This window comes from Salmo salar, chromosome ssa04 (assembly GCF_905237065.1).
Source record: "Salmo salar chromosome ssa04, Ssal_v3.1, whole genome shotgun sequence".
Lineage (NCBI taxonomy): Eukaryota > Metazoa > Chordata > Actinopteri > Salmoniformes > Salmonidae > Salmo > Salmo salar.
Genome location: NC_059445.1, coordinates 20,788,045 through 20,923,044, shown reverse-complemented (window position 1 = coordinate 20,923,044; position 135,000 = coordinate 20,788,045). Strand labels below are relative to the sequence as shown.

The window sequence follows — 135,000 nt, the reverse complement described above, 5'->3', positions numbered from 1 at the left end:
GAGAGAGAGAGAGAGTCAGGAAACATATAAATATATAAAACAGTCTGGCCACGAGCATAAAAAAAAGAAAAGTTGAAAGAGATTTATTTACTTTAAGAGACTGACTGTGTAGAGGAGAGTGGTTTAAACCCCTGATGCACCGCATTTAGAATTAAGCCTCAAAATTATTCAACTATTAAACATGAGCGGCTTAATGCAAGCAGATACATAGACCATCTGATGCTGAACAGAGTTGAAATCACTCCGAGATGAGAAGAGAGAGAGCGAGGGATGGACGGAGAGATAAAGACTGGGGGAAGGGGAGTGCTTAGCTAAAACTTTAAGGTGAATCAATCTTGCAGAGAAAGAGGGGAGAGGAAGAAAGAGGGGAAGGGAGGGGGAAGGATGCGGCAGAGGGAGAGAGGGATTATTCACCATTTCAAATGAGTAAATCCGTATTGTGTGAATCTGGCACACACAGAGAGAGAGGGAGCGAGGGTGGAAAAGAGAGAGCATCACCTCGACAAGACCTGAAGATCAAAGAGATCCTCAACAAAAATAGAGGGAAAGAAGAAAAGGGGAAGAACAATAACTGAATACAAAAGTGTTTTCATGATCTAGAATCTCTCTGCGTTGGACTTGGAATAAGCTTCTCTGCAGTTACAACCACCAGATACCAACCAACTAAAGAAGGCTTCACTTTAAAATAAACTTTGGAACAGCGACAGGAGCTGAAGCCCTGAACATGCGATAACAGAACATGAAAGAGAAGCGAACGAACGTGGCATTGGAATAAAGAGAAACTCAGCCTGGACACAGGTGTAGAAGAGAAGAGAGAGAGAGAATCGAGTGAAGAGATAAAAAGAGAAGAGAAGGAAAGCATCAGAGGGTATATTATTTCTGGGTCATCACCCCCGATGAGAGGACAACACCTGCCAGGTGACTTCTGTTGTTAAGCACAGCCAGGTGGGGACAGTGTCGCAAATAACTATATAACAGAATTATGTAAAATATCATATGTCACGTTTCAGTTTTGATAGTTGTAATTATATGAGGCGCTGTCAGTGCATACGTGGTTGATGTAGTAGTAGGACACTGTTTTGTCAACCACTAGAGCCTACCGTTTCATGAAGATATTGATGATGTAGGACCTGCTGGTTTATGAACGACAGTTTTTGGTGCATGCTCAATGTAAGCCTCCTCCAGGATGCATTTTTTTGCATGCGTGTGAACCTGAAACATCACGACACCTTCTCAACGCCTCAGAGCTCTAAGGGTGCTATGACACTTTTGGGGTTGTGTGGTTTTTTGGGATCCTTCAGGGGTGCAGTGATGGGTGAGCACAGCTGCCCCAGTGCATTGTGGGGGAGAGAGGGTGTGAAGGTACTCGCGCTCTATTCGCTCCTAGCAGTCGGTGAGTGAGGTTATTTTTCTTCCAAAAATATATTGCATTGATATACGTTTTCTGTGAGTGTATACGTACCAAAAATGTAGTTGCTACCTTTTTCATGTGTTTAAAATAGCTGATATGTGTGATTTACATTAGGTGTAGGCCTAACAATTGATGTGAAATTGATGTGAAATATACCAAAGAGAAGAGATACACAAACATATCAATACTTCACTCCTCTCCTTTTCTGTCGATCTCTTTCTCTCATCCACCAGTACACACATCCCATGCCCAGCCTCCCCTCCCTCTCTCCCTCCCGGCCAAAATCGTTGTCCCCCCTCCCTGGCACGCTCTGCCCCTGTTGCAGGCTGATCTGGGCTCACTGTTCTCCAACTCCAGCCCCTTCGCCTTCTCTCAGTCCCTGCTCATGGTGCCTCCGGCTGGGGAAGCCTCCAAAGCAGGGGTCCGGGCTTCCTTCGGGCCTTACTCTGTCAGCCAGGTAAATCAGTTGGGATTGTCCTCATTGACAATCAGCAGAATGCTGCAGATCTCTGCTTATACATTTTGAGAATTAGTTCCATAGATTTGATATTATTCCTTTGTCCTGAGAAGCTGCAAGGTAATATGTAACGCAGAGATCTTCCTCTAACCCTCTCTCGCTCTCCTTCTCTCACTCCTCAGCTGGTCTCCGGGCCCATCCTCCCCCTCTCCCCTCCTCTGTCTGCGTCTCTCCTCTCTAAACACGTGGAGCGAGAGAGGGATGAAGGAGGAAAGGAGAGGTACCGGGTGCGGGTGTTGTTCCATGTGCGAGGGGACGCCAGCAGAGGGAGCTGTATCACCCTCCACGCCTTCAAAGAGACCGAGGAGCAGAAGGCTTCCTGTATCACACAGGTGTGTGCGTGCGTCCGGGGCACACACTATATTTCGCCACCATCACCTGTGACCATTCAAAAGACTCAAACCGGACTAAACGTTTTCTTTGGGACTCCAGCGGGACTCTGAAGGATGGATATGTTGTATTGTGTGTTTGTTACACTGGCCAACACACTGACATGTTCTGTTCTATATAAAGTATGACCCCAAACGCTCACCGATACCTCTCTTCATCCATTTCTTCTCTCTCCTTCCCAGCCTCCATTGGGTCTGTGTGTGGTGACCCTGGCCCTACCTAAGGACTGGTTTGAGGTGGACCAGACCAGCCAGCCCTACCTTGGCCCCAGCCAGCATGCCAGGCACACACACCGACACCGCACCCGTAATCGGGGACGACGGCACGAGGGTGTTGTCGTCGGTGGAGCCGATGGCATCCCCTTCCCAGGCGCCCTCAGATACAGCCCCGCCCACACCGGAGACCGCATCCAGTTGTACTACTCATTGTTTGGCATAGCGTCCAACATCAAACTAGCACCCCCTAGGTGTGTGGAAGACAAATTACCACAGTCTCAGAGACAGTTGATTTATATAGGAGCTGTGACTCTGAGGAAGTACAATAAGGGGAGAGAGGCCAACAGGACCAAAGAGGAAATAGACTGTTGCAATGGACAGGAAGAGGAAGAGCTACGGTTGGATTCCAACGTGCTGATTCGCTATCGCAGGGGACCGGTCCGCACGGGACAGCCAATAGGGATTTCTGTGAACCTGAAGGCCAATTTCAATGCAGAGTTTGTTGTTATCCGGTAAGTCTTTGTTACGTGATGCTCTGTGATGTAAGTGATAATCCAGCAAATTGAAAAGGGAGACCTGATGACGACCTAAACACATATAGGAACACAGCAGTGTGCAGGTTCTTCTCTTTCACTGATAAATACTGTATTCGTAGTATGAATAGTATGAATACAGTATGTAGTTCATGTACATTGGGGCCGGCAGATCGCCTAGCGGTTAGAGAGGAGAGCCAGCAACCGGAGGGTTGCCAGTTCGAATCCTGGGTCCGATGGGAAAAATCTGTCAGGAAGTGAGCTGGCAACCGGAGGGTCGCTGGTATCAAATCCTAGATGCCATTGTCTGCCGTTGTGCCCACGTAACACCCCACAACAACAGCTCCCCGGGCACCTAGTGTGACAGCCCCCCGCTCCTCTCCAGAACCTGCATATGTGTGTGTGTGTCTTTCAGAGGGGTTGGGTTAAAAGCGGAAGTCAAATTTTGGATGAACATTAAAGTGACCTTAATTTCCATTTTAGTCATTTCCCAGACGCTCTGATTCAGAGCAACAAGCAGTAAGTCACGCTACATCTGTATGTATCTATTCCAGACTGAAGGTGAAGAAAGGCCTTTTGTCTCTGGTTGCCCAGCGCTCTCTGAACTCTGACCTCTGGGTTGTGAACCTGGAGAAAACCCAGGGCTCCAAACATGACGTCATCTCCATCATCTGCCATAAACTGGCGGGACACATGGACAGCGACAGGTATTACGTCATCATATATATTACTGTACAATATTACTCAGGTACAATGTTACCTCAGTGAAGGAACGTATTCAATTTAACCGGTTTGTGACGATACATTATTAAAATTGCATGCAAGTGATACCACATATGTGAGAGAATATTACTCTATTGAATATTATTTCCATCAAATCGCTTTTTTCTTATCCTCCCCACTCTTCTCCCTACTCTCTCTCTCTCTCTCTTCCCCACTCCTCACCCCTTTCCCTCCACTTTCTCCTGTCGCCGTCCTCCCGCCTCCTCTCCCTCAGTCCCGCTGCTCTGCAGCAGGTTGCCTGTCTGTCAGTGGACGGCTTGCGAAGGAGTTTCGGGGTTGCCATGACTGTATCGGCCAGCTGGTGGGTGGAGTACTCAGGCCGTAATAACCCTCCGCCACCACACGGCGGAGTAGTGAGTAGCTTCTCCTTCACTGACAGAGAGATAGTGGGCATCTCTCCCATAACTGAGGTAGGTAGAACTTTATTAAATCAGGGCCAGTTTCCCGGGACACAGAATCTCCATTGAACATGCCTCTTATTCCAAAAACTCTTAGTCAGGAAAAATAAACATGCATCTTAGTCCAGAACTCTTAGTAAGGGAAATTGGCCCACGGTGTATTTGCTTCTTCTTGTTACATAATCTGTATGTACTATGCAGTAGAATAATGGATAATGCGATAGCTACAATACATCTCCATACATCTACGGTCCCTTAGTGTTTCGGTGGACTGTTTCTGCCTTAAAAAGCTCAATATGTTTATTCCTAAATAAGGCCAATAAACTGAACTTGTTGTCATCAATACACAGAGTGGCATGATCATCAACACGGCCATCTTGACCAGCGAGCCAGTGTCACTTCCTGTCATTGTGCTGGCAGTGGGGCATGATGGGAAGGTGTCTGATATCACCGCGGCGGTGAAGTGTCAGTCGTCCAACGATGATATCATCAAGGTAACCAGACAGGACTGTACATACTGTATACGCACACACACACACTCACACACAAAAGATGGCACAGCAGTGGAAAGCAGCCATTTTACGAGTTCCTGACCAATTCTGCTATTTTGTGGGGTTTTTTATGCTGATATTAACCGCCATTATTTCCTATGACGAAAACAGCTTCTGGACAACAGAACAGCAATCACTAACCTCGATTTGAATGACAATTTGTACTTCAGCCAGTTGGCACCTCTGGACGTCGGTACCTCTGGACCAAGCCATAATCCCTGGGACTCAAAAGAGGAAGAGAGAGGCAAACGAGCCGGCATCCTGATGAGACTACGTTGGCGAGCAGATAAACCACCTCTACCCTCTGTTCTATTGGCGAATGTAAAATCACTGGAGAACGAACTGGATGAGCTCCGTTTGAGAATATCCTATCAACAGGACCTGAACGACTGTAATAAGATGGGTGTGTTTTCTTGTTAACAACAGCTAGTGCGCGATCAGGAGAACATCCCTGGTCATCCCTACTGCCTCTGATCTGGCGGACTCACTAAACACATGCTTCGTTTGTAAAGGATGTCTGAGTGTTGGAGCGTCCCCCTGGCTACCATTAATGTAAAAAATATATGCTTTTACTTTTGATACCTGAGTAAAAGTCTAAAAGTATTTGGTTTTAAATATACTTAAGTATCAGAAGTAAATGTAATTGCTCAAATATACATAAGTAGGATTTTACTGGGTGACTTTCTTTTTTCATTTTCTATTAAGGTATCTTGACTTTTACTCAAGTATGACAATTAGGTACTTTTTCCACCACTGCTATTTACCAAGAGAGTTTACATCTATATTTTTTCCTAGCTGTTTATTTACCACCACAAACCGATGCTGGCACTAAGATCGCACTCAACGAGCTGTATATGGCCATAAGCAAACAAGAAAATGCACATCCAGAGGCGGCGCATCTCGTTGCTGGTGATTTTAATACACGGAAACTAAAATCAGTTTTACCTCATTTTTACTAGCATGTCAATGTGCAACTAGAGGCGACAAAACTCTTGTTCACCTTTACTCCTTACGCAGAAACGCATACAAGGCTCTCCCTCGCCCTTCCTTTGGAAAATCTGACCATAACGCTATGCTCCTAATTCCTGTTTACGAGCAAAAACTCAAACAGGAAGTACCAGTGACGCGCTCATTACGGAAGTGGGACATTGAAGCGGATGCTAAGCTACAGGACTGTTTTGCTAGCAGAGACTGGAATATGTTTCGGGATTCCTTTGATAACATTGAGGAGTTTACCACATCAGTCACTGGCTTCATTAACAAGTGCATCGACAAGTCGACGACATCATCCCCACAGTAACCGTACGTACATATCCCAACCAGAAGCCATAAATTACAGGCAATATCTGCTCTGAGCTAAAGACTAGAGCTACCGCTTTCAAGGAGCGGGACATTAATCCGGATGTTTATAAAAAAATCCTGCTATGATCTCCAACGAGCCATCAAACAGGCAAAGCATCAATACAGGACTAAGATCGAATCCTACTACGCCGGCTCTGATGGTTGTTGGATGTGGCGGGCTTGCAAACTATCACAGATTACAAAGGGAAACCCCGCCGCGAGCTGCCCAGTGACGCAAGCCTACCAGACAAGCTAAATGCCTTCTATGCCCGCTTCGAGACAAGCAACACTGAATAATTGCATTATGAGGCCTAAAGTACGGAAATAGTATCCTCTGCGTGCATACTTCATATTTTGGCGAATTTAGTACAACATCCGGGAACTTTTTGGCATAATAACTATATCCAGACTATGACCAGTAAGCATACTATATACTCAATACACGTCACAAATAGTAGGGTTAGTATGATTATTTCAAACAGTTATTGTGTATTTATTCCTCTTGTTATTATTTTTATATTTTTCTCTCTGCATTGTTGGGAAGGGCCCGTATGTAAGCGTTTCACTGTTACTGTACACCTGTTGTTTTACTAAGCATGTGACAAATAAAATGGGATTTGTTTGGATTGATTTGACACACAGGCACACACAATCCTCCACTCCCTTTATCACAATCTGACTTTATTCAACAGGTGTCAAGTGATTGCTCAACCCTCTTCGTCGACGGAAGTGAATCAGGGGTGGGCAGCACCTGCGTAGGGGTGGAGTTTCTCCTGGGCACGCTCAGTGGTTCCCTATGTCTGTCCGTGTGGGCTCCTGTCGTCCCACTGCGCGTCTCACTGTCCGACAACGAGCTGAGCGCCATCGATGGCTGGAACCACTACACGGAGAACGGGTGAGTCCCTGTGCGTGCGTGTGTCTAGAGAAAGATGAAGACACACTGAGCAGGAATTACATAAAGCAGGATTTAACAATGTCATGCCATGCCATTAACATCAAGATTCCTAAAGCAGTTGATAGAATGATGGGGATTGGAACAGTTGGAACTCCCATTTTTATGTATTTTTATTTAACCTTTATTTATCTAGGCAAGTCAATTAAGAAATAAGAATTTTTTACAATGATGGCCTGGCAATCTGTTCCCAGTTCACCTCCTGGTCTCCTTTTAGCATAATATCCTTTCCTAATCCGTCTTTATCTATCTCAAGACAGATCAGGAGGTTGAAACACCAAACCAGGAATGTCCAGTGGTGGAAAAAGTACTCCCTTTTCATACTTGAGTAAAAGTAGAGATACCTTAATAGAATATGACAAGTGTAAAAGTGTAAAAGTATTTGCTTTTAAATATACTTAAGTATCAAAGTAAATGTAATTGCTAAAATATACTGAAGAATCAAAAGTAAAAGTACGAATAATAAAGAATTCCTTATATTAAGTAAACCAGACAGCACCATTTACATTTTTTTATTTATTTACGCATAGCCAGGGTCACACCAACACTCAGACATCGTTTAAAAACAACGCATTTGTGTTTAGTGAGTCCGCCAGATAAGAGGCAGTAGGGATGACCAGGGATGTTCTCTTGATAAGTGTGCGTATTGGACCATTTTCTGTCCTGCTAAGCATTCAAAATGTTACGAGTACTTTTGCGTGTCAGGGAAAATGTATGGAGCAAAAAGTACATAATGTTCTTTAGGTATGTAGTGAAATAAAAGTAGTCAAAAATATAAATTTTAAAGAATAGTACAGATACCCCAAAAAACAACATAAGTAGTGCTTTAAAGTATTTTTACTTAAGTACTTTACACCACTGGGAATGTCTGGTAGAACAGTGAAGGGTTGTGTCCCACTTGGCACGCTATTCCCTATATAGTGCACTACTTTTGACCAGAGCCATATGGACCCTTGTCAAAAGTAGTGCACTATATAGGGAATAAGGTGCGATTTGACATAAACCCAAGGTCTACTGCCAAAAAGCGTCATTCACCATACAAACACTACAGGCAAACAGCTGGTAGAAGAGTCTACTAATTCCCTAACCCAGAGCCTTTAAATAGGCTCTCTGCATTATCCACCTTTTATTCCTAGATGGCACATGCTCAAAAATTCAAACACAAACATTATGACTTGCTGTCACATCTCAACCAGGTTTGGGGTCAGTTCCATTTCAACTCCAGTCAATTCAGAAAGTACACCAAAATTCCAATTCCAATTATCTTCAATGATTTTCATGAGGAAAAATGGGAATTTGAATTGGAGTTTGGTTTACTTTTTGATTTGACTGGAATTTACCCCAACCCTCAACATATTTAAGCTTATGATGTCTCCATTTCTGGTTTTGCCCAGCTTCTATACCACATTCAGATGTGTATAATATCTCTCTCTCCTCATCCATCCATCCTTCTCTCTACCCCCCACCCCCTCTCTCATACCCCCCTCTCTCATACCTCTTTCTTCCTCCCTCCCTCCCTTTCTTTCCCTGCTCCCCAGCTGTTCTCCAGTGTATCAGAGGTCCACGGTTCAGGTTCTGACCCAGTTCAGTGCTCAGGGTGGCCAGGGTCAGCTGAACTACCTGCTGGGCTCCTCTGATTGGTTTGTGGATGCCACAGAGTTGGTCCGTAATTGGCTGAGGGTAGAGAATCCTCGCGTGGCGGTCCTCGACAAGCAGAGCAATCTGATTGGTCTACACCCGGGGAAAACTTCAGTTCATGTGAGTACCATAAACTCAGCAAAAAAAGAAACGTCCTCTCACTGTCAACTGTGTTAATTTTCAGCAAACTTAACAGGTGTAAATATTTGTATGAACATAACAAGATTCAACAACTGAGACATAAACTGAACAAGTTCCACAGATATTTGACTAACAGAAATTGAATAACGTGTCCCTGAACAAAGGGGGGGGGGGTTAAAATCAAAAGTAACAGTCAGTATCTGATGTGGCCACCAGCTGCATTAAGTACTGCAGTGCATCTCCTCATGGACTGCACCAGATTTGCCAGTTCTTGCATTGAGATGTTACCCCACTCTTCCACCAAGGCACCTGCAAGTTCCCTGACATTTCTGGGAGGAATGGCCCCAGCCCTCACCCTCCGATCCAACAGGTCCCAGACGTGATCAATGGGATTGAGATCTGGGCTCTTCGCTGATCATGGCAGAACACTGACATACCTGTCTTGCAGGAAAGCACTCACAGAACAAGCAGTATGGCTGGTGGCATTGTCATGCTGGAGGGTCATGTCAGGATGAGCCTGCAGGAAGGGTACCACATGAGGGAGGAGGATGTCTTCCCTGTAACGCACAGCATTGAGATTGCCTGCGATGACAACAAGCTCAGTCCGATGATGCTGTGACACATCGCCCCAGACCATGACGGACCCTCCACCTCCAAATTGATCCCGCTCCAGAGTACAGGCCTCGGTGTAACGCTCATTTTTTCGACGATAAACGAAAATCCGACCATCACCCCTGGTGAGACAAAACCGCGACTCGTCAGTGAAGAGGACTTTTTGCCAGTCCTGTCTGGTCCAGTGACGGTGGGTTTGTGCCCATAGGCAACATTGTTGCCGGTGATGTCTGGTGAGGACCTGCCTTACAACAGGCCTACAAGCCCTCAGTCCAGCCTCTCTCAGCCTATTGCGGACAGTCTGACCACTGATGGAGGGATTGTGCGTTCCTGGTGTAACTCGGGCAGTTGTTGTTGCCATCCTGTACCTGTTGCCATCCTGCAGGTGTGATGTTCGGATGTACCGATCTGTGCAGGTGTTGTTACACGTGATCTGCACTGTAGCGCTGTCTTAGGCGTCTCACAGTATGGACATTGCAATTTATATCCCTGGCCACATCTGCAGTCCTCATGCCTCCTTGCAGCATGCCTAAGGCACGTTCACGCAGTTGAGCAGGGACCCTGGGCATCTTTCTTTTGGTGTTTTTCAGAGTCAGTAGAAAGGCCTCTTTAGTGTCCTAAGTTTTCATAACTATGACCTTAATTTCTCTACCGTCTGTAAGCTGTTAGTGTCTTAACGAACGTTCCACAGGTGCATGTTCATTAATTGTTTATGGTTCATTGAACAAGCATGGGAAACAGTGTTTAAACCCTTTACAATGAAGATCTATGAAGTTATTTGGATTTTAACGAATTATCTTTGAAAGACAGGGTCCTGAAAAAGGGACGTTTCTTTTTTTGCCGAGTTTATAACACGAACAACTAATATGATGTTGTATTTTGAATAGCATGGTGAATTTTAGTTGAGGGATGGTCATTACCAAAGATGAGATCTGACCAAATGGGAGTAGGTCACATGAGACTAGGAGTAAGTAAACTTGAACAAGATACAAACAGCAAGTACCTTTATTGACACCCCTCTCTTGTCTCTCAGGTCATATCAAGCCAATGGGACGGTGTGCTGGGTAGCTGTGATGTCATTGTGACCTCTGAACCCGTGACCCCTGGTGACCTCTCAGTGCAGGTTGTGGGAGGACTCGGTATGTCAATCAATGCAAGCCCTGCCCACCCTGCTGTTGTCACAGCAACAGTGACCGCATACAACATTCTCTACAACCATGAGCAGGTGAGTTCTGTGTTTTTCTTTAACTTCACTAAAACGTTTTAGTTTTACATAACAGTAACTTCAGTGGGACGTTTTTTTCTTCAAAGGTAGGACATTTGTGCTTCAGTATAGCATGATACTGAACATTTCTCTTTCTCTCTCTCACCCTCTCTCTCTGCTTCTCTCTCCCTCCCCCATCCTTCTCTCTCCCTTGCCCTTCTCTCCCCCCTCTTGCTGCTTCTCTCTCGCTCTCTCTTTCCCTCCCCCCTTCTCTCTCTCCCCTGTCCTTCTATCTCCCCCCTCTCTCTCTCCACCAGGAAGCGTCCATCAGTGTCTGGCTCCAGTTCAGTGATGATAGCGCCACGTTGCTCTCCGCCTTCAGCCGTGGTACCTTCGCCCTGCGCCTCTCCTCATTGGCAGAGACCGTGGTCGCCGTGACGCCCGGCCCATCGCTGCGCATCGTCGCCCAGGGCGAAGGGGGCGGGCCTTTACTGAAAGCAGAACTCCTGGTCCCCACCTGCAAGCCAATGGCGAACTCCGTCGACGGGGACCTGGCCAATCCGAAGGAAGGAAGCGGGACCAGGAGGCTGGCTAAAGGATCTGGTTGGATCAGGGTGAACCTGGACTCTGACCTTCGTCCAATGGGGAGCGAGGAGGCGAACTTGGAGCTGCTCAACATTTCGGACATGTTGATGGAGTCATCTGACAGGGATGTTCAGTACAGAAACTTCCCGGACAATGACATCATCATAGGGAACGTCACTGCCGTCAGCGGTGACGACTACTATGACAAGGCCGGCGATGGGATGATCGCCAGGAACGACCTGGAGAGAGCGGTGTTGACCCCGAATCACGAAGAGAGCGCGGTGTACTTCTCTCCCGGGGTGGAGCGAGAGAGGGAGGAGAAACTGGAGGATAAAGAGCTGGAGGTGGGTGTCGGGGCAGTTCTCTCCCTCCTTTGCCTCTCCGCACTCCTCTTCCTGGTGAATTGTCTGCCCTGTGCTTTGAGGGAGAGGAGGAAGAGGAAGGACATGAACGTGGAGGGGGTGGAGGGAGTGGTGGAGGAAGAGTGGGAGGAAGGAGAAGAGGAGGTGAAGGAGGAGGCGGAGGCAAAGGAGGTTGCAGAAAAGAACGAGAAAATAACATCATACCCCAGGGTAATATCACTTCACGAGACTACTACAGAAGAGAACGAGGGACAGTCAGATCAAAGCATGGACCATTAAGGCTGCATCCGAATAGACACCCCAATCCCTTTAAGAGCCCTGGTCAAAAGTAGTGTACTATGTAGGGAATACGGTGCCATTTTATTCAGGAGAGAAAGGTAATTGATAAAATCAACATTCTTAGGAAAATTGACTATATATTCCTGTCACTGTCTCACCAACAATGTATCTTAATGTCTTATGTCATCTTCGTATAGGCTAGTCTTTTTCTCAGTTATTTCTTTCTGAATGTTTGTCTATCACACATATACACTAACTATCCAACAAATATGTGTGCAGAAACAATGCACGTACATGACTACATATCTGCCATATTTATTTTATTGGTATTATTTCACATTCATCCATGTACAATTTGTCGTCATATCTTTTCGATTTAGGGCTCAATGCAATCCGTATCGCTGAAGTTCACCGCTATATTACAATTGAATTTTAAAGGAAATGTTCCCACGTTTGCGGAGACTGAATATGTCAGTTCAATTGGAAACGACCTTTACATTTCAAGCACGCTGTAGCGCTGAACTTCGGTGATATGGATTGAATCAAGGCCTTAGGTCTATTGATGGAATAGTATAGGGGTTGAAAAATCCTGGTAATTTTCCCAAAATTCCCCCCCGGGATGACTCCCACATGCTTATTCCATTTTACATTTTAGTCATATGCTCTTATCCAGAGCAACTTACAGTAGTGAATGCATACATTTCATGCATTTTTTGTTTTTGTACTGGCCCCCCGTGGGAATCGAACCCACAACCCTGGCGTTGCACACACCATGCTGGCGTTGCAAACACCATGCGCTACCAACTGCGCCACAGGGATTCTGATTCCAGAGATTCTCCAACTGGGATTTTTGTAAGAACCGGGAATTTAGGGCAAGTTACCAGAATTTGCAACCCTAGTCCTGCACATTCTAGTTTTCTGGTTGATCTCCTAATCAACCAAACGGAAAACCCCACTTGTAAATAGACATTATAGAATAACTCATGTGAAACATGTTATTCTCCTGCTTGGCAAAGGTTGTCAATTAACTTAAAATGATTTCCTAACAATAAAATATTTCTTTTTGTATTTGATTTAGTGATAATTAGGAAAAAGTTTGATTACTTGATCAACCTTTTTTTTTTGGTCTAATTTATCAGTCAATCTGTTCAGAGTTTGTGTTTGTATACTGATGTGATTGTGCCTAGAGGTATTTGTCTGATCTGACCAGACCTCCAGCCAAGTGACTGGAGGAGAGCGGTCTGGCCCACATGGCTGGCTTAGAGCTGTCATGTATCCAGCTACCTCCAATTGATGCTGGATGACACAGAGCACTCGGTTCCTGGCAGTCTTCTCCAGCTAGTTCGACCCCATGCCGGTTGTCTGCCTCAAGCTTCAGTCTCCAGGTGTTTCTTGGACTATGGACCTGACCAGTAGAGGTCACAAACAGTGCTATTTCCCACTCCCATGTTGCCGCCTAGTGTGAATAAGGAGTGGCTCAAATGTAAGGCTTTCATCTCATATGCGTGGAGTTGTAGGTTTGATCCCAGGTAGAGCCTGTGGTTGTGTTGACACTGATGGTTGATGGACTGTGACAACTAATGAGGGTTTTGTATTTGAGGTTCCCCTTCCTGTGAACACCAGTGGTGATTGGGGGGGGAGAAACTTCTCGAAAGAGTAGACACTTTTTTAAAATACTGCTTTTTCCTTGGGTTTCCCTTCATAACCGCTGCTGGGGACTGTTCTGGAACCACAGGGGGAATCCCAGGATTTAACCGCCCCCGCTTATTGCCTGCTTTCGGCCGACACACCAATCCCCAATCTCTTTTTTGGTTTAACACCCCCCTCCCCACTTTTCTCAGGCGGCCAGCACCCCCACTCTGAACCCACTCCATGCCGGCATACTATCAGTGTTGGAAACAGTACTAAATTGTCATACTTGAGTAAAAGTAAAGATACCTTAATAGAAAATGACTCAAGTAAAAGTCACCCAGTAAATTACTACTTGAGTAAAAGTCTAAAAGTATTTGGTTTTAAATATACTTAAGTATCAAAAGTAAATGTAATTGCTCAAATATTCTTAAATAGCAAGACTATCAATCAGTTCAAATTCCTTATATTAAATGTCGTGGAAATTCAACACAGGGACACTCGAAGTCAATATTAAATAAATCACTCTTTAATTGTCAGCAAGCTGGAGGTCACAGTCAAACTTGGATGCACTTTCAAACCCTTCATTCTGGGTTACCCAATCTAATTAGTAACTGATCCAAGCACAGGCAGGGACCAAGGATTATTTATGACAAAAATATAAACATTTTCAAGGCTGTCCCTCCAGTCCATACATTTCCTTCACATAAGCAAACCAGGTGGCATACATTTTTATTTATGGCTAGCCAGGGGCACACTCCAACACTCATACGCCATTGACAAATAAAGCATTTGTGTTTAGTGAGTCCGCCAGATCAGAGGCAGTAGGGATGACCAGGGATGTTCTCTTGATAAGTGTGTGAATTTGACCATTTTCCCGTCAAAATGTAACGAGTACTTTTGGTTGTCAGGGAAAATGTATAGAGTAAAAAGTACATCATTTTCTTTAGGAATGTAAATAGTAAAGTACAGATACTCAAAAAAAAAAAAAAAACACTAAAGTATTTTTACATAAGTACTTTACACCACTGCATACTACCTCATTAGTTGCTTGGTGGGAGGCACCAGCATGACCCTTTAAGCCACTCCAGAGCTCTAATATCAAGTGTTTGACCATCATCAGACTTGCCAGTCTTAACTTTGCATGAGTGAGGCTTTGAACCCCCATTGTCAGTTTGGAACATGTATTATATTTCTGTTCGGTGTATTCATTTGTCTCGGTGTATTGCACTCGCGTTTAAGATGGGAATGCAGTAGTTTAAACCTCACATTCCTGTAGCCACTAAAGAAATATGATGGTCAATTTGCCATGGGCTTGATGTGACTGACTGCTCTGGGATTTAGTTAGAATTCTCTTTTCACCACAGCAGTCTAGCAAAAGCTCATGTCATAACAGTACATTATCATAGATCAGAGTTATATTTTTCTTACAAAACTCACAGGAAATGTTGGGAGCTTGCAGATTGTGATTCTGGACAGGACATCTCTTTGAAACAATTCAGTACAAGCTTGTACCCACATTTTAGGTATGCCGCATGCCTACAGTAGCCTTTAGGCCAGGATCCCCCAACTGGCGCCCTAAACTATTGCCCGTGCATGGTTTTATTCGGCTCCCCAAGTTTTCTGTGCAAAAAGTGATTTTCATTTTGGAAATCTGTTCCCAAGTATTCCCACCCATAATAGAGATGTGATCGTATACAAAATGTAAGCAATGTTGGAAATGATTATGTTTTAGTCAAATATATCTGTTTGGGCTTCTTGTGGTCAATTTGCAGTCTAGAAATTGTATGAAAAGTAATTGGCTGAATGTAGTTGATGATCCTGCTTTAGACCGGTCCCCCCCCCACCCCCCTTAATAAAAAGTAAACCATGAAGCACTGCATTTATTGATTTAGTGCGACATGCTGAGTCACATCCAATAACTACTGTGAAGCAGCTTTCATTTGCAAAGACAGACAGACGATACATGTCACATTAACTAGATTGTTGGACAAAATAATACAATTCAAATTAAAAATGGTGGAGTCATTTTGTACCTTGTCAGTCACTCCCTTTAGATTAGTGATGTCTGGACTACGGAGTCCTTCACTCATTAGATGAACTACGTGCAGGTGGTTGTGACCGGAGGTTGCTTCAGAAATAAATTGCCCACAAAATATTCAAAGTATGAGCACGGATTGGAGCAGGCGACCAAAATCTAACAACGCAGATCATAAAACGACCCCAACACTTACAGCGTGATTCTGCAACAGAAAGCAAAGACAGTCGACTACCATTTTCAATGAATTTTATGCAAACGAAATCAATTTCTTGATTCTGGATTAATACAATAATTCTCCATCTTCACCAAGGGCACAAAACAGCACATTTGTTTTACAGATTGTTTACAGATCTAAAACAAGTCAAGTACAGATGCAAAAGTGATCACATTATGGAAAAAAATATATTTATTGTGCACATGCAGATCCTTCTACACATTACATGATCTTAGAAATGGTCAATACAAAATGGAAGTTAACATGCTAGACAGTTGATAATATAACATAACAGCTACGACCAGCTTCTGAGCACTGCAACGTTTCTCTGTACAAATGTGTTGATGTATTTATGCCCTCTTGTGGATTCTTTGTGTATGGCAGGTGCTGAGATGATTTCAGGTCAGCCTCCTTGCTTCAGCTTCAAGACATGTGTCTTGAGGTATCAGTCATTTGAATCTCAGTTTACATGTCAGGTGTATCATCAGTGGTCCAGAAAAAAAAAAAGAACTCACCCTGTGAGCCTCCGGGATACGGTTTAAAGGACACTAGGCTACATCTTCTCATAGGTCAGTTCATGTCCACAGGTGTTACAGACCTTCCTGTAGAGATCCTCCTCTTCATCCACTAGCTCCTCGGGGCCGTACTCGTGCTGGTGAGCACTGGTGTCCTTTGTCCACACGCTGCTCCTCACTGCCCGGCGGAGCTCTGGTCACAACAGAGAAAAAGAACAATCCAATTAATGATCAGTAACAGGTGTGTAGGAATTATTCAATAAAGACAAAAGAAAAACCTGCACACCTGTTTGCCAGTAGCACTTGTGTTTTTGTGTTTACAGCCTTCTGATACATAAGCGCAATAAAGCCCCCCAAAAAAATGGCAAGCACAGTAGCTTTTTCGTTTTAAGTCAATAATGAAGAAATAAAACCTGCTTTCTATAATCCACTGGATGTGCTAGTGTTTTCTCTATGTTACTGTATCTCTCAGAGTTTTGTAACGAGAAAAGGTGACTAATGGGGAAATTTAAGATCACTAAAGTTCATATTCAGTTTAGAGTGATTAATACAGCGTTTAGCATGTAAATATATTTTCCCTTTAAGACACATTATTTCCATTGTTCTATTTGTGACCCTCAAGGTGCAGGTTGATGGTCACTAGACTTGATAGTGAATGTTATGGATTATTGTCATATCTGTTGATGGTGGTTGACGCCAGACTGGATGTATAAGGACACTGATTATTCACTGTTGTATTGTATTGATGATGTTCTGTGACTACAAGACTCTCAGGCTGGTGTTTCCAGAACATTTGGTGCTGTCTGATTAGGATATAAAGGACCTGTCTCCAAGAGGCCAGTTAGACATTTTCTCCGCTTCTGTGCTGGATGATGTCTCCATGTTGCAACTAGATTTTTAAACATTAACTTTACCAACAATTGCTAATCTGAGAATTCCTATTACAGTGACTTATTTATTGAGATGGCATTGTGTCTGAGTGAGGATCAGAAAACAGTGTTACTGACCTTTAACCTTTTTGTTGAAGCGCTTCTGCTTCTGCACCTCCCTGTTCTCCTCTCTGGCCTCCTTGGCCTCCTCCAGGGCCTCCTCGGAGTCCCACACCTCTAAGGAGCGCTTCTCCACCTGGAAACACAGCACAACATCATGTTTACTGATCTAACCTAAATACAGCTGGGTCACGCATCATAAAAAAAGTTTAGAAAAGTTTGAGAAGCAGACGCCTCACAAGTCCTCAACTGGCAGCTTCATTAAATAGTAAATAGTTGAGACACCGGTCTCAACGTCAACAGTGAAGAGGCGACTCCGGGACGCTGGCCTTCTAGGCAGTTTCTCAAACTAGACACTAATGTACTTGTCCTCTTGCCCAGTTGTGCACCAGGGCCTCCCACTCCTCTTTCTATTCTGGTTAGAGCCAGTTTGTGCTGTTCTGTGAAGGGAGTAGTACACAGCGTTGTACGAGATCTTCAGTTTCTTGGCAATTTCTTGCATGTAATAGCTTTCATTTCTCAGAACAAGAATAAACTGATGAGTTTCAGAAGAAAGTTATTTGTTTCTGGCCATTTTGAGCCTGTAATCGAACCCACAAATGCTGATGCTCCAGATACTCAACTAGTCTAAAGAAGGCCAGTTTTATTGCTTCTTTAATCAGAACAGCAGTTTGCAGCTGTGCTAACATAGTTGCAAAAGGGTTTTCTAATGATCAATTAGCCTTTTAAAATGATACACTTGGATTAACTAACACAACATGCCATTGGAACACAGGAGTGATTGTTGCTGATAATGGGCCTCTGTAGATATTCCATTTAAAACAAAATCAGCTGTTTCCAGATACAATAGTCATTTACAACATTAACAATGTCTACACTGTATTTCTGATCAATTTGGTGCTATTTTAATGGACAAAAGAAATAAAAAAGCTTTTCTTTCAAAAACAAAGACATTTCTAAGTGACCCCAAACTTTTGAACGATAGTGTATTTACCATTAAATAGGCATTCATCATTAAGAAATGCATGCATCATTTTGAAACTGAACACAGTTCTTATAGACAAGTCCAGGTAGAGGTAAACAAACAATAGTAGGGGAAAACTGGTACAGTGGCAGTCAGTTGAGGACAAGGTGAGGGAAAGCTAGCCTGGCATTCAAACTGATTGAAACAATATTGGTGAGAGCAGCGTGTTCAATCTGGTTTTACCAGGCTAAGGGAGAGCAGCCGGTTAGAACCAGCGATGGTTGGTATCGGTTAGCTCGTCCTACCTGCAGCTTGAGGTAGAGTTTCATGTCTCCCCAGTGAGGGTTGTGTGGGTTCTTCCTCAGGACAAACCTCAGCACTGGTTCCCTCTTGTCCAGGTCACAGTCCTTCAGTAGGTAGAGCTGCTTAGCCTCCGTACGGGATATCAGCTTGTGTTTCACCTCGTTGTCTCTGATTGGGGGGGGACATTAACAGAGGGAAGACAAGATAGAATACCTCTTCTGCATTTTGGCATCCTCTTACCATTGAAGCACAATGCAATACAACGGAAGTTAAAGCACTGTATATAATACTGCAGTGCAGGTAGTCTAGTGGTGAGAGCGTTGGGCCAGTAACCGAAAGGTTGCTTGATCGAATCCCTGAGCTGACAAGGTAAAAATCTGTTGTTCTGCCCCTGAACAAGGCAGTTAACCCACTGTTCCCCGGTAGGCCGTCATCATAAATAAGAATTTGTTCTTAACTGACTTGCCTAGTTAAATAAAAAATGTTTTTATAGTGAATGTGTTTATAGTAAACCTGTTATAGTGATCAACTTGTCCTGCACATAGAGTACCAAAAGTTTAGACACACCTACTCATTCAAGGGTTTCTTTATTTTTACTATTTTCTACATTGTACAATAATAGCGAAGACATCAAAACTATGAAATAACACATATGGAATTATGTAGTAACCAAAAAAAAGTGTTAAACAAATCTAAATATATTTATATTTGAGATTCTTCAAAGTAGCCACCCTTTGCCTTGATGACAGCTTTGCACACTCTTGGCATTCGCTCAACCAGCTTCATGAGGTAGTCACCTGGAATGCGTTACAATTAACAGGTGTGCTTTGTTAAAAGTACATTTGTGGAATTTCTTTCCTTCTTAATGCGTTTGAGCCAACCAGTTGTGTTGTGACAAGGTAGGGGTGGTATACAAAAGATAACTATATTTTGTAAAAGACCAAGTCCATATTATGGCAAGAACAGCTCAAATAAGCAAAGAGAAATGACAGTCCATCATTACTTTAAGACATAAAAGTCAGTCAGTCCGGAACATTTCAAGAATTTTGAAAGTTTCTTCAAGCACTATGATGAAACTGGCTCTCATGAGGACCACCACAGGAAAGGAAGACCCAGAGTTACCTCTGCTGCAGAGGATAAGTTCATTAGAGTTTGCTTCACAAAGTTCAAGTAACAGACACATCTCAACGTTAACTGTTCAGAGGAGACGGCGTGAGTCAGGCCTTCATGGTCGAATTGATGCAAAGAAACCACTAATAAAGGACACCAATAAGATAAGAAGAAGAGACTTGCTTGGACCAAGAAACACGAGTAATGGACATTAGACGGGTGGCAATCTGTCCTTTGGTATGATGAGTCCAAATTTGAGATTTTTGGTTCCAAACGCTGTGTCTTTGTGAGACGCAGAGTAGGTGAACGGATGATCTCCGCATGTGTGGTTCCCACCGTGAAGCATGGAGGTGGTGTGATGGTGCTTTGCTGGTGACACTGTCAATGATGTATTTAGAATTCAAGGCACACTTAACCAGCATGGCTACCACACCATTCTGCAGTGATACGCCATCCCATCTGGTTTGCGCTTAGTGGAACTATCATTTGGTTTTCAACAGGACAATGACCCAACACACCTCTAGGCTAAGGGCTATTTGACCAAGAAGGAGAGTGATGTGGTGCTGCATCAGATGATCTGGCCTCCACAATCACCTGACCTCAACCCAATTGAGATGGCTTGGGATGAGTTGGACTGCAGAGTGAAGGAAAAGCAGCCAACAAGTGCTCAGCATATGTGGGAACTTCTTCAAGACTGTTGGAAAAGCATTCCTGATGAAGCTGGTTGAGAGAATGCTAAGTGTGCAAAGCTGTCATCAAGGCAAAGGGTGGCTACTTTGAAGAATCTCAAATATATTTTGATTTGTTTAACTTTTTTGGTTACTTACTACATGATTCCATGTGTTATTGCATAGTTTATGTCTTCACGATTATTGTACAATGTAGAAAATAGTACAAATAAAGAAAAACCCTTGAATGAGTAGGTGTGTCCAAACTTTTGACTGGTACTGTATGTGAACACTATTATGAGAAGCACACTGTACAATAATATATATATATATGTATCAATATCGTTATTTGTGTTGGTTGTCATTGACACAAGAAGACTTTTACCTGCAGTTGTCACAGACTGCCAGATCGAAGCCGCTGCTGAGGTAGGAATCCATAAACGGCTTGTCACAGTCATCACACAGCAGATAGTCTGTCTCTATCACCGGGGCTAGGAAGACAGTCAGAGAGAGCAGTAGAACTCAACACTAGCCAGAATGCCAGTTAGTTTTCAAGAGCGCAGAGACTACTTATGGAATTGATGCCAAGCATGCCAAGCAGACTGGCACCCAGGCTCAACAATACAATACTACTACTACACTTAAATTATTACATTTGAGTCATTTCAGCGCACACACACGTATCCAGAATCATAATCAATGCAGAGAGAGAGTGCTAGGAAGAGAGGTCAGCCAAGGTGTCTTGTCAGTAAAACAAGTATCTACTAGTCATTCAGATAGTGGTTTGTTGGTTGTCACTGTGCCATAAATAATGTATTATGGACATCATTTATAATCTGTAATACCTGATTGAAAGAAAGTGACTCCACTCAGCAACTGGCATGTGGTATTACATGAATCCACAAGAGGGCGCACATGAACAAACAATGCATCTTCCTTTGTTACACCAGACATACAGAGGAGATAAGATTACGTCTGAAGTTTACGTCATGCAACAAATATGAATACTTCCCCCTGACATTTTTGATTGAGTATAAATGCACATACCTGGTTGAAGCACCACTTCCTTTGTCCTTTGCTCCTCCTGTCCCTCCTCTTCTTCATCAATGAAGAACCCACCTCCAGAGTCGACTATCTTAGCGACTTTAGCCGAGGTTCCACCCCCTTCTCCTGCCGATGGTCTGCTGGCAAGTCGGGCTTGCCTCAGCATTAGAGCCCGCTGTCTGTTTCGTTCGATCTTGGCTCTCATCGCGGGGGACAGATCGCAGTTCTTGGCTTTGGACTCCGAATGAGAAGAAGCATTATCCTTCACCGGTGTGGGAGGCTCCAACAGATCCATCGCAAAAAAACATGCACTAACTAACTTAGCTGTAGGCTAAACTCTCCAGCGTCTTGGAAATTACAATTAAGTAAAGTTGTTTACCAGCAAGACAGCTGGCAGAGCTCTAAGAGGGGTACAATTGTTTGTGTTTCTAGTTTTAACCCGTGGACACCGCGGTGTGTTCGAGTTACCGGCGGCTGCCATTTGTCGGTCGCACAACCAACTTCCGGGTTGTTATAATGTCAAAATAAAAGTGCTGTTATGAAACTGATGCAGCTTCTCTATGTGAACGCAAGGTGTCGCCGGAGAGCGGACATATACCATCCCCACCCAGCACTAATAGGTATTCACAGCTTTATCCTGTTCCTTCCTGTCCATGTCCTTCATTGCTGGTCCATATCCTGAAAGACCCAGTGGCAATGTGCCATATCTGATGTAATTGGCTTGCTGTAGCAATATCTCTGCTTGGTAAAGAGCTAAACATATGGCTCTGACTCTACCTGCAGTGGCTGTTGTCTTGTTCATTATAAATGTTCATTCTCTGTTGTTAATTAACTTGTATTATGACCCACCCTGTTCTCTTTCCTTCCAAAGAATCAGGTAGTCCACACATTCTTTTTATTTTACTTGGCAAGTCAGTTAAGAACAAATCCTTATTTTCAATGATTGCCTAGGAACAGTGGGTTAACTGCCTTGTTCAGGGGCAGATTAACAGATTTGTACCTTGTCAGCTCGGGGATTTGATCTTGCATCCTTTGGGTAACTAGTCCAATGCTCTAACCACTTGGCTACCTGCCGCCCCATAGATAGGCTAATCTGGTAATGGTTCCCACCTAGCAACATAGGGTCATTCTCACAGTAACCAAAGTAGGGGTCACGACCCCACTGGGGGAACTGCAGTGGAGAGGCCCAAAAAACAATACATATATTGATTTTTTTAAAGGAACAAAACATTAAGAGTACAGATTATTGGATGAGACAATATACAAACGTTTCTGAGAAATATAATTTTAAAAATGACATTTTATTGAGTAAATGTATTTCATTTTGATAAGAGATGAAAATGTAATGAATTGAAGGTTATTTGTTGATGTAAAAATCTAAATTGACTGATTTTAGGTTGTGTCATGTGATTTGGGGTGGAATGGGGTCCCCAAAAATTTGGGCGGAAAAAATAGGGTCCCCGTTAAAAAAGTTTGAATAACCACTGCAGCAACCCATTAAGGGTGTCCATACACAATGCTTAGCATCTATTTAAAGCAGTGCAGCACATGAGCTTTAGTCATTACCGATCTTAATCTCATTTTCACAGAGTTGCATTAATCTATTGCTCTTTTCAGGGTATCACGGCGAGCGCTGCCAATATACTAGAATATAGACTATATTCCCCCGTATATTAGAAGTATAACACAGTCTTTTATGGGATCACGAATAGAAGACAGTTCAATTCAGTGTTAAATGGAGACTTACTGTGGGTTATATCGGTATTCCATGTGCTTGTGGTCCCAATGTCAATAATATCATTGCTTCATGCAGTAACATTGAACCCTTGGGATTGACAAATTGGCATTGACCTTATATGCCTCTAAAAAATTATAAATATATAAATATAATTTCACATTTAAAGGAAAATAAGAATCCTGTTTTTTATTACACCTCAGTTTGAGCATTATAAGAGTTCTACCTTAAATGACATTAAATGACAATTTAGCCCGTTATGTAATATATTTAGCCTGCCTTGGTTCGTCTTAATATAGCCGTGATGGCCGGTTTCATAGGCCTAACCAAGGTCAGCTTCAAAGTTATGAACAAAGTAACCTAACCTGTAAAGCAGTTTAGCTGTATACTAGTACCACAGGTGGCTGGTGGCACATTAATTGGGGAGGACGGGCTCATAATACTGTCTGGAATGGAATGAATGGTATCAAGCACATAGTTTCCATGTGTTTCATACCATTCCATTCACTCCATTCAAGACTGTATTATGAGCCGTCCTCCCCTCACCAGCCTCCTGTAACTAGTGCCCTTCTCTACTACACTTCTATCCTATACTTCTACTATACAGTACCTTCTTACACTTATAAAAGTCATGAGCATATTATTTTATCTCGGCATGGTAATAGACAAGAGCAAGAGCAACATTAGATATGGTAAGATAATACAAAGAAAAAAACAACTGTTTAAAAACACAAAATTGTACCATCATCTTTGAAATGCATGAGAAAGGCCCTAATGTATTATTCCAGCCCAGGTGCAATTTAGATGTTGGCCACTAGATGGCAGCAGTGTATGTGCAAAGTTTTAGACTGATCCAATGAACCGTTGCATTTCTGGTCAAAATGTTGTATCAAGACTGCCCAAATGTGCCTCATTTGTTTATTAATAACTTTTCAAGTTCAAAACTGTGCACTCTCCTCAAACAATAGCATGGTATTCTTTCACTGTAATAGCTACTGTAAATTGGACAGTGCAGTTAGATTATAACAAGAATTTAAGCTTTCTGCCAATGTCAGATATGTCTATGTCCTGGGAAATGTTCTTGTTACTTACAACCTCATGCTAATCGCATTAGCCTACGTTAGCTCAACCGTCCCGTGGGGGACCCACCGATCCTTTGGAGCAGGTTTGAAAACCATGTAATGTATTAATTCTGTAAAGATTTCTGTGTCAAAAGGCTCACGCTTCCTGTACTGAAATCCATATGCAGGCAATTGTACCGCCAACAGGTTCACAGCCAAAGAACAGGCACACAGCAGAACAAACATGTATGTCCCGTCTTCTTTACCTCATTCTACCTTTCTAACAGGTGATGGCTAACTGCTGCCTCACGGCCTGCCTATGTAAGGGGCCATGGGGGGAGGGGGGACAAGAGAGAGACCTGAAGAGAGCCAGTACAGGTCAGATAAGTTGAGCTCACCTTCAGCAGAGAGGCAGCAGAGCATTACAGCACTAATGGCTCACGTGTTTAGCCTGACCTCACCACCACCAGCTTTAGTCTCCAGAAGAAGAAGAAGAAGAAGAAGCTGTTGGAAGGATTCTAATACTACCCCCCCCCCTCCTGCCCTCTGTCCATCCCTGAGTCTGCTTACCTACAGCACCATATGACACTGAGCCTCCGAAAGGACAGGTCTTTGACAGACGCCCAATTCTACACATGGACTGGTACTGTAGGTCTATGGCGAACACAGTGTGGCTTTTAAGTCTTGGTGACATTGTATTTTAAACCAGATATTATTTTATTTTCCTTTATAAAAATAAAAAAGCATCTCAATGAGTCTAAAGTCCACTGACGTTACCACAGAAAACATAATAAACATTTCCTTTACCGAAAGCTATGTCTTTGAAAATGTGCAACAATTGTAGTACATTTACATTTTGGTCGTTTAGCAGACGCTCTATCCAAAGCGACTTACAGTCAGTGCTTTCAATTAAAGGTAGATAAAGCAATCAGGAGATAGGCTCCTGCTCTTTGGGCCGTTCTGGCTCAGACAAGGCTTACTTACTTAAAGGGATACTTCGGGATTTTGGCAATGAGGCCCTTTATCTACTTCCCCAGTCAGATGAACTCGTGGATATCATTTTTATGTATCTGCGTGCAGTTTGAAGGAAGTTACTAACTAGCGTTAGTGCAATGACTGGAAGATTACACTTCCAGTCATTGCGCTATAATTTTCCAGTCATTGCGCTAATGCTAGTAAGCATTGGCTCATGAAACTACCTCTAACATCAGTCATACTGGACACAAAGACATACAAATGGTATCCACGAGTTCATCTGACTCTGGGTATTCAGACCCTTTACTCAGTACTTTGTTGAAGCACCTTTGGCAGTGATTACAGCCTCAAGTCTTCTTGGGTATGATGCTAGAAGCTTGGCACACCTTTATTTGGGGATTTTATCCCATTTTTCTCTGCAGATCCTCTCAAGCTCTGTCAGGTTGGATGGGGAGCATCACTGCAAAGCTATTTTCTGGTCTCTCTAGAGATGTTCGATCAGGTTCAAGTCCAGGCACTGGCTGGGCCACTCAAGGACATTCAGAGACTTGTCTCGAAGCCACTCCTGCGTTGTCTTGGCTGTGTGCTTTATGGTCGTTGTCCTATTGGAAGGTTGGCCCTGTGCTGGCCAACTGTGCTGGCCAACTGTAAATGTTGTTATTGTGAAGTGGAAACGTCTAGGAGCAACAATGGCTCAGCTGCGAAGTGGTAGGCCACAAAAGCTTACAGAACGGGACCGCCGAGTGCTGAAGCGCACGCTCACTACCGAGTTCCAAAATGCTTCATGAAATGGTTTTCCATGGCCGAGCATCCGCACACAAGCCTAAGATCACCATGCGCAATGCCAAGCCTCGGCTGGAGTAGTATAAAACTCGCTGCCATTGGACTCTGGAGCAGTGGAAACGCATTCTCTGGAGTGATGAATCAAGCTTCACCAATCTGAGTTTGGTGGATGCCAGGAGAACGCTACCTGCCCCAATGCATAGTGCTAACTGTAAAGTTTGGTGGAGGAGGAATAACAGTCTGGGGCTGTTTTTCATGGTTCGGGCTAGGCCCCTTAGTTAAGGGAAATCTTAACTCTACAGCATACAATGACATTCTGGACAGTTCTGTGCTTCCAACTTTGTGGCAACAATTTGGGGAAGGCTCCTTCCTGTTTCAGCATGACCACGCCCCTGTGCACAAAGTGAGGTCCATACAGAAATGGTTTGTCGAGATCGGTGTGGAAGAACTTGACTGGCCTAAACAGAGCCCTGACCTCAACCCCATTGAACACCTTTGGGAGGAACTGTAACGCAGATTTGTGAGCCAGGCCTAATCGCCCAACATCAGTGCTCACTAATGCTCTTGTGGCTGAATGGAAGCAAGTCCCCGTCGCAATGTTCCAACATCTAGTGGAAAGCCTTCCCAGAAGAGTGGAGGCGGTTATAGTAGCAAAAGGGGGACCAACTCCATATTAATGACCATGATTTTGGAATGAGATGTTTCGACGAGCAGGTGTCCACATACTGGTCATTTCGTGTATGTGTATCAACCTGCTGGTAGAGCTCTTTTGGTTATTACACTATACAAACTGTCTTATGTAACCATACCAAACATAACATATGATACTAATTTGAGAGCCATAGATTTACAATGACTATGTTACATCTAGTCTTTGAGGCCAGGCTACAATACGATGGCCTGGTAGGATAAGGCCTATCAATAGGGTTGGGTTCTGGTCTTTCTAGCAACATGATCTCACGTTTTCACCTCAAGTCAAATAAAGACAGAAGAGGTTGATTCCTGTCACGTGGCCGGGTAGGCAGGTACACAAGGCAGAGGGGGAGGAGTCACCTCACCACAGGCTTGACTGTTAGTGTCTGTAAGCTCCACCCCTTCGGTGCTAAGGAAATCTTAGAGCAGATTTACATTAGCTATTCACAGTCTACAGTTGGAGCCTATAGGAACTTGCCACTCAGGATTTGCTTTACTGGCATATTCCTCACCACCTACCTTTTTTTCTTCTGTACAGCATCCAACAGGAGACTGCAAGTGTGGTAAATTATTACTTTTATTTCAGTTGTTATGCATTGTTTTGTGAGGATTTATTTTGGTTCTGCAGATATTGTTCCGTTTGATATTGCATTGGTTTGGATGGTGGTTTGCGAGATGAACTAGGTGGTTAGTTGATTGGCTTTGGTCTGTGTCATGCAATTATGCAACAGAATAGGGCTCATTGTTGATCTATGGATATATTTGCTGTTTACATTGTTTTACATTCGTTTTGAGTCTTGTCGTTGGGGGAAATTGCCAGTAAAAAAAAAAGTGAACTGTAAGCTTGGAGGTTTTAAATTAGCCTAATTGGTTTAACAATTCTAAGCAGCTATCACCTATCACCTCACCTAACACACGACTTCTGCTTTTAGATATCTGCTCTGTCACAACCACACTAATAGATGCATGTTTTAAAAGATATCGGAAAGATTTTCAAGATACTTTCCCCAGGTTTTGATAATCATAATAGCCTAGGCTAAGCTTGGTTAAGCAAAGCTTGTTGGGTACTGACACAGGTACATGGAGAAATCAAACTGTAATCAAGTCAACCGAATGTATTTGAGATAGTTTGCTTCATGCAAAGTATTCATATTTCAAAATCAATATCTATTATGTTGCATTAAGCAATGATTTTGATTTATGTGAGAATGCCATTCAGCTGAGATTTGATTTTCAGCAGCACAGGCTTTTTAAAATCAGCGTGTTTACATATATTAGAGATAGCTGGGTAGGATTCATCTGTAAGGTAACGCAGCTGTATTTCATTTATGGTTACATACAAACACACCAACTAGAGTATATACATTAGATTGGACAGAAAATAGTGATCTAACTCAGTGTTTCTCAAGTCCTGGTCCGTGAGCGGCACCGGTCCCTGGGATAGTGCTGAATAATCCCTGAAACCAATTTAGCCCGTGGTAACTTGCCAATTTTGATTAAAGCGGAATTCAAAGAAAGAAGGACTAGGCCTATAGCTTACTGGTCCTTGGTAGGCGTACAGTAAATGTTGAGACACAGGGCTTGTACACTGAGTGTACAAAACATTAAGAACACCTTCCTAATATTGCATTTTATCCCCACTCCACTTTGGCCCTCAGAACAGACTAAATCCGTCGGGCATGGACTCTACAAGGTGTCGAAAGCGTTCCACAGGGATGCTGGCCCATGTTGACTCCAATTCTTCCCACAGTTGTGTCAAGTTGGCTGGATGTCCTTTGGGCGGTGGACCATTCTTGATACACACAGAAAACTGTTGAGCGTTTTAGTTACACCTACTACCATAATACCTCTCAATACCTCTCAATTGTCTCAACGCTTTAAAATCCTTCTTTAACCTGTCTCCAACTCTTCATCTACACTGATTGAAGTGGATTTAACAAGTGACATCAATAAGGGATCATAGATTTCACCTGGTCAGTCTGTGTCATGGAAAGAGCAGGTGTTCGTAATGTTTTGTACACTCAGTGTATATAAATCTAGACCTAGGCCTATAACTTAGTCTAAACTAAGGTTCACATTGCGCCGGTTGATATCTCTACAGATGTGAGTGATGATTTACCTTGTAATAATCCTCTCTCTTCCCCGTTTGTGTTTTCCAGACACTAATATGAGGAAACCATTATATGCCCCAGACCCTGGAGAACATCAGGGGCCCGTCGGTTGTTGTGTTTAGAGGACTATGCTCTCCTCGACACTGTAAGGCAAGCGCTCGTGCTAAAACCAGCCAGAGCCAGAGCAGCCTCACAGCCAGCCTGAGCCTCAGCCTCCACCTATGCAACAGCGATGGAACTGATGCTTCCAGGTGCTGACATGGGGCCCCAGAAGGACTCCTTCCCCCTGAGCAGAAGGCATCACTACCTCCACGTCCGGAGAAAACTGAGGCCCGTAAGGATTCTAGCTTTCGTCCTCAGCATCGTGACCCTCAGCACAGTCTTCTCATTGGGTGCCTTCCAGTGGACTACTTCTTCTACTGGGCTTGATGGAAACGGAGGTGATCTACTTTCCTCCTCCCCCGCGGCTATGTCCGGGGGAGACCTACTGCAGTCGGCCCCCCGCAGAACTCTGCTCACCACCAAGCACCAGGGAGGCCACAACGTCTCTATGATGGAGGACATGCCCGTGGCCATGAAGTCTTCCGTGGATGAGATGAGCCCGGGGGACTACCCCACGGATCTCTTCAACCTGGAGGAGAGAAGGCAGGGGGCCGTCTGTCTGCACATGTTTGGGATGTTGTACATGTTCATCGCCTTAGCCATTGTGTGCGACGAGTTCTTTGTCCCGGCCCTGACTGTGATCACGGAGAAGCTACAGATCTCGGACGACGTTGCTGGGGCAACCTTCATGGCGGCCGGGGGTTCTGCCCCGGAACTCTTCACCTCCGTCATCGGGGTGTTCATCTCCCACAGCAACGTGGGCATAGGAACCATTGTGGGTTCGGCCGTGTTCAACATCCTGTTTGTCATCGGGATGTGCGCGTTGTTCTCCAAGGAGATTCTCCAGTTGACCTGGTGGCCCCTCTTTAGAGACGTCTCCTTCTACATCATTGGTCTGTTGATGCTCATCCTGTTCTTTTTGGATAACCAGATCTTTCTGTGGGAAAGTATCGCCTTGCTGATGTGCTACTTGAGTTATGTGACATTTATGAAGTTCAATGCAGATGTAGAGACCTTCATAAAGAGTAAATTGGGCCAGAATCAAGTGGATGAGGTGGAGGCCGCTCCTAAGGTGAGTTTTGCCGCCACCTTTTCCTCCCCAGATGTATTCTTGACTCACGTTCCTTTTGCTTTTGGCAGGAGGCTGCTCGCGTGCAGCGTAAGGGAAGGGTATTTAGAAGTCGTCCTGCGGGCCAGGTAGACGGACAGACAGACGCCAAAAACCTCTGCCTTCCCAGGGATTAACACTGGGTTTAGCTCCATGTCACCTGTGCATGGCCACACAGAGATGACCCTCCCTATTCGTGCTGACTAAGTCAAACCACCAAGCAGGTCGCTCCATGGAGTCTTCCATCCACTCCCATGTTAAATTCCAGGCCTCCGAGCCCTTTGCAAAGCTGGCTCACCATACATACAGCCCTCGTAGTAGTCAGTCAACTAACGTTACGCAATCTAGATTTCCCCTAAAAGTTTTAAACATATTACTGTACACCATACACTTTTACACAACCAATGTTTAGGAAATATTTATATGCCATTTAAGAAATAAATATGTAGACTTTTTATCTTCTTGATGATGGATACTGTAATTACACACCATTTATTAACTTTGTCATGAACTTCGGCGTTCATCGACCAATAGGAAATCAGTTACACGTTAACTGGTTTACTGAATCCAGTGGTCTGTGGTTATCTGAGGGAGTTTTAAACATTGGAACCAACCAACTGTCAATATCTGGAATGGGCTGCAAATGGGGGAGGGTGGTTACTCTGACAAGGTCTCAATGTTTGGCGATTCCAATTTTTATTATCAACATGGCTCCAGAGGGTAGTTTGGTGTGGCCACATTCCTTCAAAGGATAGACACGTTTGAGTGGATAGGCCCAACAATGTGCACTGCACAGTGTGTCCCCTTGAACCAACTTCTCAACAGCTGTATTCATTCAACATCTCTTCATGGCCAGAGTTGAGATAAAGACAGTAGGCTAAAGTACGGCATTCGCCGTTTTCATAAAACTCCCACATGTACTAAACGTCATGACTTTATTATCAAGATCAGCTAGCTAGTAATTCTCCAGCAATGCTGGCCCTAATGTCAAAAAACAACACCAGCCCAACTTCAGATTTCAAGGAGGTTATACATACATGTCCATGGGATAAAACATTTAGGGCCAACCCCAAAAGACACAGCAAATAAATTGACGTGTACAGATATAGATAGAACAAATACAAAAAAAACGGCATCATTATCATTCAAAACTCTACTGTTGTGACATATCTCCTACACGTGTCCAGCCTGCCGTGTTCTTGTCTTTGTCTTCAGTTGGAGTCTGACTCATTGCTCTCAGATGTTATATACTCAGAGTCACACTCTTACGGAGCCCAGGTGAACCCTAGCTGGGTGTTGGCTGTGATTGTTAGGGCTTACCTGTAGCTTTTGACTTGTATTGCATCCCAATTCCAGATCTTCATGGGTTTATACTTTAATACTACTGTGCAATTTGGACTCGATTATAGGCCTGTATTTGGCATTGAGAAGAAAATCATATCCACACGTACTAATTATTATCATCGTCTCACCACATTGAGACACTAGATATTGTAAAGAAATATCTAGCAATGAGGTTTGATATATGATTCCAGCAAGCAGTACTTTGAAAATTCTTATTTCAATGAATTAATGATAACTAAATTACGAGCCGCATTTTTTTCTTTATATGAGAACCAATGTTGTAGTGACAGCAACAATTAGTGGGTAGCGGCAAACTTGTCTGTAACATCTTTACATGACATACAGTATTTCATCAGTAGTTATTTGATGTGTGGTTCGTTCAGTTTACACCTCGGATCTTAACGTTGAGATGCGAGTGCCATTATTAAACCCGACTTGAAGAGGTGGTTACTATTTCTATCATCAGATTACATCAGTCATCAGTTTACACCTCAGATCTTAACGTTGAGATGCGAGTGCCATTATTAAACCCGACTTGAAGAGGTGGTTACTATTTCTATCATCAGATTACATCAGTCATCAGTTTACACCTCAGATCTTAACGTTGGGATGCGAAGTGCCATTATTAAACCCGACTTGAAGAGGTGGTTACTATTTCTATCATCAGATTACATCAGTCATCAGTTTACACCTCAGATCTTAACGTTGGGATGCGAGTGCCATTATTAAACCCGACTTGAAGAGCTGGTTACTATTTCTATCATCAGATTACATCAGTCATCAGTTTACACCTCAGATCTTAACGTTGAGATGCGAGTGCCATTATTAAACCCGACTTGAAGAGGTGGTTACTATTTCTATCATCAGATTACATCAGTCATCAGTTTACACCTCGGATCTTAACGTTGAGATGCGAGTGCCATTATTAAACCCGACTTGAAGAGGTGGTTACTATTTCTATCATCAGATTACATCAGTCATCAGTTTACACCTCAGATCTTAACGTTGAGATGCGAGTGCCATTATTAAACCCGACTTGAAGAGGTGGTTACTATTTCTATCATCAGATTACATCAGTCATCAGTTTACACCTCAGATCTTAACGTTGAGATGCGAGTGCCATTATTAAACCCGACTTGAAGAGGTGGTTACTATTTCTATCATCAAGGGGATAGAAAAACTCTGTATTCCATCCTTCTGAGAAAACTGCCCTGTTCACAGGGAGTCTCTCATCCTTGTACTGGTCTGACTCCTTGGGGCTTTTTTTTAACCAGCCAGCACATGATGTACGACTTGCTTGCCCTCATATGTCTGTAGTTCTTAAGTAATCCCTCTGTAAATCCTCCAATCCATTTACCACAGGTAATTTTAGCCAGGTGCTTCTGCTGGTGTGGAGAGCAAAACTCACCCAACACTTAGAGCAAAACTCACCCAACACTTGGAAAAGTTCAAAACATTTGTTTTTTTTTACCAATTGTGTTTATTGTTTTGTCATTCAGAGTAGTCTGTGCTCTTAACCCAATATATATAGCTCGCCGAAACAATAAACACAATTGTTTAAAAAAAAGTATATGTATGTATGTATGTATGTATGTATGTATGTATATATATGCAGAGAGAGAGAGAGAGGTGTATATATATGTAAGATGGTGGAAGTCAGGAAGAACTCACCATACTTAATTATTCTAAGACTCCAATCCTTCTTAAACCCTTATCTGATTACCATTTGTGACGTCAGCAAATATAATGCGACTGACTCCTGGGCTGGGCCCAGTTTCCCAAAAGCATCTCAAGGCTAAGTTCATTGTTAGAACCCTCGTAGGAGCATCGTTAACTTTCCGAGCTGTTTCCCAAAACCATCGTTAGTAAAGTTGCACTTGAAAACGCTCATTGTTTACCAACTGCCTCCAGACCACTCGTACAACAGCTAAGTGTGTCGTTAAACGCTTATTTGCCCTTCTGCGTTACTTTATACACAGAAGATCTACACGAAACATAGCATCAAGATGTTTAGGCCTATCTGTATCTTCTGTGACCAGCCGCGGATAACGTCAGTTACAAATTTGCCAATGTTTTTGAAATTGTTACAAACAAGCAAGGGATATAAATATTCTTAAATGAAAAACAAGATGCCTGAATTAAAATATAAGTACAGTAAAGACCTATATATTTAAACCATATTGAAATCAATTTAATGTTCAATCAACTGATTTTTTTGTTGTTGCTAATTCTAGGCTACTGTATGTAATTGCCTCAATATATTTAATGTTGTGTAACAACATGTGCGCAATACCTAATTTGTGATCTAGTGCATTGGTATAGGGTTAGCATTAGAATAATCTGCCTCATTATTTGCAGCCTTAAGTGATAATATCTATATAGGAGCTGAACCGTCGTCAGTATTGTGGAATAATTATACTGTTAAAGTAAGACTTGAAAGGCGAAAGCTTATCCGACAGCAGTGCTGCCTTTCTTTCGATCCTCAGTATCGACATATGATCCAACAACACTGAATGTTTTGTGGTGTTTTGGGAAACGCATAATATCTTCAGCTGTTATAGGAACGATGCATCGTTAAAACACTCCTAAACTTAATGCTGCATTTTAACCGATTGGGAAAGTGGTATTTACCACATGACTAGAACATTTCAATTAAATTCCCCTCCAACTCCTAATTAGTTGTGGGAAACTTGTCTATCATCCCTGAGCTCCAATTTATCCCACATGCTGTCCTCTGACGTCACCTACTAAGGAAATTACCTCAATAACTGCATTTTCGGCAGTTAAATGTAACAACTAACATTATTTATTTAAAGCAATGTTTTATCAAGTGTTTGGAACATGATCATTTGTTTACAAGAATGATAGCTGTACTTATAGTTTATGGTTGACGCAGCTTGTTGGCCGTCAGCCAATCAGCCTTTCTTGACAAAGTTCAAAGCACGTGAATGCATGATGCATCAAACTGTATTCATGACTTCACAACTGGTAATTCCCACTTGGTTTGGAACGCAGCATTAGTTCCATCGCTATCGGTAATCGAGCCCTGGGCATGATGTAACTAACCTGCTTGAGCTGACTGACTAAAGCTGACTGACTAAAGACACAGAAGCCAACAGTGACTCAAAGAACTAGCAATGAACAGAAGAGGATCTTTTTCACATTATGTTTCTCTATATCCACTATATATACACACTGAACAAAAATGTAAAAGCAACATGTAAAGTGTTGTTCTCATGTTTCATGAGCTGAAATAAAAGATCCCCAAAATGTTCCATATGCACAAAAAGCTTATTTCTCAAAGATGTGCACACATTTGTTTACATCCCTGTTTGTGAGCATTTCTCAATTTGCCAAGATAACCCATTCACCTGACAGGTGGGGCATATCAAGAAGCGGATTAAATAGCATGATCATTACACAGGTGCACCTTGTGCTTGGGACAATAAAAGGCCACTGTAAAATGTGTAGCTTTTTCACACAGCACAATGCCACAGATGTCTCAAGTTTTGAGGGAGCGTGTAATTGGCATGCTGACTGCAGGAATGTCCAACAGAGCTGTTGCTGGAAAATGTAATGCTCATTTCTCTACCAAAAGCTGCATCCAATGTTGTTTTAGGGAATTTGGCAGTACGTCCAACTGGCCTCCACAACCGCAGACCACGTATGGCGCTGTGTGGCGAGCGGTTTGCTGATGTCAATGTTGTGAACAGAGTGGGGTTATGGTATGGGCAGGCATAAGCTACGGACAATGAACACAATTGCATTTTATTGACGGAGATACCGTGACGAGACCCCGAGGCCCATTGTCGTGCCATTCGTCCGCTGCCATCACCTCATGTTTGAGCATGATAATGCGCAGCCCCATGTCACAAGGATCTGTAAGCAGACATGTCACCCATCGAGCATGTTTGGGATGCTCTGGATCGATGTGTATGACAGCGTGTTTCAAAGTTCACGCCAATATCCAGAAACTTCGCACAGCCATTGAAGAGAAGTGGGACAGCATTCTACAGGTCACAATCAACAGCCTGATCAATCCCATGTGAAGGAGATTTGTCACGCTGCATGAGGTAAATGGTAGTCTGGTTTTCTGATCCACACCCCTACTTTTTTTTAAAGGTATCTGTGACCAACAGATGGATATCTGTATCCCCAATCATGTGAAATCCATAGATTAGGGCCTAATTTATTTCTTTCAATTGACTGATTTCCTTATATGAACTGTAACTCAGTAAAATAGTTGAAATTGTTGCATGTTCCATTTATATTTTTGTTCAGTATAATACACTAGCATACAGTACTTAGAATGAAGCAATGAATTGGGAATGCATTCTAAATAGTATGCTAGTATGGACATTGGAACTCACATGTAAGTGCTTTTGACCAGCATGATCTGACTGCACTAGGAAGTGTTTGCCGGAGATTTTTTGCAAGCGACAAGACTGCATGCTTATTTTGCAGGGCAAAATCCTCACTGATGATTTAGATAGAAAGCAACTACCAGTGTTCATGTATTTCCATCAACATTTTCCTTTCAATCATGCCTCTCAATGACATGTAAATGATTGTGGACCATGTTGTGGACCATGGTTCCGTAATCTTTAGTACAGGGCTCTCCGACCCTGTTCCTGGAGAGCTACCGTCCTGTAGGTTTTCACTTTAACCCTAATCAAGCGCACCTGATTCTAATAATTATCTGGTTGATGAGAAGAATCAGGTTAGTTACAACTGGGGTTGGGGTGAAAACCTACAGGAGGGTAGCTCTCCAGGAACAGGTTGGAGAGCCCAGCTTTAGTATAATGTTTACCTTTATTGTGAGGGTTCACTTCGCTAAACCCCAGGGCCACAACTGACCAATCAGCTACAGTGTGTTTCATTGGCTCAGAAATAGGGAAGACAATAAAAACAGCTGATGTCTGTATTGTCTATATTGCTTATGCTCCAGTCTTTGTTATTAATTGTACTTGTATTGTGATTGGGTTAACTTCTTTCCCATGAAGAAAGGGTACCGATAACACACTTAACATGTTATTCTATATCCAAGATCTTCTATATCCAATGGACACTGGGGCCCTTAAGGGTTGTAACCCCACCCAAGTAACAACCAATATTCAACCAAATACAAAATAAGTGTAATAAAAGTGTGAGGGTCGAATCAAACGTCACGTTGTGACATGTGAAGGTTGTTATGAGAGTTCACATGAAGGGTTTGAAATTACTGTTCTAAATACGGTTATCTCTGTGGATTAATCCTCTCTAAGTCTGGGAGCTTGGCGTGTCAGGTGGACACAATTGACTTCTGCCTCGCAAGGATACTTGCAGAAACTCCCGGCTTTGCAGAAAGCCCTGGCTGGCTGGCTGGCTGGCTGCAGGCTGGCTGCAGGCTGGCTGCAGGCTGGCTGCAGGCTGGCTGCAGGCTGGCTGCAGGCTGGCTGCAGGCTGGCTGCAGGCTGGCTGCAGGCTGGCTGCCTTATGGAACTTACGGCTACAGTATACTGTGAATAATAGTTATTTTCGAAAGCTTCACGTGTTCCTTATGAAGATCTTAAAGATAATTTTGATTGGCAGTTTGAATTAATGACACTTTAATTAATCGCATTAGATAACAAGGCAGTTAACCCACTGTTCCCCCGGGCACCGAAGACGTGGATGTTGATTAAGGTAGCCCCCCGGACCTCTCTGATTCAGAGGGGTTGGGTTAAATGCGGAAGACACATTTCAGTTGAATGCATTCAGTTATACAACTGACTAGGTATCCCCCTTTCCAATTCCTTCCCTAACATGCACTTTCCAATGGTGCAGTTACCCTCTGCAGTGCAAGTTTGATTGAATTCCAGACTTAGCTATTTCCTGTTATTGAGGCACTGAAATAAGTAAAAAATATGCATTTGATATATATATATATATATATATATATATATATATGTTGATTTTCTCTTCCAGATATTTGTTATAGTACAGCGTGTGTATATATATGTGTGTATGTCCAGTTTGTGTGTTTGCATGTATGTTCATGTATGGAGAGTATGAAAACCCTGCAAATTCCCTCTCCAAGCCATTCCCCAGCATTTTGGTAAATATTGTTTAAGCTATGAGGACATGTCTAGTGTTTGAATACGCTTTTACAGCCAAAACACTTTGTGCAAAATAGTACTTAAAGTAAAAAATATATAAGTATGTTTCCATTGTTATTGCAGAGGTATAAAGAGAGTTAGGGAGCCCAAGCTACGTGATATAAAAACAATGGCAGTGAATGTAAAGATCCCTATTAACCAGTGAACTTAAATTAACTTCAGTTACCCTGTTTGTGGAGCAAATGGATCACCCATTAGTGCATTGTTTACTCCATCCCAGATTCTGTACCTAGAGACATCTATGCCTCTGTTATAATTTTGGCAAGAGTTAATAACTATGAACTTGATGAGGCTCTATTATAATCATATGAATCACAGTTCATCCTGTGCTCCTTTCTTTTTGGTATTTGTTTTTATATGTCGACTCATACAGTGAGGGAAAAAAGTATTTGATCCCCTGCTGATTTTGTACGTTTGCCCACTGACAAAGACATGATCAGTCTATAATTTTAATGGTAGGTTTATTTGAACAGTGAGAGACAGAATAACAACAAAAAAATCCAGGAAAATTCATGTCAAAAATGTTATAAATTGATTTGCATTTCAATGAGGGAAGTAAGTATTTGACCCCCTCTCAATCAGAAAGATTTCTGGCTCCCAGGTGTCTTTTATGCAGGTAACGAGCTGAGATTAGGAGCACACTCTTAAAGGGAGTGCTCCTAATCTCAGCTTGTTACCTGTATAAAAGACACCTGTCCACAGAAGCAATCAATCAATCAGATTCCAAACTCTCCACCATGGCCAACACCAAAGAGCTCTCCAAGGATGTCAGGGACAAGATTGTAGACCTACACAAGGCTGGAAGGGGCTACAAGACCATCGCCAAGCAGCTTGTTGAGAAGGTGACAACAGTTGGTGCGATTATTCGCAAATGGAAGAAACGCAAAAGAACTGTCAATCTCCCTCGGCCTGGGGCTCCACGCAAGATCTCACCTCGTGGAGTTGCAATGATCATGAGAACGGATGAGGAATCTGCCCAGAACTACACGGGAGGATCTTCTCAATGATCTCAAGGCAGCTGGGACCATAGTCACCAAGAAAACAATTGGTAACACACTACGCCGTGAAGGACTGAAATCCTTTAGCGCCCGCAAAGTCCCCCTGCTCAAGAAAGCACATATACATGCCTGTCTGAAGTTTGCCAATGAACATCTGAATGACTCAGAGGACAACTGGTGAAAGTGTTGTGGTCAGATGAGACCAAAATGGAGCTCTTTGGCATCAACTCAACTCGCCGTGTTTGGATGAGGAGGAATGCTGCCTATGACCCCAAGAACACCATCCCCACCGTCAAACATGGAGGCGGAAACATTATGCTTTGGGGGTGTTTTTCTGCTAAGGGGACAGGACGACTTCACCGTAACAAAGGGACGATTGACGGGGCCATGTACTGTCAAATCTTGGGTGAGAACCTCCTTCCCTCAGCCAGGGCATTGAAAATGGGTCGTGGATGGGTATTCCAGCATGACAATGACCCAAAACACACGGCCAAGGCAACAAAGGAGTGGCTCAAGAAGAAGCACATTAAGGTCCTGGAGTGGCCTAGCCAGTCTCCAGACCTTAATCCCATAGAAAATCTGTGGAGGGAGCTGAAGGTTTGAGTTGCCAAACGTCAGCCTCGAAACCTTAATGACTTGGAGAAGATCTGCAAAGAGGAGTGGGACAAAATCCCTCCTGAGATGTGTGCAAACCTGGTGGCCAACTACAAGAAACGTCTGACCTCTGTGATTGCCAACAAGGGTTTTGCCACCAAGTACTAAGTCATGTTTTGCAGAGGGGTCAAATACTTATTTCCCTCATCAAAATGCAAATCATTTTATAACATTTTTGACATGCGTTTTTCTGGATTTTTTTGTTGTTATTCTGTCTCTCACTGTTCAAATAAACCTACCATTAAAATTATAGACTGATAATTTCTTTGTCAGTGGGCAAACGTACAAAATCAGCAGGGGATCAAATACTTTTTTCCCTCACTGTACATAATTCACCACAAAATGTTTGTCTAGATAGGCCTACAGAATTTGTCAAATCATTATTTGTTCTTTAATAAATCCCTTTCCTGCAGTCAAATGACCAAATTGCCCTCTAGTGGCCTCATGGGTGGACTATTAACATTTTTCATAATTTCATAATTAATCAACCTTATAAAACATTTAAACAAACTCTATGTCAAATGGTTTTGTTATATTTAAGTCTTCTGTGATGTATATAAAGTGTAATATTGGGACGCAAACTCAAAATGTATTACATTTAATCCCTATATGTGACAGGTACAGGTGTCTTTTTAAAGCCCATAACCATGTGTGTGAGGTTTATACTTTTGTTTCAAAGTAGATTTGTTTAAGACTACCAAGAAACACTCTGTGTGAACCTGATTTAGCCTACTGCAATACAGGGTTAATGCTATAAGCTGTAGCCTAGTATAAGGCCAATTACTTTTCAGTTGAACAAAGATGAATTTGCTAAATATTATTGCTATATTTGTATTGTGTCTACCCAATGTTTTGCTACCCTATTTGTGGCTACACCGAAAACCTTGAGTTTCTCCAAACACACTCCCCTCCTGACCTAGGTGGGAGTTCTGTTAAGAATCCATTTTTACAGTGTCAGTGTTTATGTCCTGTCGCCGTCAAATCAAAAATAAAAGGCATTCATCACATACACAGTTTATAAAAGGTATAAAAGGTGCAGTGAAGTGTTTGTGTGCTAGTTATGATAATGGCGCCCATTTCAGATCACATTACACGCAGCAGACCAACTGTTAAGCAAACTGGGCAGTGTGGTGAGAACGGGACAGGTTGGAAATGTGACTATGTGGCGGTGTTTTGGCGGTGGTTTCAGACGGGATAAAAGGCACCACGTCTGTACATTTGGCATTTTAGTCATTTAGCAGGCGCTCTTATCCGGAGCAACTTACAGGAGAAATTAGTTAATTGCCTTGCTCAAGGGCACGTCGGCAGATTTTTCACCTAGTCGGCTTGGTGATACGGACCAGCGACCTTTCGGTTACTGGTCCAAAGTTCTGCTAGACTACCTGCCTCCCACAGTAAGCCAGGCCACAATGCAAACCTTCAACAGCTCTCCTTCTTGCCAATCCATCCATTCCTAACCCTAAGCTCCGGCAGCAGATGCTCTGCAGGTTATTAGGCTCAATGCCCAATAACCCGTAGGGCCATGTGAGCATCAGGCAACAGCCAACCGCCAAGAATCAAAAAGAGCACAAGGCCTTAGCCTGCCTTACTGGAAAGGCCTTAGTTTGGGCACTCACATGGCTAACACTCATCCGCTAACACTTTGAGAGACGGCTATTAGTGCCTATGGATGGATCCTCCTAAACCCAATGGAAGCACTTAACAAGACTACATGACTCGGTCTACATTGATCCAAAATGGTTGTGTAATTGTTGTCCCATTTTCTGGTAGACAAATAACAGGGCTGTTCAGGGTTTTCAACAATGCTAATTGAAGAAAATAATTGAAATTCAGTTTAAAAAAATGTGGGTAATCATAATCTGTTTTAGAATTCAAACATACATTAGGCTAACACTACAGTATGGCTAACACTACAGTATGGCTAACACTACAATATGGCTAACACTACAATATGGCTAACACTACAGTATGGCTAACACTTGGCCGACGTCTGCGTAGTCAAATTGCTCCTGTAACTCAAGACTTTTTTGCTCCTATAATTCAAGCTGTTTCTTCTTCCGTTTTAAAAGGTAATAATTATTAGTATTGTCATGCTTGCCTGTTCTCTTGTTTTGTGGTGTGAAGATACACAGTTACGGGTAGTATAACAACGTGTCTGACCATAGCAAGCTGCTAAGGTGTTGCACAGTTCTGTTGTCTTTGCACAGGGTTGTATTGAAGTTATTCATTCATTTCAAATCATTGATTTTACAGTGCCTTCAGAGAGTATTCAAACCCCTTGACTTTTTCCACATTTTGTTATGTCACAGCCTGAATTTAAAATTGATTAAATGTAGATGTTTTTGTCACTGGCCTACATGCTACACCATATTGTCAATGTTTTTCAATTTTTCTATCAATTAAAAAGCAAAAGTACTCAACCCCTTTGTTATGGCAAGTCTAAATAAGTTCAGGAGCAAAAATGTGCAAAATAAGAGGCATGGACTCAATAATAGTGTTTAACATGCTTTATGAATGTCTACATCTTTGTACCCCACACATACAATTATCTGTAAGGTCCTTCAGTCGAGCAGTGAATTTCAAACACAGATTCAACCATGGTCCTTGTGATATAGAATATATACAATTAGAAAAAAACCCAAAGCAATCCTCTATAGAGGTTAATTAAAACCTGTTATGGCTAGGGGGCAGTATTTTCACGGCTGGATAAAAAACGTGCCCGATTTAATCTGGTTACCACTCCTACCCAGTAACTAGAATATGCATATACTTATTACATATGGATAGAAAACACCCTAAAGTTTCTAAAACTGTTTGAATGGTGTCTGTGAGTATAACAGAACTCATTTGGCAGGCAAAAACCTGACAAGGTTTCAGGCAGGAAGTGGCCTGTCTGACAAGGTGTCGTTCTTCTTGTCTCTGTTTATTGAAGAGTGAGGATCTTAGCTGTCCCGTGACACTTCCTACGGCTGCCATAGGGTCTCAGAAGGCGGTAAAAAGCTGAATCGTGGCTTTGCAGGCTCTGGCTGAAACAAAGTAGCGTGTTTGGGTAGTGGCTGGTTACAGTACTGTGAGACTCAGGCGCGTGCCCGCGTCGACCGAATGCTTTGTTTTCTTTCCTCTGTTTAGCTAAAAGGAGATTCCCGGTCGGAATATTATCGCTTTTTACGAGAAAAATGGCATAAAAATGGATTTTAAACAGCGGTTGACATGCTTCGAAGTACGGTAATGGAATATTTCGATTTTTTTTGTCACGAATTGCGCCACGCGCGCGACCCTGATTTACCATTTCAGATAGTGTCTGGGACGCATTGAACAAAACGCCGCTATTCGGATATAACGATGGATTATTTTGGACCAAACCAACATTTGTTATTGAAGTAGCAGTCCTGGGAGTGCATTCTGACGAAGACAACAAAAGGTAATGAAACTTTTATAATAGTAAAGCTGATATTGGTGAGTGCTAAACTTGCCGGGTGTCTAAATAGCTAGCCCGTGATGCCTGGGCTATGTACTTAGAATATTGCAAAATGTGCTTTCACCAAAAAGCTATTTTAAAATCGGACATATCGAGTGCATAGAGGAGGTCTGTATCTATAATTCTTAAAATAATTGTTATGCTTTTTGTGAACGTTTATCGTGAGTAATTTAGTAAAATGTTAGCGAATTCCCCGGAAGTTTGCGGGGGTATGCTAGTTCTGAACGTCACATGCTAATGTAAAAAGCTGGTTTTTGATATAAATATGACTTGATTGAACAAAACATGCATGTATTGTATAACATAATGTCCTAGGGTTGTCATCTGATGAAGATCATCAAAGGTTAGTGTTGCATTTAGCTGTCTTCTAGGTTTTTGTGACATTATATGCTAGCTTGAAAAATGGGTGTCTGATTATTTCTGGCTTGGTACTCTGCTGACATAATCTAATGTTTTGCTTTCGTTGTAAAGCCTTTTTGAAATCGGACGGTGTGGTTAGATAAAGGAGAGTCTTATCTTTAAAATGCTGTGAAATAGTCATATGTTTGAAAAATTGAAGTTTTTGTATTTTAGAGGAGTTTGTATTTCGCGCCACGCCCATCATTGGATAATGGAGCAGGTGTTCCGCTAGCGGAACGTCTAGATGTAAGAGGTTTTAACAGAACGGGCATGTTACGTTGTGCAACAGTGGTGTGCATGTATGTACGCCACAAACCAAATGTTCCAATGTTCTGCTTTTTGCTTTGTGCATTCCCAACATGCCATGTCATCTTAGCCTGTTTTACTATACATGTCCCATAGTATTCATCAATGTATCCTATTCAAATAAGTCTTCACAAATGTCTTTCCTATTTTAGACAGGGACACCTACTGCTTGCTATGGTATCATACTGTACCTTACATTCCAAACAGAAAATCAGTATGCTTTCTCAATTGAATTTCTCTCTCAAACAGTTGTGTAGATGGGATTTTGTCTCCACAACTGTCCTGTATTTGTCCTCTGAAGAACTGTTGGCTTTAGATTAGAGGAGCTGCATCTGTAGGTTTTAAAGGCTTTGTCTGCCAAGCCGCCATGTCTTCCCAACTGCATTACAACCTGTACATTCTCAAAGGATCATTTTGAAACTGGCTGGCCTACGGAGAGTTTCATATCCTGACAATTTATCATGATGTCTGCTTTCATTTAATTCATTAGGCTACACCGTCTTGACAATAACTTGCATTTCTTGGCAGATTACATTTTCTGTTTAAGTGCGATTTTGTGTGACTTCATACATGCATTTCTTTCTCTTTACTTCTTTCCTTTGAAGGCAAGCACGGGTGATGAGGAAAACAAGTTGACGGTATGTTTATGTTCTGTTGTGGCATCTTAATATGTATTTGTACGTGTACTGTCATATTGACAGTACTGAATATCCAGTGCCCTTAAGCAAGCACACAAAGCATGTTGCCATAGAACGCAGTGCTGCATTAATACAATTAAATATAAAGGGCTACAAATGTGTCAGTTAGTTTGCACCAGAGCCATGTGTTTAGAGTGTTGGGCCAATGGCGTTTCTGCATTAAGACACATTTACATGACACTTCAACATTCAACATGGTAGCCATGTTAGCTCCCCGCTAACATTACTTGAGGAATATTAAACGAATATTATGAAACTGAATGTCTAGAAGGAGCATTATGATGCATTTACATGACACTTCAACATTCTATGGCAGCCATGTTGGCTCCCCATTAACATTGGCAATATTTAAACAGTGCTATGTAACTGAATGTCTAGAATTAGATCAAAAGTTGACCTAACTCTCTAAATATATCAACTCTCTAAATATACGCCGCTGGTTTGCACTACAAGACCCTCATTATTGACACTCATGCACTTGACACGTCACACTGTGCATTCACTGTGCATACCGCTGTGTTCAACTGCCTCATTGTCACGCCACTGTGTACCAAAGACGCAGATGCATTGTGAGTTCAGGGTTGGGGTCAAACCAGTAAAGTAAAATTGAAACTCAATTCATACACTGAATCTCAGTTCACTTGACTGAATTGACAGCCAAATTGACTCCACACCTGCAGCTATAGATTAGAGTTATGTATTGAAGCTATAGATGATCTAGTATTGAAGCTATAGATGATCTAGTATTGAAGCTATAGATGATCATGTATTGAAGCTATAGATGATCTAGTATTGAAGCTATAGATGATCATGTATTGAAGCTATAGATGATCTAGTATTGAAGCTATAGGTGATCTAGTATTGAAGCTATAGGTGATCTAGTATTGAAGCTATAGGTGATCTAGTATTGAAGCTATAGATGATCTAGTATTGAAGCTATAGATGATCTAGTATTGAAGCTATAGATGATCATCTGGTATAGAGACGTTAAAGCAGCCTATGCCCTTGGTCTCTACTGCAGGCCAAGCCCCGTCTCCAGAGAGGAGGCTCATCGGCCTCCCTCCACAACACCCTGATGAGGAATAGCATCTTCCAGCTCATGATCCACACATTGGACCCCCTCAGTGAGGGTGAGGGACTGGGGGGTAAAACAACGGGTTTTTTGACACACCTTCAATATAGACACACTTTCAATATCTATATTTGATGTATTTGTTTCAATATGTTTCTGTATTAGGCATGTTTTCATAATTTCTCATTAATGGAAACAAAATAAAATATGTGTTATGTTTTATGTTTCCATTAGCGGGGAATCTGTAGCTAGGTTCATATCGTTGGGGTTCATCACTGACTCTCTGTAGCAATGATTGTGTTTCAGGGCGATTCAAAGAGAAGGCCTCCATTCTTCACAAGATGGCCAAACAGAAATGTCAAGATGGTGGGGACGGGGAAAAACCCAACGGTGTCGCAGGTGAGCTTTACATTTTAAATGTACATAAATGTTAAATATGTTAAAATACTTTATACGTGTTATATACTTTATTATAAACTGGGTGGTTCCAGCCCTGAATGCTGATTGGCTGAAAGCCGTGGTATATGAGACCGTATACCACGGGTATGACAAAACATCTATTTTTACTGTTCTAACTACATTCGTAACCAGTTTATAATATCAGTAAGGCACCTCTGGTGTTTGTGGTATATTTGCTTAAGAACAGCCCTTAGCCGTGGTATATTGGCCATATACCACACCGCCTCAGGCCTTATTGCTTAAATATACTGTATATACATAATATATATTGCATTACATCCTCCAGTGCCTCTCACTGTCTCTCCTTCAAGACTAACTCCTGGCCTTTCTCTATATTTCTGTCTCTCTACGCAGACAAAAGCATCCCCAACAGTTCCAACGTGACAGTGGAAGTCACTTCGCCTGCGAACGGCGACATAGGACCGGTAGGCTTTGTCTACTAAATACCTCCAAAATCAGTGATGATGTTTAAGAGATTAACTGACACCCACTGGATAAATGAGTTCTGTTTAAATCAAATATGTTTTATAGCCTTGGTATTCCTGTCACTGTTTCTCTCTAACCCCCCCACCACTCTCTGTTTGGTAGGCTGAGGAGGAGGAGGAAGATGAGGACACTCCTCTGAGTTTGGAGTGGCCGGAGACGAACCGCAAACGAATAACGTATCTCCTTATCCTCCCCATCGTCTTCCCTCTGTGGCTCTCTCTGCCGGATGTCAGGAGAGAGGTAAGTGGAGCTGCTATACTCCTCAGACTACATTAACATTTGCGGTGTAGCTAGGATTGATTGATTGATTGGTAGGTAGGTTGTTTGGTTGATTGATTTGTGAAAATCTATGACGCTGACGCTTCGAAAGGACATTGAAAGTTTTCATGAAACCTTTTTTTTTTTTTTCAGACTTCCACGAAGTTCTTCCCCATAACCTTCCTTGGTTCAATCTGTTGGATTGCTGCCTTCTCCTACCTCATGGTGTGGTGGGCTCATCAGGTAAGCCCCTCCCTGACACCTGTCACTCTCATTCTGAGCCAATCAAAACATAGGGTTTGTTTTTATCGTTTCGACTCCTGATACAGGACAGGGTTGCGTTCAGGAGGGCCCAAAGTAAAATGTTGTGGAACGTTGCAGGTAGAAATGCCATGAATAGAGCCGACATGATTCTTTACTCTAGAATTGAGATGACTGTTATAAGGCCAAAAAATGTCCTAATAGCTAAGAAAATACTTCCAGTAGTACTTACTAGCTCCCCCGTCAGATCAACGTTAACCTCGACTATAGAACAAGAGCCAACCAATCCAAACAAGATCCAGTCATTTGATTGAGTTTCAGCTGCGTCTATTGCCAGACGTCATAACGCCGAATCGGATTCTTCGTCTTTGTTTGAACAATGTAGTTAACCCATTTTCACTCTCAGGTTGGAGAGACCTTCTGGATTACAGAGGAGATCATGGGATTGACCATATTAGCAGCTGGTACCTCAATCCCTGATCTAATCACCAGTGTCATCGTAGCACGGAAAGGCCTTGGTGACATGGCTGTGTCCAGCTCTGTGGGCTCCAACATATTTGACATCACTGTGGGGTAAGTCGGTCCAAAAGCACATTTATAACGCTCCAACTCCTGTTTGCATGAATGAGTCATTTTTGGATGTTTTCTCGGACAAGCTCTATCGCTGCACATTTGCAACGTTACAGTAGTTATGCACAGATCTATGCTCTTTTGAATGACGAAAATGTAAACCTAGAAAGTCAAAGGATCAACTGTAACTATGTTTTCACTTTACCACCGTATAGTCTACTCGAGATGGTAACGGTACATGTGATTTCCATGTTTCTCCGTCTACCCTTCCAGCCTGCCGTTCCCTTGGCTCATCTACGGCCTAATCAATGACTTCAAGGCGGTGCAGGTGAGCAGCAACGGCCTGTTCTGCGCCATCGTGCTCCTCTTCCTCATGTTGCTCTTCGTCATCATCTCCATCGCCTCCTGCAAGTGGAGGATGAGCAAGTTGCTGGGAGGCCTCATGTTCTTACTGTACATCTTCTTCCTGGTAACCAGCGTCATGCTGGAAGACAAGATCATCGTGTGTCCCATCTCCATCTGAAGGACCCTATTCAACCCCAAACCCCCTGGAAACACAAACACACACATACAGCACACACAATCATATAATCCTCCGGTTGTCAATGGGGGGCTTCTGTTGGGAGGAGCTGTAGAAAACGAGCCTGGCGTGACTGCTTGATTTCAAATGTCCGAGCAGAACCTGCAGATTATCATTTGCGAACTTTGAGCAGGGCAGACGGACCTGTCGATGAGCGATTGATTCACGATGCTACTGCCCAACGGGGTGGGTTTCTCTCCTCGTCACATGACCACATCCGAGAGCTCCCGTTGGTTTAAATCCGTCGTTGGCTGACAAACAGACGAATGTAATCACACCCATGATGGAGAGTAGGGGACCACGTCTGGTTACTCCAATCCAGAGGACTATGTGATAAGATTAGAGAATATATTTGAATTAGTCAGGTATCAACTGTCTAACTGTCAATCGGGCTCAAAAACTTTGATGGCTGTATGAAGTGGAGCTCTGGAAAAGGTCCAGCATTGTCCTAACCAGAAAGTGGAACCTGGCAGAGAAGTGTCTGAAGATTGCACGGATCAAGTGGAAGTGTTTTTCTTGATTTTTGTAAATTAGTTTTCAGATGTATTTATATTACAAATGCTTAATTGCAAAACCCAAAAGGTTTTTGTTCTCAAATCAAAATCTAAAATTTGTACAGTTCTGATTCGGTTTATAACTGGTACATGGTTGTATGAACTTGCAAAGTTTGGAAAGGTAAACGTGTATATGAAGAGAAAATGATAGTAATATGAAGAGGGTTGTTTCGTTTGGGACAATTTTGTTAAGTAAATATAATATAGTATTTCTAATGTTAATTTATCTTCTGTTTCTTAACCCCAACCCATATTTTCCAACTTGTTTGACCCTTAATTAATATTAAGGTGAATCCAGTTGAGCAAATCTACTGTACCTAATGCTACAACATTTTTATGGTTGAAAACGTAACAATACAATTTTTTTCGGTAAAAGATATATATATATATACACAGTACTCCACTTATTCTATATGCAAATCAGTTGTGGAACATGACAAATGTAAATAGCTAAAATGGTCGACAGGTGTGAAATTCAGCACACCGTATGATGTAGGGACACACTATATTAAATCACTTTCGGTGTACAACAACCCCTTTCAATCAAATGTATTTATAAAGCCCATCAGCAGATGTCACAAAGTGCTATAGAGAAACCCAGACTAAAACCCCAAACAGTGCAGATGTAGAAGCAGATGTGAAGTGTAAAAACATCTAAAGGGGGGTTGTGAACTCTGTACAAATGATCATTTTTCCATGTTTGATACAGTTTGTATGCTTCAGAGTCATATAGGCAACATCTAAACATGTATTTTTATATATGTTATTTGTTTGCTTGTTTTCTCTGTATAATACAGCAAACAGTAACATGTATATCTGAATAACATCCTGTTTTTTTTCACTTGTGATCAACTGAACAGAATAAGGGGTTTAAGATTTTATATTGACCAAAGTAAAATAGCATGTGAATGATATTATCCGAATAATCAATGGTTCTACTCTGTAAAAAAATCTATATGTTTCTTCTCCACTATGAGATCGAGCTTTAAAAATGTCAAACTGTTTAGTTGCTGCAGAATTGTTACCTTACCATTGCTGTACGGTGCTTACACTTTGACTGGCAATGGCAAAACATATCACTGGGATATACTTTATGTGATTTTTTTTAACAATAATAATTGAACCATCCAAAACTGAATAGGCAAAATGAATGAGCTACTATATTCACAACTAAAATAATGGATTATCTTTGTTAAAAGATTTTCCATTTATTACTGTATCCCCCTTCACTTTGTTAATTTCTCTAAGCCAATTTCCTCATTTTCAATTTGTTTTCTCTCGCGTATGCAATTTGTATGCATACAGTTTGTAAACTGTAATGTAAACTCAGAATATGATCATTCCATCTTATATTCAGACCAATATTGCTTCCACTACTTTAGGGTTTAATGTTGATATCTACAGAACACTGTTAGATGACAGATAACATCTTAACTTTAGACAGCCACATTAAAGTAAAGCAGTTTCATATCTAGAGTGTGCAATTTGTTGATATTTTTTTCAATGGATCTTATGCGTGCGTAACATTTAATGTATGGATGAGCAGGATGGAAAAACTGTCAATATGCAGAACTATATGGATGGCGTGGAAGTCTATCATAATACAGAACAAACAATGAATGGCAATGCTTTTATATTTCTGTTACAAACCATATATTTAAGTATGAATCATGTATATGAATCATAATCATGTATACTTGAATCATGCATGTATAATATTGTAAAAATCATATCAGTCATTCTGTATAAAATGTCATATGATAATAAATGAAACTTTGTTTGAAATGTAGGTGTCAATTGCTTTTTTTCAGAATCAAATCACCCAAAACTAACCAATCAAAACTATCCAATAAATGCTGTCCTCTATAATATACAAAGATTCATTATAGGGCGCAATGGTGTGTACATTATGGATTTGGTTACAAACACCTGTTCTTTCTATTACAAACTGACCAGGTGAAAGCTATGATCTCTTATTAATGTCACTTGTTAAATCCACTTCAATCAGTGTAGATGAAGGGGAGGAGACATGTTAAAGGATTATTAAGCCTTGAGACAATTGAGACATGGATTGTGTATGTGTGCCATTCAGAGGGTGAATGGACAAGACAAAATATTTAAGTGTCTTTGAATGGGGTACGGTAGTCGGTACCAGGCACACCAGTTTGAGTGTGTCAAGAACTGTAACGCTGCTGGGTTTCACACAAACAGTTTCCCCATGTGTATCAAGAATGGTCCACCACCTAAAGGGAATCCAGCCAACTTGACACAAGTGTAGGAAGCATTGGAGTCAACATGGGCCAGCATCCTGGTGGAACGCTTTTGACACCTTGCAGAGTCCATGCCCAGAGGAACTCAGGCGGTTCTGAGGACAAAAGGGGAGGGGGAGGGGGGGGGCAACTCAAGATTAGGAAGGTGTTCCTAATGTTTAATCCACTCAGTGTATACAATAACATAATCTAATAGCTCTTCCTAGTGGTTGAAAAGAACCACAGCAACCCGGGACAAATTCAGTTGGCAAACGTAGTCGAACGTTGCAGGTAGAAATGTCATGAATAGAATAGGACACCTTATTACACACTGAACAAAAATATAAATGCAACATGGAACAATTTTAAAAAATGTACTGAGTTGGAGTTCATAGAAGGAAACTAGTCAAACGAAAGAAATCAATTCCTTAAAAAAAATAAAAGTAGGGGAGTGGATCAGAAAACCAGTCACTATCTGAAGTAAACACCATTTGCCTCATGCAGCACGACACATCTCCTTCCCATAGAGTTGATCAGGCTGTTCATTGCGGTGTGTGGAATGTAGTCCCACTCCTCTTCAATGGCTGTGCGAAGTTGCTGGATATTGGTGGGAACTGGAACACGCTGTCATACACGTCAATCCAGAGCATCCCAAACATGCTCAATGGGTGACATGTCTGGTCAGTATGCAGGCCATGGAAGAACTGGGACATTTTCAGCTTCCAGGAATTGTGTTCAGATCCTTGCGACATGGGTCTGTGCATTATCATGCTGAAATAGGAGGTGATGGCTGCGGATGAATGGCATGACAATGGGCCTCAGGATCTCATCAAGGTATCTCTGTGTATTCAAATTCCCATTAATAAAATGTAATTGTGTTCGTTGTGCGTAGCTTATGCCTGCCCATACCATAATGCCACTGCCACCACGGGGCACTCTGTTCACAACGTTGACATCAGCAAACCGCTCACCCACACAACTGCCCAGTACAGTCGAAACCGGGATTCATCCATGAAGAACACTTCTCCAGCATGCCAGTGGCCATCAAAGGTGAGCATTTGCCCAGTGTAGAACTGCAGTCAGGTCAACACCCTGATGAAGACGATGAGCATGCAGAGGGGCTTTATTTATATTGAATATTTTACAACATTGTGCCCTGCTGAACGCACCTGTTTCTTTCTTTTTTTATACAGTACCAGTCAAAAGTTTGGACACACCGCCTCATTCAATGGTTTTTCTTTATTTTTACTTTTTTCTACATTGTGGAACAGTGAAGACATCAAAACTATGAAGTAACACAGAATCATGTAGTAACCAAAAAAAGTGTTAAACAAATCAAAATATATTTTATATTTGAGATTCTTCAAAGTAGCCACCCTTCGCCTTGATGACAGCTTTGCACACTCTTGGCACACTCAACCAGCTTCATGAGGAATGCTTTTCCAATAGTCTTTAAGAAGTTCCGACATACAGTGGCTTGCGAAAGTATTCACCCCCTTGGCATTTTTCCTATTATGTTGCCTTACAACCTGGAATTAAAATAGATTTTTGGGGGGTTTGTATCATTTGATTTACACAACATGCCTACCACTTTGAAGATGCAAAATAGTTTTTATTGTGAAACAAACAAGAAATAAGACAAAAAAACAGAAAATTGAGCCTGCATAACTATTCACCCCCCCCCCAAAGTCAATACTTTGTAGAGCCACCTTTTGCAGCAATTACAGCTGCAAGTCTCTTGGGGTATGTCTCTATAAGCTTGGCACATCTAGCCACTGGGATTTATGCCCAATTTTCAACAAAAAACTGCTCCAGCTCCTTCAAGTTGGATAGGTTCACTGGTGTACAGCAATCTTTAAGTCATACCACAGATTCTCAATTGGATTGAGGTCTGGGCTTTGACTAGGCCATTCCAAGACATTTAAATGTTTCCCCTTAAACCACTCGAGTGTTGATTTAGCAGTATGCTTAGGGTCAATGTCCTGCTGGAAGATGAACCTCCGGTCCCAGTCTCAAATCTCTGGAAGACCGAAACAGGTTTCCCTCAAGAATCTTCCTGTAGTTAGCGCCATCCATCATTCCTTCAATTCTGACCAGTTTCCCAGTCCCTGCTGATGAAAAACATCCCCACAGCATGATGCTGCCACCACCATGCTTCACTGTTGGGATGGTGTTCTCGGGGTGATGAGAGGTGTTGGGTTTGCACCTGCGCCAGACATAGCATTTTCCTTGATGGCCAAAAAGCTCAATTTTAGTCTAATCTGACCAGAGTACATTCTTCCATATGTTTGGGGAGTCTCCCACATGCCTGTTGGCGAACACCAAATGTGTTTGCTTATTTTTTCTTTAAGCAATGGCTTTTTTCTGGCTACTCTTCCATAAAGCCCAGCTCTGTGGAGTGTATGGCTTAAAGTGGTCCTATGGACAGATACTCCAATCTCCGCTGTGGAGCTTTGCAGCTCCTTCAGGGTTATTTGGTCTCTTTGTTGCCTCTCTGATTAATGCCCTCCTTGCCTGGTCCATGAGTTTTGGTGGGCGTCCCTCTCTTGGCAGGTTTGTTGCTGTACCATATTTAAACAATTTTAACAATGGATTTAATGGTGCTCCGTGGAATGTTCAAAGTTTCAGAGATTTTTTAATAACCCAACCCTGATCTGGACTCTCACAACTTTGTCCCTGACCTGTTTGAAGAGCTCCTTGGTTTTCATTGTGCCGCTTGCTTGGTGGTGTTGCAGAGTCCGGGGCCTTTCCGAACTGGTGTATATATACTGAGCTCATGTGACGCATTGCACACAGGTGGAATTTATTTAACTAATTATGTGACTTCTGAAGGTAATTGGTTGCACCAGATCTTATTTAGGGGCTTCATAACAAAGGGGGTGAATACATATGCGCGCACCACTTTTCCATTGAAATTTTACATTTCTTGAAACCAGTAATTTTTTTCATTTCACTTCACCAATTTGGACTATTTTGTATATGTCCATTACATGAAATCCAAATGAAAATCCATTTAAGTTACAGGTTGTAACGCAACAAAATAGGGGGTGAATACTTTTGCAAGGTACTGTATGCTGAGCACTTGTTGGCTGCTTTCCTTCACCCTGCGGTCCAACTCAATTGGGTTGAGGTCGGGTGATTGTGGAGGCCAGGTCATCTGATGCAGCACTCCATCACTCTCCTTGGTCAAATAGCCCTTACAGTCTGGAGGTGTGGTGGGTCATTGTCCTGTTGAAAAACAAATAGTCCCACTAAGCGCAAACCAGATGGGAAGCCGTATCGCTGCAGAATGCTGTGGTAACTATGCTGGTTAGTGTACCTTGAATTCTAAATAAATCACTGAGTGTCACCAGCAAAGCACCCCCACACTTCCTACTCCATGCTTCACTGTGGGAACCACACATGTAGAGATCATCCGTTCACCTACTCACAGGTCTTCCTTTCCTGTGGCAGTCCTCATGAGAGCCAGTTTCATCATAGCATTTGATGGTTTTTGCGACTGTACTTGAACTTGTCTTAAAGTAATGGACTGTCATTTCTCTTTGCTTATTTGAGCTGTTCTTACCATAATATGGACTTGGTCTTTTACCAAATAGGGCCATCTTCTGTATACCACCCCTACCTTGTCACAACACAACTGATTGGCTCAAACGCATTAAGGAAAGAAATTCCACAAATTAACAAGGCACACCTGTTAATTTCATTTCATTCCATTTGTCTTACCTCATGAAGCTGGTTGAGAGAATGCCAAGAGTGTGCAGAGCTGTCATCAAGGCAAAGGGAGGCTACTTTGAAGAATCTCAAATATATTTAAGACTTTTTTGGTTCCTACATGATTCCATATGTGTTATTTCATAGTTGATGTCTTCACTATTATTCTACAATGTAGAAAACAGTAAAAATATAGAAAAACCCTGGAATGAGTAGATGTATCCAAACTTGTGACTGGTACTGTATGTTCTCACTTTTGACACTCATTTGTACCACAATTGTATCACAAAATAATATAATTTCAATCAAGGAGTGTGATTTCGTATGAAAAAGATAAAACAAATCATTGTTTGGCATTTTGTATTTGACATTTTTGTAGTGCAACATAACTGGCCATTTCATTTATACATGAACAGTTAAACATTCAATTAGAATGCAAACATTTCAGTCACTACTGAACCTACAGTTTGTATTTTTTCTTCTTAACTAGTAGTCAAGTCTGATTCATTGAATGTTTGTTTCCATCTAGTAAAAAAAACATGAAACCAGAAATATAAAACATGTCCCGTTAACTGAAACTTCTGGGCCTCTAAATAATATCTGGATTATCGATGTTCCCACAAGCATCTTTTCACTTTTCTCAGCCAGTAAAAGTGCATTGTGTTGTTTGGCATTGTGGTTACGGTATTACCATGGTTACAGTAGGCTATTACAAGGGTGATTACTTCACTCGGCACTTGATCTTTTTGCCGTAGCTGTCGACCACATCCGGGGTGATGCTCTCGTCCTCCTCCACGTCCTCTGTGACGGACTTGCCCACCAGCTGGAAGATGTCCTCGGGGGGAACGCCCTTCGGCTCGCCCACCTTCACCCCCAGCATGTCCATACCAAGCACCGTGCCTTTGGGGATCGCCACCTTGGCCACCACTGATTTCCCCAGCTGGAAGAGAACACAATCAATGTATTAAAAGAAGTCCTGACATCTTTTCCTGTTTGAAGCAACGAACCAAAGATCATATAGCCTATAGGGTACAGAGTTTTTCCAGGTCAGATGACAAGGTTAGGAAAACAAACTCCTGGCCCTAACACACACCCACCCCTGAATTGGAATAAACGCTTAAATAATGTTTGTAAAAAAAAAATGGCCCCATTGTCTTACATCAGATAGCCTGACTGCCATTAACCATTGCAGATGGCCATGTGGTAGCGTAAGAATAACGCCATCTGTTGGAATACAATGAAAAGTGCCAATCCAGGAACGTACCTTGTCGTGGCATGGCTTCTCACAGGGCAGCATCTGCTTAATGCCCGTCCCCAGAGACCTCTCCACCAATCGAATGGCATTCACCAGCTCTGTCAGCTCAGAGGGCTCCAGAGAAGCTTCGTGGTCACTTCCCTTCCAGCTTTTGTCCAGGGTCACATGACGCTCAATGACCTTTGCCCCCAGTGCCACTGCTGCCACGGAGATGTGGACCCCAGACTCATGGCCGGAATATCCAATGGGAATATCAGGGAATTCCTTCTGGTATTCCTATGAACGAGATCATGGGTCATTTTCCTGCCTCGAAACATGTATTCTCTCTGGATTTAGCCTTAATCACAGACTAGCAATGTGACTGTTGCACTAGTGGTCCATTGGGGCGGCAGGTAGCCTAGTGGTTAGAGCGATGGGCAGGAACCGAAAGGTTGCTAGATCGAATCCCCGAGCTGACAAGGTAAAAATCTGTCATTCTGCCCCTGAACAAGGCAGTTAACCCACTGTTCCTAAGCAGTCATTGTAAATACGAATTTGTTCTTAACTGACTTGCCTAGTTAAATAAAGGTTAAATAAAATAAAAATTTAATAACAGAAATAAGATGCACCATGTGTTTAGGGGTGATCTTGCCTGAAACAATTCCTTCATTCAAACCAATGAAAAACTCTTACAGCGATGACACGCAGGTTGACATCTTCAGCCTCCAATGGGTAGGCACTGGTGCACTGCAGGATGCAGAAGTTCTGATTGTGTTTCTTGACCGTCTGGTAGACCCGTCTCATTGTCTCCATTGACTGCATGCCACTGGATACCACCATGGGGCGACCTAGCATTAAACCAAAGAAATGTGAGATTTCACAACAAAAAACCTACGCTTCGCTTTATTCTTGATATTGCACATTTTTTACTACACTTTCACGAGTTTAAAGTAGACCAAATAATCAAATTACTTCAGAAGCTAAAATGTTCATTTTTACATTTAGCAGCCCAAGACACCCAATATCTATCATACTGTAAACTTTAATCACTGACCTTTTTTTGCAGTCGTTTCCAGATAGGGAAAGTTATTGGTGTCCCCTGAACCGACTTTGAAGAAGGGCACATCAAGCTCATGTAGGAACTCCACAGCCATCTAACAAGAGATATACAACAAATAATTAATAGATTTTATATGCATTATACAGGCCTATTCAATATAGTACCACAGTAGGAGTCATAATACCCCCCAAAAACTAACAGTCAAACAGGGAAATAGTTCCAATTGTTTCCCCCACATTTATTTTTCCCCATAGGGGATTTTAGAAACTCTTAAAATAAAGGCTGTGTTTCATGTAGGATCACCCTGGCGTGACATTTTGATAATTGTGTAAATCGCTCTAGGACAAGGTGACTTATCAATTTATTTGCCTGTATTTACCACACAAAAAAATAAAATGCTACTTAGCTGCTAATGTGGCTGTCATAAAGAACTACAAATGCCATGACACTGCTGAATCGAGGTGAAGAATCTCTGGATTAACTATATACAAATCGTCACCCTGTCCAAGAGATTTAGATGGTTATGAAAACATCACGCCAGGGTAAGGATTCCATAAACACAGCCCTTATTTTAGGTATTTCTAAAATTCCCTATAGGAAAAATGAATTGTGAAACAATTCGAACCATTTCTTTATTTGACCGCTAGGTTATGGGTATTATGACACCTCCACTGTGGGGCTCTATGGGCATATTCCACATCACCATCATTCTTACCTCGTCCATTCCTGAAGCAGTAAAGAAAATTCCAACCTCCTTTGCATATTTCTGAAGCTCTCTATATTGTTCATGACTGAACTCAAGATGGCGCTTGTGCTCTCCGTATGTCTTTCCCCAGGATTGCTTGGAGGTGTACGGACGCTCCAGGGCACGCTTGTTGAACTTGTACTCAAGCTCACTCTTCTGAAACTTGGCGCAGTCTGCCCCGCAGTCCTGTGAATTGATTGTCAATATGAGTAGGGTCACATAGTTGTAAAATGTGTTGCCAAGGAGGATGAGGAGGAAACCTTGTTTCAAATCGTCTATAATTTATTGCGACAGGTGGGTCCACACCCCAACGTGCCACACGTCATGATGACACTCACCTGTCTCGAACAATGAGAGAAGATTTGAAATAGACAAGGTGGTGACAGACATTGTCGGATTACCTCAGAGCGAAACATGAATACATTCAAATGCGTCACCTGCAACTGGACAATGACATTTTAGAAGATAAAGGTTTGGCCAAATCAAAAACAAAGATAGTATCGCCAAGTTAAGGCTGGTCAAAATGTCACTGTACTACACCAAACAGTACCTAACCTAACTCAGAGTAAGGCCAGAATGGCATTTCACTGTACTTGTGCACGTGACATTAAAAAAAAACTTGAATGGATACCAAAAATCTTTGGTTAAATCACATTATCATGTGCAACAATCTATGGCTAACACACCCACTGCCTTTCATAAAACACAGTCAAGTGGTGTGATCATTTTGTATATGGGGGTGGGTATCTGTTGTGCCATATCTCTGGCAGGAATTCTATTTCCACCAATATCAGTCCTTAATAAATTGACCAATAGATGCCCATGGTCTCAATGGCACAAGTTCACAATTTGAAATACAACCCCAGCAAGCAACAGAGCAGGCTATTGTCATTTTACAGTCATATGGGCACTGGAATCGATCATTTCCTCATAGGCGCAGGGCAGCAGTCAGACAAGAAGCAGTGTCATGCAAGAGACTGGACTGTCAGTTTTAAAACTGCCAAAAATAGTCAAATGCATTTATACTAAAGAAGCCGCTAGTTAACTAGCAAGTAAGTCAGTACCATGGTCCCCAATACAGCAGCTGAACTAAGTTAACTGATTCACTTTGCTACTAACATTACCTTGGCCATCTTGATCATTTTCTTGGCGATTTCAATATCTCCCTGGTGGTTCTGTCCAATTTCTGCAATAATAAAGCAGGGGTTAGAACCCCCAATCATCCTGCCAGGACAAAGCTCGAATTTCAGAGGCATTTTAGAAACGTGATCAATGCGGTTTCCTAAAATGTTTGTAGCGATAAGATGGCCAGGTTCGCTTGCTCTTAACCAGTACAGAGACAGTCAAGTGTGGGTTCTCGCGGAAGAAGTCGAGCTAATTTCCACGTTGCACATCCGGAATCCACGTGGTTTCCTCTCCACTCATGTTTCAAAATAAAAGTTCTCCCTTCACTCACAGGTCATTTCAGGATTCTCAAGAGTCAAAATGTGAGACATTGTAATTAATACTTTAAATATATATATATATATTATTATTACAGAAGAAGTATAAACGTCAATAATTATTTGTATACAGTGTATTTGACTTTTTTTTAACACATAATTCTATTTCACATCCTCTGATATAGAAAAGTAAACATCCACCACATGTATATAAATAAATGTACCTTATATAGACAGTCAAGTCTACTATATTGTAATCTAATCTGTTTGTTTCTACCTATAAAAAAATGTATAAATAAAAAACTGGCTTCTGACTATACATCACCCAGTGCCATGTTCAGTATTCAAACGTTGCAGATAGAAATTCAATGAATAGAGCCGACGTGATTCCTAACATGCAAACCTCACCAATCACCAAGGTTATTATAGTTTTGTAATTTAATATAAAACACATATTTTTATTCGATTTTAGATTTTTATTTGAAATTAAGTATAGTTTTAGTTCGTTTTCAAACTTGATGTACTAGTTTTTATTCGGTTTCGTTTTTTGTATTATTTCGTTTCAGTTTTAGTTTTCCGGGACAGAAAGTAGCCTATGGGTGGAATTCTAGGAGCCATTTATGTTTACTTGGCCTATAGTTTGTGTTTTTTGGGGATGTCACTTCGTTCCACTGGGGGCAGTAATACTAACGTGATGGGCCAGGTCATATGTTTGGCTTGCTCAATCTTGACGTGACTTGGATTTAAAAGAATAATAGCCTAGACTGGTACAAGAATAATGTTGGAAGGAAACTCTCTTGCCCATGTTTACACCAATCCAAAGCTTTTTTCACTTTAGTAGTACATGTAAAAAGAATCAAGTAGCCTACCTTTACCTTTATCTGAGTGAAAGACAGAGGAAAAAAACAACAAATGAAGTCAAGGCACATTTGTTATGTTTATGTGATATTGTAGAATTTTGAAACTGAAAAACACATTTTTGGATGACAGCCAGGTGTATTTTGTTACACCAAAATGAACATCTGTTTTAGAGGAATGAGGACCAACAGTCTACCACACAAACATTTTTAAATTGTCCACAATGAACGCTTGTGATGCAGTGTAAATATTATGTAACTAATAACATTTTCTGCTAGAGTTATTAAGGTTAAACATACCATTCACTAACACCTTCAAATAGGGTTAATAAAAAAACAGCTGCAACAACAGCTGCAAAAACAGCAAAAAAATCCACATTTAACATGTTATGTTTATGTAATATTAGAGAATTTTGTATCTGAAAAATATATTATTGGGTGACAGCCAGCAGTATATTGATTGTTACACAGAAATGACTATCGGTTTTTTGGGGGGGAATGATGCAACTAATGTAGACATTAACAAATGCATTTCTATCACTTCCAAAATAAAAAAATTTAATTGAGGAGGATTACCAAGATGGCTGCACAGTGGCTTCAATACAGCACCACCTGTTAGTCATTCAGGTTTTATGCACATTATTGTTCGAAAACCCCGTTAGTAAAAAAGGGCTTAAATTATAGTTTCAGTATAGCTTTAGTTTTTCAAATGTTTATTTATTATTTTATTTCAGTTTACTAAATAGTTTTTCATTTTTATTTTAGTTTAAGTTTTTGTTTACCATATTTAACCTTTGCCGACCACATTGCGTGTGCGAGCGTTGCAAAATTACTGTACACTTATATGTTATTCAATCATTTCCCCCACATCTCTCACATGCTTAAACGTGCCTCTGTGTAGCCAAGAGCTAAAATAGAACTTGGTTCTATTTGAGATGCACATGTGTTGACTGTCGCCTCCTTATTGGATATAAGGAAAAAGATACAAACCCACGTGGATGCTTGACAGACACGAGGAGAGAATAATTAAAGATAATTAACTAGGTTTCCCTTTTCATCTGTGGTTTTGTCGCTGGAGTAGAGACACACACGATTTTGTATGACTCCGGGTCAAAATTCTACAAAGAACCAGCTAAAAACAGGACAATATGCAGGTAAAATAACAACCCAATGTTCATCTCCCAGGACAAGCTAACTAGCAACAGCTAGCTACCTAAATGTCCATGATTGTTTCATGTGTTTCGACCTGCCCGCAAATTAATATAGTTTGTTCACAGTTGGCTTTGATGTTTTAACCTGAGTGTCATGATCGCATCTGATGTGGATGAACAAAATAAGCATGCAGATGCAGGCGTGTGGCTGGTAGAATTAGCATGTTACAACTTCCCCAAACCAGCCCCTCAAGTGCATACACATGTTGATTTTGACTGTCCCCATCAGACTTTAGTTCATGACACGCAGATTAAATTAGCAAAACAACTAAAGTATATTAATTTGGGGACAGGTCAAAACACACAACACATTCATGGATATTTAGCTAGCTAACTATTGCTAGTTAATTTGTCCTGGGACATAAACGTTGGGTTGTTCGTTTAGTTTAAATGTAGGGTCCCTTTTTTTGCTGGATCTTTGCCGAATTTTTCATTATACAAAATCATGTTCTCTACTCTGACAATTAATCCACAGATTAAAGGGGAAACCTAGTTAGTTTTTAGATAGGGTTCTTTGATTAATCTCTTCTCGTTCAACTGTCAATCACCCACGTGGGTTAGTATGCTCGCGAAAACCAATGAGTAAAATGGAGAGGGGGGACTTGCAGGCGTTAAGGTTCTGAAATCGAACCAAGTTCTATTTTAGCGCCTGGCTATGCAGACGCGCATGAGCAGTTAAATAATTGAATAATGGGTACATTTATTTTGCAACGATCCCGCACGAAACGTGCTACTGATAGTAGTTGCGATTGATGGTCTGTTTACATAGCAGGTTATGATAATTAACGTGGCAGGTTAGGTCAATTAACGTGGCAGGTTAGGGGAACCAACACAGTAGGTTAGGTGAAATAACAGGTCAGGAGACTGAGGTTAAAGTGAGGAAAAGGATTAGGGTTAGGTGTTGCTACAACACTAAAGTTGTCAACAACTGTTGTCTCTGACCCGACCACTAAATGAAGATGTAGGTCTACTCCATCTAGCCACAATGGTAGAAATGTAAACAGACGATCAGTCCTGACATACCATCAATATCATAACACCGGTCTAGTCAGCATATTAACATGTTTGTTTTACATAGCATCTTTCTATCTGAACGTTCCACAACGTTGTGTCCTGCTGAATGAACGCACACCTGGTTGACTCAGCCCTTGTTGTTGTAGCCGTCCACCATACTTGGCGTGACGCTCCCATCCTCCTCCACGTCCTCCGTGACGGCCTTGCCCAGCAGCTGTCCCATGTCTTCAGGAGAGATGCCCTTCGGCTCGCCCACCTTCACCCCCAGCATATCCATACTCAGCACCGTGCCTTTGGGTATCACCACCTTAGCCACCACTGACTTCCCGAGCTGGAAGAGAACATAATATGGAGATTTCCTCCTACAGTATGTGCTGTTGTAGGCTATACAGTACAAAGATAATACTTGATGTAAGGTAGGTTTATGACAAACATAATGGGCCTACCTTATAAAATAATTAATATAACATTATAATTTTGAGAAAGTTATTATTCCAAATGTCAATGGGAAAAATATTTATTTAGTATATTATTGATATATGTTGTATATTTTGTACATACAGTGCCTTCGGAAAGTATTCAGACACCTTCACTTTTTCCACATTTTGTTACTTAATTCTAAAATGGATGAAATAAAAAATGCTCCTCTTCAATCTACACACAATACCCCATAATGACAAAGCAAAAACTGGTTTTTAGAAATGTTTGCAAAACAGAAATACCTTATTTACATTAGTATTCCGGTGCCCCTGCACATTGACTCTGTACCAGCACCCCCCTGTATATATATATTTTTTTACTGCTTCTCTTTACTTACTTGATCATCCTTGAGATGATTCTACAACTTGATTGGAGTCCACCTGTGGTCAACTAAATTGATTCAACATGATTTGGAAAGGCACACACCTGTCTATATAAGCTCCCACAGTTGACAGTGCATGTCAGAGCAAAAACCAAGCCATGAGGTCAAAGGAACTGTCCGTAGCTCCAAGACAGGATTATGTCGAGGCACAGATCTGGGGAAGGGTACCAAAACATTTCTGCAGCATTGAAGGTCACAAAGAATACAGTGGCCTCCATCATTCTTAAATGGAAGAAGTTTGGAACCTCCAATAATTTTCCTAGAGCTAGCCAAACTGAGCAATCGGGGGAGAAGGGCCTTGGTCAGGGATGTGACCAAAAACCCGATGGTCACTCTGTCAGACCTCCAGAGTTCCTCTGTGGAGATGGGAGGACCATCTCTGCAGCACTCCACCAATTCGGCCTTTATGGTAGAGTGCACAGACGGAAGCCACTCCTCAGTAAAAGGCACATGACAGCCCGCTTGGAGTTTGCCAAAAGGCACCTAAAGGACTCTCAGACCATGAGAAACATGATTCTCTGGTCTGATGAAACCAAGATTGAACTCTTTGGCTTGAATCCCAAGCGTCATGTCTGGAGGAAATCAAGCACTGCTCATCACCTGGCCAATACCATACCTACTGTGAAGCATGGTGGTGGCAGCATCATGCTGTGGGGATGTTTTTCAGTGGCAGGGACTGAGAGACTAGTTGAGGGAAAGATGAACAGAGCAAAGTACAGAGAGATCCTTGATGAAAACCTTCTCCAGAGTGCTCAGGACCTCCGACGGGTGAAGTTCACCTTCCCACAGGACAACGACCCTAAGCACACAGCCAAGACAATGCAGGAGTGGCTTCGAGCAAATCTCTGAATGTCCTTGTGTGGCCCAGCCAGAGCCCGGACTTGAACCTGATCGTCTGGACTTGAACCTTGAAGGCGTTCCCACATATGATGAGCGCTTGCTGGCTGCTTTTCCTTCACTCCGCAGTCCAACTCATCCCAAACCATCTCAATTAGGTTGAGGTCGGGTGATTGTGGAGGCCAGGTCATCTGATGCAGCACTCATCACTCTCCCTCTTGGTCAAATAGCCTTCACACAGCCTGAAGTTGTGTTGGGTCATTGTCCTGTTGAAAAACAAATGATAGTCCCACTAAGCGCAAACCAGATGGGATGCCGTATTGCTGCAGAATGCTGTGGTAGCCATGCTGGTTAAGTGTGCATTGAATTCTAAATAAATCAGATGGTGTCACCAGCAAAGCACCATCACACCTCCTCCTCCATGCTTCACGGTGGGAACCACACATGCGGAGATCATCTGTTGACTAAATTTGGACTCATCGGACCAAAGGACAGATTTCCACCGGTCTAATGTCCAATGCTCGTGTTTCTTGGCCCAAGCAAGTCTCTTCTTATTGGTGTCCTTTAGTAGTGGTTTCTTTGCAGCAATCGACCATAAAGGCCTGATTCAGTCTCCTCTGAACAGTTGATGTTGAGATGTGTCTGTTACTTGAACTTTGTGGAGCATTTATTTGGGCTGCACAAACTCTAATGAACTTATCCTCTGCATCAGAGGTAACTCTGGGTCTTCCTTTCCTGTGGCAGTCCTCATGAGAGCCAGTTTCAGCATAGCGCTTGATGGTTTTTGCGAATGCACTTGAATAAACTTTTTTTCCAGATAGACTGACCTTCAGGTCTTAAAGTAATGATGGACTGTCGTTTTCTTAGCTTATTTGAGCTGTTCTTGCCATAATATGAACTTGGTCTTTTACCAAATAGGGCTGTCTTCTGTATACCACCCCTACCTTGTCACAACACAGCTGATTGGCTCAAAATCATTAAGGCACACCTGTTAATTGAAATGCATTCCAGGTGACTACCTCATGAAGCTGGTTGAGAGTATGCCAAGAGTGTGAAGAGCTGTCATCAAGGCAAAGGGTGGCTACTTTGAAGAATCACAAATATACAGTTGAAGTCGGAAGTTTACGTGCACCTTAGCCAAATACTTTCAAACTCAGTTTCACAATTCCTGACATTTAATCCTAGTAAAAATTCCCTGTCTTAGGTCAGTTAGTATCACTACTTTATTTTAAGTATGTGAAATGTCAGAATAACAGTAGAGAAAATGATTATTTTCAGCTTTTATTTCTTTCATCACATTCTCAGTGGATCAGAAGTTTACATACTCAATTAGTATTTGGTAGCATTGCCTTTAAATTGTTTACCTTGGGTCAAACATTTCGGGTAGCCTTCCACAAGCTTCCCACAATAAGTTGGGTGAATTTTGGCCCATTCCTCCTGACAGAGCTGGTGTAACTGAGTCAGGTTTGTTGGCCTCCTTGCTCGCAGACCCTTTTTCAGTTCTGCCCACAAATTTTCTATGGGATTGAGGTCAGGGCTTTGTGATGGCCACTCCAATACCTTGACTTTGTTGTCCTTAAGCCATTTTGCCACAACTTTGGAAGTCATTGTCCATTTGGAAGACCCATTTGCGACCAAGCTTTAATTTCCTGACTGATGTCTTGAGATGTTGCTTCAATATATCCACATAATTGTCCTTCCTTATGACGCCATCTATTTTGTGAAGTGCACCAGTCCCTCCTGCAACAAAGCACCCCCACAACATGATGCTGCCACCCCCGTACTTCACGGTTGGGATGGTGTTCTTCGGCTTGCAAGCCTCCCCCTTTTTCCTCCAAACATAACGATGGTCATTATGGCCAAATAGTTATATTTTTGTTTCATCAGACCAGAGGACACTTCTCCAAAAAGTACGATCTTTGTCCCCATGTGCAGTTGCAAACTGTAGTCTGGCTTTTTTATGGCGGTTTTGGAGCAGTGGATTCTTCCTTGCTGAGCGGCCTTTCAGGTTATGTCGATATAGGACTTGTTTAACTGTGGATATAGATACTTTTGTAACTGTTTACTCCAGCAACTTCACAAGGTGCTTTGCTGTTGTTCTGGGATTGATTTGCACTTTTCACACCAAAGTACGTTCATCTCTAGGAGACAGAATGCGTCTCCTTCCTGAGCGGTATGACGGCTGCGTGGTCCCATGGTATATATACGTGCGTACTATTGTTTGTACAGATGAACGTGGTACCTTCAGGCGTTTGGAAATTGCTCCCAAGGATGAACCAGACTTGTGGAGAACTACAATTATTTTTCTGAGGTCTTGGCTGATTTTGTTTTATATATTTCCCATGATATCAAGCAAAGAGGCACTGAGTTTGAAGGTAGGCCTTGAAATACATCCAAAGGTACTCCTCCAATTGACTCAAATGATGTCAATTAGCCTATCAGAAGCTTCTAAAGCCATGACATAACTTTCTGGAATTTTCCAAGCTGTTTAAAGGCACAGTCAACTTAGTGTATGTAAACTTCTGACCCACTGGAATTGTGATACAGTGAAATACTCTGTCTGTAAACAATTGTTGGAAAAATTACTTGTGTCATGCACAAAGTAGATGTCCTAACCGACTTACCAAAACTATAGTTTGATAACAAGAAATTTGTGGAGTGGTTGAAAAACGAGTTTTAATGACTCCAACCTAAGTGTATGTAAACTTCTGACTTCAACTGTAAATATATTTAGATTTGTTTAACAATTTTTTGGTTACTACATGATTCCACATGTGTTATTTCATAGTTTTGATGTCTTCACTATTATTCTACAATGTAGAAAATAGTACAAATAAAGTAAAAACCGTTGAATGAGTAGGTGTGTCCAAACTTTTGACTGGTACTGTATGTAAATGTGATATTCCGGTTTTAAATGTTTTATAAATTAGCAAAAATTTCTAAAAACCTTTTTTTGTCTTAAGTCATTATGGGGTATTGTGTGTAGATTGATGAGAGGGGGAAAAAAAACAATTTAATACTTTTTAGAATAAGGCTGTAACGTAACAAAATGTGGAACAAGGGACGGGGTCTGAAAGATATACTATATAAATATTTTCCCTTTCCCATTCATAATATTAACAGTCTCCAAAAAGTATGTGATATTTATTTTCAATTAAACCTCCCGAGGCCAACTCACCTTGTCATGGCAGGTTTCTCACAGGGTAGCATCTGTTTGATGCCCGTGTCTCTGGCCCGCTCCACCAGGCGGATGGCTCTGACCAGCTCTGTCAGCTCAGAAGGCTCCAGCGACGCTTCGTGGTCGTTGCCCTTCCAGCTCTTGTCCAGGGTCACGTGACGCTCCACCACTTTTGCCCCCATTGCCACTGCTGCCATGGTGATGCTGATACCCCTCTCATGGCCGGAATATCTGATGGGAATATCAGAGAATTCCTTCTGGTATTCCTACAGTATGTCAGGAAAATGGAGAGTGAAATACCATTACCATGGCCATCTTGATCATTTTCTTGGCGATTTCAATATCTCCCTGGTGGTTCTGTCCAATTTCTGCAATAATAAGACAGGGGTTAGAACCCCCAATCATCCTGCCAGGACCAAGTTCGAATTTCAGAGGCATTTTCAAAATAAAAGTGATAAATTAAGTTGGTAAATGATTAAGAGCCTATGGCAAGTTAATCACGCTCTTTTTAAGGATGAGATTTTCAGAGGCAGTCTTGCACAGTGGATCGAGGAAGAAATTGCTTATCATCTGCCCTTTTATACACGTCCCTAAAGTCAGCCTATCCAATGATAAGCCAGTGTCCTCACCAGTCATGCAAAAAAGTGACTGCTAGGGCCTGTTTTTTGTAGTCTGTGTGCTAGTCTATTTCTGTTCACCTTATGGAATCTTCCTTAGTCAATCTAATTTGGCAAGAGCACAAACAAATCTGTGACAGGCACCTTTTTTGTGGGCGACCCAAATATTAGCAAATATATTCAGTAAGGACATTGTACAGTGAGACCAAGTTCTCTCTCATGTACTGTTTAGACATGTACAATTAGTGAGAGAGATGGTCTTATAAGTAAGATGTTGTTTTTTAACTGGGAAAAAATACCCACATTGAACGCAGTTTATTAAAAATATGATTGATTTTGAGAAAATGTAAAATAATGTTTTATATTACTGTTTTATATCTTTACCTTTTTATAGCATTATATCATCTTAGTATGACTAGGTTGTTTTTTATATATCTTTAGGGATTGAAAGTAGTGTTAGGTTCAAGCTCTTTGTGTATGAGAAGTGTCATTATTTAGTGGACTGCAGTGGACTGTAGGAACGCGTACTCCCAATAACTCAAGGCCTCTCCTGACTGATAAGAAATCCTGTGATACGCACAAAGAAATCCTGGGTGATGGAAAAGTACTGAAGTACATCTTTGTGGAAGGGAGAGGGTGAGAGCTGTGGGTGTAAGTGGACAAGGCACTGTATTGAATGTTTGTGTTCAGCTGGACATCTTTGTTGAGTACACATGTGAAACGTCACTTTGAGTTTGGCCTCTTTTGTATGATAAATATGTCTATGGTATATTGAGATATTGGTCTTCTTAACAATTGGTGTTGTCGGTAGGATATCACACTTAAGGAACAGAGAGTTTTCCGTAGAGAGTGAAGTTTCAAAAGTTTAAACAAATCTTAGATATGGCCATTTAGGGAACATCCTGTGTGTGTGTGTGTGTGTGTGTGTGTGCGTGTGACAGTTGGATACATCCTGTCAGTAACTGGTTGTTAGAGCAACCGTTACTAAATCTGAGGGGATAGAGATAGTATTTAGGACTTAACAGCGTACGGTTCTGGGGTTGGAATTGTATCTAACACAGATTCCCACCGGAGGAGAATATATTGTGCATATACAAAATATTCCTAAATAAATGAATGAATCAAGAAATTCAGACTAGAAAATGAACACAATTAGTGAGTGATGATTGGTGCTGAAAGGATACATTATAAAAGCGTCACAATATAACCCACAACTTGGGATGAAAGTCGTTTTAGAAGAAGGAGTCACTGCTTACTGGGAATAAACTTGGGTTCCAATTCAGGAATATGATGGGAATGAGAGACATCATGAGAGTTCATTGAACCTATACAGTCAGCCTTCGAAAAGTCGTTTTTGTAACAAAAAATAAAGGGAGGCAAGGACTGAGAGCTTTCCGGTGATGGGGCTCATCCTGCTTCCCAATCCACCGACTGGTGGGCACAAACAGTGAAGCAAGCAGAAGAGAAGTTTAAAAGTGGGTATAGAGGTAGTCACAGTACGTTTCCAGAGACAGGAAAGGACGTCTCAGAGGATGTGTTGAAAGAAGTGAACACGGTATGTTATCACCGAGTAAGAACTACAGACAGCCTCCAAGATGGCTGAACACCGATTTGCGGGGGCTGATATCTTGCTAGTTCCGGTTTCAGGAGCTCATTAGTACTTGCCCACTAGCACTGGAACCCAGCCAAGACGTGCATTCCAGGAAAAAGCCAGAGCAGGCCGTAGATATTGATTAGTGGTGGAGGGGAAATCTGCAGGCATGAAGAACCACCACACAACCACTGAAAACATTAAGAAAATGTGTACGTAAGTAAGTTATTCAGTACTAAGAGGAAAGTGCTCTAGCTTGCTCTATATGTTTTTGATTCTTTGTTTTTTAACCTTTATTTAACTAGGCAAGTCAGTTAAGAACAAATTCTTATTTACAACGACGACCTACCCCCGCCAAACCCGGACGATGCTGGGCCAATTGTGCGCCACCCTATTAGTGATGGGCATTCCGGCTCTTTTCAGTGAGCCGGCTCGTTCGGCTCAGCTCACCAAAAAGAGCCGAGTCTTTTGGCTCCCAAACGGCTCTTTAAAAAAAATATGTTTTGTATTTTTTCAAGTCAAACAGTTTGCGATAGTTTGACTATGATTGGTGTTAAAATAATTATGATTAAATGAAATCATACTCTACCATAACCACAATGTATTTAAAAATGCAATGGTTTGTTATGAAAAAGAATGCTATTAAACATTTGCATTTTAATGTATATAAACAAAGTGCATATAAATCTAACCATTCAAAACGAATACAATCTGAACAGCATAATATAAAATTGCACCATATCATAGAAAAATAAATAGCAATGTGCAGAACTGCAGCATCCCACTTAAAACATTAAACTGGTCCCTCTTTTCAGTCACAACTCTGTCACATGTCCTGTGGTTACATTTGCTTCTCTCTGGCTGCTGGCTGTGATTCGCAAAGCGTTGGCCTCTATCTACTTGCCTATCGAATCCCGGAGCTGACAAGGTAAAAACCTGGCCCTGAGCAAGGCAGTTAACAGTTCCCCGGGCGCCGAAGACGTGGATGTCAATTAAGGCAGTCCCACTTCTCGGTAGCTGCACCTGAGCCTGGTCCCAGATCTGCCAACTCTATTCCTGTCTTTGTCAAGCCAAAAATCGTTGGCATGATAATGAGTGACAGAGTTGGCATAATAGCACAAACATACTGTCAATAGTATATGATACCTGATGGTGTGGACCACTGGATCTAATTAAGAAATGCATTTGCAATGTAATACAGTATAGGCCGACAGTAGCCCATCACTGCCATAATAGACACCAATTATCAAATATACCACTTGGGTGAAATTAGAAGCCTATCAAATTGCGTATAGATATCAGAGACATCCCATATCCCATTGACTCTATATCTTCGATTAACCCCAGGAGAGTTGAACATTATGATCATAGACTAGCCAGTATTGTTGACAGTATAATTCACGTGTCTTTGCACTTAAACTTTTTTTCTTTGAACCAATCGTTACTTTACACATTTCTATAGTGCAGAAAATATGATGCACACTTGCTGTACCCTGCATATAGATGGCTATAAATTAAATTCCTAATATTCTAATTCCTAATTCTATAGTACCCTTGAGATTCAAGATTGGCAAACCCCTAGGCACGCTGTAGATCATGGGACCCTTACGTATCAGGTGCAATCGTATTCCTTTTGTGGTTGGTGCACAGCACAGTCAATAACAATTCCTAGTTTCTGACTGGCCCTGCTAGCGTTTCCGCTTTTCATTCTCTCCTCCCTTAACTGTCGAGTTCATCCACTGATCTACTCCCGGTTAGATACTGTAACGTTATCGATAGGTAACCACCATCGTCAAATAGCTAGATATGGACGATTTTGACATGCTCAGCGCACCACAGGCTGCGGCCGGCAATGGGACGGACGAAGACCCCGCTGCCGCATTCTTGGCCCAGCAAGAAAGCGAGATCGCGGGGATTGAGAACGACGAAGGATTCAGCATCCTGGACAGCGGAGAGGTTCCAACGTCGCTAGACAACAATCTGACAGGCGACGCAAACGGTAACAATGTTCCCTGAACTCTTAACGTGTCAAGTTACATTAGCTAGCTCGTTCGTATTATTTTGTGGAGTCAAAGCCTAGCAAATTAGCTATAACTACCTAGCAATGTGCTAGCCAGTTACACAGTTAGCTAGCTGAAGCTAGCCATCTTACTTAGGAAACTAGCCAGCCAACGAGCTCCCTTACCTAGTTAGCTAACTTACATCGACTGTCTGCAGGGGACTTGAATGAAAGAGATCGTGAGAAAAACAAATTACGTCAATTTAGCTGGCTGGATCCAATATTTCAGGCCATCTATTTTAAAATGTTAGGGAAACTAGCTCGTTATGCGCAAGGTAACGCTAGTTACCCCATTTTGTAAACTCACTAACGGCGCTAGTTAGCAACTACATTACGTGTATATGATAGCTAATTTAGCTACACGCAACTTGACTTATTGACATCTTGATGTTTTGTGAGTGTCGTGAATCAACTAACAGAAAATATCGTGTCTTTGAATTACAGTTTAGCTAGTTATGTCTATTTCCTGGCTAGCTTGCTAACGTAAGCCTGTCATTGATTGATCCCACTGCACCAACATACTGGCCACTTCATTACTGCAATTTTATATATGGCTCAATGACCATTGGACTTTCATACAAAACTGTCGCCTTCAGGAAGTGAGATTATTGACCGATTAGTTAGCTGCATTGGCCCGAAACATTTTCACGTTATTCAACTCTTTAATGAAGGGATGTGGGCATTTAGCTAGATGGTTACAATGAATGAATCGCTCATCGTAAAGATATTGCCTAACCAAGCGTTTATGCACCAATGCACTAGACTACAACAAACCTACGTGTAACGTTTAGTATCTTTCAAATTTACAATGACAAAATCCATAATTAATCTGAATTTGATTATTGTGAAAGCTTGCTGATTTGTGACGGGTCGTGGCGGTTTTGAAAGCAAATGCAACCATCCTATCCGTCTTGTTCCATAATGTAAGACGCATAGAAAAGTCTGATGCACAGCCGCTCTGTAATGTTAACTGATGATGTAGGCCATTTCCTTGTCTTTGCTGTGGCTTCGTTCATGATAAATGCTTAATTTATTTTGCAGATGCAGTGGATGGTGTTGTTAATGGAGACTTTCACGAGGTAATATCTTAAGTTTTCCATTTTGTCATACAGCAGAGATTGTGACTGTATTGACTCAAGGAAAACATTTGAATACTTAACCATGCATGTTTGTTTTAACATAGCCTAATGAATACTAAATGCCATGGTTGTGTCATCAGTATGCACAAATCGGGGGGGAATGCTCTGAAACAGAGTGAAAGGGGGGAGATGCTATCGACTTGTCCAATGAGAAACGTTTTAATTTTGCTTCGGTGTGCCCTGTTGAACACCACCCATGTGTTTGTTAGGAGAGCAACGGCCCGTCTGACGCGTACTCGGCCATCTCCAGTGCCGACCGGCTGCAGGCTGAGCCAGAGAGCCTGCGTAAATGGAGGGAGGAGCAGAGAGAGAGGCTGGAGGTCCTAGGTAAGGATAGGCCTCTGGTATATCCTGGCTAGAGGACCATAGCAGCGTGCAGCATAACAGTAGAATAGAAGGAATCCAAAGCGCTGAACACCCCCTTCAAACACCACAACCATTGGAAAATGTATGTCCCTGACCAGCAATGCTAGAAAAACACTAAGCACATTTTGAAACGCCACTAAAAATCTGGTTAACTCACCCCTGATGTTGAAATCGCCCCTGGTTTTTAGAAGGCTTCTTTTTGTGATCTCACTTTTCAAGAGAATTGCCTGTACTGTGTGAATCATAAGACCTCCTCTTCTTCCTAATTTCCCCTTCCCCAGACGCTAACTCTCGTAAGCAGGAGTCTGAGTGGAAGGACAAGGCCAAGGTAGAGCTGGAGGAGTGGCACACTAGACAGGACGAGCAGCTGGAGAAGACTAAAGTGAACAACAGGTAAAAATGCATAGAAAGAGTCTAGTCATTGTATTTCAATGTAAAAACAGCCCAGGTTGAGCCAGGAGGACTAAAACCTACTGGACTCCAAGGGAACCTTTTGTCCACTGACTCACTTTTTCTCTACAGGAGCCGTGGAAAGGAAACCCTGTCCATTTGAGTATAAATAACATGCTCTCCTGCTGAAATCCCCTTGCAGAATAGTTAGTTATTGTGCTGCAATGGTTCCTATTGGTCCCTCTATGTTCTCTACTACCTGTTATGTGTTTCAAGGTTCATACAGGCCTAAACTAAGACGTAGACTGCACACAGCTAGCCTATGGTAGAACAGTGAAAAGATCAGTACAGTATGTTCCCGGAATGAATAATGATCATGTATATTCATTCATAGGTTAATTTATTTGTGATAATGACCTGGAGCGGCAATCCAAGTTATGCATGGTGTTGCTAAGAGGTGAAACGCTGTTGATAAATGACGAGACCCCGGAATTGACCCTTGAACTGCAAGACATTGGAGCACAGAATATTCCGAAATATCTGGTTGAGATCAGGAATTATAATATCAATTGGTGTTAATATCTATTGAAAGGTAACAGGACAGACCCAGCAGCAAACAGAAATGTAGGATGTTTAAAAAAATATCTGTATTTCAGTTTGATAAGTCTTAAGATAAGGGTTTTGGAACTCCTTGCCGTTCTTCAAGTGATCTACAGTGTTCCAAGACAGTGAAACCTAGACTTTATACTAACTTGAGCGTCTGTAACCCAAGCCCTCCCTCTGGCTGATATATTATTCAGAGCAATGTTCCAGTCTCTGTCAAATGTCTCGCTACCTCTAACCTGCCTCTGTTATGTTGTTTCTGGTCTTCGTAAAGTGCGTCCCAAATGGCACCCTATTCCCTGTGTAGTCTCGTAGGGCTCTGGTCAAAAGTAGTGCACTAGGTAGGGAATAGGGTGCCCTTTTGGACGTGTGTGTGAGCTCTGGGCTGGGTTTGTTCTGTCGTTTGTTCTCTTTTTACCGATCTGTCTCTCTCTCTCTTTCCTGCTTGCTGCTTTCCTCTGGGACATCCCCTGTGTCTCCAGGGTGCTGGATGAGGATTTCTACAAACAACCCTTCTCTGACCTGATTGGTTATGTGTATGTTGCTAAACTAACATTGTTAATTTTTTTCGCGTCAATCGCCTGCCGCATCTTCCATTTTAACACACATTTTTGCGTTCGGCTTCCCCCTTCATTTTTTTTGTTCGTTTTTTACGTTATTTTTCAAAGAAGTAGACTTTCATTTATCTTGAGTGTGCGTGACTGTTTTTGCATGTTTTTACGAATATAAACCCACCCGGTGTCCTATTTTCTTTTTTAATGCAGTGAATGTGTAGGCTGAATGTCATTGCATCAGCCTTAATGCTCCATTGCCCAGTTTCCATATAAATTCTGTTCCCATAACTGTAGTGTAGTACATCGAGTGGCCATTTTTGTTTTAGTTTGGTTTTGTGTAATTCCATCGTCCGTGATCCATCTATATGTCCCTTCATTTATCATGCCATTTGCACATGTTTTGTCTTAGATCTATACCTGTATTATTCATATGTGTACATGGAGAACTAGAATTTGACGCTATGTAGAAAACATTGGTACGGTGTGTTACTTGGGATGTACTACTTTAAATGTGTTGAGGAAACCGTATAGCTGCAACCTCAGCTGCGTGCTGATACCATCTGGTGGTAAAGGCCCTGCAATAGACTAGCGTCCTGTCCAGGGAGGTGCACGCTACAGAAACAGGAGTCGGAGCTCCTGCTCCTATGAGCCGTTCCCGGCTAGCACAATCCAAGGCTCGTAGGAGGCGATTTACGAAAACAAAACCCAACAGTTGAAGTCTATTTTCAGTAGCCTTTACAGCCTGGTGCTGTCGCGGAGCCCTGGATGTAGACCGTCAACTGTTGCGGGGATGTTGCTTGTACGTCTGCAATTTCTAAACTGAAGGCGCCTTGGCTCCGCCGCTGCTTCAAACACCTGTAAATGTGATTTGTTTAGAATCTTAGTACCTACTAACAAGCCGCTGTCTACAGTAGAATGACACGCTACTGTTGTCGCCTAACTCGCCCTCTTAAGATACGAGGCCTGCAATACTATCTGCCACTTTTTTTTAATGAATTCGATCGCTGAAGAGCAAACGTTCCCGTATAACCCGGCGTCCTTGTCTCTGCCAAAACACAGACCCACAGCTAGAGGCAGAGAGGGCATGTATTGCCTCACCCAACCAACCCAATGGCACAGCAGATGAAGGCCGCAAGCTAAGCACACTTCTTAGAGCACCAACAACAAAAAAATCCCCCCCCGAAAAGGACAGTTTTATTTATTTTTTCTCTCTGGGGAAAATGCATGCTGGCTTTTGTCATCTGCATAAAGCTCATTTACTTTTCATTTCTATATATCTGACTTGTGATCTGTTTCTCCTTGTTTCTTTTCCTATGCACCTTTTTAAGCACACACATTAACCATCCTTGCTACCGCCTAGACCAGTTAAGTAAAAAAAAAAAAAAAGACAATATCCTAGTAGGGAGAAGTAAATTGGCCTAGAAAAATGGCATAACGATAGTAGTAGTGCACAATTAGACTAGACTGTAGTCGGGGCTCTCCAACCCTAATCTAGCGCACCTGGTTTTAATAATTAGCCGGTTGATAAGCTGAATCGGGTTAGTTACAACTGGGGTTGGAGTGAACCTACAGGAGGGTAGCTCTCCAGGAACAGGATTGGAGAGCCCTGCTGTAGATGAATACGAATCCACTGCCAATTACATGTATTTTAGAAGCTGGGTGTTGTCCCCCCCCCTCCTGTGATGCGTTGGTCCACTGGTCCTGTGCGTATCTGTAGTTTCTTTGTGACAGTGAAGTTTCATTGGCTTCTCATCCCCATTTTGCTGTGTGTATTGTGTTCCAGTTTATAGAGGGGTTCTTTCATTTTGTTAACTCCTTTGCAGTAGAAGTTTGTGGGTTTGGGTTTTGGTATGCCCTCTGGCTTGCATTTCAAAATGTCTTATTGTGATTGTGGCACGGTACCATTTTAATTTATTTCATTTCAGGTATTACGTATTGTAAGCCTTCTAGTGGAATTAGATTCCCTTTTGGGTTTGGTATTGGAGTAAAGATGATATAAGTTATTAGTGAAGATTGTGACATGTATTTGCTGCATTTCAAATGGTCTGCTTTCCAACCACAGCAAAATGCAAATGCATGGCAAAGTCTCAGGTTTTGGTTGTTAAAAAACGAACTTGCCACGACGCGCTCTCATCAAGTATAAAGGACAAACATATTCCTCATGCTATACTTGGGATCTTGAGAGAATATTTGAACGTAACCAAAAGGCAAGTTAGGGGCGTCACCCCGCCCAGTTCTGTGACGAACTGCATTTTTAACCAACCAAACCGCGTTTTATAGCCGTTCCAGAACCCCTTGGTTAGTCTGACAGGGAAAAGCAGGTGACTGGCTAGCTGTATGACCGGGGGTTATAGGGGGCATGCTATGTGCTCTTATCCAGCCCTGTTCTCTTCGTCTGTTTTTGATGTGGCCGCCCGGCGAATGTTTATTTTTGGATGTACTGTAATGTAGTTGGGTCGACTGTTCTTAGTTGGGCCTCCGCTGCTGTCTACTCGACATTTCCTCCTCAAGCAAAGTTTTAGATTCAGACCTCACTAAAATGGTGAAAAAGCCATGCAAAAATGGCACCATTTTTGATAATGAATCCTTTTAAAAAAAAAAACATGTTATTGGCAACTCACTAAATTATGTCATGCTGAAGGGATCTAAACTACCTGCATGTATTTCTATGGGGATTCTCCATGTTTATCCCTGAAGTGTTGCAGAGGAGGTGGTGTGTTAGCGGGAAGCAGTAAGGCCCTCTGTAAAGCTCTGCTGATCTCCAGGGCCCAGGCCTGCTCCCTCCCTCTCTAAAGCTCTGTTCCCCTCCTGTGTTGCCTTTGCAGAGCGGCCGAGGAGGCCATGCTGTCGGACATGGACGAGAACAACCCGGGCACTGAGTGGGAGCGCGTGGCGCGCCTCTGCGACTTCAACCCAAAGTCCAGCAAGCAGGCCAAAGACGTGTCCCGCATGCGCTCAGTCCTCATCTCCCTCAAGCAGGCCCCTCTGGTCCGCTAACCCTAACCCTCTTCTCTCTGTTAGATGTCTCAATTCAGTCCCTACCCTTCCCCCTTGGCACTAACCATTCAGTGTTTGAATATCTGAAGGCTCTGAATACGTACTGTATAAGCAGTGTAGTGGAGGAGCTTCCACAATCCACCATGTTGCTTTCACCTTACAGATCTGTTAACATTGAGGGGAAGGGAGTGAATTGAGACGGCTGTATCTCTACCCTTCGCTAACGCTCTCTGGACCCAGATTGCAACCAAACTTTCATAGGGAGATGTATCATCCCGACTACCTGACCTGGGGTCGTTTCCCTCCCACCCCGACTACCTGACCTGGGGTCGTTTCCCTCCCACCCCGACTACCTGACCTGGGGTCGTTTCCCTCCCACCCCGACTACCTGACCTGGGGTCGTTTCCCTCCCACCCCGACTACCTGACCTGGGGTCGTTTCCCTCCCACCCCGACTACCTGACCTGGGGTCGTTGTTGTACATGGATTGATGATATTCCTCTTTTCCATCTCCCTTTCTGTCATTAAAGAACAAAATAAGTATACACTTATTTTTTGTTTCTATTCTTTAAGGACCAAACTCTGTTTATTAAGTGTGTTGTTCGAAACCATTTTAGAACCAGCTTGTGGCATTTATTGTGACTATTTCAATCTATGCATTTTTTCCCATTTGAACCGTGAATCAAGTACGGTAAATATACGTTATCTATGTGTGTGTGTGGGTGTGTGTGTGTGTGTGTAAGTATAACCGATGTGAAATGGCCTGCTAGTTAGCGGTGGTGCGCGCTAATAGTGTTTCAATCGGTGACGTCACTCGCTCTGAGACCTTAAAGTAGTTGTTCCCCTTGCTCTGCAAGAGCCGCGGCTTTTGTGGCAACAATGCTTCGAGGGTGGCTGTTGTCTGTGTGCAGAGGGTCCCTGATTCGAGCCCAGGTAGGGGCGAGGAGAGGGACGGAAGCTAAACTGTTACATAAGCATCAAGGTTGGGGTCAATTCCATTTTAAATTCCAGTTAATTCAGAAAGTACACAATTCCACATCAAATTTTTGATAATTGAAGAGAATTGGAATTTCAGTCTACTTCCTGAATTTAAATGGAATTGCCCCCAACCCTGGTAAACATCATGTACTCTATATGCGTGTCCCTATGTACATATACAGGCAATATACAAAACGTTAATGTCAAACAGAGTAGAATTGTGGTTTAAAGATTAACTGTAGCACCAAGTGTTGCTTTTAATGTGTTCATTGTCCATCGATTTCAATATCAGTAAAACATTAAACTTTTGTCGTCAGGATCGTTATTGAAGTGTGGTCCGTGACATTCAAATTATGGTTGCACCTAATTGGTGGAAGTAAAATTTCAGGTGAGACCCAACATATTTTATACTGCATTTTCAATTAAATTGTTTAGTGCCCCTAGTGGGAGGGCCTACTGTTGTTTGACCGTGGGTTCAAAATAATCTGGTTCAAATGAATCTCTGGTTAAATGGCAGAGGTGGTGAAATGAGGGGTTTTACTCCTGTTAAAATCTGTCCATGGTAAGCAGACCGCCTGCCTTTGGGAATACTCCCATCATTAGGGCGAAGACCATCTCAAATGTATTTTTTTTTTTAACTTGATCAAAGCCACGCTGTTGGTTGGGAGGTGGCCAGTCAAAATGTGACATCTTTGAGCTTGAATCTGTTCAAATGAATGGCTTCATTAGTTATGTTCATATTTTGTGTAGCAACAAGCTACTGTGGATTTTATAAATGCAACCTAATTTGGAACGTCTATATCAGGAGTATTCAAGCAGAAGTTGGCTAAGAGTTGATCTGAAATGTGGTTGGAGGGTGTGACACAATGGCAGAGGCCGAATTGAGCTCCATACGCGTTGCAAAATAAATTTTAGAAATCTGTTATTCAATTATTGCACCCACACTGCTCGTGCCGCCAAGGGCTAAAATAGAAGTCAGTTCTATTTCTGACACAGATCACGCTGCAAGTCCTGCCTCTCCCATCTCATTGGTTTATAGAAGCAGGTACCCACCTCCTCATTGGTTATACCCATGTGGGTGACTGAAAGACGAACGAGGTCAGGGGCGGTAATGCACCTAATTTATGAAAGTTGCCAATCGCAATAAAGTCAAGAGAAGGAAAAAGCCTGGAAGGAAGAGATGACTAGAAACGATTCGGTTTACCGTTTGTGTGGATTAATTGGCGGAGTAGAGGACCTTGGGATTGAGTTGTAATTTTACCTGAAATGCACAAGACATTAGCTAGCAAATCCAAGCTAACTAGCCATATGTTTAATGCTTTTCGACCTGTCCCCAAATTAAATAATAGTTGTTTTGATATGCGTGTCGTGATCGGGGTGGAGGGACAAAATACATTTATGCGCAGCCGGTTTGGGTTCCGTGTTACAACAAATGCATACATATTGTAAATAAGGTGTTTTTTCTTTACCAAGTAGATACCTGGTCATTTCTGTACAATAAGAATGCAACTGTTTTGTGAACCTGATGTGATTCTAGAAAATCACACGACCGTGCCCAAACAACTGGTGGTGGATCCTGTTTGCCAACTGGAGATGAAGTGCATGGGAAGAAATCAGTCATCCTGGTTTGCGGTGTCTCAATCACACCATCACCTGATTGTAGGCACTATGTACTGAGGTTCTCTGTAGCACAGTTGGTTGGTAGAACTTGGAGCTTGCAACACCAGGATAGTTGATTCCATTCCAGGGAACATACATAGGTAATAGTGGCAGGTATGTCACATCACAATCGGTGACAAGAAGTGTGTATGACATGGGAATGTGTATTGAATTAAGTGTTTAATATACAGTGTTTATTTTGTACACAGCAGTATAGGGTTGAATACTAATTTTCCCTCAGGGACATTAAAGTTAAATCCTATGATGGAACAAACAGGCTGGCATTCCAACCAGCCCTGTTTACGATGTAGCCTAGTTCAACCACACCTAAAACGATGAAGAGCATCGACTGAATCATACATCAATCCACCTTTAAACAATTTTTCTCGTGTGTGTTTAATGTGTAAAATGACCATTGCATTGATAGGTCACAAAGTACCCAGGTGAAGTAAAATAAAATAGCTTCAGTATCTAAGACATGATCAAAAACAGGAATACACAAATGGGATAATCACATGACTGATTCGTATACTGTAGTCTCTTCAAATATAAGGCAAAAAAAGGTGTGCATAAAACAAAAGAATGATAATGAAGACAAGTGATTTGGCAGCACACAGTCAAGACAACTGACATACATAGCCTTGGCACGTCATTTGAGGGTAGGTCGTAACTGCGATCCTAGAGAAGGTAGACCTTGGGTCAGACAAATACATATACTGTTAATGTAACATGCTGCTTTCATAACGTGGCTTAAAAAAATAACATCTTGTACGTTTAGAATTGAGAAGTAACAAAAACCATGGAATTATGAGGGTCAAAATATGGTCATGTAGTACAAGCATAAATGAATGTGAATGATCCTTATTTGGTCACATCTTTTGTCTGGACACACCCAGCCATTCACTGGTACTGTACTCATGACTTTATAGGCTGTTATATGTATTCAGACACACACACACACACTACTATTTCAGTACTGTAGTTAACAGTACTTCTATTTCAGGACTGTCATTTATAGTACTACCATTTAAGTACTGTATTAGGCATTTCACCCGCTGTAGAAATGATATGTTGACATTGAAATTAGTTAGTCTATCAATAAAGAAACCTTTGGAAAATACACATAACTTGTCATTGTCTGACTGTAATAAATTATCGCCAATGGTTCGTCCAATAAAAGGTGTGATAGCTAGAAGAGCATGTCAGATTGTCCCATCTGGGATAGTAGTATAGATGTAGGTCCTATTGGGCGGATCTATGTTGATCCTACCTTCTATCTTAGCCATTTCTATTTGCTAATAGCAAGTTCATCTTTCTACACCAGGGAATTGCAAGATATGGCCCTCCTCCTTTGGGGACCAATTAAATGAAAACTAGAACTTGGCAACTGACCAATGTTCTTAATAGATGTGCCTGGTTGTGTAGTCCAGTACCGTCATGTTGTTAATAGATGTGCCTGGTTGTGTAGTCCAGCACCGTAATTTTCTTAATAGATGCGCCTGGTTGTGTAGTCCAGCACCATGCTAGCGGCCCCCAGCAGGGCGGGCTCTTCGAGGTCGGATGTCAGGACCTGGATGTTCTGGGCCGAGGTGAGGGCTCTCTGACCTATGACCTGCTGGACAGGAGCCTGGTAGTGGGCGGCCAGCACCCCCGACAGGATGACCAGGGAGGGGTTGACCATGTGTAGGATGTTGACGATGCCCACTCCAAGGGCCATGCCAGCTGAGGAGGAAAAGGGGAGAGGGGTTAGCGATAAAATACAGGATGGCTTTCATAGAGATGGCACAATGATTCGAACTGGGTCTAATATGATGTCAATGTCACATTTGGTAACATTTGATACCTTGTTGTCATGTATCATAATTCAGCTAGTAAATTAAAACGATGGTGGGAGGAAAGTGGTTTATCAAATGCATTTGACCAGGTCAGTAATTGAGGGAAAATAAATGTACAATACCTAGAGAGTCTACACCCCCTTGAACTCTTCACATTTTGTTGCGTTACAAAGTGGGATTGAAATGGATTGAATTGTAATTTCTGGTCATTGATCTATACAAATTACTCCATAATGTCAAAGTGAAAAGAAAAGTACACATTTTTACAAATGAATAACAATTTAAATAACTAAAAGTAATTGCACAAGTATTCATTCCCTTTGTTTAGGCAAGCCTAAATTAGTTCAGAAGATACATTTGTTATATGGACTCAGTGTCACATAATAGGGCTTGACATGATTTCTGGATGACTACCTCTCTCCCCCATACATACATACATCTAAGGTTCTTCAGTCAAGTATTGAATTTCAAGCACAGATTAATCTACAGAGACCAGGGAGCTTTTCGAAAGCCTCAAAGAAGGGCAGTAACTGGTAGATGACTAACTAACAAATCTGACATTGATTATCTCTTTAAGCAAGGTCAAGTTAATAATTATGCTGTGGGTGAGGTATTAAACCACCTAGACACAAAGATGCAGTAGTGCTTCTGAACTGAGCTGCAGGACAGGAAGGAAACTGCTTAGAGACGTCACCATGAGGCCATTGGTGATTTTAAAAACAGAGTTCAATGGCTGTGATGGGAGTAAAACTGAACATTGTAGTGACTCCACAATAATGGCATAAATGACAGTGAAAAGAAACATACTAATATACAACAAGGTACTAAAGTAATACTGCAACAACAACAAAAAACATATGCAAAGCCTTACGTTTGGGGCAAATCCAACAACACGTCACTGTGTAATTGCCTGCTTATTTATAAGCATGGTGGTGGCTGCATCATGGTATGGGTATGCTTGACATCGGCAAATACTGGGGAGTTTTACAAGGTGAAAATAAACAGGATGGAGCAAGGCGCAGCCAAAATTCTAGAGGAAAAACTGATTCAGTGTGCTTTACACCAGACACTGGGAGAGGAATTCACCTTTCAGCAGGACAATGACCTACACTGGAGTCGCTTACAAAGAACACAGTGAATGCTCCTGAGTGGCCAAGTTACAACTGACTTAAAATCTGTTTGAAAATCTATAGCAAGACTTGAAAATGGCTGTCTAGCGATGATCGCAAAAAACCTTGGCAGAGCTTGAAGAATTAAAAAATATATATAAAATGTCCAAATATTGCACAATCCAGGTGTGCAAAGCTCTTAGGAGACTTACCCAAGAAGACTCACAGCTGTAATCACTACCAAAAGTATCCCTAACTTGTATTGACTACTGGGGGTGAATACTTATCTAATGAAGGTATATTAGAGCTTTATGTTTCATTCATCTTTTTTTTTAACGTTTTAATTTTTCTTCCACTTTAAGAGTATTTTGTGTAGATCATTGACAATATAAAATGTAATACCACTTTGTAACAATAAAATGTGAATAAATCCAAGGGGGGTGTAGACTTTCTATGGGCAAGGTATTACTTTAACTTATGAAGGAGTAGGTCTGATTTAAGGTGATGTTCAACCAACATAAGGAGTGTGGACCCACCCGTTCTGAGGACAGCTTCAGCCTTGCGGTTGCCCAGACGGGCTGCGTTGATGAGGTGGATGGCGCTGACGGACTCAGCCTTCTTCAGATCCACCATCCCTTCCACCTCCAGCAGTTCCTCTAGGGAACCAAACAGACACGGGCCAGGGGTCGAATCAACATCTCTTTTTTCACAAGACAAAGACATGTTGCTTTAAGCTTTGCATCCCTCCCTGGTGAAGACTGACACCGAATGTGTTCCAATGAACAAGTGCCTGGTTCAATGCATTATAACCACCATGCATTGTGCCTCTTGGTTTTAAGTAAAGGATTACAAAACAATCTCATTAAGAAGTGTTCTAACTAACCGTCATGGAGCCTCTTGGCTTCTTTCTGCAGGGCCATGCCTGATGCGTAGGCCTCGATGCAGCCACGGCTGCCACACATGCACTCCGGCCCGTCCAGAGACACCATAATGTGGCCCAGCTCAGCCGCGCAGAACGTACTGCCGTGGATCAGCTCGTTGTGCTGGATGATGCCCCCGCCGATGCCTGTTCACAAAACAAACAGAATGGTTAGTGTGCCACCGCCGATGTCGGTGTGGCTTCGCGATCAGCACGACTACCTTATTCGTTTGGGGTCCTTTGTTAGCAAGGTTAAGTTACCCCTATAGTGACAAATGTTGTTTTGATACGAATTGTGGCGTACAGCAGGTCAGCCACCAGGGGGAGACTCGTCGAGGCCTGGTGGCAAACGGAGTCTACATCACGAGGCGATGGCTCCCTCTGCTGGACGTGCCAGGTCTCGACGGGCTCTCCGGCCAGGACTAATTGGGGCTGATTGTGGTTGGTTGGTAATCAAGGGCTGAAGGGCAGCACACAAGGGAAGGGACTAGGGGAAGAAAGGTGACTTCCGTATAGTTGGAGATGGTGCCTGAGCTAAAAGGAGGGAGTTCAGTTTTTGTGCCCGACAGGATACAGCAAGACCCGGAGCCTAGAAGACGGTATCCCGGAGAGGGTCTCATGGTCAAGTTTTATCCTTTTCTTTTGATTCATTATTTAAATAAACACCCTTGAAACCGAGCTAATCCTACTCTGTCCGTGTCTGATCTGTGTAAACGTCCTGACCAAAACCCCTGGTCTGCCACAGTATCTACGCTGGCATGAACGAGCAAGCCTTATGTTGTGACTCACAGAAGAACTAACGTGTGGTGTATCTTGTGCACCAGCTTGATGATGGCTAACATTAGCTAGCTGACTAATTAGCGAGCTATTCAGTTAATTGTTATGTTTGTTCTCTCTTGGAAAAGAGATGTTAATCTCAATGAGAAAAAACCTGTATAAATAAAAGGTCAAATAAAAAAAAGACAAACCGGGGCGTAGGTTTAACATTTAATTAGATACTTCAGCTAGCAATACAATGGTAGAGCAACGTAGCAATCAAAATAACTTAAATCGTCACTATGGGCGACGGAATTCTGCTAAGAACGGATCCTGTGCAAAGCAGGAAGAGCCATGCTCATTGGGTCGCTACGCCTGTTCAGAAATTACATAACGGTTAAGTCCAGAGACATATTTTGAGAGAGTGCGGTCAGATTTTAGAACGGATGCCATGTTAGGGTCTTTATTCTCTACATTTTGGAGATGTAACACGAGAGCGCCTCCGACAATTCCCTCTATGAAATGACCGGCTGTAAACATGCGAAACGGAGGGAATTTTGACGTTTTTATTGATTAACATCTGTATCCAAGTCTGTCGTGTGTTGTGGTGTCAACAAATTGCATATCAGCTTTCACTGGACATATTCATTAGTTTTCCCATTCCTATCAGAAATAAACTGCACGGAAGCGTCAATTATAACCTAGCAACGGCTATGGAGGAGAAAGTGGCGCTCTCCGGAACGTTCAGACAGAAACCGCATTGTCCCAACTCTAGATATGACTGGTTAAGTGTAAGTAATTAAAATGACCAATATTTGTATTTATTTTGTATGTATTAGTTGTTCTCTATTGCTCCTCTTTTGTTCCTCAAGCAAGAAAGGAGGCCAACGACATCACGGAAAGCCATCAGACCAATTCCTTGAATGCCCTACTCTGAGGTTTGCAGTGGTCTGAAACACACTATTTTGCTCAAAATGTATTGTTTTACCCTTTAGTGTGTATACATAACTTTATTTATACTTGGGATGTCGCTTAAGGACGTCCAATGTGTTTTGGCAAAAAAGTCACAAGAGTTTACAGTCATCATCCAGGGTTTGAAATGTACAGATATGCCACATTTCCTGTCAACGTGCCAAGGACCAACCAGAATGTGGAATTTGACTATAGAAAACCATACTATTGGTGGCTGACATGAAAGAAGATAGAGGTGTGGAAAGAATGTCACCATGCAGGTTTGCAGACAGTAGAAACGTTTCAAACCCCAAACAATTATGAGCAAAAAAAAAAAAGAAAAAACACTCAGATGTGAAGTAAACAGAAAATTGTTGACAAGGGTGAGGTATTTTTTTGTCAGTGAAATAGATTATCCGACAAATGGCGATTCAGGATTTACCCACTAGGGCTTACCCTATAGGTGCCAACCTGTTCAGGTTTACCTTCTGGGACTTACCATCTACCACAAAGCTACGACCGGTCGTTACACAATGGGCCTACCGAATTAAACTCAGGCTCTCCAGGTCCGTATCCTATAATGTTCAGCCTACGATTCTCATCTCCCCAAGATGTCAAAACGAGTGGAAACAGATATAGGAACTTGCCTACCTTGTTTGTTGCCAGCTCTGCTCCACTGATCTGGAGTCTTTGGTTTGACTACAAATCGTGGTGAACCCTGCTCGCAACGCCATCTGTTAGGTTCTAAAGTAAATAACTCACAGACACTAGAGATGCTTAACCAAGTTGAATTCTTCCCAAAGCGTCGACACAGCTGTATTCAGACAAAGACATGTTTCTACCACTACAAGTATATATACACTCCACTTTAGGCACTCCTCCTCCTCTCCAATCCTTACATATATCTTATGGTTCCACAGGAAGAGGGTAACAGAATAATGAACCATACTTTCTCCCTTCAGGGGATCTGACCTGACCTCAACCCCTCCTTCGCCTAATTCACAGATGTCCATCCGCTTCCCCTCTAGCAATCCTGTGATCTCCTCCCGTCCACCCAACACATTCCAAAGCCATCTGTCTTTCTACAGAGAACCATTAAGCTCTGAAATAAAAACCAGTCTCTTCCACTCCTTTATATACTATGCTTATGCGTATAACAATGTTCAAAGTTTACCCAGAATCCAACATCTTTTTGGCATGTATATGTAAACGGTGTGAAATGGTTAGCTAGTTAGCGGGGTGTGCGCTAATAGTGTTTCAATTGGTGACGTCACTTTGCTCTGAGACCTTGAAGTAGTTGTTTCCCTTGCTCTGCAAGGCCCGCGGCTTTTGTTGAGCGATAGGTAACGATGCTTCTTGGGAGGCAGATGTGTGCAGAGGGTCCCTGGTTCGAGGCCAGGTAGGGACGAGGAAAGGGAAAAAAATATAGCCTATTGATAGAATAACCAGGTGTCTCAACTTTAAGCTTTAATTAAGCTGTCATTAACCTATGGTTTACACATAAGCACTGCCTTAAGAGATTATATACAAGCATGTGCTTTCATCTTTGCAATCGTTTCCAATGCCTCATGCCATGTAGATTAAAATGTCATTGTCCTCAGGAAAAGTTCTCAAGTGAACCAATTAGACATGTTAATAGTATCAGTAGCGTTGTCAAAACATGGTTACGGTGAGGTCTTTTCTTTTAGTCTCACACTTTTGTAAAACTAAATGGTTTGCAAATGCCTCAACAACAATCCCTCATTCAATAGGGGTAGCCGTGGAGGACTGTTTCAGGACACAAATCCAGTTTTTCCAATACCTTTTCAATCCACTCAAAATGAAAAAGGTACTGACTGACATCTGATTGCCTCGTTTCGATTGGCCTGTTATGCACTCGATCCACCCATACTGTCATTGTTTACTATCCATCTCATCTCACGCCATTATGGGTGTGGAATGAATTCTCAACCTTTACTTACCAAACTTAAAAAAATTTTTTTTTTACAATGACAGTCATGTATATTTCATAGAAATACAATGAACAGAAAATTAATGACCAGAGTGAATCATTCTAATTTTATGGTGGCAATATTACCTGTTCCAGTGATGATGGTGACAAAGTTCTCCACTCCTTTACCGTGGCCAAACTTCTTCTCTGCCAGGGCGGCACAGTTGCCGTCGTTATCGACCCAGACGGGCAGGTGGAGGGCGTCAGAGATGGGGGTGCGGATGTCGATGGAGCTCCACTCCTGGATCAGCTTGGTGGAGTGGAGGATCACACCCTCCTGGGGGTTCACTCTGCCCCCTGTCGACACACCTGAGGGGGGAGATTGCAAGAGAATCAGATCCTGTCAAACTAGGGGTATTTTTCTACTAGCTACAGACCACTTCTTTAGTGAGGAAAAATGTACTTACGACTGTGATGTGGTTGTCTCACCTAGCTACCATAAGACGAATGCACTAAGTCGCTCTGGATAAGATTGTCTGCGAAATTACTCAAATGTAAAAATTATTATATAGTGAGAAAACTAGGGTCTATGCAGACTTTGAAGCGTATTTATTGTCGTTGAGCACAAATAATTGGGGCAAGAGATTGTGACGTTTTACGTATTTAAAAACATTTCATAAAGTTCAGTTATTTGACACATGCTCAAGAACAGTGAAATGGTTCAATTGCAAGCCCCACCCAACAATGTGCTTCTTGACAGATTCGCATAAGAAAATGCTGCCGTATTCAAGTGCAAATCAAAACATAAAAGGGACATTTCACGAAGGAGAGAAAGCCACATACCCACTCCCAGAATCCGGCAGTTGAGATGAACAGCATCAATGACTGCCTCCGTACACATCTTCAGTATCAGCTCCATCCTCGTCTCATAGGTTCTGGGGTTCGCCTGAGTGTACTTCTTCACCATCTTACCCTACAATTAAAAATGCGTATAAATCAGACCAATACAATAATATTTAAAATAAAATGTTCTTTAAAAATTAAATGTTCTTTAATTGTTGCCCATATATAAAATAAAGTATATGCCATTTAGGGGACAATTTGTTCCGAAGCAACTTAGTCATTCTTGTTTGTATGCATCACTATTGGTGGCCCCAGCAGAGCTCTAACCCACAACCATACAAGTGCCTTGCTCTACCAACTGAGCCACAGAGAACCACAAAGTTTTAAATTGTTGCCCACAAATATATTTCATGCAGATCAATCCACTTGTTCAACACAATCAACCCATAAGTACATTATTTGATAAAGGAAGGCCACACAAGCAGTGGAAAACACAATGTGTTGGTTGACAAGTCAGTGCTTGTCTGTCGTCAGCGTTTTAATCAGCGTCTCAGAAGAATGCTATAACTGACAGCCACTTTCATCTGAGCGGCAGATGCTCGTCGTGGTTCTCACGTAAAGTCAAATCTTAAATTACAAATGGGGCCTAATCAAATAGAAAATGTGTGTTTAAGACGACTTCCGTTGGTTGACTGTTGACATTCTATTCTCCAACTTCAGAACTAATGGTTAGAAGATGACTTCTCACTGTTGACATGTGTGTTCAACTCCAACTTACTCACTGACGAAAAGACGTTTTAGACAATACACATGCCCGTGACAAATAATAAATTACATTTCTATAGCGCTTTTCATCACCTGAAACCACTTACAAAAGCAAAAAATAAACAAGCAATACATCATGAGTAGCCTAGCTATAGTTAGGTCAACCAAATATGCGTAGGTCTAGAACAGATTGTACATCACGCCACCTTGGTATGGTACAGTTGAAGTCGGAAGTGTAAATGCACCTTAGCCAAATACATTTAAACTCAGTTCTTCACAATTCCTGACATTTAATCCTTGTAAAAATTCCCTGTCTTAGGTCAGTTAGGATCACCACTTTATTTTAAGAATGTGAAATGTCAGAATAATAGTAGAGAGAATAATTAATTTCAGCTTTTATTTCTTTCATCACATTCCCAGTGGGTCAGAAGTTTACATACACTCAATTAGTATTTGGTAGCATTGCCTTAAACAATTTCAACATGGGTCAAACGTTTCGGGTAGCCTTCTACAAGCTTCCCACATAAGGTTGGGTGAATTTTGGCCCATTCCTCCTAACAGAGCTGGAGTAACTGAGTCAGGTTTGTATGCCTCCTTGCTCGCACACGCCTTTTAAGTTCTGCCCACAAATGTTCTATAGGTTTGAGGTCAGGGCTTTGTGATGGCCACTCCAATACCTTGACTTTGTTGTCCTTAAGCCATTTTGCCACAACTTTGGAAGTATGCTTGGGGTCATTGTCCATTTGGAAGACCCATTTGCGACCAAGCTTTAACTTCCTAACTGATGTCTTAACCTCTATGGGCAAGCGTCCCACCTACTCAACAGCCAGTGTAATCCCGTGGCGCGTTATTCAAATACCTCAAAAATGCAAAAACTTCAATTTTTCAAACATATGACTATTTTACACCATTTTAAAAGACAAGACTCGTTAATCTAACCACACTGTCCGATTTCAAAAAGGCTTTACAACGAAAACAAAACATTAGATTATGTCAGCAGAGTACCCAGCCAGAAATAATTAGACACCCATTTTTCAAGCTAGCATATAATGTCACATAAACCCAAACCACAGCTAAATGCAGCACTAACCTTTGATGATCTTCATCAGATGACAACCCTAGGACATTATGTTATACAATACATGCATGTTTTGTTCAATCAAGTTCATATTTATATCAAAAACCAGCTTTTAACATTAGCATGTGACTAGCATTCCCACCGAAAACTGCCGGTGAATTTACTAAATTACTCACGATAAACGTTCACAAAAAACATAATTATTTTAAGAATTATCGATACAGAACTCCTCTATGCACTCGATATGTCCGATTTTAAAATAGCTTTTCGGTGAAAGCACATTTTGCAATATTCTCAGTAGATAGCCCGGCATCACAGGGCTAGCTATTTAAACACCCAGCAAGTTTAGCACTCACCAAAGTCAGATTTACTATAAGAAAAATGTTATTACCTTTGCTGTTCTTCGTCAGAATGCACTCCCAGGACTTCTACTTCAATAACAAATGTTGGTTTGGTCCCAAATAATCCATTGTTATATCCAAATAGCGGCGTTTTGTTCATGCGTTCAAGACACTATCCGAAAGGGTAAATAAGGGTGACGAACACGGCGCATTTCGTGACAAAAAAATGTCTAAATATTCCATTACCGTACTTCGAAGCATGTCAACCGCTGTTTAAAATCAATTTTTATGCCATTTTTCTCGTAAAAAAGCGATAATATTCCGACCGGGAATCTGCGTTTAGGTAAACAGACGAAAGAAAATAAAGCATGGGGTCGACTCGGGCACGCGCCTAAGCCCATAGTACTCTGATCGGCCACTTGCCAAACGCGATAATGTGTTTCAGCCAGAGGCTGCCTCGATATCATTCCGCTTTTTCCCGGGCTCTGAGAGCCTATGGGAGCCGTAGGAAGTGTCACGTTATAGCAAAGATCCTCAGTCTTCAATAAAAAGAGCCAAGATGAACAACAACTTGTCAGACAGGCCACTTCCTGCATGGAATCTTCTCAGGTTTTGGCCTGCCATATGAGTTCTGTTATACTCACAGACACCATTCAAACAGTTTTAGAAACTTTAGGGTGTTTTCTATCCAAAGCCAATAATTATATGCATATTCTAGTTACTGGGCAGGAGTAGTAACCAGATTAAATCGGGTACGTTTTTTATCCGGCCGTGTCAATACTGCCCCCTAGCCCTAACAGGTTAAGATGTTGCTTCAATATATCCACGTAATTTTCCTTCCTCATGACGGCATCTATTTTGTGAAGTGCACCAGTCCCTCCTGCAGCAAAGCACCCCCACAACATGATGCTGCCACCCAGTGCTTCACGGTTGGGATGAGGTTCTTCGGCTTGCAAACCTCCCCTTTTTCCTCCAAACATAACGATGGCCATTATGGCCAAACAGTTCTATTTTTGTTTCATCAGACCAGAGGACATTTCTCTAAAAAGTACGATCTTTGTCCCCATGTGCAGTTGCAATCCGTAGTCTGGCTTTTTTATGGCGGTTTTGGAGCAGTGGCTTCTTCTTTGCTGAGCGACCTTTCAGGTTATGTTGATATAGGACTCGTTTTACTATGGATATAGATACTTTTGTACCCGTTTCCTCCAGCATCTTCACAAGGTCCTTTGCTGTTGTTCTGGGATTGATTTGCACTTTTCACACCAAAGTACGTTAATCTCTAGGAGACAGAACGCGTCTCCTTCCTGAGCGGTATGACGGCTGCGTGGTCCCATGGTGTTTATACTTGCGTACTATTGTTTGTACAGATGAATGTGGTATCTTCAGGCATTTGGAAATTGCTCCCAAGGATGAACCAGACTTGTCTACAATTCTTTTTCTGAGGTCTTGGCTAATTTATTTTGATTTGCCCATGATGTAAAGCAAAGAGGCACTGAGTTTGAAGGAAGGCCTTGAAATACATCCACAGGTACACCTCCAATTGACTCAAATGATGTCAATTAGCCTATCAGAAGCTTCTAAAGCCATGACATCATTTTCTAGAATTTTCCAAGCTCTTTAAAGGCACAGTCAACTTAGTGTATTGTATGTATATAAACTTCTGACCCACAGGAATTGTGATACAGTGAATTATAAGTGAAATAATCTGTCTGTAAACAATTGTTGGAAAAATTACTTGTGTCATGCACAAAGTAGATGCCCTAACCGACTTGCCAAAACTATAGTTTGTTATCAAGAAATTTGTGGAGTGGTTGAAAAACGAGTTTTAATGACTCCAACCTAAGTGTATGTAAACTTCCGACTTCAACTGTACATCATCTTTTTATCTGCAAAAAGACCAATCACGACGAATAAGATGAATAATAATAAATCTAACATGCGGTGTAACCCCCACCTCACGCACCCCCCTCTCCAACCCACCCCTACCACCATACCCTCATGCTGACGATGGCCACGCGGAGGTTGGTCCCCCCCAGGTCAACGGCTAGGGCGCTCTGAGTCTCCAGGATGTGGTCGATGTCCTGGGAGATGTCCCACTCCTTGACGGGGGGGAAGCAGAAGGTCTTCTGCAGCGGCTCATCAAGGTCGATGGTCTGCAGGAACTTCAGGATGCGAGGCACCGCGTTCCCGTCGCCGTAGATCTTCGAGCTGAGGGGGGATTCCACAGGATGAAGAGGGGAATATTAGTGAGATTTCAGTTCTATGAAAAATTGCAATTTTGATGGTTACTATAAAAATAGAGGATTTGAGCTTTTAGACCAAATCTCAGTTATAAGAAACAATGAAAGAGCCAATGCTGCCGCAAATAAATTAATATTTTTATTTTATTAAAGGTATAAGAAGATGTCTTAAAGGATGACTGCACTGATTTGGCCTTGTTTTGAAGATTGCTCATTAAGAAATGCTAGCGGCCACGACTGAAGCCGAATGAGAGTTGTGGTTTGATGTGGGTGTGATATGTTTGCATATTATAAACTGGTTGGTTCGAGCCCCGAATGCTGATTGGCTGACAGCCGTGGTATATCAGATCATATACCACGGGTATGACAAAACATGTATTTTTACTGCTCCAATTATGTTGGTAACCAGTTTATAATAGCAATAAGGCCCCTCATTGGTTTGTGGTATATGGCCAATATACCACGGCTAAAGGCTGTATCCAGGCACTCGGCGTTGCGTCGTGCTTAAGAACAGCCTTTAGCCGTGGTATATTGGCCATATACCGCACCCCCTCAGGCCATATTTCTTAATTGTACCGTGGCAGGTACTGTTGTTTGTCCCTCCCGAGTCACCGTAACAACAACATAGCCACTTCCTCAAAATTTTTAAATAGTCTGAATTAATCTGGAATCAAGAAATCTGTAATTGATTTAGAAGTTTTTGCAGAGAAGGTCTTAGTCGCGCAACTTGACATCTAGCTAAGATGTTTGGTGGAGTATTTCTCAAGTAAACAAAATGTGCATGATAGATTCTCTGCTGTGCACTGACTAGTTTATCGAGTGGCTAGGCGCTCGGGACTGACTTCTGAGAACAACAACACGTCTACAACTTCATCATCTGCAAGCTGTCAAACTATGGTAAATAAAGCACAAGCTACACGCTGTTTATCAGTGCCTTAAAAAAAAAAAATCGCTTGCTAGCTAGCTAAGTTCCAACTCTGTGTTTGTCAATGAAGCTAGAAAATAGTAGCCGTCAGGCACATTGAACAGCCAGGCCACAATCAGCTTATCAAGTCACTGGCAAGGTTTTGCTTTTTACAACTTTCTCACCATTACCAGAGTGTGCCTGTCTGGCAGTGTTTAATAGGGAATGATGTTACAAAACAGGTTGTGGGGGGACACTATGCTTACGAATTGGTTTAAGAATATTGACAAGTTACAGTTGGGATACAAGTGCACTCTGTCTCAATTCTAATTTTGGCCAAATAAGTGGAAGACTCAAGTGATTGACACTAAGAAACACATCAGCAAGTGACCACACCATAAAAGGGCTTAGGGCCAAGGGTTATTTCGACATAACATTGGCGACATGTTCTCTTACGTAAACAAGTCTGAGGTGCTGAGTAACGGGCAGGCCTGTCTCACTGTCTGGAGGTTCTGGCTGCTACGATTGGATAGAGCTCAATCAGCACTACTGTTTCTCTTCTGTTAGTGGGCACTGGGCAAGATCGTAATCCATCCCCAAGTATGTCGTGACAAACTCAGTTTTGGACGAGACTGACTTTGACCAAAATGATCCTATTTTACACTTTGTAATCAATTTTGACACTAGAATGAATGTTCGACTCGTATCGATGCCACATAGACTGTTTAAAACCAAATACGTTGGTTCTAAGGGGCAGTTGACTAACGTTCAGTTCAGAGTTTCTGTAATACACACTTTCCAGTGTTCTATTTGTGACACTCAAGGTGCAGGTTGATGGTCACTAGACTTGATACTCCCCAAGCTCCACAATGAAATAGGGTGCAGGCCAGGCAGCAGGCTGTTAGCCAGCCTGCCAGCTTAGTGGAGTCTGCCACTAGCACAGTCAGTGTAGTCAGCTCAGCTATCCCCATTGAGACCGTGTCTGTGCCTCGACCTAGGTTGGGCAAAACTAAACATGGCGGTGTTCGCCTTAGCAATCTCACTAGAATAAAGACCTCCTCCATTCCTGCCATTATTGAAAGAGATCGTGATACCTCACATCTCAAAATAGGGCTACTTAATGTTAGATCCCTCACTTCAAAGGCAGTTATAGTCAATGAACTAATCACTGATCATAATCTTGATGTGATTGGCCTGACTGAAACATGGCTTAAGCCTGATGAATTTACTGTGTTAAATGAGGCCTCACCTCCTGGTTACACTAGTGACCATATCCCCCGTGCATCCCGCAAAAGGCGGCGGTGTTGCTAACATTTACGATAGCAAATTTCAATTTACAAAAAACAAAACGACGTTTTCCTCTTTTGAGCTTCTAGTCATGAAATCTATGCAGCCTACTCAATCACTTTTTATAGCTACTGTTTACAGGCCTCCTGGGCCATATACAGTGTTCCTCACTGAGTTCCCTGAATTCCTATCGGACATTGTAGTCACAGCAGATAATATTCACATTTTTGGTGACTTTAATATTCACATGGAAAAGTCCACAGACCCACTACAAAAGGCTTTCAGAGGCATCATCGACTCAGTGGGTTTTGTCCAACATGTCTCTGGACCTACTCAATGCCACAGTCATACTCTGGATCTAGTTTAGTCCCGTGGAATAAATGTTGTGGATCTTAATGTTTTTCCTCATAATCCTGGACTATCGGACCACCATTTTATTACGTTTGCAATCGCAACAAATAATCTGCTCAGACCCCAACCAAGGAGCATCAAAAGTCGTGCTATAAATTCTCAGACAACCCAAAGATTCCTTGATGCACTTCCAGACTCCCTCTGCCTACCCAAGGACATCAGAGGACAAAAATCAGTTAACCACCTAACTGAGGAACTCAATTTAACTTTGCGCAATACCCTAGATGCAGTTGCACCCCTAAAAACATTTGTCATAAGAAACTAGCTCTCTGGTATACAGAAAATACACGAGCTCTGAAGCAAGCTTCCAGAAAATTGGAACGGAAATGGCGCCACACCAAACTGGAAGTCTTTTGACTAGCTTGGAAAGACAGTACCGTGCAGTATCGAAGAGCCCTCACTGCTGCTCGATCATCCTATTTTTCCAACTTAATTGAGGAAAATAAGAACAATCCGAAATTTATTTTTGATACTGTCGCGAAGCTAACTAAAAAGCAGCATTCCCCAAGAGAGGCTGGCTTTCACTTCAGCAGTAATAAATTCATGAACTTCTTTGAGGAAAAGATCACGATCATTAGAAACAAATTACGGACTCCTCTCTAAATCTGCGTATTCCTCCAAAGCTCCGTTGTCCTGAGTCTGCACAACTCTGCCAGGACCTAGGATCAAGGGAGACACTAAAGTGTTTTAGTACTATATCTCTTGACACAATGATGAAAATAATCATGGCCTCTAAACCTTCAAGCTGCATACTGGACCCTATTCCAACTAAACTACTGAAAGAGCTGCTTCCTGTGCTTGGCCCGCCTATGTTGAACATAATAAACGGCTCTCTATCCACCGGATGTGTACCAAACTCACTAAAAGTGGCAGTAATAAAGCCCCTCTTGAAAAAGCCAAATCTTGACCCAGAAAATATAAAAAACTAATAGGCCTATATCGAATCTTCCATTCCTCTCAAAAAATAATTAAAAAGCTGTTGCGCAGCAACTCACTGCCTTCCTGAAGACAAACTATGTATACGAAACGCTTCAGTCTGGTTTTAGACCCCATCATAGCACTGAGACTGCACTTGTGAAGGTGGCAAATGACCTTTTAATGGTGTCAGACCGAGGCTCTGCATCCGTCCTTGTGCTCCTAGATCTTAGTGCTGCTTTTGATACCATCGATCACCACATTCTTTTGGAGAGATTGGAAACCCAAATTGGTCTACACGGACAAGTTCTGGCCTGGTTTAGATCTTATCTGTCGGAAAGATAGTTTGTCTCTGTGAATGGTTTGTCCTCTGACAAATCAACTGTAAATTTCGGTGTTCCTCAAGGTTCCATTTTAGGACCACTATTGTTTTCACTACATATTTTACCTCTTGGGGATGTCATTCGAAAACATCATGTTCAATTTCACTGCTATGCGGATGACACACAGCTGTACATTTCAATGAAACATGGTGAAGCCCCAAAATTGCCCTCGCTAGAAGCCTGTTTCAGACATAAGGAAGTAGATGGCTGCAAACTTTATACTTTTAAACTCAGACAAAACAGAGATGCTTGTTCTAGGTCCTAAGAAACAAAGAGATCTTCTGTTGAATCTGACAATTAATCTTGATGGTTGTACAGTCGTCTCAAATAAAACTGAAGGACCTCGGCGTTACTCTGGACCCTGATCTCTCTTTTGAAGAACATATCAAGACTGTTTCAAGGACAGCTTTTTTTCCATCTACGTAACATTGCAAAAATCAGAAACTTTCTGTCCAAAAATGATGCAGAAAAATTCATCCATACTTTTGTTACTTCTAGGTTTGACTACTGCAATGATCTACTTTCCGGCTACTCGGATAAAGCACTAAATAAACTTCAGTTAGTGCTAAATACAGCTGCTAGAATCCTGACTAGAACCAACATTTTTTTATCATATTACTCCAGTGCTAGCCTCCTGTTAAGGCAAGGGCTGATTTCAAGGTTTTACTGCTAACCTACAAAGCATTACATGGGCTTGCTCCTACCTATCTTTCTGATTTGGTCCTGCCGTACATATCTACACGTACGCTACGGTCACAAGACGCAGGCCTCCTAATTGTCCCTAGAATTTCTAAGCAAACAGCAAGAGGCAGGGCTTTCTCCTATAGAGCTCCATTTTTATGGAATGGTCTGCCTACCCATGTGAGAGATACAGACTCGGTCTTAATCTTTAAGTCTTTACTGAAGACTCATCTCTTCAGTAGGTCCTATGATTGAGTGTAGTCTGGCCCAGAGTATGAAGGTGAACGGAAAGGCTCTGGAGCAATGAACCGCCCTTGCTGTCTCTGCCTGGCCGGTTCCCCTCTCTCCACTGGGATTCTCTGCCTCTAACCCTATTACAGGGGCTGAGTCACTGGCTTATTGGTGTTCTTCCATGACGTCCCTAGGAGGGGTGCGTCACTTGAGTGGGTTGAGTCACTGACGTGGTCTTCCTGTCTGGGTTGGCGCCCCAGACAGGCGGAGATCTTTGTGGGCAATACTCTGCCTTGTCTCAGGATGGTAAGTTGGTGGTTGAAGATATCCCTCTAGTGGTGTGGGGGCTGTGCTTTGGCAAAGTGGGTGGGGTTATATCCTGCCTGTTTGGCCCTGTCCCGGGGGTATCATCGGATGGGGCCACAGTGTCTCCCGACCCCTCCTGTCTCAGACTCCAGTATTTATGCTGCAGTAGTTTGTGTCGGGGGGCTAGGGTCAGTCTGTTATATCTGGAGTATTTCTCCTGTCTTATCCGGTGCTCTCTCTCTCTCTCTCTCTCTCTCTACCTGAGCCGTAGGACCATGCCTCAGGACTACCTGGCATGACTCCTTGCTGTCCCCAGTCCACCTGGCCGTGCTGCTGCTCCAGTTTCAACTGTTTTGCCTGCCTCTATGGAACCCTGACCTGTTCACCGGACGTGCAACCTGTCCCAGACCTGCTGTTTTCAACTCTCTAGAGACAGCAGGAGCGGTAGAGATACTCTCAATGATCGGCTATGAAAAGCCAACTGACATTTACTCCTGAGGTGCTGACTTGTTGCACTCTCGACAACTACTGTGATTATTATTATTTGACCATGCTGGTCATTTATGAACATTTGAACATCTTGGCCATGTTCTGTTATAATCTCCACCAGGCACAGCCAGAAGAGGACTGGCCACCCCTCATAGCCTGGTTCCTCTCTAGGTTTCTTCTTAGGTTTTGGCGTTTCTAGGGAGTTTTTCCTAGCCACCGTGCTTCTACACCTGCATTGCTTGCCGTTTGGGGTTTTAGGCTGAGTTTCTGTACAGCACTTTGAGATATCAGCTGATGTAAGTAGGGCTATATAAATACATTTGATTTGATACTGAATGTTATGGATTATTGTCATATCTGTTGATGGTGGTTGACGCCAGACTGGATGTACAAGGACACTGATTATTCACTGTTGTATTGTATTGATGATGTTCTGTGACTACAAGACTCTCAGGCTGGTGTTTCCAGAACATTTGGTGCTGTCTGATTAGGATATAAAGGACCTGTCTCCAAGAGGCCAGTTAGACATTTTCTCTGCTTCTGTGCTGGGTGGTGTCTCCCTGTTGGAACTTGTTATAATCCTGTAATAACCCCTTTTGTAGAGGTTATGTAATGGTGCTTACCAGGGGTATCTCTTCCCAAACTGCAGCTCCAGGGCATGGTAGATCTTATTCTGAGTGTCTGCATCTCGGACATGGAGGACGTTTTCACCTGGGAATAGAAAATACAGCTCAACATCCTATAAGCATTCGTAATGGGACGACTGGAAGAATGACAACAAAGCAATCGCCAAACACTCATACTGTACTGGCAAAGCCTTTAATTAAGAACTATATCAGGAAACATTAAAAAAAGTAACACTGGTTACCACAAGTAGGCCCCCTAGTCTGCTCCAAATGGAGGCCACGCTTGCCTCCATAATGGCACACCATTTCTCCATTTAGTGCACTACTTTTGACCAGGACCCATATTCAAGCACTATATAGGGAATAGGGTGCCATTTTGGACGAAACCCATGATTCTAGACCACCTGGTAAATGGTCATTGACTTCAGTAGACCCACCTACCAGTCTCTCTCCCAGTCTGCCTGGACCCCAGGTTGATGACGGGGGTCCCGAAGGCCCCCGCCTCTCTGACGCCACAGCTGCTGTTGCCGATCATGGCCCCAGCGTGACACACCAGCTGGATGAACTGCTCGAAGGGCACGTGCTTCACCGCCCGGAAGTTAGGGTGCTGCTCGACACCCTTTTTCCTCATCACGCGCACCATCTCCTTACTTCCTGTTGGGGTCATCACGGAGACGGGACAGGGGTTGTCAGGGGTTACAAGACGGAACGGAGAAGACTGTGGGATGTCTAATTTCATCGACTCCTACACAGTCTACAGTTGGAGATTCAACTGCAGCCATGTCATGTTTTGCAGTAGTGTTTTGTTGGATTTTAAGTAATGGTTGGTCACTTGGTATCTAATCCTTTCTGGGGAAGTTCTACGCCCTTCAAACCAGTCCTAGCCCTAATCATGAGACAGACTGAAGGATTGCAGCTGAACTAGATAAGCACTATTGACCAAGGGAGGGCTGACACTGTAGCTCCAGCTCCACGATGTGTGTGTGTGTGTGTGTGTGGTTGCGCAATATGACGGGGCAAAGAGGAGAGAAATAAGGAAAGGGCGACGGAAAACAAACAGAGATTCACCACTGACCTGCGTCTATGTTGGGGAAGAGGACGAGTGTTTTCTTGTTGAAGGAGATGAGGGCGTCCAACATCAGCTCGTAGATCTTGACGGAGTTCTTGATGTCGGTGGTGACCGGGTGCTGCAGGGCCACGATGTAGTCGTGCTCCTTCACATTGTCTCCTGTGGATGTAATTTAGAGCATTCTCAGCATTCTAGTACTTTCTGAACAGGGGGAAGTCAACAGTCTACCGCTACCACTGTAGGGACTTTCTGCCCCGTAGGGACTAGCTAAAAGCCCCAGAAATCTATGAACTGATTTAACAACATTCTTATAACACGTTTTCCACATCTTTCCACGCCGAAGGTACTAGCTACTGTATCATATCACTGTACTATATAGTGGTATATGTACTATACCACTGTCCTAAAGGTTGTAATAAAAAGGCTGGCCCTTTCAACCCGATTGGCCTGTAGCCTTGTCAATCGCCCTTTTACTCAAGCCTCCACCTGATTCCAACCAATCAGGTCACTTGGACGCACTCCAGGGCACCGCCTACTCACGCTCCAAGTTAGGGTGCGTTACCTGTATCTCGAGAAGACAAGTTGTTGGGATGCTGACTGACTTTTTGTGCGTCATTTGACGAGTGCGTGTTTGAAATGCTAGTGGGTTCATGTTGGGTGTGATGTCAGCCAGTGTTAGTTAGAACTGTATGACAAAGACACAGCGACCTTGTCACCTTGGCGATGTAAAGGCAGGCCATGAAACCTAAAACAAAAACGCCATCACTGTCCTCAGTCCAGGTAACTGTAGCGGACTAGGCCATCAAGGTCAGTACTATTTCCGACCAAGAGATCTCTGCATATTCAAATAGGAGTTCAAAGCTGGTGCTGTGCAGAAACTATAGCCGTTTTAGTTTGGTTGCATGACACTGAGAGCAGAGGTTGTTATTCCCTGCCTGACCATGAAAAACTCTGGGCCCTGGAACCAGTCTATTAGTCTGGTATACTGCATTGAACTGCGCTCCCCACTGAAAAAGTTGGAACGCCACTGATATAGGGGTGAAGGATAGGTACTACTACACGTACCGAGCCAGTTCCTGATGATGTCCATGTAGTCGTCACGGTGATGGGCGGCCAGCAGCTTGTCATAGGAGGGGCAGCCGGCCAACAGGATGCGAGTGTGGTCCTCACACATGGCGATGAGGTGCTGTTCGGCGGTGCGCGTGCAGCAGGCGTGGTAGTGGGCCAGCTTGGAGATGGCGTGGCGGATGGAGTCGTCGATGGTGCCACTCACCTGGGATGGGAAAGGAGGAAGGATCAGACATCAGAGTAAAAGTCTGTTTATTGTCTCTGTGGCAGTTCCATTGAGTGTCTGAAGCACTGCTATTGCCCTTAGGGAACAAATAGTTGTTTTTATTGAACCAAGACCATCGTTATCTCTGTTATGTTGCCTTCTTTGGTTTCCAGTACTTCTGTGTATTTTTGGTAGCCTTGTTATTTTTTTATGGTAATAACTCAGTAATTACAGAGTTAAAATGGCAATTACAGAGTAAATAGTAACTAAAACACACAAAACGACAGTTCAAAATGTCCTATATCAAATACCAGGTAACTTCAAGTGGAGGGAGCCAACCAATAATTGTATCTAGTTATATTCAGCTCCCAACACAGATATACCCTACTTCCTGAAAAACCTTGAGATACATGACATCACTTCCTCCATCTCCTCACCTCTCCTCCCTCCAGGTGCAGGATGCGAATGTTCATCAGGGCGGCAGCCGTTGCCAGGGCGAGGGCATCGAAGCGGTCCCCGTGGACGACCAGAATGTCAGGGCGAAGGCGGTGGAGAACATCGGGCAGCTTAACCAGCGCCAGACCCACTGACTCCACCATGGCTGCCTCGTCCTCCCCACGCACGATGGTGTGCAGCTTGGAGCCGATGTCAAAGTCATCCTGCTCAATCATCCGGAACGTGTTGCTAAAAGGAGGACAGGTGGTCAAACCAATCATTTCATTCATGAAAGAATACATTTTAGACAAATTAAAAATACATAAAGTTGATTCAACTAAGTGAAATGAACAATAAAAACACAAAACATCGTCACGGATAAAAACACAAATTCAGACTTATTTCCATTGTGGTCCTCATTTAGGACAGGAGTTTTCCCTGGTCAGGTCAAGCAATCAGAAAAAACTTGAGACATGATTACTCAATTAACACTTTTTCCTCAGAGTGCAAATAAACAACGACTGTCATTGTAAAAACATTTATAAATAGTTGTGATTTCAGCGGATCGGGAAAAACTAGTTCCAGCACCACCACCTTCAGCTCAAACTCACCCATAATCATCAATGAGATGGGATCCCAGCACCACCACCTCTAGCTCAAACTCATCCGGGTTGGCCTTGATGCCAAACATGATGGGCGCCAGCTTGGAGTAGTCCGCCCGGTTACACGTTGCCACGCACACCCGCAGCTTCCTCTTGGCTTTGTTCTCCTCCATCTTGTCAGTCTTCTCTCTCATCCTCTGCATTCTCAGATAGTACAGTTCCTGGTGAGAAGAGAAAGAGCGATGGTGTTCAGAGTTGAGATGCTGGAATGTCAGTCAAAAGAAGCTGTGCTGAAAACAATGAGGTCTGATGCTCCTCGTCCTGTTGTGGCATGGTGGATATATGTTAAAGCTAGAATCTACAGTTGCTACATCTGTTTTTGGACTTAGCAATTAATGATATATACCCATTGATTCTTGAAGAACACAACTTATAAAATGCCTCATGAGCTAAGTTCAACTGTCGTACATCATCAGAACCCAGAATATAAACTTGTTTTACTCTGTTTGTAAACAGTGTAAATGTAAACAGACTCAACATCGTTAAAACTATAATTTTGACATCAAGGATGGTCAGTCATTGAATCCATAGATCCATCTATGAATCTGAGAGCGGCTACATTTCGCTAGGCCCATCCTTCAGCTTTTTACCACAACAGAGGTGAACGCTTTGTTTTTGTTTTAACTAAAGATTTTAGGATTAAGGTTGAGCAATAACTGACAATCTTCATTGGCTCTTCTGAGGGGTATACTACAAAGCAAGCTAGATGTTCCTCAGGTTTTTATAAAGCTAGTCAGCTTCACTTTTCAGCTCAGGTTATATATGTATTACGGATATTGATCGTGCACACGCAGTTTACACGAGCCTGCTCGAGCTGGGCTTGTAACTGCGCGTTCATTGCGCACGTGGCTAGTCGAACTCTGAACTCTTCATTGAAACGTCAATCCATGGGTGAGTCAGTGCCACATTTTCATTTGTGCTGAAATCCAAATGAAAGAAAAAGTTATTTTGCAAATTCAGCAGGAAATGGTGTGAAATAGGCTATTTGAAGTGTTATTTTATTACGTACCGTTAATGCCGTCTTTGGTATGCACAAGCATAGGATTGATTAAAAAAATAATCTATTTATTAAGTCATACAAAAGTTTTCCTGTGCAGGAAGTTTCAAATGCATTCTGTCATTACGAAATGTGTAATGTGATAGCTACTTTAACATTACTGTTTAACACGCAAAAAAACCATTTGATTAATAAAATATTAAAATGAACACCCGCCACCTGCCAAACGCCGGTAGATTTTGGCATCGTCGGGTAAGAATGTCTAATTCAACAGCACGTGGTCACACTTCGGCCTCTACAATGTGAGGATTTTATAATAACAGCACAAGTACGAGTTGTGATTTAGAGCTAAATAAATGCTGCAGTAGCTGTTTTCAAAGAATTTCTGCCATTTTGTTTCATATAAAGTAATCCACAAAGAAATGTAAATCTAACGTTATTGGGGGGGGCGCTCAAGATGGCGGCATTAGAGGTCATAGAATTTCTAGCTTAAGAACAATTTAGGGTTCTCTCAAAGTTTATAATTTTAGGCTGCACTTACAATAAAAAAATATAGCCATACAGTGTAGCTATTTTGAATAATTTTGTAATTACTCAAGCCATTTAAATCTTTTTTGGCCGATTTCCAACGAACAAGCTAGCTAGCTATTGAAAACAGTTTCAGCATGTTTAGCTAACATCTTCATGGCTAGCAGCATGGAGTCAGGACAAACTGTTGCTGTGATAAAGGATGTTGAGACTTCCAATGGAAAAAAAAAATAGGTATTTCTGAAACTCATTAATATGCTTGTAGTGTAGAAAAGGGGGGTGAATGGGATTCATACCCGAATACCCCAACCAAGGAGCAGCTTCCAAAGAGGCCGAGAAGCGAACCATCACTGGTTCACCTACAGGACAACATCGTGCGCATCCTCACAGCTTAAATCAGAGAGTGCAGATGACATCATGAACTTGGGTGAAAAAGAACACTCCGAATCCTTAACCTGAAGAAAGCAAGTAAACAAATACTCTAAAACAACAGAACGCAACATTGAAAACTCACAGAAATGGAGTCAAAGGTTAACAAGACTGACCGGTACAGTCGGAGAAGGAATCTTTCGAATTTACGGAATCGCAGATAGATCTGACAAGAACATTAAAGCAAAGGTGAAGGACATTTGCAGGGCAATAGCCGGGCTGAGTGTTCTTGCAGGTTCCCTGGATGTGGTGCACCGCCTGGGTAGGCTGAGAGATGGGTAGAACAACCAGCCACCACGACCAGTGATCATGAGATTCATCTCCAGGACAAGCGAGGGATCTGACATGGAAAAGTGCAAAGAAAAATGAATATTTAAAGAAAAACAGCCCGAGGTTCAAGGAGGACTGGACAGCATTTGATAAAGAAGCTTGGAATCGTCTGTGGCCGATGATTGAGAGCGGAAAAAAGGAGGGGAAAAGTACATACTTCGCAGGAGCCAAGGCTTGTCAAATGTCAGGGAAATTCACACTGACAACTAGCTTCTTAACAGCGACTGAATTTACCAAGTGAGTGGTGCAGGATTTATTTTATTTGCAACTGGTAAACATTTCATTTTGTGAGGAAAGCGCATTCTTTGTTTTTCGTTAACTTTTTTTTATGGCAGGGAAATCCGCACTGACACTTAATGTTAGCTTGATGGCTATTCGTTATACCAATGCATGGCGCAAATGTCAGATTTAATTTACAATTGGTTAAAAAAAAATACATTTAAAAGCATTTTCACCTGCATGGTGCAAAGGACTGTTTTATTTGTAACTGGCAAGAACGTTTCATTTTGTGAGAACCCGTTTCACATGAACACTCCCGAGTGGTGCAGCGGTCTAAGGCACTGCATCTCAGTGCTAGAGGTGTCACTACAGACCCTGGTTCGATTCCAGGCTGTATCACAACCGGCCGTGATTGGGAGTCCCATAGGGCGGAGCACAATTGGCCTAGCATCGTCTGGGTTTGGCCAGGGTAGGCCGCCATTGTAAATAAGAATTTGTTCTTAAATGACTGCCTAGTTAAAAGGCGAAAAACAAATACAAATTATTCTTCATATAGTCACTGTGATAGTAAATGTAAAAAATTTAAATTACCAGCGGAATTTAATATTTTGAAAACGAAGTGTTTATTTTTGTATTGTAGAAGGTAAGTGCTGACTTATTTAATTCAAGAAACTCATGCCTGTTCCACAGATATGGTGTTTTGGAACCGTCAATGGGTTAATGATATTTGGCTTTCGTTTAGTACCAGTCGGTCAGCAGGTGTCGCTATTCTTAAAATCAACTTTAAAAGATCATATTACTGTGACGAAGCAGACAACGCAGGGACATGGATTATGCTATTGGTAGATGTCAACCACATTCAATTCATTGTGATGAATACTTGTGCTACCAATTACAAGTCAAGTATCTATTTTATTTAGAGACATTGAGAGGACAATAAGTAAAATTGTCAACATTTCCATTGGTCAAAGTAACATGAGGGTGGAGATTTTAATACAGCATGACATGATAATCTAGATAGACGGCCTCCTAAGGATAGCAACTCTGATTGTGAGATAAGGAATTATGTTTAAGGTTAAGTGTTTGAGATATTTGGAGACATAAGAACCCATATAAGAAGATGTTTACATGAGTAGTACTAAAGACTTATCTATACAGTCCCGTATTGATTTCTGATATCTGGAGATAAGGTTGAAAGTCTCAATTGAACCATCGATTTCAATAGACCATAAAGGGATTTCATAACGATAAATATGCATGGTTTGTCAGCAAACAAAAAGTTAAAAGGTTACTGGAAACTGAATAAGACTTTAGAGAGTATTTAAGAAGGAAGTAGCAGGAATTATTGATCAATATTGAAACAGTGTGTTATGAATACATTTGGAAGTTACTGGGAACTGATTCAATTTTATATAAGGCTTTTGGCTAGTTCAATGGGAACGAAATTGCGCGTGCCAAGAAAAAAAAATAATATAATATCATAAAGGGAATAATGGATTAAAAAAATAAAAATAATAGTCAAACTAAAATCAGGAATTACTGGAGCTATCAACACTGCAAATGCAGTTAGACTGTTCCTTTGTGTAATTATGGCAATAAAATATTTAGGCTGGTAAATTCTATATATTTTTTAACGAGTGGCTGGTAGATTTTATTATTATTATTATTATTTTTATCTACCTGCCACAGTGGCTGGTATACAACCAGTTAGTTTTAGGCCGTCTTCCTCAAATGAAAGGGATGATGACAATCTATGCGAGAGGGAGGGAATCTGATTTCATTGGTCCTCAACTCACAGCAGAGACACTTCATTCAGGATAAATGGAGTTAGCCTGCCCCGGAGAAGCTTTGTTCTGAAGGATTCGTTGCCAAAGAAATGTACCTGGCTGAAAAGGTGAGACTTTCGTGTCACTGGTTATCCCGAGTTGACCAAAGTTTCCTCACTAACGAATTAAATCTTTGTATGAATCCATTAAGTCTAAGTTGGGGAAGAGTTTCCTCCAAAGGTCGACAGAAGGCCCTGCTGTACACTCCAGCCGCTAACAAATTACCTGTATATGTGGTCAAGAAATGTCAATACTGATGTAATGGTGAAGTTGGTCACCTGGAAGCTTAACTAGACATGATCTACTGGTTTATTGAAACTCTACACTCAAACTGTTGTGATATGTTTAATTTGATTACTGTAACCATTTTTTTTAAGGCACATGACACAAAAGCAGGTATAAAAAGAGATTAACAAGGAAGTAAAGCTTTGAGAAAATGTACTTGAGATGTCTAGTACTTTTCTCCCGGGTGCCCTGTCATGGCTTCCAGCTTCAACGCCTGTCATGTCTCCGCTTGTCTTTGTCAATAAAACATCTCAAACTCTGTAAGCCGTCCTGATTACAGAATGTTTCTGAACGTATTATGAATCTACTTCAGTGTTGGTCTAACGCTAAAATCAAATTCAACAGAACCCCAAAAAATTATTTAAAAAAAGCCAGAACTGATACCACATCAAGATAGTTCCTAGGCGAATATTTACACAGTATAGGCTAACCCCTGATATGATCAGCAAAACAAAGGAGATGATCTTGGACTTCAGGAAACAGCAGAGGGAGCACCCCCCTATCCACGTCGACAGGACAGCAGTGGAGAAGATGGAAAGTTTAAGTTCCTGGGCGTACACATCACGGACAAACTGAAATGGTCCACCCACACAGACAGTGTGGTGAAGAAGGCGCAACAGCGCCTCTTCAACCTCAGGAGGCTGAAGAAATTTGGCTTGTCACCTAAAACCCTCAAACTTTTACAGATGCACAATTGAGAGCATCCTGTCGGGCTGCATCACCGCCTGGTAAGGCAACTGCACTGCCCACAACCACAGGGCTCTCCAGAGGTTGGTGCGGTCTGCACAACACATCACCGGGGGGAAACTACCTGCCCTCCAGGACACCTACAGCACCCGATGTCACAGGAAGGCCAAAAAGATCATCAAGGACAACAACCACCCGAGCCACTGCCTGTTCATCCCGCTACCATCCAGAAGGCGAAGTCAGTACTGGTGCATCAAAGCTGGGACCGAGAGACTGAAAAATAGTTTCCATCTCCAGGCCATCAGACTGTTAAACAGCCATCACTAGCACATTAGAGGCTGCTGCCTACATACAGACTTGAAATTATTGGCCACTTTAATAAATGGATCACTAGTCACTTTAATAATGTTTACATATCTTGCATTACTCATCTCATATGTATATATACTGTATTTTATACCATCTATTGCATCTTGCCTATGCCGCTCAGTCATGGCCCATCCATATATTTCTATGTACATATTCTTATTCCATTCCTTTACTTTGATGCATGTGTATTAGGTAGTTGTGGAATTGTTAGATTACTTGTTAGATATTGCTGCACTGTCAGAACTAGAAGCACAAACATTTCGCTACTCGCAATAACATCTGCTAACCATGTGTACGTGACCAATAACATTTGATTAGATTTGTAATGTTACTGAGACTAGGGAACATTGAGAGGTCTTCCACTAGCTGTGAAGTAATGATTAACTAGCAGCAGAGCGACAGTGTACCAACGCCCAGGCAAAGAGACTCCTAAAACAACTGCTGCCAAAAGAACAAGACTGTAAAGGTTAGTTAACTACAGGCTAATATTGACAGAAGCGTCAACAAATAACCCAGCCTGGACCTTCCTGGAGGTGGTTTACAACCAGACTGTTGCCAGACTTGGTCCTGAAGTAATCAACTTTGGAGCAGATGATAAATCAATGTAAACTGAGATTTAAGTTCGGTTTTCCCAGACCCACGATTAAGCCTTCTCCACTGAAAATGATTTTTAGAATGTAGGACAGGCTAAAAACCAAGGCTGCTCACCACAGTATAGTTTTGAGGCTTCTCATAAAAGCTTTCAATGACACCCGGTTAAACAAAATAACTCATGTAGTGCGGATCAAGACAATGGGCCTACATTCAGGCACCGTCACAGCATCCAAACGACAACAAATACTCGAGACACCTAGCTGACCTTTTCCCAGTAAACCTGGGATATCAAGGTATAGCCTGTGAACCGTCTGACCAAAGATATAGCTAGTGACCCAAATCTTGTGACATTCTTAACATAAGGAGTCAAAGCTTTCCGATGACCATCAGGTTAGCCTCATCAATGTATTAGCCTACAACCCAACATTGTTTCCAAGGTGACACACAACAAACACATTTTATTCAGTGACACGTGGAGTGATGAAAGACACGGTGCCTCCATTGAACATGTCGCATTCACATATTCTCAAAGCCATATAAGAAGTATTAAAAATGATTAGGCTACACGATCAACCAGAAGAGGAACCGTCGCATTTTTGAATGAACAAACATTGGCCAACTACCCACACAGTACAGTTTGATCACAGCCATACAAGAGGCATGAAAAAATCCCATTCAATTGCAACATGAAATTAAATCTTTATCCTTTGGTTTGTTGAATAACAACAACAGAGAAATTGGTCAGTGCTGGCATTTAGACAGTTAGTCCATGCATTCATCACAACAAGCCATCCACTCCTCAGTCTCTCATCAGCCCCTCCCTTCTCTGCATCTCTCTCCCTCTGTCACACACACACACTACATTTCTTCACAGACACATATCCGGCCTAGTCTACAGGCTGTCTCACTGAAAAGCTAACATACTAGCCAGGCATTTTTCTCCCTGCACTGGGTTGGTTCTTAGGCTGCGCTTACATAGGCAGCCCAATTCTGATCGTCTTTTCACGAATTGGTCTAATGACCAAACAGATCAGCTTTGAAAAAGATCCGACATGAAAAGAGCTGATGTGATTGGTCATAAGAAACAAATATAATCATCAGAATGGGTCTGCCTGTCTAAAACGTAGCCTTCCGAGCCAGAATTCCCCCCCCCCTCCCTCCGACACACACTGCCCTTGTTTCCAATGAAGTGTCACAAGACCGGGTCTGCTTCCTGACGATGAGGGGAGCAGCAGCAGGCAAGGAGGGGAAAAAAATAGGATAAAAGCCACCTTGACTCACATGAGGGTTTCTGGCTATAGGCCCTGGACGCATGGTCAGCCCACTCCGTGATCCACTCCTCTCTCTATCCTTCTCTCCCCCTTTATTTAGTCTCTTCCCTTCCCTTCGAATCATTAGAAAGGCTCACTGTAAAAAGGATAGCTGATCTTCCTCCTAGCCCGACAAAGCAGCAGCAAGCAGCCTGTCGAGAGAGAGAGTAGAGGGGAGGAGGGGGAGGGGCTTCCCTCATCCGACTCAAGAGAGCCCTGATTGGCTGCTGGGCGAGAGGGACCGGTTGAAGCTTCCTGCATCGATGCCTCTTACAGCCAGGGCCCAACATATTACAGACTGACCATGATCTCAACCCAGATAAATCAATGATTAATAGGAAATGTGAGGCCTATAACCATATTGATAATGAAGCGAAGTCTTTTTTTCCCCCCTAATGTTGCAAACCCAGCTTTCTGTTGTCACACCCTGTTGTCACCCCCAAGGTAAAAGGCCCGTCACACAATATTTTAAACCAGCAGGTTTTTAAGGACAATAGAGTCCAGTCGTGTTCTTTGTTGTCATGGAAAATCAAGCATCATGATTCGTGGTGTTGCAATACTGGTACTGTGACAACCATAGGTCTGGGAATCAATGACCATCATTTCCCCCTTCCTAATCAATAAGTATATGTCAGTATCAACACATCAGCAGTGAATTATAGACCAAAGGGTTTCTTGACAACACTGCAAGAGCCCATCTCTTTAATGATGGTGGCTATGCCACCATAGATGCACTCTCAAACATTTCTAGAACACTTCTTCCTACTCAAAGCTTTTCATTGTGATGGAGTCAAACATGTTTTTCTTTTGTTTGGCATCATTTGTCAGCCTTTCCAGTTCCTTGGAGTTGCAGGCACAATATTTGTCTTAGATAATCACTTGATCAGCCATCCTTTGAAGTGGTAGACCTAGCTTAGCGCTGGGCGTTATGGACAAATCTATGGGTGATTAACGACATACACTTACTGGGTGTGAACTGCTCACCGATATATTGTGCATCCCTACTAAAAACATGTTGGTTCACTATTTAAAAAGATGGAGAACAAGCTATAGGATGAATACTGGAGTTTTGGCACAGGTACAGCCAACTAGCGCTAGCTAACGCTACCTAGCAACAACAAAAATATTTGTACAATTCGATACTTTGAGTCAAAGTATAATATTATATATAATATTATATTGTGATATGTATAATTTTGCGATATGTAGCTATGAATTCCCCCCACGCCCATCACTACTACTGTAGATAAGCCTAAGTCCTAAACACTTACTGTGTGTGAACTGACATCTGCCAAAGCCAGGAATGTTCCCCATCATGAAACATGAAGTTGGAAAGTAACCTGCGCCTCTCTACACATGCACGTACACACATGCCCAATTCTCTCATGCCAAAAAGCCTCCTCTGTGCTGAATAAAGTTTCCATTGTTGTTCAAAATGGAAGGACAACGCATAGGCCAATTAAGTACCTACGTTGGGCAGATATACGTGTGCTATCTGGGAACATATTGCACACTGTCTGCTGCAGAGAGACAAAGGGCATGAGAACATTTGTTTTGATCAGTCATGGAAATAAAAAAAGCTAAAAACTAGCGATGCACCGATATGACATTTTTGGCCGATATCGATGTCTGATATTTTCCTTGCCCCCCCCCAAAAAAAACGATACCGATACTTTAAAATGTTAGTGGCCTTTTAAGCATTCTAGTACAGTTAAATAGTTAACACACACACACGGACGCAGAGGTCTAAGGTACTGCATCTCAGTGCAAGAGGTGTCTTCAAGAGAGCGAGAGTTGCACCCCTTCTCAAAAAACCTACACTCGATCCCTCCGATGTCAACAACTACAGACCAGTATCCCTTCTTTCTTTTCTCTCCAAAACTCTTGAGCGTGCCGTCCTTGGCCAGCTCTCTTGCTATCGCTCTCAGAATGACCTTCTTGATCCAAATCAGTCAGGTTTCAAGACTGGTCATTCAACTGAGACTGCTCTTCTCTGTGTCACGGAGGCTCTCCGCACTGCTAAAGCTAACTCTCTCTCCTCTGCTCTCATCCTTCTAGACCCATCTGCTGCCTTTGATACTGTGAACCATCAGATCCTCCTCCACCCTCTCCGAGTTGGGCATCTCCTACCTGACAGGTCGCTCCTACCAGGTGGTGTGGCGAGAATCCGTCTCCGCACCACGTGCTCTCACCACTGGTGTCCCCCAGGGCTCAGTTCTAGACCCTCTCCAATTCTCGCTATACACCAAGTCACTTGGCTCTGTCATATCCTCACATGGTCTCTCCTATCATTGCTACGCAGACGACACACAATTAATCTTCTCCTTTCCCCCTTCTGATAACCAGGTGGCGAATCGCATCTCTGCATGTCTGGCAGACATATCAGTGTGGATGACGGATCACCACCTCAAGCTGAACCTCGGCAAGACGGAGCTGCTCTTCCTCCCGGAGAAGGACTGCCCGTTCCATGATCTCGCCATCACGGTTGACAACTCCATTGTGTCCTCCTCCCAGAGTGCTAAGAGCCTTGGCGTGACCCTGGACAACACCCTGTCGTTCTCCGCTAACATCAAGGCGGTGACCCGATCATGTAGGTTCATGCTCTACAACATTCGCAGAGTACGACCCTGCCTTACACAGGAAGCGGCGCAGGTCCTAATCCAGGCACTTGTCATCTCCCGTCTGGATTACTGCAACTCGCTGTTGGCGGGGCTCCCTGCCTGTGCCATTAAACCCCTACAACTCATCCAGAACGCCGCAGCCCGTCTGGTGTTCAACCTTCCCAAGTTCTCTCACGTCACCCCGCTCCTCCGCACACTCCACTGGCTTCCAGTTGAAGCTCGCATCTGCTACAAGACCATGGTGCTTGCCTACGGAGCTGTGAGGGGAACGGCACCTCCGTACCTTCAGGCTCTGATCAGTCCCTACACCCAAAGAAGGGCACTGCGTTCATCCACCTCTGGCCTGCTCGCCTCCCTACCTCTGCGGAAGCACAGTTCCCGCTCAGCCCAATCAAAACTGTTCGCTGCTCTGGCACCCCAATGGTGGAATAAGCTCCCTCACGACGCCAGGACAGCGGAGTCAATCACCACCTTCCGTAGACACCTGAAACCCCACCTCTTTAAGGAATACCTGGGATAGGATAAAGTAATCCTTCTAACCCCCCCCCACAAAAAAGATATAGCTGTACTATTGTAAAGTGGTTGTTCCACTGGATATCATAAGGTGAATGCACCAATTTGTAAGTCGCTCTGGATAAGAGCGTCTGCTACATGACGTAAATGTAAATATACAGTCCCTGGTTTGAATCCAGGCTGTATCACAATGCAAGTGGTCTGGGTAGCCATTTGATTACCTGTTCAGGAATCTTATGGCTTGGGGGTAGAAGCTGTTTAGAAGCCTCTTGGACCTAGACTTGGCGCTCCGGTACCGCTTGCCATGCGGTAGCAGAGAGAACAGTCTATGACTAAGGTGGCTGGAGTCTGACAATTTTTAGGGCCTTCCTCTGACACCGCCTGGTATAGAGGTCCTACATGTCAAGCAGTGAAGTTTCAGCTCTGTCTGTCCGTGGCCTCTCTTCCTCGGTGCGCAGTGGCACTGTGTCCGTTTCCATCTTGTCCAGCTGTGTATGTAACATTTGTCTGCATCGAAGTAGCGGTCCTTGTACCTAGCATCGACCATGGTGGCGACACAGTAAAGAAGCTCAGAGAGAATAGTACCGAATCTCTTGTTCACAGCCTCTTGAGTACTTTTGCAAGTTTTAACCCCACGGTCTGTGTCGACAGTTTTGTTGAGCAGGCGTTTCAATGCAATGACAGAGGGTATCACGTCTGCTGCAGACGCTGTTGATGAGCTTATTTCTCGACTCAGTTGTTCGAATGGCGCTAGGAGTGTGTTCATGTTTCAAACGTGTTCTCAAATGCCATTGAAATGGCAGCAGCGGTATGAGAACCAGCACATTCTTGAGCGTACAATACGGCTTTCCTCAGTACAAAATCCTCGTCGACCCACTGTGCTGTCAGACTCGCAATGTTCATGGGGCTGATATCGCTGGTCCAAATGTCAGTCGTGACACCCATAGCAAGTAGCATAATGAAATCCATTATCTTGGCGTTAATGGATTTCGCCTTTGACTTGTCTCGCTGAAATCTTCTTACACTTTCAAAAGTGTGCGCTTAGTATATTTCTGCTTTTGTTCTGTGTAGCGCTGTATTTTCCGTGGCGTCATTACGTTATAAAGGTGTGCACGTCAGCTTTGACATCGGTTTTGCACATCGGCGTTAAACTAGACATCGGGCCGATACCGATGTTGGCATTTTTAGCTAATATCGGCCGATTACGATATGTTCACCGATATCGTGCATCCCTACTAAAAACATGTTGGCTCACTATTTAAAAAGATGGAGAACAAGCTATAGGATGAATACTGGAGTTTTGGCACAGGTACAGCCAACTAGCGCTAGCTAACGCTACCTAGCAGCAACAATAATATTTTTACAATTCGATACTTTGAGTCAAAGTATAATATCGTCCAAAATAATATTGCGATACGTAGCTTTGAATTCCCCCCCCCCCCCATCACTACTACTGTAGATAAGTCTAAGTCCTAAACACTTACTGGAGTCTGCGCCTCTCTACACGTGGACGTACACACATGCCCAATTCTCTCATGCCAAAAAGCCTCCTCTGTGCTGAAATAAAGTTTCCATTGTTGTTCAAAACGGAAGGACAACGCATAGGCCAATTTAAGTAACACAAAAATAGATCCGGCCTAGCAAGTGAAGAATTGACAAGAACTTGGTGACATATTTTCCATCCCAGACGCATGACACAATCATTCTGCCAGGAGTAGTACTAGACTTATAAAATACAGTGCTCCTTTCTATAACCTAGCAAAAAGAAAAACTAGCCCTTTTCAAATTCACCGACCCACAGTAAAATATAAAACCTAAACTAACCCCCCCCCCAAATAGAATTACAAAAATATCAACTCACAGTGCAGTCTTCCTTTCTAAAAAAACTGTGCAGAAGAAAGACAGTGAAACTAAACTAAAAGCAGGTAACATCAACCTAGCCTGGACTCCACTCTCTTTAGCCATAGTCCACTTCTAGCTAGTTATTGTACCACGTGGTCTGTCGCCCCAGGCTAGTAGTACTAACAAATATTTACTAGCCTTTTTCCAAGAACAACATAGGTCAATCACAGATAATTAGGCTAATAATTATAATAAGGCAAACAATAGAGCTAGTTACTAATAGTTGTATGGTGAGATACTTCACAATAGACAGATGCTTAGTAATAACAGTTGAGTTCCAGGCATGACATAGGACTTAATTCAACATGGGCTATTGACACACTGGGTGTGGATTGATACACCCAAATGGATCCAGCCAACAAAAAACATGTTAGCTCTAAGCACACAGTGTGAAATGTGGTCCAGAATGAAACATCTAGGCCTATCCTGTGTCAGAAACAATTAGCAAAATAGGCTACACTCGCAAAAGGAAATGACTAGGTAAGTTGTAGCGAGCACCAGAATGTTCATGGATACTTTTCTGATGCAACGTCATGATACTTGAGAAAGAGGCTAGATTTCACCTCATGTTGCGTTCGTCCTAGCTCTACTACTCCCATCCATTGTTCCATTGTCCAAATTGTTCCTTCCACGCCCAATATTTTTTTATTTTTTTATATACATTTGAGTAGAAATAACTACTCCCTGCACTGGCACTTCCAAAACATCACTTGAGAAATAGACGTAGCTCAGGGCTGAATCAGGTTCCACAACTGGGGTTGGAGCAAAAACAAACAGGATGATACCAGAAACAGGGCTGGCATCAGCGCTTAACTGCTGCTTTCTGGAACCTATTTGACAGAACAATAATTTTCACTTAGCAATTAAAGAATTTGAATAAAAGAAACGGAGTTAAATCAGGTTGACTGCCCCCCCTCCTTAAGCCACAACAAATAAACAAGTGAAATCTGTGAACAATCATATTAACATGTTTTCACAACTAAACATTTCCCTGTTGACAGCCCCTCTTTTTGCACACTCAACAAAGGAATGAAGGAGGGCAAGAGGTGGCGATGGAAAGCACAGTTGTGAAATATTCTGTAGACAAAAAGGTCATGTCAGCCTATTAATTATAAAAAATATATATACATTTACTATTGAAAATCTAATTAAAATTGCACTATATATTGTAGGCTAACTATTCTGTAAGCCGCCCTGCACAATCAATGTTTGGTAGCATAGCATAAGGACCAGTCCATACAGTGTGCATAATAATACTGTCTACACTGCGGCCGATTACTTGAGTTTGTTTCATTTTGCAGTAGACCAATTACAGTGCATTTGGAGAGTATTCGGACCCCTCGACTTTTCCCACATTTTGTTACTTTCAGCCTTATTCTAAAATATATATTTTTTATTTATTAAATCTAAATATACACACATTACCACATAATATGAAAGTGAAAACTTGTTTAGACATTTTTTCAAATGTATAAAAAATAAAAACACGTTATTTAACTAAGTATTTAGACCCTTTGCTAGGAGACTCGAAATTGGGCTCAGGTGCATCCTGTTTCCATTGATCATCCTTGATGTTTCTACAACTTGGACTCCACCTGTGGTAAATTCAATTGATTGAACATGATTTGGAAAGGCAAACACCTGTCTATATAAGGTTCCACAGTTGACAGTGCATGTCAGAGCAAAAACTAAGCCATGAGGTCGAAGGAATTGTCTGTTGAGCTCTGAGACAGGATTGTGTCGAGGCACAGATCTGGGGAAGGGTACCAAAAAATGTCTGCAGCATTGAAGGTTCCTAAGAACACAGTGGCCTTCATCATTCTTAAATGTAAGAAGTTCGGAACCACCAAGGCTCTTAATAGAGCTGGCCGCACAGCCAAACTGAGCAAACGGGGGAGAAGGGCCTTTGTCAGGGAGGTAACTAAGAACCTGATGGTCACTGAAAGACCTCCAGAGTTCCTCTGTGGAGATGGGAGAACCTTCCAGAAGGACAACCATCTCTGCAGCACTCCACCAATCAGATCTTTATGGTAGATGGAAGCCACTCCTCAGTAAAAAGCACATGACAGCCCGCTTGGAGTTTGCCAAAAGGCACCTAAAGACTCTCAGACCATGAGAAACAAGATTCTCTGGTCTGATGAAACCAAGATCGAACTCTTTGGCCTGAATGCCAAGCGTTACGTCTGGAGGAAACCTGGCACCATCCCTACGGTGAAGCATGGTGGTGGCAGCATCCTGCTGTGGGGATGTTTTTCAGTGGCAGGGACTGGGAGACTAGTCCGGAATGAGGCAAAGATGAACAGAGAAAAATACAGCGAGATCCTTGATTAAAACCTACTCCAGAGTGCTCAGTAACTCAGACTGGGGCAAAGGTTCACCTTCCAATAGGACAACGACCCTAAGCATACAGCCAAGACAACGCAGGAGTGGCCACGGGACAGGTCTCTGAATGTCCTTGAGTGGCCCAGCCAGAGCCCGATCTAACATTTCTAGATAGACCTGAAAATAGCTGTGCAGCGCAACGCTCCCCATCCAACCTGAAAGAGCTTGAGAGGATCTGCAGAGAAGAATGGGAGAAACTCCCCAAATACAGGTGTACCAAGCTTGTAGCGTCATACCCAAGAAGACGCAAGTCATTAATTGCTGCCAAAGTTGCTTCAATAAAGTAATGAGTAAAAGGGTCTGAATACTTCTGTAAATGTCATTTAATTTGATAGAATTTTTAGCAAATCTAAACGTGTTTTTGCATTGTCATTATGGGGTATGTGTGTAGATTGGAGGGGAAAAAACTATTTAATCCATTTTAGAATAAGGCTGTTATGTAACAAAATGTGGAAAAAGTCAAGGGGTCTGAATACTTTCCGAATGCACTGTATGTACCAAAATACTTCTTAAATCTATGGGCTTTTTTTTTTTTATGTAGTTCTGCCGTGCGTAATATGCGGAAGTCAACTGCGCCACAGTACCCACTTGATTTGTCTACTGCGCCACAGTACCCACTTGATTTGTCTACTGCGCCACAGTACCCACTTGATTTGTCTACAGCGCCAGAGTACCCACTTGATTTGTCTACTGCGCCACAGTACCCACTTGATTTGTCTACTGCGCCACAGTACCCACTTGATTTGTCTACAGCGCCAGAGTACCCACTTGATTTGTCTACTGCGCCACAGTACCCACTTGATTTGTCTACTGCGCCACAGTACCCACTTGATTTGTCTACTGCGCCACAGTACCCACTTGATTTGTCTACTGCGCCACAGTACCCACTTGATTTGTCTACCTACTACTGTTATTATAAATCTTACTCATAAAAGAATAAATGTAAAAACTTTAGCTCCTCCCCAACATGTACTTGTGTCCTCTTGCAAACAATGATTGGTCCTTGTTTGTTTAGGCTTACATCCAGAGTCCTTGGCCTTCCTTTGTGTAACTATCATAGTCCAGATGGGAAAGCTGCCACATCTGATAAAGGAGATTTATCCCCCCCCCCTCAAGTGTTTGAAATTATTATTTCTAACCCTTATTTTACCAGGTTTGAGGGACCGGTTGGAACGGTGCAATGATACAACCTGAGGGGTATATTACAAAGCAGGACCAATGAGTTAGCCAGCAATCTTTGATAAGCAACCAGAAAAAAAAAGAATTTTTTTTTTAGACCCATTCACCTGCTGTCTGTTTACATCCTCTTATCCATCCTGGTCCAAGCCGAGGACACTGAATAGACGCTGTTTGCACAGACACTGCCATTCTCCATCTATATAGTGAGAACATTGCTTGCATAGGATGTTAATAATCCTACCACATCGCCTAGCCCAAAACATAGATCACGATTAGGCAAGGCATATTAACATGAGATAGTTACAGTAAGCTCCAAAAGTATTGGGACAGTGACCCATTTGTTGTTATGGCTCTGTACTCCAGTACGTTGGATTTGAAATTAGATAATGACAATGGAGGTTAAAGTGCAGACTGTCAGCTTTAATTGGAGTGTATTTTCATCCATATCGGTGAACCGTTTAGAAATTACAGCACTTTTTGTACATAGTCCCTCCCATTTAAGGGGACCAAAAGTATTGGGCAAAATTCACTTATGTGTATTAAAGTAGTCAAATGTTTAGTATTTTGTCCCATATTCCTTGCACGCAATGATTACATCAAGCGTGTGACTCTACAAACTTGTTGGATGCATTTGCTGTTTTGGTTGTGTTTCAGATTAATTGTGGCCCAATAGAAATGAACGGTAAATAATGTGTGGTCATTTTGTGTCCATTTATTGTATATAGGAATATAATGTTTCTAAACACTTCTACAATAATGTAGATACTACATTGGTTACGGAGAGTCCTGAATTAATCGTTGATCATGTGGAGTGAGAAAGTTAGAGGCATAAATATCATACCCTCCCAAAATGTTATTGTAATGGTGAGCGGTTAGCATGTCTTGGGGTGTAGAGATGTTAATCGGTTAGGTCGGCAAGAATACATTTGACCAGTCATGTTTATCGGTCTATAGGTCAATTTGCATACATTTTGAAATCAAATTGGCTCGTGTGTATTTTTGTTAGTCGTCATGCATCTTAAATATCACAGCATACAGAGTCTATAGCCCACCTACCACCTGTCAGACAGCGCGATAGTAGCTCCTCAAAAAGCCTGTAGACTATGGAGTGAAACCTGCTTTTGTAAACTCAGTCATTGCGCAACAAATAACATTTCTAAATAGAATCGCATTTAAAAAAAAGTTGTGGCCACGATTTAAAAAGGACCTATTTTTATCTATCAATCTCAACTCGTAAAGCGCGCCTCCCATTCGGATGCATAGTCTATAGCCTGCCTACCGTTGACTAACAGCACGCCACCCTGTGACCTTGAGGCAGCATAATTGTTAAACCTGATTTCCAGTGTTTTTGATACTCACGGTGCGGGTTGATGGTCACTAGACTTGATACTCAATGTTATGGACTATTCTCATATGTTGATAGTGGTTGACGCCAGACTGGATGTACAAGGACCGAGGACACTGATTATTCACTGTTGTATTGTAGACATCCTGTGAACTCTGATTCTGTAGCAGCCGACAGTCATTGCCTTTTTGTTTTGACTTCCTACAAGACTCTCAGGCTGGTGTTTTCAGAACATTTGGTGCTGTCTGATTAGGATATAAAGGGCATGTCTCCAAGATTGTGTAGTCTAGACATAGGCCTGCATAACACGTTTATTTCGTACCTAATCAATGACAGATCCTAGTCTATTTATATTATACTGTACAGTCAAATCCAAAGGCAGTTTATGAAAATAACGTGTTGCTGATAGTGAAATTGCGCCACCCACTGGTAAATAGAGGGATACTAAGAATGTACTTTGATGTACATACATTGTGTTGTGTTAGGACAAAATATTTGATTCCACACCTGATGCAACAAATACAAATCTACTGTATTCTCTAATAGCCAGCTATACATTCACGGCACAAATGTACATTAAATAATAGTTTAATGGGCATTGCTTAACTCAGATGTAGGTAAAGAGAATTAGCCAGTTTCAACTAACTATAACGTTATATTTCTCATGAAAGGTCTCTCTCTCTCTTCTAGCTATTTACAATGTAGCTACTTCAATGATACAGTATGTTAGCTAGCTATAATAAACTTGCTAGGAAATAGATTTCAGGCTAACTGTTCATTTTTGTATAGTCAGCCTTGCCATATCAAAGTCAGTTTCAATTGATAAAAGTAGCTAACGTTATCTCGCTACATACCTATTAGCTTAAAAAGTTCGCCTAAATCAGCAAGTGATGGTGGCCCTGTTCTGTTGCTAACAAGCTATTAGCAGTTAGCTATCTAACTTGCTTGTAACGTCGTTAGCGGGATAGCTAGTTAGCTCAACCCGCTTTTATTCACACGGATTAGTTAGCAAACAATGGCACATTTAACGTTTGTTAAATTAGACAGTTGGCTACAAGTAACGTTATCTATGTATGATATGACGATTAGCTGGCTAGTAGTGTTACCTTGCCTACTTGCTAGCTAGCTAGATAGCTATCGGTATACTAGCCAGCTAGCTCACGTGTGCTAACTTCAGCTAACTTTCAACTAGGCTAGCTAGCTTTGTGATTCATAGTGAAAATGCGCATATTACATTAACTAAATAGCGTAGTTTGTTATAACGGAGCACAATATGTGTGTCTTGTCCTTCTTGCGTTAGCTAGCTAACTATATAACTCTAGCCAAAAGTGTAGTTCCGCTAACGTTAGCTAGCTATGTAGCTAGATCAAAGTTAGCTAGCTAGTTACCGCCAAGCTATCGCTGGTATGCACTACTCTGAAGCGTGAACGTTGCACTAAATTAACTTTACCTACCTTTATTCAAGCGGATCTTCTTAATCTCTTGCAATGGCTCTCATCATGTCTCTTTCAAATGTAGGCTTGCGTGAAAGTGAAATGGTCCCGGGTACTTATGAGTCAGAGGCTAGGTTTGAACATTACTGGTGCATATATTGCTCTTGTGCGCGAAATCTTAAAAAACATACTTCAAACACCTGCCTTCATTAACGGAACAGCGCGAAAAAATTGCCCGACAGACTTGGTAGAAGGATACTGTTTACTGGTTATTAGTACAGCAGGCGGGAGGCTAGTTGGCGACACTGTGTGTTAGCTTGCTAGTTAGCTAGCAATAAATCAAATGTATTTATAAAGCCCTTTTCACATCAGCAAATGTCACAAAGTGTTATACAGAAACCCAGCCTAAAACCCAAAACAGCAAGCAATGCAGATGTAGAAGCACGGTGGCTAGGAAAAACTCTAGAAAGGCAGGAACCTAGGAAGAACCATACAGAGGAACCAGGCTTTGAGGGGTGGCCAGTCCTCTTCGGGCTGTGCTGGGTTGAAATTATAACAGTACATGGCCAAGATGTTCAAACGTTCATAGATGACCAGCAGGGTCAAATAAAAATAATAATCATAGTGGTTGTAGAGGCTGTAACAGGTCATCACCTCAGGAGTAAAAGTTGGCTTTTCATAGGTGAGCATTCCTAATTAGAGACAGCAGATGCAGTAGAGAGAGAGCGGTGAAAACAGCAGATCCGGGACAAGGTAGCACGTCCCGTGAACAGGTCAGGGTTCCATAGCCGCAGGCAGAACAGTTGAAACTGGAGCAGCAGCACGACCACGTGGACTGGGGACAGCAAGGAGGCATCAGGCTAGGTAGTCCTGAGGCATGGTCCTAGGGCTCAGGTACTCTGGGAGGGGAGAGAGAGAATTAGAAGGACCATACTGAAATTCACACAGGACACCAGATAAGACAGGAAAAATACTCCAGATATAACAGACTGACCCTAGCCCCCCGAAACACAAACTATTGCAGCATAAATACTGGAGGCTGAGACAGGAGGGGTCGGGAGACACTGTGGCTCTGTCCAGCGATACCCCCAGACGTGGCCAACCAGGCAGGATATAACCCCACCCACTTTGCCAAAGCACAGCCCCCACACCCCTAGAGGGATAGCTTCAACCACCAACTTACCATCCTGAGACAAGACTGAGTTTAGCCCATGAAGATCTCCCCCACGGCACAAACCCGAGGAGGGCGCCAAACCCGGACAGGAAGATCACGTCAGTGACTCAACCCACTCAAGTGACGCACCCCTCCTTGGAACGGGATGGAAGAGTACCAGTAAGCCAGTGACTCAGCCCCCGTAATAGCGTTCCCCGTTCTCCTGGTGGAGAGAGGGGAACCGGCCAGGCAGACAGCAAGGGTGGTTCATCGCTCCAGTGCCTTTCCGTTCACCTTCACACCCCTGGGCCAGACTACACTCAATCATAGGACCAAAAATCTCAAATTTCGACTCCAGACCAAAGGACAAATTTCCACCGGTCTAATGTCCATTGCTCGTGTTTGTTGGCCCATGAAGTGTCTCCTTCTTATTGGTGCGCTTTAGTAGTGGTTTCTTTGCAGCAATTTGACCATGAAGGCCTGATTCACGCAGTCTGCTCTGAACAGTTGATGTTGAGATGTGTCCATTACTTGAACTCTGAAGCATTTATTTGAGCTGCAATTTCTGAGGATGGTAACTCTACTGAGCTTATCCTCTGCAGCAGAAGCAACTCGGGGTCTTCCATTCCTGTGGTGGTCCTCATGAGAGCCAGTTTCATCATAGCGCTTGATGGTTTTTGCGACTGCACTTGAAGAAACTTTCAACGTTCTTGAAATATTTCGTATTGACTGACCTTCATGTCTTAAAGTAATGATGGACTGTCGTTTCTCTTTGCTTATTTGAGCTGTTCTTGTCATAATATGGACTTGGTATTTTTACCAAATAGGGCTATCTTCTGTATACCACCCCTATCTTGTCACAACACAACTGATTGGCTCAAATGCATTAAGAAGGAAAGAAATTCCACAAATGAACTTTTAAGAAGGCACACCTGTTAATTGAAATGCATTCCAGGTGACTACATCATGAAGCTGGTTGAGAGAATGCCAAGAGTGTGCAAAGCTGTCATCAAGGCAAAGGGTGGCTACTTTGAAGAATCTCAAATATAAAATATATTTTGATTTGTTCAACACTTTTTTTGGTTACTCCATGATTCCATATGTGTTATTTCGTAGTTTTGATGTCTTCACTATTATTCTACAATGTAGAAAATAGTCAAAATAAAGAAAAACCATTGAATGAGTAGGTGCTCTAAAACTTTTGACCGGTAGTGTATGTATGGCTTGACAATGACAGCAGTGGAGTTGGCGAAAGCACAAACAGATCTGGGACCAGGCTAGCTCTAATATAGACCAATACTTACAACTCATCTAACTAGACTATATACACTGTATCTAAAACATGTAGTAAAAGCTGAAGCAAGAACACATATTTTCTTCTGAAAATTTACCTTTTCTAGTTTCTGAAGGATTCTCATTACCAGTTGATGGAGCTATTTCTCTGAAATGTTTCTTTAATCAATGACAACCACTGGCCTGGATGAGTTTCATTGAATAGGCTGTGTATCAAATGTTGGTCCTCACCGGTCTATGGTTGTCACTCAACTCATAATATCCTGCTAAGCTAAAGTCTAAGTGTTATCTCTCTGAGCTTCAGGTCTTAGGCAAGGTTACCCATCAGGCAAATGAGAGCACGTAGCTCAGCGAACTAACTACCAGGCTACCTCTGCTACGACACCTTTCAAGTTATTTTGGTCCTCTTAGCTTAGATATTCTATCAAATGTCTGATCAACTCTTTCTCCATTATGAAGTTTTCTTAATTCTGCAAATCTGCATGCTTGCATACAGTCATCAAAGGCAGCAATGGATTAGCCTTCAGAAAAACTGAAGATTTGAAAAATACGTTTTCTTCTCAAGGACTTTCTTCTCTTGAGTGTTCAATCTCCTCTCTTCAAACACAGCTACTGTGTGCTGAACCTCGCTCTCTCGCTTGCAGCCACTTCACTGAGCACATCTCTCAGCCCCCATCCTGAGCACAACCCAACAGCAGCAGTGCGGCTTGCTATTTTATAACTGTGCTGCATTGCAGGGCTATTTCCACAAATGAGGGCTGGATTGCATAAGAGCTGACTGGTGTTAAGCCTTGAGAGCTGCAAAGTGAGAGAGAAGAGGGGAGAGAGAGAGAGAGAGAGAGAGAGAGGTAGGGGGGCGATAGAGGGGGCGGGTTGTGTGACGCAGTAGGACGTGCATAGAGACCAGAATGCAGACACTCCTTCTTCCCAACACCCCTCCCTACCCCCCACCACTCAACCCCAGACATCATGAAAGAACAGCGCTACCCCGGGGACTTGTCCAGGTAAGTGTTGAATGAACCAAAGGCTGTCACACTGCTGCAATGGGCTCCTTGGAACGGACTCTGATTTCAGCTGGCACCCTATTTCATGCATTTTACACATGCAAACAGCACACATTTGTCTTTTTTGCACACTTAGATTAAATTAGGTATTTGCAAACACCTCTTTCAATGGGCGTTAGGTAAACAAAGCGAACTGCTAGTCCCCAGGTTGACTCACTTAACAGTCGCGAAGTAGTCGCGAAGTATGTACAGTATCTGGCTGACTATGAGGTCGCCCCTTAAAAGGCTTATAATTAGACCTTTACTTCACTGGTCTGCGTCACAACACAACCCCATTGCATTGTCCACGAGGGGCAGGTTATCTGCTATTCCCCTCTCTTATCCAGCTCCACTGCTCATGGGTTCCCCCACAACACTGGATTTCCTCTCCAGCCCCCCCACCACCACCACTATTTAACAGCCAAGCCAAAAGATAATTTTCCTGTCCACTTTCAACTCAGGTTTGCTTATGGGGCAGTACAGGAAGCACTTATCACAGTGCTCTGTGTTATAGGAGGACTTATCTGTACGAAAAAAAGACAAGGTAAATATCCAAATGGATAGGCTACATCGACAATGTATGTATTTTCTATTATACTTGTCACTTAATTTAGTACAACACAAAAAACAAGCTCTGCTCTGAGCCAGGCCATCTACGTTTGATTTGAATTATGTTTCAAATGTCTGTTGACTAACTGACATGACCATTTGGATAGTGTTTGCCCTTAACAGCAATTTTAGGTGTAGGCTAAACAGTGTATAAGTTACAGGATAGCATCCAAATCACCCCTTTTAAAAGCAGTTTATAATTTGAATAATGAATTAAGTAATTACAGCAGAGAGGAAGCTGTTTGAACAACCCAGACGGTTGTGTGGACCAACAATTCAGGCGTACGACTGCCACCCGCGATCCACCCCTGCAATTTAAACGCCGGTGTGGTCACCGCTCGTCTGATTCGGATGCAGTTCCCTGGTTTGGTCAGAGGAGAGAGGTAGAGCGAATACAGTAAGAGAGAGCATTTCATCATCCCTGCAATGCTAGTGAAGGTCTCTCAAGGGCAACCCATTATATCTGCAAAGTCATACACACACACTTGGAGGTATTTCTGTGTGGACCACACAAAGCATGTGAATTATGGCATAGTTTATGTACTGCATATGCTATCATCATTTGAGGTGGAGATCATTTTTAAAGGAGAGGTATGACCTGAAATATCTTTAGAAGATTCTGATATATCTGGTATCTCACTGTTTTCTCCCTCGCCTACCCTTTAAAGCTGTAAAATATGTATGACCCCTTGAATGTATTACTAAATGTATTCATGGACCGACACAGCGATTGAAAGACCAGCATTGGCAGTTTGTGTGTGATTTGTGTGCGCACCCGCCCTTGTGTGTGTGTGTGTGTGTGTGTGTGTGTGTGTGTGTGTGTGTGTGTGTGTGTGTGTGTGTGTGTGTGTGTGTGTGTGTGTCAAAGCTGGAAATCATGTCATCAATACACCAACACACGGTCTGTGTGGAGTCGTCAGGAGACAGCAGCATAGAACAGAACAAAACAAATCTCTCTTCAAAATGATTGTGAAAATGCAAACTGATTTAGAGCCACCTTTACCACCCACACAACTCCTATTCAACCACTGAATGTTGTACACAAATGTTTACACGGATGTGTTAATATCATTGTTATAACAAAATATGATCAAATATCCGTTTGACTCTTCTCTTTTCAATACATGACTCACAGTCGATGAGGGACACAGTAACAGCAAAGCACTACTCAAACACTACAGAATAAAAGCTCACTGTTCTACGAGGACACAGAGAGAGAACAAACAAAGCCCTTAGTAAACAATGAACACAATATCAAACGTTCCCTCCGCCACTGAACTCCAGAGGATGTTAGGAGGCTGAACTGAAGACATACCCCCGCACCCCATTGCCTTTCTGCCTGCCTGTCACTCTGGTCTGCCTCTTCCAGCCTTTCTGTCCTGCCTCCCTCCCTGCTTATACTTCCCTGCCTGCCTGCCTGCCTGCCTGCCTGCCTGCCTGCCTGCCTGCCTGCCTGTCTGGTCTGTCTCCCCCAGCCTACCTGGTCTCCCTGACTGGTCTGTTTCCCCCAGCCTGCCTTCCTGTCTGCCTCCCCCTGCCTGGCCCCTAGCCAGAGCCTGTAAAGAGTGCTGGGTCAGCAGAGGGTGAGGGGGACCATAAAACAAAGTGGGACGGCATGACTGCCCCTCATAAAACTACTAACCATCAACCGTGCAGTATCGATCAACAGCCTTTAATCAATACAGGGCATATACTGTGGCCCCCAGATTTCTCTCTTTCTGCAGAGTTAGCGAATCTAGAACCACGTTATTCAATGCTCATTGGGGGGGGGGGAAACTAAGATGGTGGATGGATACATTTTTGTGATGATGGATATTTTTGTTTTGCGTGACGGAGGCCTTTGGGTATGGATTTAGAGGGTTCCGATGACCAGTGATGAATATCACTGAGCGTTAAAAGGCATTTGGACTGGATCTGTGTTTTAACAGAGTACAATAGGCTTTTTGCCATAACAATGCAGGGAGAGGTTACGGCATAGACAGTTCCGAAACACTCTGACAAAATGGGGGGAGGAGTACAGTTGCAGTCTCTGAGGTATTATTTCGCAAGTCATCACAGAATTCTTGCTTTATCAAACCAGCATTGTTGTGCATGCAAAGATCAAAAGGTAACAGCATGAGCATACACGGAGAAAGCAAAAACCTGAACAGTGTTCCACTAGTTTACTTAAGTATGATTTTGCGAGGGCATATTCCCTATGCACAGTAGCAAGGAGCGGAAGCCAGTTGGGTTCAACATCTTACAGACTTTCTGTATCACACACAGAGTACTCTCTCTACTAATTGAGTTAACATTGCTTTCAACCAAATATCCCTCACTGCACTAATTAGAAGAACCCAAAACCCTTCAGGGGCAACACACATCCAACGTCATGCACAAATGCTTTCTCTTAAAAACCCGAAGTGAAAGGGGGTGTGTAATGTGTGAAAGAGAGAGAAGGGTGGGGGGGGGCATTTTGGTATGGCGGTGGTGTTGGGGGGCTAAGAAAATGATCTGGCTGCCTCCGAGTAGTCTAGGAACGGGAGTCGGGTCGCAATCTACAGAACATCCCCAGCTCTCTGTACTGGATGCAGCACTTTGGACACTTTCCAGCTCCCTCCCTGTTGTCTGGGCCGTTTCCGTCGCCCAGCTCCAGCACCAGCCAGACAGAGTCAGGGCCCAGGGGCAGTCAGTGGGGAGCGAGATCACTCAAAGCTCTTAACATCAAAATCAAATCAAATGAAATTGTACTGGTCACATACACATGGTTAGCAGATGTTAATCAAATCAAAGTTTATTTGTCATGTGCGCCAAATACAACAGGTGTAGTAGACCTTACAGTGAAATGCTTACTTACAGGCTCTAACCAATAGTGCAAAAAAGGTATTAGGTGAACAATAGGTAAAGAAATAAAAACAGCAGTAAAAAGACAGGCTATATACAGTAGCGAGGCTATAAAAGTAGCGAGGCTACATACAGACACCGGTTAGTCAGGCTGATTGAGGTAGTATGTACATGTAGATATGATTAAAGTGACTATGCATATATGATGATCAGAGAGTAGCAGTAGCGTAAAAGAGGGGTTGGCGGGTGGTGGGTGGGACACAATGCAGATAGCCCGGTTAGCCAATGTGCGGGAGCAGTGGTTGGTCGGCCCAATTGAGGTAGTATGTACATGAGTGTATAGTTATAGTGACTATGCATATATGATAAACAGAGAGTAGCAGCAGCGTAAAAACAAGGGTTGGGGGGGGGGGCACTCTGGTACCGCTTGCCATGCGGTAGTAGAGAGAACAGTCTATGACTGGGGTGGATGGGGTCTTTGACAATTTTTAGGCCCTTTCTCACCGCCTGGTGTAGAGGTCCTGGATGGCAGGCTGCTAAGCCCCAGTGATGTACTGTGCCGTACGCACCACCCTCTGTAGTGCCTTGCGGGCAGAGGCCGAGCAGTTGCCGTACCAGGCAGTGATGCAACCAGTCAGGATGCTCTCGATGTTGCAGCTGTAGAACCTTTTGAGGATCTCAGGACCCATGCCAAATCTTTTTAGTTTCCTGAGGGGGAATAGGCTTTGTCGTGCCCTCTTCACGACTGTCTTGGTGTGTTTGACCATTCTAGTTTGTTGTTGATGTGGACCCAAGGAACTTGAAGCTCTCAACCTGCTCCACTACAGCCCCGTCGATGAGAATGGGGGCGTGCTCGGTGCTCCTTTTCCTGTAGTCCACAATAATCTCCTTAGTCTTGGTTACGTTGAGGGAAAGGTTGTTATTCTGGCACCACCCGGCCAGGTCTCTGACTTCCTCCCTATAGGCTGTCTCGTCATTGTCGGTGATCAGGCCTACCACTGTTGTGTCGTCTGCAATGCGAGTGTAGGGAAATGCTTGGGCTTCTAGTTCCGACAGTGCAGTAATATCTAACAAGTAATCCAACAATTTCACAACAACTACCTAATACACACAAATCTAAAGGGATGGAATAAGAATATGTACATATAAATATGTGGATGAGCAATGACCGAGCGGCATAGGCAAGATGCAATAGATGGTATAAAATACAGTATATACACATGAAATGAGTATGTAAGATATGTAAACATTATTAAAGTGGCGTTATTTAAAGTGACTAGTGATCCATTTATTAAAGTGGCCAATGATTTCAAGTCTGTATGTAGGCAGCAGCCTCTAATGTGCTAGTGATGGCTGTTTAACAGTCTGATGGCCTGGAGATGGAAACTATTTTTCAGTCTCTCGGTCCCAGCTTTGATGTACCTGTCCACTGGGATTCTCTGCCTCTAACCCTATTACAGTGGCTGAGTCACTGGCTTACTGGTGCTCTTCCATGCCGTCCCTAGGAGGGCTGCGTCACTTGTGTGGGTTGAGTCACTGACGTGATCTTCCTGTCCGAGTTGGCGCCCCTTCCTTGGGTTGTGCCGTGGGGGAGATCTTTGTGGGCTATACTCTGCCTTGTCTCAGGATGGTAATTTGGTGGTTGAATATATCCCTCTAGTGGTGTGGGGGCTGTGCTTTGGCAAAATGGGTGGGGTTATAACCTACCTGTTTGGCCCTGTCTGGGGGTATCGTCGGACAGGGCCACAGTGTCTCCCGACCCTCCTGTCTCAATGCTGCAGTACTTTATGTGTTGGGGGGCTAGGGTCAGTCTGTTATATCTGGACTATTTCTCCTGTCTTATTTTACATTTTTGTCATTTAGCAGACGCTCTTATCCAGAGCGACTTACAGTAGTGAATGCATACATTTCATTTCATGCATTTTATTTTATTTATTTATATATCTTTTTTTTTGTACTGGCCCCCCGTGGGAATCAAACCCACAACCCTGGCGTTGCACACACCATGCTGGCGTTGCAAACACCATGCTCTACCAACTGAGCCACATCGAAGGATGGTGTCCTGTGTGAATTTAAGTATGTTCTCTCTAATTCTTTCTCTCTTTCTTTCGTTCTTTCTTTCTCTCAGAGGACCAGAGCCCTAGGACCATGCCTCAGGACTACCTGGCCTGATGACTCCTTGCTGTCCCCCGTCCACCTGGTCGTGCTGCTGCTCCAGTTTCAACTGTTCTGCCTGCGGTTATGGAACCCTGACCTGTTCACCGGACGTGCTACCTGTCCCAGACCTGCTATTTTCAACTCTCTAGAGACAGCAGGAGCGGTAGAGATACTCTGAATGATCGGCTATGAAAAGCCAACTGACATTTACTCCTGAGGTGCTGACCTGTTACACCCTCTACAACCACTGTGATTATTATTATTTGACCCTGCTGGTCATCTCTGAACATTTGATCATCTTGGCCATGTTCTGTAATAATCTCCACCCAGCACAGCCAGAAGAGGACTGGCCACCCCTCATAGCCTGGTTCCTCTCTAGGTTTCTCCTAGGTTCCGGACTTTCTAGGGAGTTTTTCCTAGCCACCGTGCTTCTACACCTGCATTGCTTGCTGTTTGGGGTTTTAAGCTGGGTTTCTGTACAGCACTTTGTGACATCAGCGTATGTAAGAAGGGCTTTATAAATATATTTGATTGATTGATGGCCATCTTAAAGCATGTGGGGACAGCAGACTGGGATAGGGAGAGATTGAATATGTCCGTAAACACACCAGCCAGCTGGTCTGCGCACGCTCTGAGGACACGGCTACGGATGCCGTCTGGGCCGGCAGCCTTGCGAGGGTTAACACGTTGAAATGTCTCTCTCATCACAATAGCTGCAGGACGTCCGGCCGAGCTGGACCCGCCCTCGCTGGGGAGTGAACCCTTTACGCATTGCAGTGGAAGCCCAGCTAGGCAGACAGGCAAGCAGGCAGTCACACCTACTCCAGAGACCACAGAGTGCAGTTGATTGACACTAATATCAAAGCAAACGTGCCCTCCTCCTCGGCTCTGCTCTACTTCAGGAAAAGCACATAGAGACAGAGAGAGAGGTGTCCTTCAGCTCTGCACAGATGAGGGGAATTGAACTAAGAATATCATGGGGAGCGTGATAGTAGGAAAAGGAATGCGTGCACTACTGTAAGTCGCTATGGATAAGAGCATCTGCAAAATGACTGAAATGTATATGTGAAATGCATGAAATGTACAATTGATGAATATTTCTCAGATTGTAATGATACTGAAAACACTACAGGCCCCCACAACATTTTCCCACAATGTCAAATATCCTTTACTGATAATCGGAGCTTTTTACACAGGACTAAAAGCAACATTTCGCACATAGCCAACCACTGTGTTAGCAGTCAATTAGTGAAATAGTTCAATCTCTTCCTCTCCTCCAACGTTCTCCAATACAGCTCAATGGAACTCCTAGAACCCTCCTCTCTGGTGTGAGTTCCGTAACGGAGTGATGTCATTTTTACAGCACACGAAGGTTCTATATAGAGAATGATGGTTGTTTGTGTCAGTGTGTTTCTACCGGACACAGTCCCAGTGTCTTGATGAATGAATGGATTCTATGACAGCCCTTCTTCTAACCCTCTACTGCAGTCAGTTATTAGTATAGCTGCCTGGCTTTAAAGACTCACAGTGGGGCTTGGTATATAGGCACTAGGCAGTGGGGCGCAGGCAGCATGTCAAGCACGCCAAGACGAAGTCACCCTTGCAGGGACTGTTAAATAATGCAAATGTTGTTTCAGAGAGAGAGAGAGAGGGAGGGGGGGAGAGAAGTGAAGAGGGGGAGATTGAAAAGATTGAGGGAGAAAGGGGGAGAGAATGAGAATGCAAGAGAGACAGAGAGGGAGGGGGCATGGGGGGGGACAGGGAGGGAGATAGAAGGGGAGAGGCTGAGATAAGTGTGTGTGAGAGAGAGATTGAAAAAGATAGAGGGGGAGAGAGTGAGCAGAGATTGAGGGAGCAGATAGGAGATGGCAGATTAATAGTTAATTCATACATTAGCTTCTGGGCATGTGCAGTGTTTTAGGAGACCTGTTTCTCCTCTCTATGGGGTTATTTAGGAGACCTGTTTCTCCTCTCTATGGGGTTATTTAGGAGACCTGTTTCTCCTCTCTATGGGGTTATTTAGGAGACCTGTTTCTCCTCTCTATGGGGTTATTTAGGAGACCTGTTTCTCCTCTCTATGGGGTTATTTAGGAGACCTGTTTCTCCTCTCTATGGGGTTATTTAGGAGACCTGTTTCTCCTCTCTATAGGGTTATTTAGGAGACCTGTTTCTCCTCTCTATGGGGTTATTTAGGAGACCTGTTTCTCCTCTCTATGGGGTTATTTAGGAGACCTGTTTCTCCTCTCTATGGGGTTATTTAGGAGACCTGTTTCTCCTCTCTATGGGGTTATTTAGGAGACCTGTTTCTCCTCTCTATGGGGTTATTTAGGAGACCTGTTTCTCCTCTCTATAGGGTTATTTAGGAGACCTGTTTCTCCTCTCTATGGGGTTATTTAGGAGACCTGTTTCTCCTCTCTATAGGGTTATTTAGGAGACCTGTTTCTCCTCTCTATGGGGTTATTTAGGAGACCTGTTTCTCCTCTCTATAGGGTTATTTAGGAGACCTGTTTCTCCTCTCTATGGGGTTATTTAGGAGACCTGTTTCTCCTCTCTATGGGGTTATTTAGGAGACCTGTTTCTCCTCTCTATAGGGTTATTTAGGAGACCTGTTTCTCCTCTCTATAGGGTTATTTAGGAGACCTGTTTCTCCTCTCTATGGGGTTATTTAGGAGACCTGTTTCTCCTCTCTATGGGGTTATTTAGGAGACCTGTTTCTCCTCTCTATAGGGTTATTTAGGAGACCTGTTTCTCCTCTCTATAGGGTTATTTAGGAGACCTGTTTCTCCTCCCTATGGGGTTATTTAGGAGACCTGTTTCTCCTCTCTATGGGGTTATTTAGGAGACCTGTTTCTCCTCTCTATGGGGTTATTTAGGAGACCTGTTTCTCCTCTCTATGGGGTTATTTAGCTTTTTTGTATGTTTTTCTTATTTTCTGTTAGATTTTTCTGTCCATGTTCTCCCTTGAATAATGGGACAGCCTGGTAAAATAAAGGTCAAATAAAACATTTAGTAACCTTGTCTGGTTGTCTTAAGCTCAATTAGTGTAATTGAAATGAGATGCACCAATGCATCAACTGAATTGCCATCCCTTTTTATTTTGACGCTCATTTGACTTATAAACTGAATAGTTTCAAATAACCGACTACAGAAAATAGAAATGAAAAACACCCTTGTTGACCCTGTGTATCCTTTTCGGAATGGGGAATTAATGTTCCAAACCCAAACCCCGTTTATCATCACAAAGAAACACTTCTTCAGTTTCAGATAAGAGTAGGATAAAGGTCAGTTGAAGAAATGGTTTATGACATTTTAAATAGTTTTCTGAGCAGCTTTGGAGCCTGGTGGGGAATATAAATGAAAAAGGTAGTTTTTTTCAACTGCCAAACATTCGCCGAAGTGCCTTCTATCCATTCGCTATATTTGACAGTGGCTTATGCATTAACCAAATTCGTATTGGTCTCATATAGCGTTGTTTTCATGCAGGTTTGCACAGTCACATTGACTGGAAGAAAATACAGTGAAATTACCATTACCATTAAATATCGGGGTAATTTGATGCTTGACAAGAACATGAGCTTGTTTTATATTTCGTTTTATGTTGAATATTCGAGATATTTTTTTATCTCGACAATAGCTATTGAACCAAGCATGCCATGACTATGAAAATGTTATATTCCGAATCAGTGGTGGGGGGAGAACAATCCACGCCTTTTTTTGTTGATTGAAAAAAAAATATATATATACAATTTCGGATTTCCAGCGTGCCATGAAAACCGCTTATCCAGCAGCATACCACCCTGCATCCCAATGTTGGCTTGCCTCTGAAGCTAAGCAGGGTCTGTCCTGGTCGCCCCTGGATGGGAGACCAGATGCTGCTGGAAGTGGTGTTGGAGGACCAGACTTCCCTCTGGTCTAAGGAGATCTCAATGCCACAGTGAAGGGGAAATTGTCCTGCGTAGGGAGCCGTCTGGTGGGACATTAAACAAAAGTCCTGACTCTGTGGTCATTACAAATCCTATGGAATTTATTGTAAGAGTAGGGGTGATAACCCCGGTATCATGGCTAAATTACCATCATGGCCACTTAATCATCCCCCGCATTCCTAATTGGCATATATCACTCCTCACCTCTCTAACTAATGTGTTTTGAGCGTTTTGGCACAAAAATGGTCGCTGTGCATCACCCAGGTGGGTGCTACACATTGATGGTGGATGAGGTGTTTTCACCAACTACGTAAAGCGCTGTGACATATCCATTCCAATGAATTAACGAGCTACTGAAATGGTGCATGACGTGAGTAACCTACAGAAGCCTACGTAAACTGAAGTGTGCATTCACCCTAGTTGCGAAAACATTTAGGTCAGACTTTTGAAGATAGATTTATCAGAGAGTTTATATATAGCTAATCTGGGGTATCTAAAGTGGCGGTTTGCCAAACAGTGTAACCTAGTAGCCTAATCTTGTGTAATAGGGGCAGTAGACGTTTTGCAGTAGGTTTTTGTCAGTGAAGACGTGGGACGTTTGGGAGAAGGTTGGTCGAACTCCATGTGATTACCCTCCTCTCCTCATCATCAGACAGCAACTGCAGTTCCCTCCTCTGACGCGCGTGCAGTCGTTGTGCAGAAGCCAGGAAGACGGTGGGAAATACAGCAGGGATGCTCAAAGTGAGCATCTAAGGACCTCCACACCCTCTTCATTTCGCGACAACTTCTATATTTGCCAGGATAACGTTGCTATTTTGAGAGATCCAAGGCGCACGGAAAGGTAATCGCATGTCCCGATCGCAAGACACAAGAGATGTTGTGGGACGAATTGGGAGCTGTCCCCCAAAAATGGTGCTGAAATCGCTCCGCGCTCGAGAAAGGAAGTGATTTTTGCTGTTGCTTTTGTAGCTGTGTGTGGGTTCAAACAAGGTTATGTGTCGGGAATATACAAAATATATTTTAAAAAACGTGATCAATTCAAATTAGC

At 42.6% G+C, this 135,000-nt stretch overlaps 7 protein-coding genes and 1 pseudogene across 14 annotated transcripts in view; 4 read left to right on the top strand and 4 right to left on the bottom strand.

Annotated features, from left to right (window-relative positions):
- The window catches only part of LOC106602589 (transmembrane protein 132A-like), a 15,655-nt gene extending 240 nt beyond the window's left edge, over positions 1-15,415 (top strand). Inside the window, exons 1-12 of one of the 2 annotated variants that reach the window (XM_014195311.2) lie at positions 1-945; positions 1,302-1,393; positions 1,645-1,868; positions 2,051-2,260; positions 2,501-3,045; positions 3,621-3,773; positions 4,064-4,259; positions 4,598-4,741; positions 6,832-7,034; positions 8,630-8,849; positions 10,516-10,707; positions 11,004-15,415. The exon at positions 1-945 is cut by the window's left edge and continues 240 nt beyond it. In XM_014195311.2, coding sequence (XP_014050786.2) covers positions 1,312-1,393; positions 1,645-1,868; positions 2,051-2,260; positions 2,501-3,045; positions 3,621-3,773; positions 4,064-4,259; positions 4,598-4,741; positions 6,832-7,034; positions 8,630-8,849; positions 10,516-10,707; positions 11,004-11,912 — 3,078 coding nt within the window. In that variant the 5' untranslated portion in view covers positions 1-945; positions 1,302-1,311 and the 3' untranslated portion in view covers positions 11,913-15,415. Of the gene's footprint in view, positions 1,394-1,644; positions 1,869-2,050; positions 2,261-2,500; positions 3,046-3,620; positions 3,774-4,063; positions 4,260-4,597; positions 4,742-6,831; positions 7,035-8,629; positions 8,850-10,515; positions 10,708-11,003 lie in introns of both variants that reach the window. The other variant, XM_014195309.2, reaches the window with a different exon arrangement.
- Positions 15,416-15,811: 396 nt separating this feature from the next.
- On the bottom strand, positions 15,812-21,904 carry LOC106602590 (DNA repair protein complementing XP-A cells homolog). Its single transcript, XM_014195312.2, has 5 exons — positions 21,393-21,904; positions 20,731-20,836; positions 18,570-18,735; positions 17,319-17,436; positions 15,812-16,504 (listed from the first exon to the last, which is right to left on the bottom strand). Exons 1-5 carry the CDS (start codon positions 21,682-21,684, stop codon positions 16,350-16,352), a joined length of 837 nt encoding a protein of 278 aa, XP_014050787.2. The 5' UTR covers positions 21,685-21,904; the 3' UTR covers positions 15,812-16,349.
- A 5,156-nt stretch (positions 21,905-27,060) lies between these two features.
- LOC106602593 (sodium/potassium/calcium exchanger 2) lies at positions 27,061-49,957 on the top strand. 2 transcript variants are annotated; one of them, XM_014195314.2, is made up of 10 exons: positions 27,061-27,199; positions 28,796-29,921; positions 43,879-43,911; positions 44,993-45,101; positions 45,350-45,442; positions 45,857-45,927; positions 46,091-46,228; positions 46,400-46,489; positions 46,914-47,080; positions 47,351-49,957. In XM_014195314.2, the coding sequence occupies exons 2-10, from the start codon at positions 28,980-28,982 to the stop codon at positions 47,598-47,600; spliced, it is 1,893 nt and encodes a 630-aa protein (XP_014050789.2). In that variant the 5' UTR covers positions 27,061-27,199; positions 28,796-28,979; the 3' UTR covers positions 47,601-49,957. The 2 variants fall into 2 exon arrangements, with proteins under 2 accessions (XP_014050789.2, XP_014050788.2); XM_014195313.2 differs by having other exon boundaries at positions 27,062-27,199; positions 44,993-45,116.
- A 4,560-nt stretch (positions 49,958-54,517) lies between these two features.
- On the bottom strand, positions 54,518-58,547 carry nansa (N-acetylneuraminic acid synthase a). Its single transcript, NM_001140095.1, is given in 6 exon segments — positions 54,518-55,111; positions 55,436-55,702; positions 56,099-56,253; positions 56,460-56,559; positions 57,181-57,396; positions 58,335-58,547. Coding segments are annotated over 6 exon segments (1,089 nt in total). The 5' UTR covers positions 58,467-58,547; the 3' UTR covers positions 54,518-54,892.
- A 1,042-nt stretch (positions 58,548-59,589) lies between these two features.
- LOC106602532 (sialic acid synthase-like) lies at positions 59,590-66,880 on the bottom strand (annotated as a pseudogene).
- Positions 66,881-70,510: 3,630 nt separating this feature from the next.
- On the top strand, positions 70,511-77,471 carry LOC106602594 (clathrin light chain A). 3 transcript variants are annotated; one of them, XM_014195315.2, is made up of 7 exons: positions 70,511-70,818; positions 71,920-71,957; positions 72,227-72,344; positions 72,665-72,776; positions 73,859-73,912; positions 75,259-75,294; positions 76,756-77,471. In XM_014195315.2, exons 1-7 carry the CDS (start codon positions 70,626-70,628, stop codon positions 76,925-76,927), a joined length of 723 nt encoding a protein of 240 aa, XP_014050790.1. In that variant the 5' UTR covers positions 70,511-70,625; the 3' UTR covers positions 76,928-77,471. The 3 variants fall into 3 exon arrangements, with proteins under 3 accessions (XP_014050790.1, XP_014050791.1, XP_014050793.1); XM_014195316.2 differs by lacking the exon at positions 75,259-75,294; XM_014195318.2 differs by lacking the exons at positions 73,859-73,912; positions 75,259-75,294 and having other exon boundaries at positions 70,512-70,818.
- Positions 77,472-79,724: 2,253 nt separating this feature from the next.
- LOC106602595 (bifunctional UDP-N-acetylglucosamine 2-epimerase/N-acetylmannosamine kinase) lies at positions 79,725-121,406 on the bottom strand. Of its 4 annotated transcripts, none has more exons than XM_014195323.2 (13): positions 120,973-121,406; positions 101,952-102,163; positions 101,343-101,589; positions 100,698-100,905; positions 99,639-99,791; positions 99,005-99,217; positions 98,561-98,648; positions 92,085-92,298; positions 87,907-88,036; positions 87,211-87,432; positions 83,391-83,573; positions 83,044-83,163; positions 79,725-81,285 (listed from the first exon to the last, which is right to left on the bottom strand). In XM_014195323.2, the coding sequence occupies exons 2-13, from the start codon at positions 102,143-102,145 to the stop codon at positions 81,050-81,052; spliced, it is 2,208 nt and encodes a 735-aa protein (XP_014050798.1). In that variant the 5' UTR covers positions 102,146-102,163; positions 120,973-121,406; the 3' UTR covers positions 79,725-81,049. The 4 variants fall into 4 exon arrangements, with proteins under 4 accessions (XP_014050798.1, XP_045572595.1, XP_014050799.1 ...); XM_045716639.1 differs by lacking the exon at positions 120,973-121,406 and adding an exon at positions 119,533-119,743; XM_014195324.2 differs by lacking the exon at positions 120,973-121,406 and adding an exon at positions 118,281-118,303.
- Positions 121,407-134,667: 13,261 nt separating this feature from the next.
- Positions 134,668-135,000, top strand: part of cplx1 (Complexin-1) — a 10,771-nt gene continuing 10,438 nt past the window's right edge. The window contains exon 1 of the mRNA NM_001140038.1: positions 134,668-134,793. The gene's annotated coding sequence lies outside the window, so the exon portion shown is untranslated. The remainder of the gene's footprint in view (positions 134,794-135,000) is intronic.

Bases quoted from the DNA above. Each gene is read 5' to 3' on its own strand.
- LOC106602590 (XM_014195312.2), bottom strand. From the start codon at position 21,684: ATGGATCTGTTGGAGCCTCCCACACCGGTGAAGGATAATGCTTCTTCT. The intron at 17,437-18,569 runs GTAGGACGAGCT...CTGTGTTTCCAG, and splicing joins AACTCTACCTCAAGCTGCAG to GTGGAGAAGCGCTCCTTAGA. The intron at 16,505-17,318 runs GTCAGTAACACT...TGTTGTGACCAG, and splicing joins CTTCAACAAAAAGGTTAAAG to AGCTCCGCCGGGCAGTGAGG.
- LOC106602593 (XM_014195313.2), top strand. From the start codon at position 28,980: ATGGAACTGATGCTTCCAGGTGCTGACATGGGGCCCCAGAAGGACTCC. The intron at 29,922-43,878 runs GTGAGTTTTGCC...TTTCCTTTGAAG, and splicing joins AGGTGGAGGCCGCTCCTAAG to GCAAGCACGGGTGATGAGGA. The intron at 47,081-47,350 runs GTAAGTCGGTCC...CTACCCTTCCAG, and splicing joins ATATTTGACATCACTGTGGG to CCTGCCGTTCCCTTGGCTCA.
- LOC106602594 (XM_014195315.2), top strand. From the start codon at position 70,626: ATGGACGATTTTGACATGCTCAGCGCACCACAGGCTGCGGCCGGCAAT. The intron at 70,819-71,919 runs GTAACAATGTTC...TTTATTTTGCAG, and splicing joins TCTGACAGGCGACGCAAACG to ATGCAGTGGATGGTGTTGTT. The intron at 75,295-76,755 runs GTTAAGTAAAAA...TTGCCTTTGCAG, and splicing joins CCTTGCTACCGCCTAGACCA to AGCGGCCGAGGAGGCCATGC.
- LOC106602595 (XM_014195320.2), bottom strand. From the start codon at position 109,661: ATGATTCGAAGGGAAGGGAAGAGACTAAATAAAGGGGGAGAGAAGGAT. The intron at 102,164-109,547 runs GTGAGTCAAGGT...TCTTCTCACCAG, and splicing joins CTATAGCCAGAAACCCTCAT to GAACTGTACTATCTGAGAAT. The intron at 83,574-87,210 runs GTAATATTGCCA...TTTTGTGAACAG, and splicing joins CACCATCATCACTGGAACAG to GCATCGGCGGGGGCATCATC.